The sequence below is a fragment of the Rutilus rutilus genome, assembly GCF_951802725.1.
Source record: "Rutilus rutilus genome assembly, chromosome: 23".
Taxonomy (NCBI): domain Eukaryota; kingdom Metazoa; phylum Chordata; class Actinopteri; order Cypriniformes; family Leuciscidae; genus Rutilus; species Rutilus rutilus.
The window spans coordinates 13,168,532-13,287,483 of record NC_140233.1 but is presented as its reverse complement, the minus strand read 5'-3'; the positions used below and the strand labels follow the sequence as shown (position 1 = coordinate 13,287,483).

The following is a 118,952-nucleotide window of genomic DNA, read 5'->3' as shown; positions in this document are numbered from 1 at the left end:
TAAACAAAAAATAACACAAATAAACCAAATAAATTATCCAGGGAATAACTTTAAATGATTTCATTTACGAACTTTATTATGAACAATACACAGGACAATAGGTACAGAGAACACTACAAATACTGTGCAACCTGCACAACAAAAAATGAAATGTACAGTGTGTACAGACCAGAGGATAATAACATATTAATTAATATATAGAAGTGGAAAACTAAAAATTATGCAGTTCCTTCGGGAGATGAAATGTTCTTGTAGCCTTCATATTTTGCATGTTTTCTATTGTTTTGTAATATGATTTAAAGTCCAGATGAAATACATTAAAGCAAGGTTGTGAATTAGACCATTTACATTTGTGAATATGGTATTTTCCGAAGATAATAAACAGTTGAATAACAAAAATTAAAATTTTGGACAAACCACATAAATCAAAGTATAACATGACATCATAAATATTGATTCTGATGTGTACATAAAATTTTGTGATTATATATTCTTCCAAAGCAGACCAATTTTTTTTTGTGTACATACAGTGATAAAATCAATGAAAAATAGTCTCCCTATTTGATTGGCAAAAGACACAAGATTCTTCTAATGTTTATTTTAAATCTTATTAATGTATCTTTAACAGGATAAATTTGATGTAAAATTTTAAATGAAACTTCTTTTATTTTATTACTTTAAATGATTTAACTAGAAAACGTACGTATTCTTGCCGTGACGTCACGCCCCAAGCCCAATTACATCATCACGTAGTCCGTGATACTGATACGGCAAATGTTTTTTATTCATTTATTAATAAGTGTTACTTTATAATTGTTTTCATAAGTCCCTGTTCAGTTTGTGAATAAATAGACTCATAACGAATCGAATGAAATGGTTATCTAAACCTAATGGTTAAATGAGTCGGTGAATTGACTCGAGAACCACTTGAACCGATTAAATCCAATTCTTGAAGCAATCAATTCAGACTGGTTTAGTAAAAGGGTTGATTCGAAACACTGAAAATAATCGGATATCGCTGTTCATTCTTCAAAGCGGACTGTAGGTCGTCGACGTGAGGCAATTGATTGAAGTGAACCACGGCTCTGAAGTGAACGAGTGGGTTAGGGGTTAAGTGCAAGAGATGGCGTCGAAACGTCCGTTTTGCCGCGATTTTTCCGATCACCCAGTGGTGCTTCCGTGCGGCCACAGTGGCTGCAAAGACTGTATTGAGCAGTACTGGAGAGTCAGTGTCCACTGTGCAGATAAATATCTGCTAATAATCCTTCCCTTAACTTGGTTCTGAGAAACCTGTCCTATCCATTCCTGGATCACAGGCGCTATCTAGAGGAGCTGTGTGAAGTTCACCACGAGGAACGGAATCTGGTGTGTTGTGATGATTAGCACTTACTGTGTGAGATTTGAAGAGATGTGAGTGAAGAGCACAGAAAACACACATACCGTTCCTGTCCAAGAGATCGCTGAGGAACACAAGGTATGTAGATGCAGAACACTTTCGTGATGTTAAGGAAACTTTTGAATATTGAACATTCTAATAAACCTGTCAAATGTCTTCAATTTAGGGAGTTATGCGGGATAAACTTAATCTTTTGAAGACAAAGGTGATACACATGGAAGGAGCCAATTTTGAGTGTGATTTTACAGTAATGAAGATATGTGTAAGATTGCATTTGGTTGTTATAAATGTTCTTAATATAGTTAGCCCAAAAGTCTGTCATTATAGCACAGTTACATCTCTATGGTGTCTGCTAAAGAGCGCTTCATCTGGAAAACATCTGTTGTGTAAAAACATCTGATAAACATCTTTTTTTTCTTTTTTTTATCAGTTTTACATACATTCTAAAATCATAAACATCTTAAAGATGTCTATTTAACATCTGACAGGAAATGTCTTGGAGACATATTGCAGATGAGCAAACACTCTAAAAATACATCTTGCAGATGTATGCACTTATGCAGATATCAAATCGACGTCTCCATGGTATACCTATGCTATCAGTTACTCTCATGTCGTTCCAAACCCATATGACTTTTGTTCATCTTCAAAAGAAATTAAGATATTTTTAATCAAATCTGAGAAATTTCTCTCTCCACTGAAGTCTATTCCCCCGAAACGTCAAAACTTTCATAAAGAGATTATAAAATATATTAATATGAATCGAGCAGTTAATCCTAGTCTTCTGTAGAGTATGATACCATCATGTAAACATTTATTGACATATAAATATTGATCAGTAAAGGTATAGAGCACTCAAATATGGTAAACAGATGCTCAACCGTACTTGTTGATGTGACATCCCTTTAAAGGTGCATCAGCTTTTTACATCGTCACAAATGTTTTAACCCCAAACAAGTGAATATTACTTTAATAATGAAATGTAATGATTTAAGTCATATCAGTGGCCTAGAAAAGGCTGTTAGAAAATGTGTGGTCACATTATCAAAATTTTGGCAAAAACAAACAAACAGTCGAGTAGTACGGAAGCCCTGAACCGCAAGGTGAGAAAAAAAAGAAAGAAAACTTATCTCGTTATTTCGACTTAATAAGTCGTTATTTCGACATAATATCTCGTTATTTCGACTTAATAAGTCGTTATTTCGACTTAATAAGTCGTTATTTCGACATAATAAGTCGTTATTTCGACTTAATAAGTCGTTATTTCGACATAATATCTCGTTATTTCGACTTAATAAGTCGTTATTTCGACATAATAAGTCGTTATTTCGACATAATAAGTCGTTATTTCGACATAATATCTCGTTATTTCGACATAATATCTCGTTATTTCGACATAATATCTCGTTATTACGACATAATAAGTCGTTATTTCGACATAATATCTCGTTATTTCGACATAATATCTCGTTATTTCGACATAAATATCTCGTTATTTCGACATAATATGTCGTTATTTCGACATAAATATCTCGTTATTTCGACATAATAAGGGGACATTCTAATATGCATTAAGCTACATTTAGCGTTCTTATAATGAGTTTCTATGGGAGGAAAATGCTTAACGTCAAATTAAACGCTTTGCGTTCATATTCTGGACTTATCAAGTTCACGGATAATTGTGCGTGCATTTATTAATCAATATGATACTAAAATCGTAATATAGAATAGGCCTAGGCCTACTATAAAAATCAGATAAGTCCAGAATTCCACTGTTGATAGGAAGATGCAAGTGATCTCGCCGGCGCCTCCATGCCGCGAGATCACTTGCATCTTCCTATCAACGTGGAATTCTGGACTTATCATGCAGTGTGCGCTCCACAATAATGGTGGAATATGTTGGAATAGACGATTTAATATGAATGATGTGCGTCAAAATCTTGTGGTTATTTGTTATAATCTTAGGACTTTATTATTATTGTCTAACCTGTATTATGATATTTGACGAATTGCTTTGTTCCTTTTTTGTACGTTTTGGACAAAAGCGTCTTCTATGTAGACTAAAATGTAATAATAATAATAATTATTATTATTATTATTATTAGAGTTTATAACTATAAATGAGTTCACTTAGTAATAGAGTAATATGTTTGTCTTAATATAATTTAATAATATGATTTATCAATGCTTTATTTTTATAAACGCTTTTACATTTTTGGATAAAATAGGCCTACATTTTTTGCATAATTTTTGCTTACAAATATAGCATTCATAAACTATTTTATGATAAACATATTACTGTCTTAAGTTAACTCATTTATAGTTATAAACTCAAATATTAATAATAAAATTTTAGGCTACATATTTAGATGACGCTTTTGTCCAAAACTTACAAAAAAAGGAACAAGGCAATTCGTCAAATATCAGTCATAATACAGGTTAGACAATAATAATAAAGTGCTAAGATTATCACAAATAAACAAAAGATTTTGAAGTGAAGAGAAGTGTCCTTGAGACACTAGCAGAGACAATATTTCGTTACACTGCGCAGTGCGTACCCAACAGATGTCCAGATTATGAATGTAGTAGAGATGTTGATTGAAAAGTACCCATCCCGTCCGCTCAGTTTATAAACCGTAGGCCTACTCATGAATTCTCAAACTGTTTAACATTTGGCAATTACACATAGTTTTGTGCTAGTTTTGTTGTCAGTATTGCTCTTTCAGCCAGCTTTATAGTTTATCTAGATTTGGTTTATTTGTTAACTTTACACAACTCAATCGCAGATAGCCTATATTTTGCTTCATGCTTGGTCATTATTGGCCAGATCAGAAACTATGTTTTACTTGACTTGGCTTGCACTGCCTTATACCACTACTGCGGCTGTTATCATTTTTATTATTATTAGTGTAATTGCCAAAGTTAATTGCCATTAATATGCAACGTTTTAGAAAAGTATAAATTAGTAGAATATCCAGTGTTATGAAAACAGTAGGTCAACATAACTACAATGCATTCTATAATTCCCGGTCTTATTCTGCCCTCTAGTGGCATATCGAAATGAATACAAACCTTAACATATTTACTAACAGACCAAACACAGTAAATAATCATACTAATAAAGTATATGTACAACAAAATCTGATGAGCTCAGAATATACGCGTTTAATTCCACGTTAAGCAAATTGCCGAATACACTCAAATGAGATCGACTCAGACGTCAATAAATGGACGCGCAAATTATAATCACTAATACAAAATAAAACAAAAATGTCTTTTATACACAAAAATGTCTCTATTTGTACAAATTGCTGCACATTCGTTGAATTCTGAATTTTGCACATTTGAAAGCAATTTGTTTATGGGTAGCCTAAAATATCTGCAACATTTATCAAGTTCAAGGATAATTGTGCGTGCATTTCTTAATCAATATGATACTAAAATCATAATAAAGTATACTACAAAAAAATCATATAAGTCCAGACTATGAACGCAAAAAAACTCTGTTTTACTTGACTTGGCTTGCACTGCCTTAGCCTAGCACTACTGCGACTATTATTATTATTATTATTAATACTAATATTAATTTAACTATTATTGTTGTTGTTGCACTGCATTCGTTGAATTCTGAATTTTGCACACATAATTGAAAGCAATTTGTTTGTGGATAGTAGCCTAAAACATATCTACAACATTTATCAAGTTCACGGATAATTGTGCGTGCATTTATTAATCAATATGATAGGCTACTAAAATCATAATAAAGTATAGGCTACTACAAAAATCAGATAAGTCCAGAATATGAACGCAAAGCGTTTAATTTGACGTTAAGCATTTTCCTCCCATAGAAACTCATTATAAGAACGCTAAATGTAGCTTAATGCATATTAGAATGTCCCCTTATTATGTCGAAATAACGAGATATTTATGTCGAAATAACGACATATTATGTCGAAATAACGAGATATTTATGTCGAAATAACGAGATATTATGTCGAAATAACGAGATATTATGTCGAAATAACGACTTATTATGTCGTAATAACGAGATATTATGTCGAAATAACGAGATATTATGTCGAAATAACGACTTATTATGTCGAAATAACGACTTATTATGTCGAAATAACGACTTATTATGTCGAAATAACGAGATATTATGTCGAAATAACGACTTATTAAGTCGAAATAACGACTTATTATGTCGAAATAACGACTTATTAAGTCGAAATAACGAGATATTATGTCGAAATAACGACTTATTAAGTCGAAATAACGAGATAAGTTTTCTTTTTTTTTTTTCTCACCTTGCGGTTCAGGGCTTCCGTAGTAGAGAGTCTTAGTCGACCAAATTTTAATTAGTCGGTCACAGAAAAAAAAAAAACCTCTACATGAAGCAAAGTCATGCAGTACGTGACGGACATATTGTTAACATGACTGATGTGCATTGATGTATATATTTTTTTAACGTTTTGAGTGTATTACTATTTGTTATATGTTGAATTCATGTTTATAAAAAAGAAACTTAAGAGCGTTACTGAGGTTTGTACAAAAAGTTGCTAGATTTAACACTAGGCGATAAAAAAAAAAAAGAGTCACTAAAGGGGTCTGGCGTCGAGAGATGGCGTCGAAACGTCCGTTTTGCCGCGATTTTTCCGATCACCCAGTGGTGCTTCCGTGCGGCCGCAGTGGCTGCAAAGACTGTATTGAGCAGTACTGGAAATTCACTTAGTTGGCAACACTGATAGGCGCATCCACTATACTAGGAATGTCAACTTCATCTTTGAAGCTGACACTGACTCAGAAAACATTCATTTATTAATAAAATATTCAAATGTGACGTGTCTCGGCACAGGGTGGGGCAATATATTTATATATATTACTTATATATATATATAACTGCAAACTAGCATTCAAATACTCCAAGTGTGGGTATCTGCAGGTTAGAGTAATGGTTCAATCAGTTCTTAAAGAACACATTTTCTTCTCATTCCAGAAGCCGTTTCGCTCGGATATACGTCACAATAGAGAAGAAAAGACTATCACAACTTCCGTTTTATGCCGATTAATACCATAAATGTGCGACTACAAGACTAATGGTTTAAATGAACAACTAGTAGTCAACTAGAAAAATCTTTATTCAGGGGCAGCCTTACAAAAAAAGGTTTATAGTCTATTGTCAACAGTGTAGCAATGCATGAAGCACAGCTCACACAAAAGTCACTTTTAAACCAAGCAGCTTTCTATTGATCAGTGCAGCGTATCAATCACGTAATCTGTGTAGGGAAATGTTTTTGGATTTTTAAATGATTTTAGACCACATAACCAGTCACATTCTGCTCTACAGCATCCTGGTCTCATGGGAAAACATAACTATTTTACGAAGTGTGCAATTACTTATGAATTCATACCATGTGATCCACCCCTAAACATAACCATCACTGAGGCAGAAGTCGAATAGATCACAAAAACATACAAATGAGATCATACAGATTCATATGAATTAGCCATGAATTCATCAAAATGTAAAATAATTACAAATTGCCATGAGATTGTGTTATTTTTGGAGCACCACTATTATTGAACTCTTTGAGTTGTGGAATAAAGTCGGCATGAAACGGAAGTTGCGATAGTCTTGTTTTTTACAGTAATGTATATCTGAGTGAAACGGCTCCATGAACAAGAAAAAATGTACGGTGGGACCTGATTTTGTCCATGGGGAATTGATTAGATGGTTATGGTTTGCTATTGGTCAATCTCATGTGAGTGACAGGTTACCCCGCCCTCGCGCCAGTAAACACATCATCAGAGAAGAGATGTCACTGCAAGAGGGAGGGGAAGTTATTTTGATTAAAGATTATGAAGGCAAGTGAATTAAAAATAAATGATGATCTGCACGGATTTTACGATATTAAAATATGTATGCATTTACGATAAATACTGCAATACCCTTTTTTTTTCAGGTTTGATTTCATGGTGACTTTGATAATGGGTGACAAGTAATTTTTTTAAATGATCGATCAGTAAATCAAACAGAAATTGGTTGGTGCACCTTAAATATAATCAACTAAGGTGATGATTATGAATATTTGCTCTAGATATTATTGCAACATGTCTTTGTATGGGTTTTTTGTTGTTGTTTAATGTGAATCCTTTCAGGACGATGCAACCCATTTGGAAAATCAGATCAAGGCTTTATTTAAGCCTCTTCACCAGCTTTTGGATGATGAAGAAAATGCCATCCATGCTTAATGAACTAAATCTGGAAAGTCTGAAAGATAAAAGTCAGAAGATCGATGAAGAATTCAGGTTAGCCCTTCATCTGATCGTCTTCTGCCATTTTACACCCTCCTCCCACAAACATGATTTTTACAGAACAGATGTACAGTATAAACAACTTGAAAAGTACATTAGACAATTAATAAGCAGAATTTCTTATGGAAGCTGGTTTCCATCATGGAATAAAAAAAGGTAATTGGGATTTTTAATCTCACAATTGACTTTTTTTCTCACTATTAGAAGTTTATAACTCACAATTCTGAGGAAAATATAAGAATTGTGAGATATAAACTTTATGAAAATTATGATTTTATTTTTCACAATTCTAAGTTTATAACTCACAATTCTGATTATATATCTATTTATCTCAGGATTGTGAAATATAATTATCTCACAATTAAAAAAAGATAATTGTGACTTTATCTCACAAGTTTATAACTTGCAATTCTGACTTGTTTCTAGGAATTGTGAGATCTAGACTTTTCCGTGGTGGAAACAAGCTTCCATAGTTTCTCCTCTAACTATCGATGAAAATTTTAAATTGATCAAATCAGTGCTCGCCGCTGAATGTTTTCCCAGAGCCCAGTGCGAATTCCAGGATCCAGAGATGACTCCAGGAGATCTTATTGACTGTGCCAAGTATGTAGGCAACTTTAAAGGGATACTCCACTTTTTTCGGAAATAAGCTCATTTTACATCTCCCCCAGAGTTAAACAGTTGAGTTTTACCGTTTTAGAATCCATTCAGCCGAACTCCGGGTCTGACGGTACCACTTTTAGCATAGCTTAGCATAGATCATTGATTCAGACGAGTCCAGTAGCATTTCTTTCAAAATGACCAAAGAGTTTCAATATTTTTCCTATTTAAAACTTGACTCTTCTGTAGTTAAACCGTGTACTAAGATCGACGGAAAATGAAAAGTTGCGATTTTCTAAGCCTATATGACTAGGAACTACTCTCATTCCAGCGTAATAATCAAGGAACTATGTGGCTGTACCATGAGTGCAGCAGGCGTAGTGATATGACGCAGCGCCTGAAAATAGGTCTAATAGGTTAGACAAACTTAGTCCCGGTCACGTTGGAAGAAGTTACCGAGCTGGGGACTATTTTCAGGCACTGCGTCATATCATTACGCCTGCTGCACTCATGGTACAGCCACATAGTTCCTTGATTATTACGCCGGAATGAGAGTAGTTCCTAGCCATATAGGCTTAGAAAATCGCAACTTTTCATTTTCCGTCGATCTTAGTACACGGTTTAACTACAGAAGAGTCAAGTTTTAAATAGGAAAAATATTGAAACTCTTTGGTCATTTTGAAAGAAATGCTACTGGACTCATCAGAATCAATGATCTGTGCTAAGCTATGCTAAAAGTGGTACCGTCAGACCCGGAGTTCGGCTGAATGGATTCTAAAACGGTAAAACTCAACTGTTTAACTCTGGGGGAGTTGTAAAATGAGCTTATTTCCGAAAAAAGTGGAGTATCCCTTTAATCTCAATGTTTGGAGGAAAGTCAGACGATCTGTCAGTTACAGTGTAACAATTCAAACACTAGTAAATGCACAAAATTCAACCTTTCTTTTCAATCCATGTCATTTCTGCTTTTAAACTCTTCTAAAAACTTCTGTTATCTCTCTCTCTCTCGATTGATAGGTCCTGTGTTTCTGGACCCTAACACAGCCAACTTTGACCTGATAGTATCTCCTGATCTGATGAGTGTGTGGCATAAATACGAGAGGAGATTCCCAATAACCTGGAGAGATTTGATCATTGTCCCTCCCTGTGTGCTGGGCTCTGTGGGCTTTTCCACAGGGACACACACATGGGACGTTGACGTGGAGGACAACACGTCCTGGATGGTAGGTGTCGCCACAGAGTCTGTCCAAATAAAATGGGCTTGCCCACGGAGTCTGGTGTATCGGACATGTGTCACAGATCCTCTGGAGTCGCACGTCCCACTACTTGGATTTGAGAAACCTGCAATAGTGAGGGTGAAACTGGACATGAGTGCAGGACAGCTGTCATTCTCAGATCGCCTCTGTGAGACTGTCTATCACACCTTCACACACAATTTCATTGAGATGGGTCTTTCCATTCTTCTGCACAGAGGGCCATTTCCCACTCACTATTTTGCCTGAGGTCAAACCTGAAGAGATCTGAAGAATGTTGGCTGTCAGATAAAGTGTTCTTGATTTCCTTATTTTACATTGTTGTGTGTTACTGTTATTAATATGGACTCTTTAGTTTGTAATTACTTTCAGTAATGTTCAAGGATAATGTGGATTAAGTGTTAATGTTACTGATATAGTCTAAAACAATTCATGCAATCTCAATTGTATGTTGAGAACAAACATACGAGCATGCAAGTGGAACTAAAATGCAGAAATGCTCAGATTGTATTAATGAATGTGGTGCATGTTAGTGACTTTCATAAGGTCAACAGCATAAGATTAAAAAATAACTTTCTACAGCTTCTTGATTGTAACTCTCGATTAATGACAAATGAATTCAAACTGAACAAAAACATAGGATTAGAAGTACAAATATATTTTATTAAACACTAGACTAGGAAGACTTATTATTATTGATTACACAATAATAGCAAATGCTAGCAAATTGAATCAACTCCTCAATAAACTAAGAAGAAAGTAACTCCACCACTTCAATTTTTGCAACCCCATTTTCAAAATGGGGCATGTAAACAGTTAAAAAATAAAATTAAAATAAAGCACTTTTATTTGAAAAGAAGTAATAAAAGTATGTCAAAATGGGTATTTTTCTATAATTAGTTAGATAAACACATAAATCAAACTTAAAAATAATGACTAAAAATATTACTATAGTGAATTAGGTAAATAAAGATGATTTATATAGGCTACACCAATTTATATACAAGAAATGTTAGGCTACTTGTTTATGTATAAGCATTTTTTAAACCCAAATACCAAAGAGCAACGTAGGCTACAAATCCAACGCTACGAGCATCACGATGTGACGTCATAGAATGTCAACACACTGTGACGTCATCTACAATGTAGACTATGCTACGTCGAGTGAATACTATTGCGCTCCAGTGTGAACAAGCTCATGCGAGAGAACATTGACAGCTTATAAAGAAGGATTTCACAGAGAACAGCAATTTTAGTCTTGAAAATGTTTCTACCTTATTTAAGGCCATCCCTTAAAGTTCGCCCGCCAAAGCCATCATCAACCATCAGGCAGTTTCACTGTGTGCAGAATGAGATGCCGTCAACTCGACGAGAGTCTGTGGGGGAGCCCACTGTCCAGACACCCACGCACACACCAACACTCATGGTGATTAGAAATTGTTATAAAAATAATCTGACTACACCTAACCAAGCAACCATCAGGCAGCATCACCGTGTGCAGCAGATGCCGTCAATCCACCAAGAGTCTGTGAAGCCCACTGGCCAGACACCCACATTCACTGGATATGGGCATAATAATGATCTGACCCGACCTAACCAGACACCGCAGGCGAGAATTTTAACTTCAACTGAAAGGCCACACAGGGAAATGAACAAATCTCCAGTCCTGACTCTGCCTCCACTGGTCGGTGGGGCTGCTTTCAAGACACACAAGCCCCGAGTCGTGACAGGTCGAGCTCCGCTAACGTTACTATCCCCTGCTCCTGCTCCTCCTACTCGTCTCCCACAGCTTGGGGTTGGCCGGATAGCACCTGTGAACCGGAGCAGTGTGAGGAAACTAGCCAGTGAAGAAAAGCAGAGCCCTGTTCGTCCCATGGTTCGTCCAAAACAAAAGAAAAGCGGCTCTAAAAAGAAGCAGCCATGTGAAGACCAACCGCAAAAGCCAGTAAGACTCCTGGCTGTGGCCGATTTTCCGCCAGTGAGTGAATCAGTGCGGGCAGTGATGTGCAGAATAGCGGATCAGCAGCATTCAGAGCGCCAGCGAGCTGCAGTGAAAGGTTCTGTCCCGCGGTGAGCAGCAGTGGCAACTGTCCCGCGGCGAGCACTACTGTCCCGCGGCGAGCAGCAGTGGCAACTGTCCCGCGCGCGCACTATACTGTCCCGCGGCGAGCAGCAGTGGCAACTGTCCCACGGCGAGCACTACTGTCCCGCGGCGAGCAGCAGTGGCCCGCGCCGGTGAGCTGCGGCTGCCAGAGGGAGCAGCGTCATATTCTGAATGATATCAATCCACAGTTTGACTTGTGATGCAGCCTGGAATTAAACCACACCATGTTCTTTATCTAGCCAGGGGGGAACTGGCCCCCGACTGAGCCTGGTTTCCCAAGGGTTTTTTCTCTCCATGCATTCTGTAACAGATGGAGTTTGGGTTCCTTGCCACAGTCGCCTTTTGGCTTGCTCAGTTGGAGACACTTGATATTCGGCAATATTACTGATCTGACACTATTGGATGAGAACTGCAACTGAGCTGGACGATGGCATCACTGTGTTCTCCAGAGCGGCTTATAGATTAACTGAACTCATTCCATAACTGATTAATTTTACAGTTATTAAAAGAGAAAATCTCTCATTGCTATTGACTGAATAAATGTCTTAGTTTTAATAAGATTCAGTGTTTATTTCATTCATTTAGTGCAGTTTTAGTTTTACATTATTTGATTATTATTTTTCTGTATATTTATGCAATTCTTCTAACTGCATTCATGCTACCTCTCTGAGCTGCATTAAAGCGTAAATATAGCTGAACAGTAAATGCAGTTTCTGGGGAAAAAAGTTAGATTGAAAATTGTAATCGCTTGACAGCACTAATTATAGCTTGTTAAAATACAGTCATGATTTATTATTTCTGCATTAGTCATTATTTTATTGTTGTTGACAGAAACATTACACTGAGACAGAAACAGTGACTGCACTTGCATCAATAATCATAATAATTTGTATAGTTGTTTATTTTGTGAATGAATGAATGAATTGTGTGGGTTTTTCCTTTTTTATTTTTTTATTATTTGGAAAAATTACATGAACACAAGTTTTATTGGATAAAATTGTTTGATAAATTGCTTACTCATATTCTGTACAAACAGCAGTCTGTTTTTATAATTCTATGGTGAATGTTTTATGATTAACCATATCTAGCTATTTGTCCTAGTCAGGCAAAACATGTTTTTAGTTTACATGCACTTTTACGGCCCTAGAATGACAGAGTGAGTGGCACCAACACCAGGCCAAGATAAAGACACCTGTTTGATACAAAAATAGCCTATACTGCTCACGAATGCAGAATTACTGTATATTGCTGCAGAGGTAGCTTAGGCTACTTTGCATCGATGCAAAAATGTTGAACAATTATGCAAAAAGCATAATATATTATACACTATATTATATTATGAAGTAATTCGTAGAAATTTAGCTGTATATGGCTCATTTTTATGTGCTCACATCACGTTCAAATGAATTACTGCGCCATCTGTCGACACACAAAAAAACAAACAGTCGAGTAGAGAGTCTTTAGTCGACCAAATTTTTATTAGTTTGTCGGTCACAGAAAAAAAAACCTCTACATGAAGCAAAGTCATGCAGTCCGTGACGGACAGATTGTTAACACGACTGATGTGCATTCATGTATTTTTTTTTTTTTACATTTTGAGTATTACTATTTGTTATTGAATTCATGTTTATAAAAAAGAAACTTCAGAGCGTTATTGAGGTTTGTACAAAAAGTCACTAGATTTAACACTAGGCGATTTAAAAAAAAAAAGTCACTAAAGGGGTCTGAAAAGTCACTACAATTAGCGACTAAATCACTAAGTTGGCAACACTGATAGGCGCATCCACTATACTAGGAATGTCAACTTCATCTTTGAAGCTGACACTGACTCAGAAAACCTTCATTTATTAATAAAATATTCAAATGTGATGTGTCTCGGCACAGGGTGGGGCAATATATCCTCCACAACCAACTGCAAACTAGCATTCAAATACTCCAAGTGTGGGTATCTGCAGGTTGGAGTAATGGTTCAATCAGTTCTTAAAGAACACATTTTCTTCTCATTCCAGAAGCCGTTTCGCTCGGATATACGTCACAATAGAGAAGAAAAGACTATCACAGCTTCCGTTTTATGCCGATTAATACCATAAATTTGCGACTACAAGACTAATGGTTTAAATGAACAACTAGTAGTCAACTAGAAAAATCTTTATTCAGGGGCAGCCTTACAAAAAAAGGTTTATAGTCTATTGTCAACAGTGTAGCAATGCATGAAGCACAGCTCACACAAAAGTCACTTTTAAACCAAGCAGCTTTCTATTGATCAGTGCAGCTGTAATAAACCTAGAAAGTTCGGACAAATTGTTGCGGCTAGAGAAATCTACTCTACAAAGCAAACAACATCACAGGGGTAGAAACAATAATCTTTATTTAATATAATTCATGCAGTTACCAAACATGTCAGACTGGGTCAGGTTTTATTTGAAAAGAAGTAATAAAAGTATGTCAAAATGGGTATTTTTCTATAATTAGTTAGATTAACACATACATCAAACTTAAAAATAATTACTAAAAATATTACTATAGTGAATTAGGTAAATAAAGATGATTTATATACACCAATTTATATACAAGAAATGTTAGGCTACTTGTTTATGTATAAGCATTTTTTAAACCCAAATACCAAAGAGCAACGTAGGCTACAAATCCAACGCTACGAGCATTCTATGACGTCACGATGTGACGTCATAGAATGTCAACACACTGTGGCGTCATCTACAATGTAGACTATGCTATGTCGAGTGAATATCACTGTGCTATTGCGCTCCAGTGTGAACAAGCTCATGCGAGAGAACATTGACAGCTTATACAGAAGGATTTCACAGAGAACAGCAATTTTAGTCTTGAAAATGTTTCTACCTTATTTAAGGCCATCCCTTAAAGTTCGCCCGCTAAAGCCATCATCAACCATCAGGCAGTTTCACTGTGTGCAGAATGAGATGCCGTCAACTCGACGAGAGTCTGTGGGGGAGCCCACTGGCCAGACACCCACGCACACACCAACACTCATGGTGATTAGAAATTGTTATAAAAATGATCTGACTACACCTAACCAAGCAACCATCAGGCAGCATCACCATGTGCAGCAGATGCCGTCAATCCACCAAGAGTCTGTGAAGCTCACTGGCCAGACACCCACATTCACTGGATATGGGCATAATAATGATCTGACCCGACCTAACCAGACACCGCACGCGTTAATTTTAACTTCAACTGAAAGGCCACACAGGGAAATGAACAAATCTCCAGTCCTGACTCTGCCTCCACTGGTCGGTGGGGCTGCTTTCAAGACACACAAGCCCCGAGTCGTGACAGGTCGAGCTCCGCTACTATCCCCTGCTCCTGCTCCTCCTACTCGTCTCCCACAGCTTGTGATTGGCCGGATAGCACCTGTGAACCGGAGCAGTGTGAGGAAACTAGCCAGTGAAGAAAAGCAGAGCCCTGTTCGTCCCATGGTTCGTCCAAGACAAAAGAAAAGCGGCTCTAAAAATCATCACAAGCAGTAAAGACCAACCGCAAAAGCCAGTAAGACTCCTGGCTGTGGCCGATTTTCCGCCAGTGAGTGAATCAGTGCGGGCAGTGATGTGCAGAATAGCGGATCAGCAGCATTCAGAGCGCCAGCGAGCTGCAGTGAAAGGTTCTGTCCCGCGGTGAGCAGCAGTGGCAACTGTCCCGCGGCGAGCACTACTGTCCCGCGGCGAGCAGCAGTGGCCCGCGCCGGTGAGCTGCGGCTGCCAGAGGGAGCAGCGTCATATTCTGAATGATATCAATCCACAGTTTGACTTGTGATGCAGCCTGGAATTAAACCACACCATGTTCTTTATCTAGCCAGGGGGGAACTGGCCCCCGACTGAGCCTGGTTTCCCAAGGGTTTTTTCTCTCCATGCATTCTGTAACAGATGGAGTTTGGGTTCCTTGCCACAGTCGCCTTTTGGCTTGCTCAGTTGGAGACACTTGATATTCGGCAATATTACTGATCTGACACTATTGGATGAGAACTGCAACTGAGCTGGACGATGGCATCACTGTGTTCTCCAGAGCGGCTTATAGATTAACTAAACTCATTCCATAACTGATTAATTTTACAGTTATTGAAAGAGAAAATCTCATTGCTCTTGACTGAATAAATGTCTTAGTTTTAATAAGATTCAGTGTTTATTTCATTCATTTAGTGCAGTTTTAGTTTTACATTATTTGATTATTATTTTTCTGTATATTTATGCAATTATTCTAACTGCATTCATGCTACCTCTCTGAGCTGCATTAAAGCGTAAATATAGCTGAACAGTAAATGCAGTTTCTGGGGAAAAAAGTTAGATTGAAAATTGTAATCGCTTGACAGCACTAATTATAGCTTGTTAAAATACAGTCATGATTTATTATTTCTGCATTAGTCATTATTTTATTGTTGTTGACAGAAACATTACACTGAGACAGAAACAGTGACTGCACTTGCATCAATAATCATAATTTGTCTATTTTGTGAATGAATGAATGAATTGTGTGGGTTTTTCCTCTTTTTATTTATTTATTATTTGGAAAAATTACACGAACACAAGTTTTATTGGATAAAATTGTTTGATAAATTGCTTACTCATATTCTGTACAAACAGCAGTCTGTTTTTATAATTCTATGGTGAATGTTTTATGATTAACCATATCTAGCTATTTGTCCTAGTCAGGCAAAACATGTTTTTAGTTTACATGCACTTTTACGGCCCTAGAATGACAGAGTGAGTGGCACCAACACCAGGCCAAGATAAAGACACCTGTTTGATACAAGAATGCAGAATTACTGTATATTGCTTCAGAGGTAGCCTACTTTGCATCGATGCAAAAATGTTGAACAATTATGCAAAAAGCATAATATAGGCTATTATACACTATATTATATTGTGAAGTAATTCGTAGAAATTTAGCTGTATATGGCTCATTTTTATGTGCTCACTCACATCACGTTCAAATGAATTACTGCGCCATCTGTCGACACAAATCCAAAGTCAGGTTGTGTCTTTCGTTATACTACGTTTCCCAGGTGACTTTGCGGGCTTCTTGCACGTGATGTCCAGTGTTGTTCTTGTGACTGTTCTTTATTATTTTCTTTGAAAAATGTTTTCTTGCTCACATTTCTGAGGGGTTTAGGATGTGTAGCGGAACGTGTTGTGGATAATGTTGGGGTTTGGTGCATCGTTTAATACTGTGTAAGGAGGAGGAACAACGAGAGGGTGTTATCAGATCATCCCGTGCTCTTGAATGTTTAGCACGTTGACAGTCCGCGACCTGCCACTTTAATGATAAACAACGTTGATCTGAGTCAACGATTTAATATTGATATTACATTTATATAAATGATAATTAATACGACCAGATATCGGAAGTGAGCGCAGTCATGGAGAGTGCACACCTACCTATTGAGGTGAGTCCGTCCATCCACACATCACACACTGGATAGGCTAGCCGCTAAGTTAGTGGTTTAGAGCTGAAATAACAAGTAAGCTAACATGAGTTCCCAACTTGTATTTTCATTACCTTTCTGTTTATTCGACACCATATCCTTACTGAAATGTACCATAGTTTTACTGTGTTTTTGACTCAGTACCATAGCACAGAATAGATATTAAGAATGAGAATAAAAAAACGATATAGACTGACAGACAGACATTGGTTGGCGTAGTTATATTAATAATATCAGTATATGTTTATTTATTTTTTCTGTATATGGGGCACGTTGTCACAATAAAACGATATGTGTGTGTATTAATAATATATATTATATATATATATGGGTCAAAGACGAAAAGGGGGTTTAAAGCATAAAAAAAAGAGCTTTAAATTGAGTCTTTTTCACATACATTAGAATATGTCCTGTTTAACTTTATATTGTTCTGAGCAAAAAATAATTACTACCATACATTTTTACTGTGATTTTACAGAAGACACCCACTAAAATGTCATTCAGTGTAACAATATTTTTATGCAAAAAAATATTATCAGACATTTTTAGAAAAACGATTATTTGATGACATATTACAGGACTATTTAAAGATCACAGTGCAGACCCCAAATACGAATTATTTGTCATTTTAAAGCATTATACTTCGCCAATATCCTTTAAACCATTAGCCTAGGTTTTACCCATTTGTCAGCAAGAAGTTTTTGTAAGGAAGTGAAAATCAATTAAAATCAAATAAAATTTTGTAGGATCACATATTATTTTACATATTTTAATAAGTACAGCTCAGAATAAGTATATTGTTTCATTTCTACATAAATATACCTGTTACACCGAATGACCATGGTTTGTTACGCTGAATGACATTTTTGACAAAATGGAGAAAATAGTGTCATTGTTTCCATAATTGCAATGTTTTGAATTTGAATATTATTCTGTATAATTTAATTCCTAAACAAATCACAGAAGCAGATGCTGAAATGAATAATCATTTTATTCCACAATGCATATCATATTCGTAAAAATGAACTGAACTGGTGGTAATACTGTATAATCAATATCTCTCATTTCATTGAGAACTTGGAACTTGAAGGACAAACACACACACACCTTCACAATTTTGAAACAAACTGGTGGTAATATAATCGATATCCCTCATTTAATTGACAAATTGGAACTTGAAGGACAAACAAACACACACCTTAACAATTGTGTACAAAAGTGGTGGTAATACAATCAATTTCTCTCATTTTATCAATAACAGAGGTAGTGATTTAGAGATTTCATCAAGAACAGAGATGGTGGTAATACAATCAATGTGAGAGAGAGAGAGAGAGAGAGAGAGAGAGAGATGCCTACTAAATAAATTTCTCCCAGTCTGCTGTAGTGAGTTTGGACTTCCTCAGGGTTAATGGCTCAGGTTCAGACACTATTGCCTTCACATCAGATGTGAAGTAAAATAGTTTGTCTGGTGTCTCAGGCCACACAAATGCATTCTTTCCAGCTCCACTTTGATGCATGCAGTTAACCTCTAATTCATCACCTTCACCCCCCAAAACCTGCCCAACAAAGGGCTTGCCATCATAGAGGACCACTACAAATTGGACGGAATTTTTTTCCCAAAAAATCTAACAAAAAAAGTGTTTTTTGACATTTCACTGAATGACATTCGTTTTTGTAACTCAAGATACCACACTATGAAAAGGTGAAATTATCAAATATTTAAGAGCAATAAACTTACCTTGCTGAATCACCACACGGTCTTCAGGGGGCCTTTTGATGATGTCACAGACTGCTTGATGACTATTGGTTGTTTATTTAATTTCAAAATGGCTTCCTGATCCCGTTACACTGAATGACCTCTGACAAACTGCATATTCGGGACAAAAGTCCACTAGTTATTTCAATATTTAACGAAAAAAAGAACACATAGTCCTATGTAATATAATACAGCCAACACTTATGTGAACATGCCAAGGAAGCAAATATTTTATACGTTTATTTAAAAATGTATTAGTAAAATCATACGCTGAATGACAATTTTACACTTTGGAGCATTATTTAACTCATATTTTGTCAATGTATTTTCACAAAAGTTATTTGAAACATGAAAGTAGACATTTTTCTTGCATTTAATATGTTTTTTTTGTATGTAAAATCACTTTTGTAAATTGTATTTGATGCGGACACCAAAATGGTGACGTCTCGTCTTTGACCCATATATATATATATATATATATATTATATATATATATATATAATACATATATCATATCATTATAATATTGATTAATAAACACGCCCCCCACCCCCCCCCCCCCCCCCCGCCACACACACACAAAAAAAGTGTATAATGTATTACATGAGCAAAATGTGACAACTTTCATTATATAGTTGAGTCTTGTCTTCATATTTTCCAGAGAGAGCGTAACCTGTCAATTTTCTCCCTTCTGCTCCAGATTATCTCCTACATATTGAGTTACCTTCATGTAACGGATCGAAAGGAGGCGTCACTGGTCTGTAGGAGTTGGTACGAGGCAAGCCAAGACCACCGGTTTCAGGTTTTTCTCATTTTCATTCAAATATCAAGATGATCTAAATTTATACTAAATTTAGACATTCATTTTTTGGTTTAGTCCACTTCCACAGTTGTTTAAATTGCCTTTTGGGTGCTTTAATCTAGAAAAATGCCACCTTCAAGTTCCATGCTTCCACATCTTCACTGGACTTTATCCGTGCACTTGCAAGGCGCCCTCGCTGTGGCCTAGTCATCAGTCATCTTGATGGATCCAGCCTGTCAAGACAAGTACTTTTGGAAGTGGGGCTTCACCTCGGCCCTCACTTGGACAGTTTGGCTCTACCCGGCAGCAGCATCACAGAGTCCTCCCTGCTGGGCCTCCTGCCACATCTGACCGGCCTCCGCAAGCTGGACCTTCACGGCCTGGACAGCCTCTTCATGTCTGGAGCTTTTCTGTCAAGACAGGAGCACCGTCGACAGGTTACATCTTTAAAGAAATTATATATATATAATATTATATATATATAATAAAAAATATATATAATTATAAAATTAAGTGATATAATTTTATTAGATATAAATTATAATATTTTAAATGACAATTTAACTATATTTTTTTCATTAATAAAATAGTATAAAAATGTAAAAATAAAAATAAAGCTTTTTAAACAAATAACGCTTTGTCTGTCAAAATGATGTTGTATTAAGTACAATCTAATATTTGTGCGATATTAGGTGGAGAACGCTTTGAGGAACCTGGAGGAACTGGACTTGTCTGATCTCCGCTACCTCTCCGATCTCTCTTTCAACCGGCTGACGAGTTGCACGCCCAGGTTGCGCGGTCTGGCCCTGGCCGGATGCCACATCGCTTTCGAGTTTGACCCATACCGAGGGAGCCCTGTTGGGTCCGGCTCCTCGGCTCTAGTTTCCCTCCGTAACCTCTTGAATCTCTTGCAGAAGCAGGCCGGTACGCTCCACAGCCTGGACTTGAGTCGCACCAGCATCACTCCCGAATCCCTCCGCTCCATAGCTCAGGTGCCCGGCCTCCGTCTGGAGGATCTGAGTCTACGCGGCTGTAAAGAGCTGACCGACTACTCCATAGAAATCCTCTGCAAGCACCAGAACGGCCTGAAGACGCTGGACCTCGGCGCGTGCACTGAGTTGACCAGTAGGACGGTGCTGGCGGTGTCCACTGAGCTGAAGGAGCTGCAGTCGCTGACCCTCTCACAGGACTGGAAGATAACAGATAAAGGCCTGACCGAGCTGATGGCGCTGCCCTGTTTGAGGACTCTGGATCTGTCGGAGTGTCTGCATGTCAGCGGGACAGACCTGGTGAAGGGACTGTCCTGTCCACAGCCCAGGGCGCAGCTGCAGGCCCTTAGCCTAAGAAACTGCTCATACATAAAGGTGAGGCAAAAGTGCTGAATGGCACGTTTTGAAATTTTTTTTTTACCATATCAGTTATCAGCCAATATATCAGCTGATATTGTTTAATTGTGCCTGCTCATTTCCCCTACTTTTACAATTCATTCACTTGTGTCAATATCTAACCCTTGCTTAAACAAACACTAATAATAATCTTAAACAAATCTCAAAATGAATATCCATTTTCATACTGTAAATTATAATGTTGTGATGCCTAAATTCACAGTTAAAACAATTATTATTCTTTTTTTTTTTGTATTATGTATTAACAAAAATATTTTATTTGTTATATATATATTAACAAAATAGTATTAAAAAAAATAGAAAATATTATTAAAATATTATATTGGCTAAAAATGTTTGGGTAATATGAATATATTATCCTGTTTTTTGACATTTTGTATATATATATAAAAAAATCTGTATACTGTAAATGATAATGTTATGACAATGTCATAATTATATTTCATATTATAATTGTTTGATACTTACTATAATTAACAAAATAGTATAAAAATAAATGTTTAGCAAGTATTTGCCATAATTTAGGATGATATAATAAAAATATCTTAAATTGAATATCCATTTTTCATACTAATTAATTAATAATGTTGTGATGCCTAAATTCATATTTACAATAATTGATTTTAGTATTTAGTGTTTTATTTTTTGTTTATGTGTTAAACATTTTTATAATATAATAATATTGTATATACATTTTAATATTATGATTACTATATAATAATTATAATTTGTAATTAACCAAACAGTATTAAAATGTAAAAATATTTTTGTTTTGCAAAATTTTATTTGAATATTTTCCTCAAATGACCCATCATAAATGATTTTTGTATTGTCCCTGTTCTTGCTAACACCCTCTGTCCTCAAGCAGGACACAGTCATGTTCTCCCTGACGCAGTTGCTGGGCAGTAACCTGAGAAAGCTGGACCTCACCTCCTGCATCTATCTCACTGACCTTAGTGTTCACGCCATCGCAAAATATCTTCCTGCGCTGCTGGTGCTGCGGCTCGGCTGGTGCAAAGAGATCTCCGACTGGGGGCTGCTGGGGATGGTGGAGCCCACCCAAAATTGTGAACCAAGAGACAAAGAGGTGGGATTTACTTTTTTTTTTTTTTTTTTAGGTCTTATATAGTGTTTTGATAATCAGTGCACACAAAATGTAAAAATGTTCTCATAAATGCCTCAAATGTGAAGGATGATAAAGGCCCAAGCTTTACTAGGACATTTGGAAACATGGGCTTTTTCCAGCCTCCCAGCCTGCCTTTCCAGGAGAAGCCACGTCTCGTAACCGATGAGGACCTGGGTGCGTTTAGAGATCAGGAAGGAGCATCACTGCTGGCCCTCAGGGGTCTCCAGGAACTGGACCTGTCGGCCTGCTCCAAGTTAACCGACACCAGTATCACACAGGTCAGTGCATAATAGAAACGGTGTTTTTTGTGAGCAATAATGGTTAAAGTGTAGATTACTTACAAATTGTAGTCCAAAATACATTATGAACATTATAGTTAGTAATTACATTGCACATATTAGGTCATGTAATCCGACTACTTTTTGATTACTTTTAGATTACTTTTGACCTAACGTGTGTGTAACATTGATTTGAACAGGATAATCTTGTACCATATTGAAAAAAATATATATACAAAGAGAAAAAAAAAAAACTTTTTTTGTTTGTTATCAACAATTATTTTGTTATTAGGGTAATCGGTACTGAATATTTATAACCAAAATGTTCCTGGCCACCTCAGGTACTCCGTTTCCCAGACCTGCAGCGTCTCTCGCTTTCCATGCTGCCTGAGATCAGCGACGACAGCTTGGTGTCCGTAGCTCTTCACTGCCGCAACCTCACGAGCCTGGCACTCAACCTCTGTCCCCAGATCAGTGACCAAGGTATGGCGCGGGCCCTTCCGCTCCTCCACAGACTGCAGCATCTGTTCCTGGCCTGCTGCGACGCGGTTACCAACGAGTGAGTGACCTCATCCAGCGCTGTTTTCATACTAAACTATTGAGCTCCGCTTAACATGGTTAATGTGTTCCTGCAGAACTCTTTCCATAATCGCGCTGCACTGCGACAGACTCCGGACCCTCGATGTGTCCATGTGCAAGGACATAACCGTGCACCAGGTGGACCTCCTCCAGTCCCGCCTGCCCTTCCTTGAGAAAGTCAAGTGTCGCTTTGCCAATGGCACAGATTTCACTATGGTACTCTGATTCTGTAATACAGTGAAAGTGAATCACTTTTTACTCAGGAATAAAAGAGTAATGCATTTCTAAATGCTTTATTTTTTTGCATAGGACCATAATTGTATTATTTATGTGGTGAATCACTGCTTTTGAATGTAAGTGTTCACACATTTCAAATTATTCCAGTATAAACATGTAACAATCTGCTATTGATTAGTAGATATAAAACTCCATTTCCTGGCTGTATTCCAGGCAGTATGTGGCAATAAATGATTATAAGAATTAATGCTTGCTTCTGTCTTTTTCATAAATTGTTCTGTCCCACTGTGGTTTGCATGTGCTGCGTTTTATAAGTCTACACCTTACAACTTCTGTATTTCGGCAGCACCAGATAAGGGTGAACTTTAAACTGTATGACACATAGTAATGTTCAAAGGTCATTAGTTTTATGATATTTGTTGCTATGTAACCTGAAAACATTTTATATACATCCTGCTGACTTCTGATTCAGTTTGTTTTAATTAAACATTGCAGCTGACGCTTTTAAAGTGACAGAGCATTGAAAGTGCAAGTTTTATCAGCGTGTGTGAATCTGTGCTGCCACATCAAAAGAAATATGTTTACATTATATCAGATGTTAATGAGTTTGTCTGTTCAGTCTATTTTGAAGTGAGGAAATAAAACGACGGTATACCGCAAAAACGCATTTCTGTTCACATCCTCACGGGTTTAACTGTCGAAAACGAGACCAATGACCGAATCACGAACTAAAAATAAAATAAACTCTTACTGAATAGTTTTACGGAAAAAAAACACACCCAACTCTTCTTAAGGTGATGATACACAGGGCAACTTTTTGAGCAACGGGCAACCTGATGAGACACAGGGCCCACGACCGATCTAAATGATCCAGATTGAAATTTGGAAAGTGCCATTCACATGGCTGATTGATTCAGTTCAGCGAAAAATTCGTTAGACTGGTTTAAAATTGTAACTCGTCTTTTTGAACAATTTATTAAAAGAAACGGCTCACGAGATTCGCTCGTTATGCTTTTGTTCGTAAAATCAAAAAATTGTTCGAAGATTTTTTTCTTAGTGAATCAAAAACACCGGATTTTACGAACAAAAGCATAACGAGCGACTCTCGTGAGCCGTTTCTTTTAATGAATTGTTCAAAAAGACGAGTTACAATTTTTAAACCAGTCTAACGATTCCATCATTACTGAAAGACTCTCATGCGTCGTTTAAAATGCACATTCGCAACAGATGATTTATGATAATTTATATTCTTTTATTCCATACAAAGAATAAACAAATCTTGAATACGGCAACACAATCATTGATCAAGATTGTTACACAATACCAGAAGTTCAACAAGGAAAGCTTTATACAAAACAGCAAATACAGTAAATGGATTGTTTTTTTGCTAGATCAATGACATTAGATTTGTGACTACCACAGAAAAAGAACACAAAATCAGTGGATTACACAAGTGTTTATAGCAAATCTTGCATGCTTTCCCACAAATTAAAGTCGTCAGCTCCATTAATGCATTATACAAAGAAACCACAGATTATTTGAATGATATATTTTTGATCTCGAAACTATTTTAAATTTAACATACAAAGAAGTGCTTGAAATATGGCCCCTGATAAAATGCTAAATCTTTTAAAATGGAAACATGATTATCTCCCACACAAAATACTGATGTAAAATCCTACAGTGATAACTGTATTTTGAACTGATGGGAAAAAGGAGAAGATGAACCAAAAATACAATGTGAGGTTATGTACATCAAGTGTAAGTTGAAAACATGATTATGTGACATGGCTGAAAGTATCAAATCACGCCAATATACTCATGCAGTGTTTTCAAAGCACGGTTGGTCAAACTACTCCTCTAACAACACACAAACCAGCTTAATCCCACTTCAGTACCAAATCCTATCAAACAATCTGTCACCACTTTAATCCAGCACACTGACCTTTTATGTGTACCTAATAATGCAACCTGTATGACAAACATACAGCGCATGCTGCCATTGCAATAATGCCATGCATCAGTGTAAATGAGTTTCACATTGTGCGTATCTGCATATGTACCTACAATTTACGAAGGAACAGAAACATGACATTTTCCAGGCACATCAATGATGAAGCAATGGATATTTTTCCATGATGAACTCCTAATCTGCGATTGTTATAAAAGCTCTATAACATCGTACCAGTTGAGTACCATATTGAGTCCCAAGGCCATTATGAAGGAAGTCAACATTAAGCACAGACTTTTTATAACATACATATTTTAATCTTTTTTCCCTCCCTAATAAGCTGCTCAATGTAATTTAATGCCTTTTAGTATCATTTTGGTAGAAACTAACCATGTAAAAGGGGGAAAAAAGGAGGCAAAAAGTGTGCGTTAAGAATTTCGAACCGGTCTAAAAAGGCACGTTAGATACAAAATGTAAAAAAATACTCAATGCATGACTATCATATTCACCGCAGGCACTTATATTATAGCACAGCACCACAGACAAACACGCTCTTCAACCTCACTATGATTGTTCAAAGTGCTTTTCATATCAAGCCCTGAAATTTGAATTCAACGTCTCCCAATCTGAGAACCTGCATCTCTGCTGCCACCAAGTGGCCATTTTCAGCCTCAAGTTGTTTCCCGTTTTTGGCAATGCAATAACCGCCGCTGACTGCACGCTTATGGGTCTCGTGTTATTGTTCAGCTTGGCTGAAGTCGTAGCAGAAGTTGAAGTTGCTGGGCGGTTTGGGGATTGGCGGGGCCGTGTCTGGGATCGGGACGTTTTCCAGGTCCAGGAGGCGGAGCTTGATTTCCATAGAAAGAAGAATCTCTAGTTCACCGCGCATGTTGTCGCTGCTCATCTCTTTCCCCAGAAGCACGTTAAGCCCGTCCGTCCACAGAGAGAACTGTACGACAAAAACAGGACAAATAATACTCGTTTTTACCCCTGAGTTAATAACTTCCAGCAGTTCAGTAGTGGAAAAACACATTTAAACTCACATCTGCTCTGGAAGAGGCGATGAAATTCAAGCTGTACTCCTCAACGTCATATGTGATGCTGAAAGCCAAGTCCAACACCTCCTGCGAAACCAAACAACACAGGAATTACAGTTTTACCGTTCAGAATGTGCATTAAGAACATTAATATGGTCGATTTCAGGGATGCACAATATATCTGTAATATACTGGTTAAAAGAACACTCCACCGTTTTTTTAAATAGGGCTTATTCACCTTCTTTCCTACATTTAGATAGGTGGGCAAATGCATTTTTGTCTCAGTGCATGCATTGTTTTAGTTTGACAGGGTCGGCGCTAGCTTAGCTTAGCATAATGAATGGAATCCTTTGTTGCCAGCTAGCATGTCCTGAGTAAAAGTGATATATAAAAAAACACCTAATTACTTCTTGTGGCCTGCGTATTCACAACAAGTACAAATAGCGATGCAGATTAACACTAGGCGATTTCCTAGGCAGATATTGACTTATATATTAAGGACTATATTAGGGGGAAGCACAGGCGAAGCACTGCTACTTGGGCGTGATATCTCTGCGCCCAAGTAGCAGTGCTTTGCCTGTGCTTCCCCCTAATATAGTCCCAAGTCAATATCTGCCTAGGAAATCACCTAGTGTTAATCTGCATCGCTATTTGTACTTGTTGTGAATACGCAGGCCACAAGAAGTAATTAGGTGGGTTTTTTTTTTTTTATATCACTTTTACTCAGGACATGCTAGCTGGCAACAAAGGATTCCATTCATTATGCTAAGCTAAGCTAGCGCCGACCCTGTCAAACTAAAACAATGCATGCACTGAGACAAAAATGCATTTGCCCACCTATCTAAATGTAGGAAAGAAGGTGAATAAGCCCTATTTCAAAAAACGGTGGAGTGTTCCTTTAACAAATAATATTTGAGATTTTATCAGTCGATATTATACATTTCATTTTTACATTTACATCATCTCTGCCGTCATCTAACATTCACTTAAAATACATCTTTAATGCAATAAAACAGTTTTTCTCATTTTTCATCCTGTATAATGTTGTGATGCCTAAATTCATATTTATTTGAATACTGAATATTGAATAGAAGCCACTGATGAACATTAGCATCATACCTTGGTTTGTTTTCCCTTGTTCTCCTTCATATGAGGACAGTCTTTTCCAGTCACCACACTTTTGATATCTGCGACAGGAACTGAGGGGACATAAAAATGAAGTGAATTTTTATTGACAAAGAGGTCAGAGGTCATTTACTCAAAAAGAGTCTTGTGAACATGCTCATTCTTGGACTCAAGTGCACTTACTCTTTTCCTGAAGAGCCTCGATGGAGGGCGTTTCCGTATCCTCGTCCACATCTCCGTAGTGCAGGACTTTGTGATTAGGGGAGAGACGACAATACCACAGCTTGTCTGAAAACAAAAACAAAAACAAAACAATGAAAAATGACCTAATAATATTTTTCTGTTGTCTTCCTCAGAGGATCCTGGCGTCTCACCTTGCCTCCGTCGGCTGCTGATCTTCCTGAAGAGCGTCCCAAGACACAGACGGTTTAGTCTCTGCTGTCTGATGAGTTCCAGAAGCTCCGGCTTCAGACGTTCCTTCAGCTCACTGGACGCAAAGACAGCGAGAAAACTCATGTGGTGGAGCGATATCAGAGCGGTCATTTTAGAAACACTGTTTCATAACTTCTGCGAGTCATTTGTTTCGAACCAGTGATTCAGAGAGCGCATCTATGAAAGCTCATTTCCACCACAGAAAAAAATTAATTGAGCCTTTTTCCCCTCACAATTGTGAGTTTAAATCTCACAATTCAGACTTTTTTTCTCACAATTGTGAGGTTATACATCAAAATAGCGTGGTATAAACCAATAATTACAAGTTTACATCTACAAGTTAAATTTGAAATCGAAAAGGGTCTACCTTTTTTTCACTCTGTGGCAGCAACATCTGTATCAAACTGCCAAATCTTCAGCAAAATAGGCTTTATATCATGTCATAACTGTTTTGACACAGTTGAATCAGTGTCTATATACACATTTTTAATGACACATTTGTTAAGTTAATAGTTAATAGTCTTTTATTGGATGATTAACAAAGCTCTTCATCTGTTTTGACCTGCAGGCGTCACCAGCGTCTGCCCTTGAGCACTTCAGCGCAGTGAATCAAAAGCTTGGTTTCTCCCATCTCTACTTACAGCACAGGTGGAGCGAGCGTCTCCTCCTGGTGGAGTCTCTCCGTCTGTCTGAGTTTGAGAATCTCACTGTAGTTCAATGCGTTCACCTTATTCTTGAAGAGCTCCAGAGACGTGGGTTTACTGGACAGAGTCCTGGTGATCTGCTCCCGGACAACCTGCATCACCTTTAGACAAAGAACGAGAGAAAATGTGATTATTTAAAAAATCTGATATTATATTTGCAATGTGTGTGAGTGACTGAAAAAGTCCCACAGTGTGTCCATGTCCTCCAATAAACACACGGCCCCGCTCGCCCCTGAACAACATGTCTCTGGGGTTCAGGTCAAGAAAAATAGAAAAGGGGAGATGGGGGAAACTCAAATAAAACAGCAGGGGAGGAGAAACGGACAATGAAAATATGGGTCTCTCCTGAAGAGAGCGTCCTGCTGTGACACAGACAGAACTGCAATGACACGCTCGGTCAACCGGAAGAGAGGGAACGTTAGCCGACAACAACACTGCTCACTTTAGACTCTGAGGTAAATGTACATATCTTTTACATGTTATGGTCCTGAGAGATACAAAACACTATTCAAAAAATGTCAGTATTATTTATTTATTTTATTTTATTTTATTTATTTATTTGTTCTGCACAGATATCACATGGATACAGTACAAGGAGGGTAACGAAACCCAGTTGGGTTTATACAGAGTTCCACTCCACTTGCATGAATAAACAAAAAAAGGCACGCAGACAAATAAGTTGAATAATAAAAAGAGGGGAAAAACATATTTTCAGAAGCATAATTATCCTAATGGAAATAACTTAAAGTTACAGATGTTGAAGGGTAAAGGTAAAGGTAAAGGAGGAACAAAAGTAAAGAGCAGCATATGAGGATCAGTAAGACTATAGTATACTGCATGGAACTATAACAAAAAACTATCATTGTAAAATCAAAGTATTATTCAAGTACTGATGTTTTGGAAAATGGCAATCAATTAATTTGAGGTATTTTTATGTTACTGCATGTCTAATTCTGCAGATTTGGCCAAATGTATTTAGCAGAATATGTAAAAAAAAAAAAAATAATAATAATAGATAAAAAAACAGCAGCAGGGAAAGAAAACTGATTATCTCTGGTCCTGCAAATGACTGAATTTAAATATCAGATTGTGGGATTTGCTGCCCCCATCTGGTAAAAACAACAACAATCTCACAAATCAGCCCAACACAGCTACCTTTAGTAAGAATATTACAAATTCAATCATTTAAAAAGTAACTCATTCCTGAATTTTAGCATCATTACACCAGTCTTAATGATCCTTCAGTAATCATTCTAATATGCTGATTTGCTACTCAACAAAGTAACATTTCTTATTATTATCAATGTTGAAAACAGTTGTGCTGCTTAATATTTTTGTGGAAACTGATACAGTCTTTCATAAATATAGAAAGATCAAAGAACAGCTTTTATTTGAAAATGAAAATCTTTTATAACAACAAAAATGTCTTTACTGTCATGTTTGATCAATGTGTTCTTTCTGAATAAAATTCTCTCAAACTTTTGTTATCTTTTTTTGTTAAACTCGTTAAATATCTGTCTGAGTAGTGACTCGACAAATAATACTGCCCACTTGGTCGAATAACATGATTTTTTTTCTTTCTTATATCACATTTTTGGTGAATTTTTAATAAATATTGTATAATATGAGTTTAGTTCATTTCAGAAATTTTGTGCACGTGTTAACAATAAAAAAAGTATGACAAAATGGTTTAATATAAGTTTACTCAATTTTTATACCAAGTTTCTGAGGTCTTTTCAAAGTGCTTAAAAATGCCAGAAAAGGTTATCCCTTCACTAATAACCATTTAATTTCCATCTAATATGCATAACATGCTTACAATGTAAAGAATACAGGCTTGTCATCAACAATGCAATAAAGTTAAATATTATAAACAACATTACAACTCGTACATATATGCGCAGCATACTGATAGCACCTCACATCACTTACATCTTCCTCAATATCTTGGTTATTGAAATAAAAGAAGAAAATGTTTATTCTGTCAATAGTCCTACAACACAGAGACAAAACACTCATCCTACCTCAGCCTTGGTGAAAGCAGCAGCTGTGATCCCTTCACAACCACAGTGACACTGTATGTGTGTGTGTGTAGGTGTTTGGGTGTGTGTATGTGTTAGAGAGATTGTATGGTCCCTCCCTCTAGATACCCCCCATTAAACTCATACACATCCCTTTAAAACACACACACACACACACACACACACACACACACACACACACACACACACACACACACTTCACATCACACAGGCCTCAGCAAACCAGTTCATAGCACTATGCCAGCAACAATTAACTGGCGTTAAAGAGAAACAGCACAGTCAGGGTGTGCAGATAGGGGATAAAAGCAGTGAATTGAGTAAGTTTGATGAGAAAACACACGGTGTGAGTAATTTCCCATTGAGGCAAAATAACAGCTTAACTTTGGCTACTATTCTCATGCCTGGCATCAAGAAAACTGTTGAATTGTTAAATATGAGCCACTTGTTTCTGAACATTAATCCCCCCCCCCAAAAAAAGGCCGGGTTATGCATTGAAAACACAATTTAGACATTAAAACTGAGCTATTTTTGGGATGTGGTTTACTGTTGATCTGTATTTCTGCTAGGGAGCGGGATTCTTTTTGTTCTTCTAATACCCCTTTATAAAGTCTCTGCCCATGAGGTCGGTGTGGCGGGGGCGACGGTCAGTGAAAACAAAAGACAGGCCGGTCAGCTGGACACTCGCTCCATCCCAAAGGTCACGAGGGTCACGAGGTTTACGGCCTGAAAGCGTTTATTAAACGGAGGTCTGTTTTGTTGCACCGCTGAATAGTTGGGGGCTTTCTTTAACATCAGAAAAGGAGACGTAGCAATTTAGGGAATGTTGATGTACACAAAGGCACTTAAAGAAGGAGTCTGTCTCTTCGGTCTAGGAGCAGCATGCTTGTCATTCCACCAGCTTGACGTTTCTCAGAAGCGTCCAGATGAACCGAGCAATATCCGTTTGTTCTGTAAGCTATAAATGACTGCTGCAGCTGGTCACTTCTCAGATACATCTATTGTGACTCAGTGACAAATTATAAAGCTTTCAAGAATACACTTTGATCTTAAAATGATAGGCAATAACAATAAACCTTAAAAATGCACTAGTTTTCTCTTGTTTGGATCTTTAAAGTTAAAATGAAACAGTGACAGACAGATGGACGGACGGAGAGGGGAAATTTATTTTATCCAACAGGAATTGATTGGATTGTGAAATGGAGCGATAATAAAATTATTTTTGTCTATTAAGCAGTATCATTTTAGTATTATTTATGTACTATTATAATATATATTAATATTTTGAATTAGCTTTTATTCTTATATTTTCAGTTTTGAGTATAATTTTAGTGTAAGTTTTCGGAAATTTACGTTCTTGTCATTTTAATTAGTTTTTTTTTCTTAAATAAAAATTATTTAGCTTTAATTTAATTACTATTTTAATTTGAGTAATTTTAGTACTTCAACTTACTTTATTTCAGTTTGTTGCCAAGGCAATATATAAAAAAAAAAAATTCAGCTATATTTTTAATGGAATTTTTATATATATATATATATATATATATATATATATATATATTTTTTTTTTTTTTTACTTTTATAAAACGATAACAACACAGGTATTATAAAGTAATTTTGGTCCACTTTGTATTTCTATACATATTCAGTTTTTAAAAACTTGACACATCATGATAAATGACAGTGTTAGCTATAGTATTACATTAATCATAAAAGAGGCTATTTACATATCAAAGTCTTCAAGGTACAGAAGCAAAAAAGCCAGTTTAATTCTGAGGCTCAGTGAGGAGGTGGAAAATGCTCCAAGCCTCCTATAAAACAAATGTGCAACATTCTTTGGTGCAAGAAACTAAATATTATAAGTGGGAAAATAAAGAGAAAGTCAAATGCTATGAATACTGTAAAAATACACTAGCTTCAGTAACAGCAGACCAATACTTTTATACAATGAAATGAAAGAGGATGTGGAAAAAGTCCCTATAAGCACAGAGATTGTAAACGTTATGATCTACCTTATCAAAGTCCTCCTGCGTGGCTCTCATCTCCTTCCACGTCTTGTTGAGGAGCTGAATGCAAATGCAGAAAAGCTCCTCCAGCAATCGGTCCTGAGCGAAGAAGATGGGGTGATAGTCTGAGCCGGTCTCAGAGGCTGTGAGAAAGATGAGTATATGACAACTTATGACAACAACATAAGCATATCAGCACATCAGTATATTAGAATGATTTCTGAAGAATCATGTGACACTGAAGACTGAAGTAATGGCTGACGAAAATTCAGCTTTGCATCACAGAAATAAATTATAAACCATTAGTTTAAATTGTAATAATATTTTACAATATTTTAGTTTTTTCTGTATTTTTGATCAAATAAATGCAGGCTTGATGAGCCTGGATATATGGGATAGAAGTACAGTCAGAAGTACAGAAGTAAAGTTGTACTCGGAAAAAATGCCTTGCAAAAAATGTCCAGTGTACAAAATATCTAGAGATGAAAAGTCATATTGGCCCTCAAAAACATATAATTATAGCCTAAGTTATAAAATCTACATCTGATCATTGCCACCATCTCCAGAGCTGTCAGTTCACTCACGGGCCTCTCCGATGCGCAAGATCTCACACAAGATGAGTGTGAGCTGGATGCTGCTGCGGGCAAACGGACACTCGTGCTTGTCCTCTCTGCTGCTGTTCTCCAGCACAAACTGAGACAGTGAAACAGAGACTTATGCATACTGATATAGTACTGTATACTGGCCTCAAAAAGTCTTTGTCTTGCATTATATAACAAAATATCCATGTGGGCTCTCTCACCCTGCTGTAAGCATCAGGGTAACGGGATGCGAAATACGCCATGGTGTCCAACGCCAGGAGACCCGGAGGACACCGGCTCAAGTCCTGACCAGGATTACTGTTATTCTGACAAACAAAGATCACAGGAAACATACTTTAAATTAGGCCTTGAGGTTTGTTGTGCAGTTTTCACACTTCTACAACTTGTTGGAAACTCACAGAGAAGCCGAGCTTCTTAAACTCTTTAGCGCAGAGCGACCGCCTACGTTCATTACTCAGACCGCTCTCGCTTTCTGTCTCAAACGCGGCCTGCCGCAGCCCGTGGAGCATGTCCCTCTGCTCCTGAAGGATATGGGAGAAATGTGTGTGTGTGAGAAGTAAAAGTGACTGAGCGACTCAGAAACCAAATGAAGACACAGAATGAAAGTAAACCTGGCTGTAGGAGTCCAGAGGCGTCCTCATACGGGGCTCCAGGTGGTTTAGACGCACCGTCTGCAGCACATAGAGGTAGTGGGCCATCTCATCTCCTACTGAACTAGAGCTGTGGATGATGTTCTGCAAACAGCAACAGTTGTTACATCGTATTTGCTGTTATGCTTTTTCAGATATTACCTTTCATGTAGTGTGTAATATAGCTGTTAGTGAATGTGAAAGCTCTGCAGAGTTTCAAAGTTCAAAGTGCATTATAAATGGAGTTATTGTCTCCTAAAAGAAAGAACTTGTCTCCTGAAACGAGTCGTCAGTTATTCCAGTCTTAAATCCTGCACGGACCTACGCAGGTTTGTAACAAATTTGCATAATGCGCGCCTATGATCTTGATTGGCTGCCCACGAACAATGTCTACTTTTGACTCGCCCTCAAACACTGTAGTTGTAGCTGAGGCCTGGAAGAGTTTGGTTGTGATGTTGACATGTCGAGAAGACGCTGTTTTATGCGCTGCGAAAGCAAATCCACTTTGCATGCACTTCTAAAGGATGAGGACATGAGCTCGAACTGATAAGGTAAAACAGACCCTGTCATTAATGTTCGTATCACGGTGTATCAAGTGCTGAGGAAGCCTCCAGAGCTGAAGCTTTAGTTTCTGACATGCGCTGTAAGTGGTGGACTAATCACAACAGACTGGGCCATCTGGCCAATCAGAGCAGAGCAGAGTAGACCAATCACAACAGACTGGGCCATCTGACCAATCAGAGCGAAGTAGGTTCTCAAAAAACGAGGGGTTTTAGAGAGACCAAATCTTTTATTGAGCTGTTTCAGACACTGTGAGAAAAGAGGTGATGCTGCAATATGCTGTATATTATGAAAAAATTAAAGTGTTGTTGACCTTGGATAAAACTAATTGTAGGAGATCTTTAAAACAAGATTAGAACCTTTAAAATAAACAGGGGCACTTTAACATGTCAACATAGTCATGTACAGATTGTGATGCAATGGAAAATGTTTATTGTAACAGGACAAAATAGGAAGTATGATATGAATAGATGAGAGCTTCAAAACTTTCTCACCTTGTGAATATACTGTCGCAGGCTCCTCTTCTCGAGGAATTCAAAGAGCTCCTGAAACATTTAAAAAAAAAAAAATCTGAAACATTCTTTCAAATCAGAGTCAGTTTTCTGATTTTCTGAATCTAAACTAGAGTCCAAAAATCAACTACCTGCCCATGTTTTATCATCAGCCACAAAAACATACAGTACTGATCGATTGTTTGAAGTCAGTAAGATTTTTTTTTTTTACATAAGATTTTTGCAAGTCTAACAGATATCTAGATTTTTGCAAGTCTAACATCAAGGCAGATTTATTTGATCAAATGTGACCCTGGACCACAAAACCAGTCACATTTTTTTAAATTGAGATGTATACATTATATGAAAGCTGAATAAATAAGCTTTCCGTTGATGTATGGTTTGTTATGATAGGACAATATTTGGCAGAGATATAACTATTCTGGAATCTGAGGGTGCAAAAAAAACAAAACATTGAGAAAATCACCTTTAAAGTTGTCCATTTATGTTCCTGATTGTGCTGCATTCACTCACAAAATAAATGTTTTATATATTTACGGTAGGAAATGTACAAAATATCTTCATGGAACATGATCTTTACTTAATATCCTAAAGATTTTTGGCATAAAAGAAAAATCAATAATTTTGACCCATACTATGTATTGTTAGCCTGACTACGTCAGACTTCTTGCTTCCGCTCAATTTCATTTCGCTTCTGTACTCAGTCTGAGACAGCGTAATAGCTTTCCGTTTTCCTCCGGCCTGAAAACAGCCGGCCAATCAACGAACAGAGGGCGGGCTGAGAGCCGTGACGTAGACACTGATTGTACCGTGGATGCGTAGATTTACTTCACATAATCTGCAAAAGTCGTTCACAGCCATGTTCACTCCGGTATTTCGCTCGATGGTTTTGTTTTCGCATCATACTACATGTGTTTACAGTGGAAGTTAGATGCGGCTGAGCATGCGCATAACACACGCCATAACCAAACGTTATGTGATTGGCTTACGGGAACCAATGATTTTAAACTTCAGACAAGCGCCTCCCCGCGAGAAAGAAAACGCTTTTCAATTATGCCATGCCAGACTCTGTCTACGAAGCAAAGCAAAGTAGCAGAGTTTGGTATTACCAGGCTAATGTATTGTTGGCTATTGCCACAAATATACCCGTGCTACTTGTGACTGGTTTTGTGATCCAGGGTCACAAATATACTGTAAAAACAGTAATATTGTGAAATATCATAATTTAAAATAGCTGTTTTCTATTTTAATATACATTCATGTGATTCTAAAGCTTAATCCAAAATAGCTTTTAAGTCACCAATAATAGTCCTTTAACTAAAAAAGGTTCTTTATTTTGCTTGCACTATTGTAATCCAAACAGACAGTGTCAGCAAAACCAATATATCAGAGAGACAGAACTCACCTGTCTGTCTGCCTCTCTACCAGCCTGCAGCATTGCCATCAGCAGAGCCATGGCCTTAGTCTGCAGCTGCTGGTTTGTTCTACAGTGCATTTGGACGAAAGAAAAAGAAAAAAGGAGGGAAAATGAGAATCAATAATGTTAGAACGCTGATTTAAAGGTACACCATGTAAAAAAATAATATTTTTTTCAAAATAGGCTTGCTGAGGTCTTTGTTACTTGTGTTAATGATAATGTTAAAAGAGAGAAAAAAAACATGCTAATCTTGACACATATCTACATGATGAACTACACCAAAAGGTATTTTCTGAATGAGGAAAAACCATTCACTTGCACGACAAAGGAAGTAAAAGGTTTATTTTTGTGTTACGAACTAAAATAACAATACAAAACAATAATAATAGAATAATGATTTTGTTGTTCAAAAGAACAGCATCATCATTGTCATTTATCTGATGCATTTCACGGTTTAAAGAACCTATTTGTCTTCCAATACTGCAAAAAGTTCAAACGTAAGCCAAATAATCAGGCACTCTTCTGTACTTACACCTGGAGATGGGAGAGGAGTCTCTCGAGGGTGACTTCTAGTTTGACCTCATTGAACAGACTACTGCTGCTGAGCACCATGCTCTCCAGGATAGCCAGCGACACCTGCTGGATAGACGTGTCCAGCACCTTCGCATTCACAAAACTGGCAATCTGAAAAACAAACATGACTGAATAGGCAACAACTGAGAAGGTAACCAATGAGTTTCGTCATTTTGTAAAGGATATCTGGTATGAGGCTTCTATAATGTTCACAGTAAGCCATTATTATCACAAAATAAACACAGACAGTGTGAACATGTATGACAGGGAGATACATTGCAATAATAACTTGTTTTATTATCATTATTATTATTTTAACATTTAAAATATAAAAAACAATTCATTAATAAATACACTACTGTTCAATAGTTTAGGGTCGGTGACAGTAAAGACATTTATAATGTTACAGAAGATTTCTATTTCAAATAAATGCTGTTCTTTTGAACTTTCTATTCAAAGAATCCAAAAAAAAGGCATAACATTTAAAAAAAAAAGTGTAATATAAAAAACTGTGCCTGCAGAATGCCACAACTGACCAATCAGAATCCAGCATTTAGAAAGCTGTGTAATAAAGCCATCTAATGACAGACGGATGGTTCGTTACAGTGTCCATACTGTATTATGGACGTGAAGAGAGTAGCTTAGCACCTTTTTGATAAAGACACTGGACAGATTCTCCCAGGACACAATGCCATGATCCATGAGCTCCATGAAGGCAGTGAGAGTGTGTGTCATTATCAGAGGAGCCCTGGAGAAAGAAAAATCACACTTTCACATGTTTGATCTTTATATTGGGCCGCAATAAAACACTCTAAGCTGGAGAAATGGCACAAAGACAGGCAGGAAACTGACTCATGAGCGTCCTCCACTATCTTGACGAGCAGGGAGTGTCCATCACGACTGATAAACTCTTGGGCGAACGTGATGTCGGTGGAGACGGTGGCCAGCAGCTTCAGAGAGTCACAGCGCACGCCGGAGTCTGAACACTGAATGCCTTTATACAGATCTTCAGCGTGACGGCCCTGACAAACACAATGTTATAAAACATCAAGCAAACATGGCTATTACATGGTACTATGGTTGTGTACATTTTGATTCTAACACAAAGCTTGAGTGAACAGATGCGTTTACATTAAGGTAGTTAAATACTGTCGCTGTCAAAATCTCACAAAGACACTCACTGGTGCTTTGGTTAAATGCAGGATGCTGCCGTTTTTGATGTCCAGGCGGTTCTAGAACAAAAGTCATAAAGCAGTCAACAGTTAGTGTACAGGAAGTGATACTGCCATTATTAGACTTCATTATAACTTGCACATATCGTATGTGTGTGGTTTAGAGACAGACGTATAGACAGCAAAAATGTCACCACATTGTTAGAGCGTAAGAAACAAATGGTAAAAATGATATTTTTATTCACATGTTATGCTATGTCCTCTGTAGTGGACACCAGGACTCAGTTGTTTAAAAAAATAAAATGACATGAAATTATTATTCTTTTTTTCATTCACCAATCAATTTTTAGGTTTCAGGATGTCTTTAACCAAACTTTGTGTAAAAATTATTCTCAACTATGTTATGAAAGATATAACAAAATGAATTGATACACCATTTTACTTTATGCAATATGTGGGTAAAATTGCCATAAATGGGATTTCCCATTCAGTACAATTTATCTGTACATTGTAGCCTTATCATTTGCATTTTAATATGTTCTTGGGAAAAAAGAAGTGTAATAATGGGAGTAATAATGGCAACATTTTAATAATAATATCTAATATTCCATAGGAATATTGATTAATAATTTATTTCCCTATACACTACAGTGACCACGTATCAAATCAATGTCCTGTTCTGTAACAGAAAGTCATATTTTGATTTGAAACCCCATAACGTTTTCTTGAGATGTTGATTTATGAAATACAATTTGAAAATTAGTCCGATTTAAATGATAATTACAATATATTATCATATTTCCATAAGAGTGCTACATTTGATCCCTAATTTAATATCAGTCATGTTGTCCTGGTGAAAACTCCCAACCATTTGGTATCTTTGAAAATTTGGTATCTCTTTACAGGACATCCAGACTTCAAACTGTGACATGTATGGTGTCAGAGAAATTCACTAAAATATAATGTCCACTACAGTGGAAAATGTATATTCCTGGGTCCCAGGAGGATAAGAGAAAGAGATACAGATGGAGATAGATGATAGACAGACAGAAAGAAAGAAAGAAAGAAAGAAAGAAAGAAAGAAAGAAAGAAAGAAAGAAAGAAAGAAAGAAAGAAAGAAAGAAAGAAAGAAAGAAAGAAAGAAAGAAAGAAAGAAAGACGGAATGAAAGAAAGAAAGAAAGAAAGAAAGAAAGAAAGAAAGAAAGAAAGACGGAATGAAAGAAAGTCTTAAAGGGATAGTTCACTTTGAAATTAATTTTTGATATGTTTTAGCTTACCTCAAGGGCATCCAAGATGTAGGTGTCTTTGTTTCCGCAGTAGTTTCAATTTTGATATTTTTAGGTCAAACCGTTCTTGTCTGTCAGTCATATAATGCAGGTCTATGGTCACTGTCTCAAAACACAAGCACAGAGTCCAAATTAAAACAATTCCCCACGTCCAAATGAAACAATTCCCCATCATAAGTACACATTGATGGCATAAGACACGAAACGAGCGGTTTGTGTGAGAAAACCAACAGTATTTATATCGTTGTTATCTCTTGAACACAGCACACGTCCAAATGATCTGACGGCGCGGGCGGGTATAGATATATACATAGATGTCGCCTTGGCTACGGTTTCGTTCCAATGAACTGCAGTAGCGAAGGCGACATCTAGTGTATACATCTATACCCGCCAGCGCCGTCAGATCATTTGGACGTGTGCTGTTTTCAAGAGATAACAACGATATAAATACTGTTCGTTTTCTCACACAAACCGCTCGTTTCGTGTCTTAGGCCATCAATGTGTACTTATGATGGGGAATTGTTTCATTTGGACGATGGGGAATTGTTTTAATTTGGACTCTGTGCTTGTGTTTTGAGCCAGTGACCATCGACCTGCATTATATGACTGACAGACAAGAACGGTTTGACCTAAAAATATCAAAATTGAAACTACTGCGGAAACAAAGACACCTACATCTTGGATGCCCTTGAGGTAAGCTAAAACATATCAAAAATTAATTTCAAAGTGAACTATCCCTTTAAGTACAGTGTAGATTAAATATGTCAGGGGAAACTTCATGTGTTGTTTTTGTCTAAAGTATTTCATCATTATTGTGGTGCTCCATGATGGAATCTACTTATTAGGGTGTTCAAAAGCCCAATAGCAGTGCGGGACAAGGCTTGCTGGTTTATGTGCACAATCAGAATTCAAGCCTTTGCCTCAACTTGTCTGGGAATTCACTGTTTCCACATTCTCACTTTATGCACGGACACACACACACGATGATACAAATGAACAAGAGTACATTAAAACCCAGCATCATCAGCTCTCAGAGTCACATCCATAAAATACAGACAGACAGATAGAAACAGAGCAAACACAACATGAAGTCCATGTCTGACCCCACCCAAGATCAACAAAAAAATATATAACCAGAGCAACTGACGTCATCGGATTAAAGTCCACACACACACACACAGACTGGAGATGATGGAAACGACCTACAGACTCAGTGATGTACGTCTGGATCCCATCTGCATACTGGAGAGCATAGTTGTCAGGACCCGGAAGATTCCACCTTAAAAAAAGAAAAGAAAAAATAGTACAACACCCTTTACAAAAACAGGCATTTTACATCATGGACATTTCAGCTATGGAAAAACACACAAACACCTCTGGAGTCAAAAACACAGACTTACTTTTCGCAAACCTCTTTTATGACGGCAGTGAGGGGCTTTTTCTGAAACAAGATAGAAATATGATGTTTATTTACTGTACACTAGGTAGCAAGACAAAATGTGAGCAAGGGTCAATTAGGTGATGCTTTTTTTGTCTGGATCTCTTAGTTTATTAAAAACACAATTCATACATACAATGATTTGAATACAACTCTTGTGATAAGCATGTTGGTAATTTCTGAATGAAACATTTTGATATTCGGGCTTTTTGATATTGAAATGAATGAATGTAGTGTTAACTAAAATTATTGTTTTTTGTTAAGCTGAAATAAAGCGTTGGATGAAAAATGTAAACTTAAAAAACAAACGAATTAGAAACAGTGCCTTGACAACTAACTGACAATAAGTTGAAGTAAGTTACTACAACTAAAACAAAGTCAAAACTTCTCCAAAGTCAACAACTGAAATATCTCATCATTTGTGGCAGCTCCTGTGGCTCACCGATTAGACATTTTAGTGTTTGGGTGGTAGACCAATCGGTGGCCTGTAATTTGTGGTGAACGGGCTGGCAGCGAGTGGAAGCGCTGGGAATGGCGAGGAAGTGCAGAAGGGAAGGTCATTGAGGGTTTGAGGTTCTTTCTTATCCTTAAGTACCAATCAGAGTCACACAACGGGTTCATTCATATTTCAAACTAGTTATCTGACGGTTTAGAAAACCCAAAAGAGAGTTTCTCTGACAATGGCTTGGTCCTCAAGACAAAAACACATTCTGTTAGGACGTCCCAAACAATGGGATCAAAGCCTCCGAAGATACTGAACATGCTCAGCATTTGTCCACCCAATGTTTCGACCGAGTAGACGGCAATAATAGCTTATTCAAACAATTGAGAATGAACTAATTGGTTATGATTTGTAAGAAACAGAAAGCCCTTGATCATATAGACCAAACCAATTTCAGTTACAAATGTGTTACAAGATATTTTGCATCTTTATTATAAGAAACTTTTATAATAAGAAAAGTATATACACGCATAATATAAATGACTAAAATAATTTATAAATTAATAAAATATTATTTATAGGCTATATATATAGGCTTCCTTCAGAACTTGTTTATATTTCTGTTACATATCCATATTTTTCTCAAGTTTAATATACATTTTAATCTAGTATTGATTACTCAACGAGTAACGAGTAACGAGTGAGAATGAGTCATAATTCTGATACAATAAATAGAGATCATGTCTGCATTCAAATTCCAAGTAAATTCAAAGTGAAAGTTGCTATTACAAAACTTAAACTTTTTTAACGCTTTACACATACATATTGCACTTGTAAGCAAACTGCAAAATCAAACGCACAGCATGTATACATAAAACTTCCTCGTTTGGGTAAAACCCGTGGTCTTTATGTAATTTATCTATGTGAACTTCAGTATGACACTGAATGAACAGTGCTGTTATTCCTCAAATGCTGACTACCGACGAGTTTCGGACTTTTGCAATGCACATTGGTCAACATCCCTTTTATGAGGGGAAGCGCGTGGCGGCTCACCTGGTCTAGCTGAATGAGCTGCGGGTACGCGCCCGGCATCTGAATGGCAATCTTTACTATATCCTTTTGCTGCGGCATTTTGAGAGATGAGCGTCTACAATCCTGAAACAGAGATAAAGGGGAGAAATACAGGTAATAAACACTAAAAACAATGTACAAGTATTCAAACGCATTCTGTGTAGTGCTGGGTGGTTTAATGGTAACTAACATATACCATTCATCTGTAAAACTTGAAACGGTACCAACCTAACTGACACATTTCAAAACCAAAATGCCACTAGGGTGAAATGTACAGTCGCTATGATGCTAAATAGGTCACTAATTCTATTTTCAGATTGACTGTGTTTTCTGTTCTTCCTCTTTTAAAGGAGAACTTGTGTGTCTCTCGCGTTGTGCTTTATATTACTTTAACTCGGCATACTGGGATTAAAGGTGTACTAGTACGTGCTCTCGTTTTTTACGTCACTCCTACATTTCTGACTATCAGCATTAAGTCTAGTCCACTTTGCAGTCAGATAATCCTGGTCTAGAAATGTCCACTCAGACAAAAAAAAAGGCCAACCATAGTTCGTTTTACACACCGTCCTACAAGAGTCTTATTAGACTTTGTGATCAGAAATCAGTTTTCAGATCAGTTTTCACACCAAGAACGATAACTGTATTTGTGTTCACACAAAGGTACGATAATATTCTGTTAAATACTCAAGCTCTTTAAAGCAAAATAGTATCTCATTGTTTTTATTGTTGTGGACTTCACTATTCTCATAGAATTAGAAGGATTCTAAAATTTTATATTAAACTCCTGTCATAGTTTTCATCCTTGGTGTGATTGGCCTTCAAAAAAAAAAAAAAAAAAACTCTGAATAACTGAATATCTGTCAAGGATTTGACGTCAATTATAACAATTGCAAACTCATTCTTCATAGTTATTTTTTTGGGGGGGATGGGGTACTATGGAAGTCAATGGGGTCCGTCAACTGTTCGGCTAACCATATTCTTTAAAATGTCTGCTTTTGTGTTCAGCAGAAGAGAGAAATTCATACAGGTTTGGAACAACTTGAGAGTGAGCAAATGATGACAAAATTTTCATTTTTGGGTGAACTATCCCTTAAAGACAAAAATTACAATTTTGTGATCATTTACACACCCTCATGTCGTTCCAAACCTGTACAACTTTCTTCTTTGGAACACAAAAGTATATTTTGAAGAATTATTAACTGTTACTGTCAATCTAATGAAAGTCAATGGGGTCCAAAAAACAATGATTTTCATTGTATGGACAAACAACAGAGATATTTTTCAAAATCACTTTTAAAGTTTTTTTAAAGTCATAAAGATTTGGAACAACATGAGGCGAGTGAGGAAATGATAAAAAAAAATTCATTTTGTGGTGAACTAGACCTATACCATGAAAGCCAGCCAATCAGTATGAAGCTTTTGATTTCAGCCAGCTATGTCTATTTTTGCATGTAACATGCATCCGGTAGTCAGTGAACAGACTGTGGGCGGCCCGTGAAAGTGCCATCTAAGACTGAGATGTACATGCACACGGCTGCTTTATTTTGAAGAATGTCGGTAACCAAACAGTTGATGGACCCCACTGACTTCCATAGTATGGGAAGAAGGAAATACTATGGAAGTCAATGGTGACCCACAAGTGTTTGGTTACAAACATTCCTCAAAATATCTTCTTTTGTGTTCCACATAATAAAGAAATTCATACAGGTTTGGAACAACCTGAGGGTGAGTAAATGATGACAGAATTTTCATTTGTGAACTATCCCTTTAACTCAGTTTGATACTAATCTAAACCACATGACTGAGAACCAGCCTCCACACATTAATGAGCTCTTTCAAGCGGATTAAACTACTTTTAAGACAAGGCCTTCCGTCTAGGTTTCGGATAAGAACTGCTGAGTCCGACACAGACCGAATGTTTGTGTTTCCCAGACTCCATTCCCAGCATGCCTCAGCACGCTCAGAGAGAAGTTGTGACAGCACAGCCCTCCCGACGCTATTTTTGGGGTTGAGGAATGGCTGCAACAAAAAAGAAATGGTCAAAACGGGCTACATCGACTACTTTAGGGTCTGCTGACAGCATTCCCAAGTCATCCTTGCCCTGTGAAGCATGAGCATGTCTGATACAGTCTGATCTCCAGTGGGAGTGTATGGAGGAATTCAGGCTGCCTGGAATTTCATCCATGCCCCCCTTTGACAGACCACCAACACCAAACACACTTTTTCTGCCAGGTTTGATTTAAATTTCTCAATCACACCCTCCTTCAGCAAATCCAAAAGTTCTAGAAAGATTATTAGCCACATGTTTGAAGATTTCGTGCGCGTGGCTGTGCATATTATCCAGTAATAACTAGACGTCTGGTATAAAATATGTATAGGGAGACATATACATATAATTCAAACTTTTTTGCATAAAACCCGACAGTTAATTTACATTTATACGGTATTTAACGCTGTTTTACAGTACTGAAGTATAAACAGAAGCTTTGTTCAGGACAATAGTTCAGATTCCAGTACAAAACGAACATATGAATGTAAACATTTACAAGTTTAAATCTGTTTTGATTTGTTTAACATTAGAGAGAAGTAGCAACCAAAGTGTTTCGAACAAAAGTTATTTTGTTTCGTCTTACCTGTTGGAAGCGGGAGAGAGAGAGAAAAATCACACTCTGCGAGAAAGTGGAGTAGCGAAGCGGGTAAACATTTGCGCTTTGGTCGCGCGAAACACAGCGACAGTGATTTGATTTCTTTTCGATAGATTGGGTGTTACATTTCGTTGAAAGTTTTCGCAGAGTTCTAATTGACCAATGACCACATTCACAGTTCCGGGTTGAATAGTGTCCCTCCCGCCCCCTGGAGGAGGGAGCGGACGCTCGGCTCTCCAAAAAAGTAGATGGGATTTTCTTTTAAGGACTGAGAGAACTTTACACTGAACTGAAACACTCCAGTTATAAGTAACCTAGTGTTGGGTGTAATGATGACTAAGTAGCCTAATTAATAACTGTAATTTAATTAATGTAATTTAATAAAAAAAGTCAAGTAAGGGATTACTCTAAATGTTTCTGTAATTTATTAAGTTACTCCTGATGTAGTTGCATTAGAATAATTTTATATGAAACAATGGATTTAACATCTAAATATAATGTCTAATGTTAAAATCTATGTTTTAAATGTATCTTTCTCCCTTTGGTCAGTTCAAGAATAATTAATGCAATTTTATGTTCACAATTTGAAAGAATTAAAAGAGCAGTTTCAATGTTCATCTGGGCGAGGTTGATATGGAATTTAGAAAGCAATTTGTAATAATTAATCCAATACTTTTCCAAGAGAGTAATTAGTAGGCCTACAGTATAAACTTTAAAATGGGATTAGTAGTAATTCATTACTTTTTTAGTGTAACTTACCCAACACTGTAACCAGAGGTGTACAAAGTTACACAACTTCCTTACTTGAGTGAAAGTACAGACACTACTGGTCAAATATTACTCCGTTACAAGTAAAAGTTGTAAAGACCGATTTTTACTTTAGTAAAAGTGCAGAAGTCCTCGTTTTTAAAAGTAAAAAGTAAATGTCAATGCATTGTTGCATGTAATACTTACCTCATGCCTCTGAATCAATGCTTGCCTACCTACCCTCATATCAATATCAGATTTATTTCTAGAACACAGTTCTAGTAGTAGAATTGAATTTGAGTTGAATAATAAGTGCACTCAATAACGTCCACAATGGTTTCGGACACCCAAATGGCTTTTTCCTGTGCCATAATTACACCTTAATGTATGCCTTTTCTGTTCATTTTTCTGTATTTACATAGCATTGCGTGCAACAAAAAACCTAAGGTTGGTACTTTTATCAAAGCAGATTGGAAATACCTTTGGATCAATCCTTGAGGGATTCAAGCATTCAAACTATGTAACCAACCCAATTTTTTAACCACTACACTACAATAGGCCTATTCAAGTGAAACTTGAACAGAAATGCCTGGATCTGCAGGATATGACTCAAGCACCTAGAAGCAGTATGACAGACTCATAAGGAATTAAGTGAAGGAAAAAAGGGAAGCAAATACCCTAAAATCAGACAAATTAAAGAGCATCACAAATACAAAAAGGTCTTTTATTTCATGGGGATGACAATTCCAGTAAAGAACAAGGATTCCGGTATTTTGCAATGACACAGTGAGGATTTGAAAACTGCTCAAATTCCCTAGATATTGTAAAATTGAGTCGCCAAACCCATTCAACGCATAGGGCTGGAAGTTACCTGCGTGATAAACTGTTTTAAAGTGCAATGTGGAGATAGAGGAAACCTGCGTACTATTCATCTACTGAAAAACAGATCAGTTGGAAATCTATCGATACAAAAATAAATGGTAAATGCTTACTGTGTACAAGCATAAAAATATTATTTAGCAGGTAGGAACATTAAGAAAACAAGATTTTTTTTTTTTTGTGGGGCCAACCATTAGTACCAACACCGTGAGGAACCCACATAATGACATTCTGTTCGGACAGCGCTCGTTACACAGCATGTTGATACTGCATTTGTCATGTTGTGACTTTCTCTATACTTCCCCCATAAACCCACATCCTTCTTTAGACAGTTATTCTCATATACAGACATAATAAAGACATCACTTGCTTTCAAAAGCATCTATACACATATATAAACAGGTTAAGAACAAATGTACTGTATGGACTGAAAACACAGGAGGGACTTTTTTTAAAATACAAAAATAGCAATAGGCATCTAATTTAACATTTGTACAGGGCTTTATGTGCGACCTGTTCACAGCAGTCATTTCATTAAACAAGGTTAAAATCATATGCCAACACTGTAGCTAGCCATAGTGTGAGTCGGACACAAAGTATTAACAATACACACCTGAAATAGACAAAGCAGGAATGGTTCATCCAACACTAAGTGTGTTCCTTCACTTTTTCGGAGGATCTGCGCTATGATAAATATATTTTTTGCTTTGTAGCACCAAACTGTAAAGATATCACACAATATGATCGCTGCCTCTTCAGTTAGTAGTGTAACTTAATAACTTCCACATTGTTTCTGAGAGCTGGTATTTCCTGTAAGTTGAGAACAAACTGTTTCTTATTGGTTGAATCACTTCAAACTTCATGCATTCTTCAAAAGCAAAATTATGGAAGCAATACACTTTTTCATGAATAATCTGTATACTCGTTGCGTCCAGGTCAGTAAATGCGCTGTGATAAAACGTGCCATTGAACAGGAAGACCATTTAAAAAGACACATCCAGCTGGTATTTCATTGAACCATTGCTGGTGAATTTAGTCTATTGTCTGATAAACACGTGTCTATACAAAAGTAGTATAAAAACAACAGCCTTATAAGGGAGTTTGGGACTAACTGATCAACAAAAATGGTTTCCGTGGATGTCTGATATCTTCATCAGATCGGAGCAGTTGAATTTAGAAGGGAAAGTTCATTTTCAGTCTGCCACTTGGGTTGGAGTAAATATACACATATAAAAAAAGCTTTATATACACAGAATCAGCTTATCATACATATGGATCTGACACAGAGCCACGCTTTCTTTTTTCCCTCCTTTGAAAAGGGTTCAAAAAAAAGAAAGTTCTTTTAAGTACACTACTCTCGTTGTACGGTGTGTTTGGAGGTCAAAGGTTGGCAATGGGAACATCAAAAAGGTCACAAAGGCCCTCCGTCTCATCCAGGTTATAGATGTAGTCATGGTCACCCGGAGGAGGGGATAGACGGAGGAGCGGAGAGAAAACTATGAGAGAGAAAGACAGAAGAAGAGTGATACTGTTGCCGTCTTTGTGTAAGCAGTGTCTAACTGTTGCTCATTTTATTTGTCATCGCACCCATCATATCAGTGAGTGTATTTATGTTAGCATCGGGGTTTCATTTCAGTTGATGGTCAAATTTAAATTAGTTTTATTGATTATATAAACATGATATAATACATAGCTCATGTGACATTTGATTTGTTATGCACACAAACATTCAAACTTCCATTTCATGTTTAGTAATAGACTAGGTACAGGTGGGCTGACTCATGATCGGCTTTACCTTCTGATGACATCAGCTCCTCAAGCAAATCTGTACTCATAATTTCTGTATGGAGGAAGAAGGAAACATGTCAAATATGAAAAGGTTCTTCCTTGTGTTACTTGTTCAGTCAAGCACATCAGCAGTAGAATGTGATAAACGTCAACAATGATCTGCGAATCTCAAGCATGTTAAACAGGTCCTCACCTTTAGGGTCAAACATTTCTGAAAGTTCTTTGGGGAAGTCCAGTACTGAAGAAAAAAAAGGGGAAAAGAGTCACAATCGTTTAAAGAAGCCAAATTGATAGCAAATGAGCCAGATTCAAACTCACACCTCCCAACATAAATGAGAATTTTCTTTTTTTCTAATTTTGTCAGCTATTTTGAAATTTAGTCTCAGTCCTGTGTCAAATGTACTTTTTATTTTATCATATTTAGTCAACCTCGTCTTGTTTTTATTTAGTCAAGTTTTAGTCGACTAACCCCTGGTTTCACAGACAAGGCTTAAGCTAGTCCCAGACAAAAATGTATGTTTAAGCTGTTTTAACTAAAAGCAATATGTTAAAATATATCAACTCCATTGTGTTGTGTCAAGATGTTTCTTTATAAAGGCTACTTAAATGCCCTAATTAAACTAAGACCTAATCCTGGCTTTAAATCTAGTTTTAGTCAATGAAAACTCACATTGCTGCATAATGGTTAAATTGATCATCACAATTATTTAGCTCAAAATTATAAAATCACAATGTTGGTTGCTATTTGAGATTTTTTTTTTTTTACATTTCATCAGAATATACACACAAATCAAGAGAATGTCAACTCATACATATGGTTTATTTTACCTCATCTAGTTTCCTAATTTATTATAGACTACTTACATAAATGAACATGAACTCTTACATTACGAAAACTGGTAAAACAAGAAACTTCTCAAATTAAACCGGTGATCGCATTTTCAAATGCATGGGCACTTACGATCGGAAGGGTCTGTTTTGATTGGTTCAAAAAGTGTTGATGAATCAGGAAGTGAAGAGCTGTCCAATGAAGCAGATGATTGCAGTTGCTGGGTGTCCGCTGAAGACGCCGGATTGGCTGTTGTATCAGAGGAGGTGGTGCTTGAAATGTCTACAACCCCATAGGGGAAAAAATATATTATATTTAGTAATAGTACATAATACAAAAGCATGAAAAATTAACCGGTTTTGCCACCATATCGGTATCGGCCGATAGATGTTCATTTTTTAAGTTAGCATTATAGACGCAATAAGTAAATTAGGCCGATAGATAACGTATCATTTCCTTCAGCTAAGACACTTCAGATGCACACTGTTCGCCATGATGGAATTGCTTAAAATATGATTGAAATAATTTTCTCTCATATAGGATGCGTTTGGTTAAGTTAATCAAAGCGTTAGTAAAGCGCTCCAGTTTACTGGAGATCATCTTTGCCTTCAGCGCATCTAGTTCAAACAGAAGTGCACATTAATAACTATAATTGGGACTATCATATACATAACATTATTGTAATAAAACGTTAGAATTCTATGGGTTTAGTTGCTGTGTTTCAGCACACACACACACACACACACACACACACACACACACACACACACACACACACACACACACACACACACACACACACACACACACAAGCCTTCACTACCAATTGGTAAAAATGAAAATCATAGTACATTTTAATAAAGGAAAAACAAGTGTTTTCAGACATTATTTCATTAATGACAAATTTTCATTAATTTCATCCAACCTGTGGCTGCCCTCGCAGCAGAGACCGTGGTTGTGCTGGGAGGGACGGTGGTGGAGGAGGTGGTAGGACTCTGGCAGGTGGAGACGGGGGATGGCGTACTGTTGGCTGCTGGTTTGGTGGGTGCGACAGCAGCAGAGGTAGCTGAAGCAGGGGTGGACAGGCTCTGAAGCATGTCGTCTGGCGGGGGCACGGGCAGCACCACAGGAGAAGAACTACAGGGATCCTTATTCACCAGGAGGACCTCGATGGGACCTGCAGAGCTCTTCAGGTGAATCTGGTACTTCTTTTGTCCATTGACATGCTACAAAAAAAGAGAGTACTTAGCTTCTGGATTGTGTAGGCGTTTCTCTTAAGAAGCATAAATTATAGACACTAATAAAACAGTGCTAAAAAGTATTATGGTACTACTATATGGATTTTTGGGTACCGTGGTGATGTGTGTGTGTATATATATATATATATATATATATATATATATATATAATTAACTAAATTAATTACTCAATCAGATATCCAGTGGATTTTAATGCAAATACAAGCAGCACTTACAGATTCAGGCACAGGGACCTCCAACTGTGTTCCTGAGGGAGCTCTGATTGCTAGAAGAGTGTCACCTAGTGGCAGACAAACATATATAGAGTTAAACTTAAATATGTAGCTTTATAACTAATATTTGTTATTCCAGTGACACTGCTGCTTTGTTGGGTGTCTGATGGGAAAAACCAACCTTTGAAGCAATTGCAGAGATCTTGATGCGTTACATATGCCAGAGTGAGTCAAGTTAAGGACAAACAGCAAACGTGCTGAATTCAGAACCACATCTTACTCTTACTTCTAAAATAGTAAGAGTAGTATACTAGTATGCAGTTCTCAGAAAATTGGAAACACTTTAGGAGCTTCAAAGACATCATCTGATTGAATTTTACAGGATTTCTAGGAGACGTGAGTGTCACGGTCCACCTGCAAACAAACCCGTCGTGACGCCAAACTTCCTCGTGGAAGAAAGCTGCCGTGTTTACAACTGTGATGCTGAGCGGCTATCAGAACCAACTAAATGCTGAATTTTCAAAAGTATGTGAAGTTCGCGGCATATACTCTTTGAAATATGTCCCAAGAGTTTTACACGCCAGTCTGGTCTATTGTAGGGACATCGACATTAAATTTTCACAACTCTAAACATGACGCTGAACAAACCGAACCATGATTGGTTGCTTTACATGTCAGTTAGTTGGCCTCTGGGCGGTCCTTCTCCAATGAAAGCTGCTATGGAGTCCAGACCTTCTGCAATCAGTCTGAAGGTCTGGCTACACAAGACTACGGCAAACACAACCTTTCAAATAAAAACTTCACTTTGAGGATCAATTTTAAGTATCAAAGAGCATGTAAAGCGAAAACAGTGGACAAAGGTGTAGTTAGAAGGATATGGGCTATTTATTGAGTCGTCTGTCACATTCTTGATGCTCTGCTGAACCCAAACTCTCTGCTGGTCCAGTTCATGTTCCCTCCTGTCAAGATCCTCCAATTCCAACTTGAGATCTATCAGCTTGTCTGCAATTTCACGCGTGTTGCAACCTGGACCAACACCCCTTCAAATGAACAAAAATAGAAACAGACATTTAGATCAAGTGAATTAAATGACACTTGAACAGACAGCTCTCTAAAACATAAATAGCCACAGCCTACTCATTTAAACAGTTGTCTCAGAAGAGCAATTAGCTGGTTTTTTTATGTTTAGGTTGGATTATTTCTTAAAATAAACTTTTTATAATTTGCTCACTGGCAGTAGCTATGCATTGTTTCAAATAATTATAATAATAACAACAATATATACTGTTCAAAATGTTGGGGTCTGTAATAATTATTTAATGTTTTTGGAAGAAGTCTCTTATGCTTAGCATGACTGCATTTATTTGATCAAAAATAAACTAATATTGTGAAATATTAAAATTCAAAATTAATTTTCTCTCTCATTTTTTTTTTTAAATGCAAGTAATTTCTTTGATCATAATTACTTCAGTCACATGATCCTTCAGAAATCATTCTAATACGTGTATTTGCTGCTCAAGAAACATTTGAAAACAGTTAGGCTGCTTAATATTTTTGTACTTTTAAATACTTTAACAGGAAGTTGCAAAGAACTGGATTTATTTGAAATATAAATATTTTGTAACAATGTCTTTACTGTCACTTTTGACCATTTAATACATCCTTGCTTAATAAAAACTATGAATTTCTTTAATGAACTTACTTGAATTAAAAGCATTGGACCTCTTATCTTATTATATGTACTCTTGCTTAATAGCAAAAGATTACATCCTTCTAATTAGATTCACAAGGAAAAGATGCCTTGTGTTGATGCAAAACACTAATAATGAACTGACAGAGACCATCAAAATAGGATGTCAACATAAAAAAAGACACCAGAAAGCATCCACAGAATTGCCTTACTTCCACTGGATGCTGTTTTTGGATTTCTTCTCAATGAGTCCAATGCCTTCCAAAACATTGGTGATGTCATAGATGCGCCTTTTCTGCCTTACAGCCAAAGTATCTGCAGCCTAAATCACATTCACAAAAAAGAAACCAAACCAGATTATTGATTCTTCTCATCACATGCAACTGGACTAACTACACAAAACACACAAGTGTTTTGCACATTGCAAATGTTTCGCATACAAAGCCTTTAAAAGAGCAGTTCACTGGAAAATAAACTCATTTACTCACTTTTTATGACTTTATTTCTTCTGTGGGAAATGTATTAGGTAGAATGTGAGAGACTGACAGCATTGGTCACCATTCACTTGCATTGAATCTTTATTCCATGCAATGAAAGTAAACGGTGACTGAGGCTGTCATACAGCCTAACACCTCCTCTTTTGTGTTCCCACTTAAGAAAGCAAGTCATATGGGTTTGGAACAAAATTAGGGTGAATAAATGACAGAACTTTAATTTTTCTTTGAACTGTCCCTTTAAGACGTATCGACTATCTAAGACGACAAAAACAGCCCAGAAAAGTTGACAAGCAAGGAGCTTGAAGCAATCAAGTTCCAGGAGGACCTGTTCATTTTCTAAACGACTTCATTACTTTGAATACACAAAGATCATTAAAATGAACAATCTAGTATTTTAATACGTTTTAAGACGCGTAATATCGCGTTTAAACCCCAATAGAAGCAAAGAAACGCATCGCCTGGTCGCACAGGCCTAAACTATCCCAAACTCCAGAGCACGTGCTTGTTTTGAAGGCTTTTGTTTGAGTTTTCAGTGCGGTTGGGATCAGCTTAACCGCAAGAACCCTCCGGGATACAACAACAAACACCACAGGAGCGGGTTTGCTTTGCAGAGAAGTAGTGACAACGACATTACATTTGCAACCTGTTAGCTGGCTCGACTGGTTTAGTGGAGGAACTACTTTATAAGCCGAGCTGTCGGCTAGTCGAGAGAGGGGTTGTACATGCACGCGACCCCCTCCTCCCTTACCAAATAAACTTTTTAATCAACTTTTCTGTTCTGTTATACGACCTGGAGTGCATCTGTTTGCATGCAAACAATAAAAACGACGCATTTTCAGCAGGCGCTGTCCGTCTCGGGCATCGCGCGTGCGATACTGAAAACATATAGCTGATGACGGTGATAGTGATGATGATAATGAGCTCGTCTCGTGCTTACAGCTTTCAAATCCAGCACTCCGTCCTTCGCTTCCTGCAGCAGAGTCACAAATTTAGTCGTGAGCAGCCCGAGACTTTTCTCGTGGCGACTGGGGGTCTGCGGCTGCAGCGAATCTCCCATCGCTCCCAGTTCGTTTCTTCCGGTCTCTAAATCCATCAAGTTGCTTTTAAAGTATTAATAAATCCCCACAGTTCTGCTTGCGGTCGGTTTATGTTGGTATAAGTGAACGCTTTCTGTTGTTATATCGCTGACAGCACCGCTTCTGCCGCCCAAACGCTCGCTTCCCGTCACCGGCCGGTGATTCCTATAGCATGGACGGGGAAGTTCACCTCGAAATGAGAGAGTTAAGCCCCCGTTCAGGGTCCGGTCCGATTCAGGACACAGGTTACCCGAACCCAGATGGCCTAACAAGAACAGGCGCTCTCACAAGCACCAGAGCTGAGCTGCTTGAATGACTGAAGCCGTTGATGGCGCGGTGCATCATGGGATGACCTGCTAAAAAATGGGAAGGCTCTGTGTTCGCCTGTAGGGGGCGATAAGAACGGCGCATTGATCTGAAGCGGCCATGTGGGGGCCACAGATACCGGGTTTTCTGTGCTGAACTGAAAAATGCAAGTTTTTATGTGATTGAATAATCATTGATTGTTTTATCATTAGGCATTTGTTAACTTTTTAAGGCTTTCTGACTTGCAGTAGATCCATAGATAGATAGATAGATAGATAGATAGATAGATAGATAGATAGATAGATAGATAGATAGATAGATAGATAGATAGATAGATAGATAGATAGATAGATAGATAGATAGACTATTCACATAGATAGACAAATATAAAACAAACACAACAGAGCTAGGCTACTCTATATCAGGGCCATTCACATGAGCACGTTTAAACTAAGCATTTATACTTTCATTAACGCTGGTGCCCTTCGGTCATAGATAGATAGATAGATAGACTATTCACATAGATAGACAAATATAAAACAAACACAACAGAGCTAGGCTACTCTATATCAGGGCCATTCACATGAGCACGTTTAAACTAAGCATTTATACTTTCATTAACGCTGGTGCCCTTCGGTCATAGATAGACAGACAGACAGACAGACATTCTCAGTTTTATGACTGGAAACATAAACTATTTTACTGTTACATTGTGCGGGAAAATAATCAAGCTCTGTCTTGGATTGGTTATTATTGGTATATTAAGTTTTGGCCTTCAAGTCAACATGCTCCATGGGAATGTTCAGTATTTGAAGTGGGAGGGCTCAGTGCGTTATTATCTGTGAGTTTAAACGTGAAACGTGAGCAGTTCACAGCTGGACATTAATCAGCATGCTGGGCTTTCTGATACTGGTGTGGATATGCATCTTCATCCTGTTCCTCTTCATCCGGATCCCGAGGCCAAAGAACTTTCCTCCAGGACCTCGTCCTCTGCCATTATTTGGGAATTTGCTAGAGCTAAACATCAATAATCCTTTGAAGGATTTTGATAGGGTACAGTATTAGCCTACATTATTTGAACACATACTCACTCATTAGTTTTAAATATAAATAAATACTTTAAGAATAAGCATACAGCTTTCAAGAGTTATCTGTTTAAAACATCTGGTAATGTATTGCATAATGAGCAGCCCTGTGCATGTGATGTCTTAACGCTAAACCTTTTAGCTGGCAGATCGCTATGGAAAAGTTTACAGTCTGTACCTTGGATCAAAACCTTGGATAGTTCTTAACAGTTTCGAGGTTTTGAAGGAAGCTCTTGTTACGAAGGCTGTGGACTTTGCAGGACGCCCTCAGGACCTCTTGGTCAACCGTGTTACAAAGGGAAGCGGTAAATCTACTTCCAAATCAACCTTCACTCTTAAACCTCTGTACAGACTACGGTTAATCAATACGTTTTTGAGGTTGTTCTCCTCTTTATACAGAGTCCACAGAGCAATTTTCAGCCTTATCTGAGATTATACTTAGTGCCATTGAGGCCCGTAAATAATCGTTACATGTTATCGCAGGTGTAATTTTGTCTGACTATGGCCCCAGTTGGAAAGAACACAGACGCTTTGCTTTGATGACCCTGAGAAACTTTGGCCTGGGGAAGCAGTCCATGGAGGAGAGAATTCTGGGAGAGGTTTCACATGTTACTGCTAAATTGGAAGAAAGAGTTGGTAATAATGTACTCATTCATCTTATTTTCGGTATCTCAAAACAAACTCACACAAGAGCTTGACTTGACATTCAGATCAATGTACTTGCAGGAAACTCCTTTGACCCCCAGACTATGTTCCACAATGCTGCATCAAATATCATTTGCATTGTTCTGTTTGGATCCCGTTATGATTATGACGACGAATTCCTCAAGCTTTTCATTCACCTCTATACAGAGAATGCAAAGATTGCCAATGGACCATGGGCCATGGTGAGGCATTTTATCACTTCATCTTTTAAGTGTTTATATTCACAGCTAATAAAATACACATACAGAGATGCCCAAAAGTCTGAAACCACATTTCATTTTATTGTTAGTATATATTTTTTATTGTTTAAATAAGAGTTTCAGGATTATCTAAGAAATTAAAAAAATAGATATTTTCTGTAGTTGTCCTTTGGAATTTTTATGAAGAATTTTCTCTATTTTATTGCAGATATACGATACATTTCCTATGCTGAGATTTCTGCCTCTACCCTTCAAGAAGGCCTTCGCAAATGCCAGCAAGGCCAGAGAATTGTCTGCACAACTGGTCAATGAACACAAAAAGACAAGAGTCCCGGGAGAGCCAAGAGACTTCATTGACTGCTATCTGGATGAGCTTGATAAGGTGCTTGCGCATCTGTAATGGTATTTTTTAGGAATGCGTAATATATCGGTACCATATTGGTTATCGCCAATATTAGAGATGTTTTACATTTATTAGTATTGATTGATATTGGATATTTAATTGTACATCATTTACTCTATTTTTACATTTACATTACCTTTGCCATTATCTAATGATCACTTAGGCTACATCTACACTTATCCGGATACATTTGAAAACATCTTTGAAAACTACGCTTTTTGAAGACGCTCTCCTAAGTTGATACATTTGAAACTCAGTTTTTGCATTATAGTGTGGACTCTGAAAACAGAGGTATTTGGAGGATGCATGTTCAGTCATGTGACGCATATTGGACCAATAGATATGTTTATATCGGTATTTGCCTGCAATTAGCATAATGTTGCTAAAGATACATGTTACTTTGTAAAATCTTTATATTACATTCCTGCCTAGTTTTGTGGGCCTGAAAATGTTTCAAAGTGCAAGTTGTAAACTACAAAAACTGTGATTTTTAATGTTAGTGCATCCCTATTTTACCTGAATGAGAAAGTTGTTTGTATTAATCTCTAATCAGTGGTTATTTTAATTTCACCAGAGAGGAAACGATGGTTCCTCGTTTACTGAAGCTCAACTTATCCTGTACATTCTGGATTTGCACTTTGCAGGGACTGATACCACGTCAAACACGCTTCTCACTGGATTTCTCTACCTCATGACCCACCCAGAGGTTCAAGGTTTGTGTTTTGATTAATTCATGCATTTTAATTAATTCGATCATTGCTTTAGCTTAAAATAGCTTTTATTTCACCAGAAAAATGTCAGCAAGAGATTGATGATGTTCTGGGGGGTAAAGATCACGCATCGTACGAAGACAGACATGATATGCCGTACACACAGGCTGTGATTCATGAAGTTCAGCGTGTCGCTAACACTGTACCGCTAAGTGTGTTTCACTGCACCACCAAAGACACTGAGCTCATGGGCTACAACATCCCAAAGGTGAGGAAACCTTATATAAAGAGAGTTTTAACCCTTTAAAATCATAACTTTGTTTCCTTTTCTTCTCTAGGGAACTTTTGTTATTCCTAACCTCTCTTCTGTACTAAAAGAAGAAGGCCAGTGGAAGTTTCCTCATGAATTCAACCCAGCCAACTTCCTGAATGAGCAGGGCCAGTTTGAGAAGCCTGAGGCCTTTATACCTTTTTCTGCAGGTAAAGGATTTAGAATCGGATACAGGTATAGTTTTGAGTTGTTTGAGTGCATTTTGTAAATCGTATACGCACATATATGGTGTACAGGTCCCCGTGTGTGTCTCGGTGAGGGTCTTGCGCGTATGGAGCTCTTCCTGGTCATGGTCACTCTGTTGCGCCGTTTCCAGTTTGTGTGGCCCGATGATGCCGGGGAACCAGATTACACCCCAGTGTATGGGGTCACCCTCACCCCCAAACCCTACAGAATGCACATCAAGTGCAGAGAGACAGTCAAATTATAATTTTTTCTGTTGCAAAAGATGATTTGATGTTATTATTTTACATCAAGACAGTCCTTAAATAAAAAGCTTTTACAAAATAGTTGCCTCTTGTCTGAATGTATGCCAGAGTGGTTTTATTTTGTTCACTTAATCATTTGTAGGGTTATAATCATTGTTGAAATCTAAAAATGAAAAACTGGAACTCCAGTCTTCAGCGTCACGTGATTCTTCAGAAATCATTCAAATATGAAAATTTGGTCTGATATTAGGAAAAGGACTAAAAAACCTTCAAATAATAAACACAGGTACCCCCTTTTATGCTAACCCGGCATTACCCGAGAGATATTAAAAGATGAACTGTGCTTGTTATGGTATAGAAAAGGTATTCGGGTATTTGGTGACCTATTTGACAAAGGGTCATTACTATCCTTTGAACAGTTAAAGTTACAATTTTCTCTGGAATCCAAGCACTTTTTTAAGCATCTACAGGTTAGAGATTATATTAGAGTTCAGCAAGGAGGTAAATTGTTATCTCTTTATCCTTTGGAACTAGACACCTTCATTGTGGGCAAAGATATAAAGAAATTTGTTTCAACTATGTATAAAATGTTGCTGAAGCTTTCTGTTTGTGGCCCAGTGGGGGCCAAGCTGAAATGGGAGCAAGACCTGGGGGTTGATTTTAAAGAGGAACAATGGGAAGCAATCTGTCAAAAGAGTCAGACATTCTCATTTAACAGTCGTCATAGACTGCAGCAATTCAATTTGATTCATCGAGTGTATTATACACCGCAGCGTCTAAATAAAATGAACCCTGACCTTTCAGCATTATGTCCCCGATGTAAAACACAGACTGGGTCTCTTATCCATATGTTTTGGTCATGCTCTCATTTGGATGACCTTTGGAAAACTGTTAAAGATACTATTGAAAAAGTTATTGGTTCTGACTTGGCTTTAAATCCAAGACTGGTTCTACTTGGAGATGAATCTACGTTACCTCTATATTCTCTTTACAATATTAGATTTGTTAAAATGGCTTTGATGGCTGCCAACAAGTGTATCGCATTGAAATGGAAAAGTGTTACACCCCCATGCTTTAATATGTGGTTGAATGAAATCTTGTCCTATATTCCACCGGAAAGAATAATGTACAATTTGAAGAAGAACTCGATGGCTTTTGACGAGGTATGGGGAAAATTAATTTTTTTAATGAGAAACTCTGACAGTTAAATTGATTTATTTATTATTATTTTTTTATGCTTATATATATATTTTCTTCTATTTAATTAATTAATAAATTTTTGTTTTTCTATGTGTATATGTATATTTTGATGTGTATAAATGGGTGTGTGTGTATACATGTATGTGTGCGTGTGCATATGTATATATAGATATGTATGTGAGTGTATGTGTGTGTGTATGTATGTATATGCATGCAGCGGTTGTGTAGATGCATATCTATTCAGATGCTTGTTATGTTAAGTATACCCTTCCTGTTGATATGTGGGGGGTGGGGGGCAAATTCTCTGTAATTCTTAAATTTCTTTGTTTTGTAACTTACTTTTTTGAAAATCCTCTGTTAAATGAATTGTCTGCTGAAATACTTGAGAATGAAATAAATTTTTAAAAAAGGAGAGAAAGAAGAAAAAAAAATATGAAAATTTGTTCTCAATAAACATTTAATGTTGAAAACAAGTTTGCGGCATCATATTTTTGTGGACACCGTGATGCATTTGTTCAGGATTCTTTGATGAACATTAAGTTCAAAAGAACAGCATTTATTTGAAATAGAAATCTTTTGTATCCCCGGTTTCACAGACGCCTAGGCTTTAAGCTAGTCCCAGACTAAAATGCATGTTTGAACTCTTTTAACCGAAAGCAACTTGCACTGACATACCTTAAAATATGTCAGTGCCATTGTTTTGTCTTAAGATGCACAAATCCCTGTGAAGGGATTTGTATTTAATTACAGAGTTCAAACCAGTTGAATTCAGGTGAATATAGAAATGCAGAAATTTGAGCAGTGCTTGTTTGTCTGTGTTCATTTTATCTTTCTGGAACACTGCCAATATCTGTTCAGATAGGAGATGTACCAAGAGATTGAGTGGTTTGAGTTCACAAGCTTGTTTTGCTTGAGTGAAACAGAGGGACAACAGCTGGACATCAGTCAGCATGCTGGGCTCTTTGATTCTCCTGTGGATATGTATCTTCTTCATCTTCCTCCTAGTCCGGATCCAAAGGCCGAAGAATTTTCCACCAGGACCTCGTCCTTTGCCAGTATTTGGGAATCTGCTTCATGTGAACTTGGCCAATCCTTTGAAGGATTTTGAAAGAGTATGGCTTTATTTTATGTCATCTAAAGTTTAAACATTTCTTTTTTTATCTTGTTTGTAAAATAATTTTCCTTTTTTAGTTTGCAGAACGATATGGGAATATTTTCAGTCTGTATATTGGATCAAAACCAGCAGTTTTTCTGAATAGTTTTGAGGTTATCAAGGAAGCTCTGGTGACAAAGGCTCAAGACTTCTCAGGACGGCCTCAAGACTTCATGATCAGTCATATCTCGGAGAATAAAGGTAACTCCAACTACAAGCTGTATCAGCTAAGTAAATAACAGTCTAGCGAGTGTGAAATTTCTGTTATACAACAGTTCAGTAAAGAGTGACTTTACTAATTAGTCAGACACAACATGACTCTTTTGCTGCGCCAGCGAAAATAGTTCCAACCGTACTGCATCAATTATGTCGTTCCTGAATGTTGAACGAATTGGTCGCGTGCATGACCCACGACAGTAACTTATAAAGTATACCTTTTCCGCCTTCCGCTCCAGTATCACTCCGCGTCGCGCAAGCATTCACGAGTGATTTGAGCGGTTGGTCCACAACGCACGCACGCGCACAACGCAACACAACAGGACTACGTTAAAAGTATAGTTAATATCAGGAACACAATCCCCCGGTTTCACAGACAAGTTTCAGGACTAGACCCAGACGAAAATGCATGTTTGAACTGTTTAACTGAAAGCAACTTGCACTATCTTAAAATATGTCAGTGCCATTGTTTTGTCTCAAGATGCACACCAGTAATGTTTTTTTTTTTTTTTCTAAGGCATGTTTATAAAAGCTACTTAAATATTCTAATTGAAAACTAAGGCCTAATCCTGGCTTAATCTAAGCCCTGTCTGTGAAACCAGGTCTACATGTTATAATATGAGATAAATAAAAGCTGTTGGAATGTTTAGTGCTAGAAACCCTACAACTTTTAACTAACATCATTTTACTAAAGGTGTTATATTGGCTAACTATGGCCCCCTTTGGAAGGATCATCGACGCTTTGCTTTGATGACCATGAAGAACTTTGGCCTGGGGAAGCAGTCCATGGAGGAGAGAATTCTGGGAGAGATTTCACACATTGTTGCTTACTTAGACAAAAATGCTGGTATTTATTTATATGTGTTTTTTTTAAAGTTTAGATCGACAAGATGGAGACAATGTGATTTCTTTCTTTCTTTTATACATCAGCTGACAAGGCAAATGTCAATCTTTTTAATTGATTTACATTTGTACAGGAGGAACTGTGAATCCTCAAAATATGTTCCACAAATTTGCATCAAATATTATCGGCTTGGTTCTGTCCGGATCCCGTTTTGATTACAACAGTGAATTCCTTCAGTGCTTCGTTCAGCTCTTTACAGAGATTTCAAAGATCCTCAATGGACCATGGAACATGGTAAGATTTTAGATAAAAACACCCATTAAATTGCTTGACAATTGCAGTTTTCTCTAGCCAATGATTAAACTATGATGTTACATGCTATTGCTAATCAGAGGAAGTTGGTAAAGTTGACTAACAGGGGGAGGGACATTCTCATTCTAGAGAGCATCTGATTGGACAAAAATCTATGTAGTGCAGGATGAGTCATGAATGTATAATTGGTCTTTTTCTGTCTGATAATAAAAAAAATTTGAATAAATAATATTTATAATATTTTAATTTCACTAAATGTGACCGACATTCAAATTTGGGCTTGCATTTTAGAGTAATTGTATAAGATTGTATGTCCTTTCCTAACAGATATATGACACACTTCCTTTATTGAGAATCTTGCCCCTGCCTTTTAAAAAAGCCTTTGATAATGTGAAGAAGATAAAAGATATAAATATAAGTCTGATCGCTGAACACAAGAGCACAAGAGTTCCAGGAGAGCCGAGAGATTTCATTGACTGCTATCTGGATGAGCTTGATAAGGTGAGAGTTTCTTCTGACATACACAAGGGTCCAAACTTCTAAGACCAAATTGAAAACCAGAGGTTCAAAATCTAATCTAATTTAAATCTGGAAATACTGTGTCACTGTGTTATTCTTGAACAAATGCACCATAGTTTGAGACTCAAATGAATGATATCTTACATTCCCCAGAGAAAAAATGATGGTTCCACCTTTTCTGAGAACCAGCTCGTCATGAACATTTTGGATTTGCACTTTGCAGGGACTGATACCACTTCCAACACCCTCCTAACTGCTTTTCTATACCTCATGACCCACCCAGAGGTTCAAGGTCTGTGTTTAAAAAAAGCACACATTGATTTTTGCTTAATTTAAAGCAGGTTTCGGTTAAACCAGAGACAGTAGAGCAGTCTCTACAGCTGCCATAATGTTGTTCAATATGACAGCTGTAGGAATGGAAAAAGCGACGCTAGAACAGGTATTACAGTTTTTAAGTCTGAATTGAACTAAAGAAGCTAAATATATGATGTTTTGAATTCAATTGCTAATTTGACTTTTTTTAATAGGATATTGTCAACTCAGGTGTATGTTAACATATTAGCTAACTCCTTTTAGAGAACTTAAACAGACAAACATGGCCTTGTTTTCTCACCAGAAAAATGTCAGCAAGAGATTGATGATGTTCTGGGGGGTAAAGATCAAGCATCGTATGAAGACAGACATGATATGCCATACACACAGGCTGTGATTCATGAAGTTCAGCGCGTTGCTAACACTGTACCGCTAAGTGTGTTTCACTGTACCACCAAAGACACTGAGCTGATGGGCTACAACATCCCGAAGGTGAGAAAACTTGCCTAGAAACCAGAGTTTTTCCTATTTCAAATCAAATTTAAACTGTTTCTCCTCGGTCAGGGAACTTTAATCATTCCCAACCTCACTTCTGTACTAAAAGAAGAAGGCCAGTGGAAGTTTCCTCATGAATTCAACCCAGCCAACTTCCTGAATGAGCAGGGCCAGTTTCAGAAGCCTGAGGCCTTTATACCCTTCTCTACAGGTAACCATTCAGAAATGTTTAACATTTATTGTGTTTTATCTTTCCAGACTTGTTCTGTGATCATCATCGTATGTGTTTTACAGGTCCCCGTGTGTGTCTCGGTGAGGGTCTTGCGCGTATGGAGCTCTTCCTGGTCATGGTCACTCTGTTGCGCCGTTTCCAGTTTGTGTGGCCCGATGATGCCGGGGAACCAGATTACACCCCAGTGTATGGGATCACCCTGATGCCAAAACCCTACAGAATGTACATCCAGTGCAGAGAGACAGTCCAACAATAAATCATAATGGCAAATAATTTTTCCCCCTGCATAGGATATAATTTGATAAACAGATTATCTTTGAACATCTAATATTAATTATAGCATTATCTACAAAAACTTTGTGATAAATTTGTGATTCCTGTTCATCACTACCCATAATCCCAAAGTGGAATTGAAACTTTTTTGGAAACTCAATAAAAAGCTCAACAGTGTCTGCCCCTTTCCATAAAGCACTTCAAATTATGTTATCAAGTCAGTCTAAGCGAATGTTGCAATAATTGACATTATATGTCTATTATATATGCCACAATAAACGTTTATTCAAGTTGTTATATGTGGCCTTTGTGTCTGTTTTTGAGACATCCCTAGCAAATATCCCAGTTGTGTGAAATAAACTATTTGCTTAAATCTTCCCTTTCCACTGCTTTCATTTTGAAATATAGGTTTATATCTCAATAGCTAAATTCTGAAATAATGCAAGGGAAAAACACCTCCACCCACCCACTCAGTTATCCATCCATCCATCCATCCACCTATCCATCCACTCACCCACCCACTTAGCCATCCATCCATACCACCCACCCATCCAGCCATCCATCCATCCACTTAGCCATCCATCCATATCACCCACCCACCCATCCAGCCATCCATCCATCCACTTAGCCATCCATCCATATCACCCACCCATCCATCCATCCACTCAGCCATCCATCCTATCCACCCACACACCCATTAATCCATCCATCCACTCAGCCATCCATCCTATCCACCCACCCACCCATTCATCCATCCATCCACTCAGCCATCCATCCTATCCATCCATCCACCCATCCACTCACCCACCCACTTAGCCATCCATCCATACCAGCCATCCATCCATCCATCCATCCATCCACTTAGCCATCCATCCATACCACCCATCCAGCCATCCATCCATCCAGCCATCCATCCAGCCATCCATCCATCCACTTAGCCATCCATCCATATCACCCACCCATCCATCCACTCAGCCATCCATCCTATTCACCCACCCATCCATCCACTCAGCCATCCATCCTATCCACCCGCCCACCCATTCATCCATCCATCCATCCACTCAGCCATCCATCCACTCATCCACCTATCCACCAACCCACCCACCCACTCAGCCACCCATCCACCGATCCATCCATCCATCCATCCATCCATCTATCCATCCACCCAGTCAGCCATCCATCCACCCATCCATCCATCCACTCATCCACCCACCTATCCACCAACCCACCCATCCATCGTTTTCCCTAACCACGTATCCTCTGTCCAGCATGGATACACATACTAAACTACCAGTCAAGAGTCATCAAAACTATGTATACAGTGCTTGTGAAATCCTAATTGGATACTATGGCAAATTACATCATTCCCAAAACCTCTCCTCCTCCGCTAGCAAAAAAATAAGAATGTAAGAATGCTTTTGCTAAAGTACCCATTAAGTTGTTTAAAAGTAATTTTGTCTGTTTTTAAAATGTTTTTAAAGTTTCAGAATGTTCAGAGAACATTAAAAAGTAACAAGTAGCCTATAATATATGTATAAAAAACAAACAAACAAACAAACAAACAAACAAACAAACAAACAAACAAACAAACAGATGAACATCCAACTAAAATATCACAAAAACCCCACAAACATTGTATAAATAATGTTTTTGTGCTAATGTTTTGAGAAAACATTATTGAATACTGGATAACTTTGAAAGAATATTTTGTTAATGTTACTGGAAGAACGTTTGTTAATATTTATGAGAGAACCTTGCCAGAACAATAGCCAAAGTTCTGAGAATGTTCCCTGTTAGCTGAGCTGTTTGAGAAGGACAAGTGGAAATTTCCTCATGACTTCAATGAATGAGCAGGGCCGACCTGAGAAATCTGAAGCCTTCATGCCAGATAAAGATAACATTGTCTCTGTTTATGTGCTTCATTTTATTGTCATAGTAAATTTATGTATGTTTGCTTAGTGAATTCGTTCCATATCCTCACACTTGTCTCAGTGAGTGAGGATCTAGCCTTAATGTTTATCTGGCCTGAGGATGCATGAGAACCAGACTTCAACCCTATGTTTGTTGGATTGATTATATAGCCTACGTATATATAATAAATAACATTATGTTGATTATTTTTATATTATTTTATTCTGTCGTTCACTTAACAGTATCGTAGGTGGATCATTCCTGCTATGCGGTAACATTTTGGCTTCATAAGTGTTGGGAAAAAAATGATTTTCATGTTTTTAGCATTCTACCAAAATAGTGACATGTTTAACTATAAGGAATACATATTGATCAATAATAATTATGGGTAGATTGTTCAGACACTGTCCATGAAAATATTCCACCCTGTTAGGGACATATACATAGTTATCACAACATGTTAATAATGTAAATGTTAAACAATAATGAACTTTTCTTGGGTAGTATATGTCCCTTATGCCATCTTAGAATTTTTTTTCTTCTTGAAACAAGCAAAACAATTTTTGATGAATAGTATATGTCTTGATTATTAAAAACAGGTACTTTTTGTGCCCATTTTTGCAAATAGTGGTAAATAATGGTAAATAATAATAAAAAAATTGGCTCAAAAACATATATATGCTGTTTGTGCTCCACAAAATAAGACAAAAGTATACCAAACATTTAACGTTGCTGTCCAATTATTATTTAAAATGACTTGTCTAACAGGGTGGAAAGGAGCATAACAGGGTGGAACGGAATATAACAGGGTGGAACACCAGTGTTAAAAGGTTCAGTGGATGAGCTTTTTGTCATTGTCCTGCATGGTTTGCCATCAGTAATATGTGGAACTGCACCTATATAATACTGTTTCAAAACAATAAAAAAAAAAAAAATCCAAATTCCCTTTGGGGGAGGGACACAAAAAATAGCTATGTGGTTCCTTATCACAATCAATCATGGTGGCAAAACAATTCTCTCTTCAGATTAGTCCAGGCGTTTTAGGAAAAAAGGGTGAACAAATTGCAACAGAATCAAACTCAACTGATTTTGTATCCTCCATATGTCCTGAGTAAGGAAAAAAAAGCCCCGAAGAATCCCATTAGGGGAAAGTTCCGAAAAAGACCCAAATATATCCTATTCATACGCCTATTCATTATTTTTCTCACATGAATAGGGTACAAATTTTAACCTTTAGATATCACCATGAAAATTACTGAGTTGATTACTTATATCAAGACAAACAAAAAATGTATTACAAGTTTTTTTTAATTGTTTGTTAACATGGACAGACGGTGCATAATCTAATTACAGATGTGCTAATTTGCATAAATACCACAACAGATCTAAACATTGGGTATAGCCAGGTGAAAATGTCTTGTTGAATCTTGTTGACATATAACTGTAAAATACTTAATGTTAAGGTCTGAATGGAACCCATTTAGGCTACCCATGAGCATTAATACATAGAGGCAGGAAGAAGTACTTTAGAAACCAGCCTTTATTAATTTTTAAGAGATTGGGTTTGAGGCTGGGTCCGTGGGACTGTTTCTGGGGGACGAGTCTGAGGCAAGAACAGGAGACAATGGTAAGGAGAATGCAGAAGACAAAAGGTAAGTAAAATAAAAAGTAAATCCCCAGAAACAGTCCCACGGACCCAGCCCCAAACCCCATCTCTGCAATAATAATTAAAAAAGGCTGTTTTAAAGTACTTCTTCCTGCCTCTATGTATTAATGCTCATGGGTAGCCTAAATGGGTTCCATTCAGACCTTAACATTAAGTATTTTACTGTTATTTGTCAACAAGATTCAACAAGACATTTTCACCTGGCTATACCCAATGTTTAGATCTGTTGTGGTATTTATGCAAATTAGCACATCTGTAATTAGATTATGCACCGTTTGTCCATGTTAACAAACAATTAAAAAAAACGTGTAATACATTTTTTGTATGTCTTGATATAAGTAATCAACTCAGTAATTTTCATGGTCATATCTAAAGGTTAAAAATTTTACCCTATTCATTTGAGAAAAATAATGAATAGGCGTATGAATAGGATATATTTGGGTCTTTTTCGGAACTTTCCCCTAATGGGATTCTTCGGGGCTTTTTTTTCCTTACTCATGACATATTGAGGATATAAAATCAGTTGAGTTTGATTCTGTTGCAATTTGTTGACGGTTGACCCTCATTTTGGCTTAAAACGCCTGGACTAGATGGCTAGAGAAATATTTACAAATTAGAGAAGACAGACATCATAAATTAAATTTGTATTTATTTATATTTGATTAAAAATAAAGATACTATAATTCATTTGAATTAACTAGATTAACAAACATATACAAAATTCTATTAGAATTTCCACCCTGTTAGTTTCACATTCCACCCTGTTAGGTTTATAGACCTAACAGGGTGGAAAATTCTGAGCTAAGTTAGTCATAGCTCTTTGAGTGATCAACATTTAGCTAGCTAACCTTCAGAACTTTTATAACTATGTCAGATTTGTTTTTACATTTTTTTGACAGGACAAATATTCTCAATAACATAGCCTAACAGGGTGGAACTTTAAGGGTGGGACAAGCAGGATAACATTTCAAAAACTAAAAAAATACTTAGGAGTGAGAGTTGAAGCTTATCTTAGTGTGTACAGTTGAATTCCAGTGGGAAAAAGAAATGATGTCACTTCTTGAAAATGGTCTCAATGAAATTGCAGTTGGATTTGGAAGGCAGAAAAGTACATACTAACAGGGTGGAAGATGACTTCAGGGACGCAGTAATTGAAGAAAATTTAAAGAAAAAGACCTATATTTTCACATGATTTATATGTATGATTAGAGGCAGTTTAGCCTAGTCAATAACATAATTTAAAAATATTTTGAGATTTTTGTCATTTCATGGTTTATATTTCTTGCAGAAGTTGATTACTGAGGACATGATAAAATTGAATGCATACATCAATTAAAATTGTGTAAAATACAAAATAGTATTTTTAATCTCTATTATCTCTGTTTAAATGGTAAAGAATATTTAAATCTACAATTTAAGCCATTTATTAAAAATATGTGACTCATTTTAGAGAAAATATGAGTAAATAAATCATTGGGACAGGAAAGTCACCGCATACCAGGAATGACCCAGGTGGCGCCATTGTACATTATTATGTTACTTTCTGCAGACGTACAGGAAGAAGAAGAAGAAGAAGTGACCGAAGCTCCTCACATGGATGGTGGTGGTCACCATAAAACAATATATATTTTAATATCTCACCGACGACCTTGCATTTTAATGAAATGGCGACAGACACAAAAAGGCCAAAGGTAAAAACAACGTTTCCTCAAGTTATTGATTCATAATTTAGATTCAAATATTGCCTTTAGCTTGAAACACAGATGTTTTACAGTTGTTGTGTATAATAATGATGAGCCTTCAGCATAGCATCATGTGTGGTTTCAGATAGATGATGAGATCTGTGTCCCCCTGAAAAACTTCCTGCTGTGGTGTGATAGTGTGAAGCTGACGCTCAGCGATAAGGTAACCTGTTCATTTAATATCAATGTATATTGTAAATAAAATTGATAACAAAAGCATAGTAATAATAGTAATATAAAATAATCACGGTTATTTTAGTACTATTCATACACTAGTATTTATATATATTTTAAATTAGCTTTTATTTTTATATATTTTCAGTTTTCATTTTCATTTTAGCTGGTGTTAGTACTTTTGTTGTGCGTTAATTTGTCCTGTTTTTTATCTATTTATTTTCTTTGAGTAATTTTAGTACTTCAACTCATACATATCTTCAGTTAGTTGGCAACGTTTCAAATATATATTTTTGAGTTAAGTTTTCCATCCCCATCTAATATTTTTTATTTAATTTCATAATTAAGTGAGCTCTGTGACATGGTTATAGAAATTGTTGTCATGATGATAAAACCCTTTGAGATATTTACTAATGTTTTCAGATATACAAAGACTGTGCACTCATATTACTACTTAGCTTGGTGAACAGCTTTGGAGAATTTGATGTTTCCTCATTCAAAGAGATGATATGAAATATTATTAATTATCTGCCTGAGAGGCGTTTCAAAGATGGCCGCCACGTGGCCCAAGTCTTGCCTTAAAGGGACTTTTATATTTACTCACCACAGTTGATATTAATTTATTTAGGTGTACTTAAGTAAAGAGGGTACAGTAGCTGAATATGGCATGCTTGCCAAAGAGGACATTGAAGAGGGACACATCTTGTTCTCCATTCCCAGAGAGACACTCCTACATCAGGGCACCACTGAAGTCAAAAGAGTGCTTGAAGAAGGTATGAGAACATTCAGGTTTATTGCAATTCCACCTCCTATAGCTGGCTTGTAACCACCAAATCTTGAATTTATGGATGTTTTCTAGGGAAGAAAACTTTGGAGAGCGCATCAGGCTGGGTTCCGCTCCTCCTGGGTCTCCTATATGAGTACACATGTTCACAATCCCATTGGAAACCATATTTGTCTCTCTGGCCAGACTTTAAGACACTGGATCAGCCCATGTTCTGGTAAGTTTTGCAGTGAATATCTGCAGATATCCTTCAAGGATCCTTCAGTTCTTCATGGTCATGATGTCTCTGTTTTGAAGGTCCGAGGAGGAGCGTGATAAAGCCCTGAAAGGCACGGGAATTCCTGAGGCTGTCAACACCGATCTGAAAAAACTCCAGGATGAGTACAATAACATAGTCCTTCCTTTCATGAAGTCCCATCCTGACCTGTGGGACCCCGAGAAGCACAACCTGGAGCTCTACAAGAGCCTGGTAGCATTTGTAATGGCCTATAGGTGAGATATCAATGAGCTTTAAGATTTGATCAAATTAAATTTGCAATTAAAATCGGTTGTTGTATATTTAAATGTATCGGTATAGATCAAATTGGATATTTAATTGTGCATGCATTATATATTTAAATGAGCTTTGCTATTATCTAACACTCACTAAAGTGACTAATAAATAACACTAATAAATAAAACTGATAAATGTAATCTTAAGCAAATCTCAAAATTACTCTTTTTATACTGTACATTATAATTCTGTAAAGGGTAAAATGAATTGTAGCTCGTTACAATTAATTTTACCTTTTATGGTTTTAATTATTTAGGCAATATAGTAGAATTTTTATATCTTCCATTTATCAGTTATCGGTCATAACGTAAAAATATACGCTTACCATATCGGCCAGAATGTTAATTATGTTGCATCCCTAATTTCATTTTTTAACATTTCCTTACGTTTCTATGGCATGTTTACACCACATAAGAAAAAAAAATAAAAAATCGTTTTTGTAAATCGTTATGACATAAAAAGTCAAATTTATGACACACTAAGTTGAAATTCTGACTTAAGCCACTTCCTACATATGACAAAAAGCCATAATTGTAACAGAAAGTCATAATTATTTACTTTTTCTTATATTTTTTTTTACTTTTTCTTATTATTTTTACTTTATCTCATAATTTTTACTTTTTCTTATAAATTTGACTTAATCTCATTATTGTGACTTTTTAATCTCACTATGCCATATACCATAATTTTGACTGTATAATCTTAAATTTTTTTTATTTTAGTATGTTATTTTTAATCTCATAATTTTGACTTGGTATATCATAATAATTTTTTTATGTCATAATTAAGATTTGCCAAAGCATGTTTTTTTTTTTTTTCTGATGTGACAGAAATGGGCTTCCGTGTGTTTCTCAATATTTCCATGTCTCAGTTTTCAAGAGCCTGTAGAGGATGAGGATGAAGAAGAAGAAAAACAGCCTAACCCTCCAATGATGGTGCCCATGGCTGACATGCTGAATCACGTTTCCAAGAACAACGCCAATCTGGAATACACCCCTGTATGTGGTGCGGACGTATTGCTTTTTTTGATTGTTTATGCTTTTAAATCTCACAGCTCACGTGTTCCAACAGGAGTGCCTAAAGATGGTGTCCGTACGGCACATTGGAAAGGGCGAGGAGGTCTTTAACACCTACGGACAGATGGCGAACTGGCAGCTCCTCCACATGTACGGCTTTGCAGAGCCGTTTCCTATGAATAGCAATGACACCGCAGATATACAGATGTCCAGTGTGTACAAAGCAGCATTGCAAGGTGTGACTTTATAGATGTTTAGAAAAAGAGGAACTTATTTAGCTTATAGAAATACATTTCGTGACATTTTATTGCATTTACAGTGGCACGAAATGAAGCAGATCAGCGGCTCTTAGTGGACAAATGGAACATGTTGTGCGAGATGGAGATTGTCGGGGAGAAAGGAGTCTTTATCTTCGGACAGTTAGGCTCCCTCACTTACAATGAGCTCTACACTGCTCTGAAGGTAACCGTTTGAGCCACGTGACAAAAAGTCAACAGTATATTTTGCTTGAATTATGATTATGCTTATATATTATATTCACTTTTATTAAGCAAGGACACATTAAATTGATAAAAGTGACAGTAGGGTTTCTGCGAGTCTTAAAAAGGTCTTAAATCAGAGCCGAAAGCCTTACATTTATGAAGTCGTGGAATTAAATGTTGCATGCATGGCAAATAATGAATATCTTCCTCAGTATTTTTGTCCTGTTACCAATACAAATCATCTTTAAATCAAGATACATTTACTTGAGATACAAATGCAGTCTTGAAAAATTGAATCAAAATTAAGCCGAGTTTATGCTTAAAGGTATAGTGGAGGATCTTTCCGAATTTTAGATAAGACCCGCCCTCTCCACTTTTTGAATAAGTTTGATTGATTCACCAGAATGATTGACAATTAGGAGGACCAATAGTAAAGGTGATCCACCCGCAAGTAAAAAATCCTCCATTATACCTTTAAAACAAGAAAAATTTTTTTTTAGCCCATTGGTAGATATTTGTTCTTGTTTTGATCATAAACTCACTTTATTTTGACCAGTTGCACAGACTTCATATTTTGTCATCTTTTGTACTGAGGAAGAACATCACTATTTTGTTAATACAACTCATTGTTTCTCCTTTGACGTTACGTTTAGAGAACATATTGACGTGTGGTGTTCCCTTCAGTTTATTTCTTACATTTTCTTTACCTGGTCTTAAAAAGTCTAAAATGTATCTTCATAAAACCTGCAGAAACCTTGTTACAAAAAGATTTCTATTGCTATCAAAAGCTGTTCTTTTGAACTTTCCATTCATCAAAGAATCCTGAAAAACAAATGGTTTCCATAAAAATGCTTAAGTTATATAATACATTATCTTTATATAAATTATCAATGTTGAAAATATAAGAAATGTTTGTTGAGCGGCAAATCAGCATATTAGAATGATATCTGAAGGATCATGTGACACTGAAGACTGGAGTAATGATGCTTAAAATTCAGTTTTGACATCACAGGAATAAATGACATTTTAAAAAATAGTAAAGTAGATAAGTTTTTGTAAATGGTAATAATATTTAACAATATTACTATATTTTTGATCAAATAATTGCAGCCGTGGTGAGCATAAGAGACTTCTTTCAAAAACATTACAAAATCTTAATGATTCCAGACTTTTGACTGGTAGTGTATATATACATATATAATTTTTTTTTTTTATTGAGTAGGTCCTTTGCATGTCAGTGCAAGATTTCGAGGAGTTCTGTGAAAACGAAGGCTGGGAGGAAGACGAAGAGAACGATGATGAGATGGAGGAGGCTCTGAGTTTCAGCAGACTGGCCGGGTTGTCAGCGGAGTGGAAGTGTCTCCTGCACACAGCATCTGCTTTGACGCTGGACTCTTATTCTGAGGATGTAGAGATGGACAGGAGGCGGCTGGAGGATCAGGGAGCTCTGGCTGAACTCGGCAGCAGAGAGAAGAGAGCTCTGCATGTGCGTTACGGTCAGAAGAGCATCCTACACCGCTTGCAACAGCTCACCAAACCTGCGTCTTAATGGACGGATTCCACAAACAGTCCTGATACTGCATTCTGGCAAACACTGAAGTTGGCAAAACAGGAAAGAAGTCCTCAGGCAACATGGTGTAACTGAATTTGCGAACTCTGTATAGTTTGTAGGTTTTTCATTTTGTATGCTGTACATTTCCCTTTCAGTAAAATAATTTGGAATCTTACGTTTCAGATTGTGTTTTGATTCTGAGCTGTTGTGGGGTGTAAGAAAAATGAGTTTTTCCATTCCAATGCGCTACTTTTCCATTGTTTTTCTATGTAAACGTGCTAGACGGACGTGTATAACCGTTGCGCTCGTGCCTTGCGTTGTTCTGTGTGACGTAGCCATGTGACTTTTGGTGGGTTCAAGCCCATTTACATTTGGCATACGCTTTTGTTGCACTGAAGGCATGCTTTAAAAAAAAAGGGAAAAAAAGCTCTACTGTTTGAGCTTCAGTCACGTCAGAATTATGACATTTACAAGAACGTTGAGCATGACTGTCGTTAGCTAGGTTTTCATCCCAAGATGCGAATTTAACTAGCAAAATTGTAGTATCGCATAAAACATTTGTGAATAAAGTAGCATTTCAATCCTCTGTTTTCAAGAGAACAACATTGTCACTTCCTGGGAAATGCCGCAACATCATAAATGCAACTCTTTTCCCCAACATCTCGCAATGTCATGTTATCTTCTGTTCGGATGTTGGGAACGCCGTCGAGTGAGATGCTTCTGGGAGGGAATTAAACCACATCATGATTTCAGAATGATCAAACCAGCATTTGAGATGAAATTTGTCCAATGTTTAGTCCAGACATCCAATCACATCCACTGTTGAAGCAAGTAGTTTATCTGCAAGTCATCTTATCGGATAAAAAAAGGTGTATTTTTAAGGTTTATGAGCATCTTGGCATCTCTACCTTTTTTGGTGAGTTATCAAAATGTTCATAAAAATATGTGGATGGAAACAGCGACTGTAACGTCCTTCCAGTGAGAATTTTAAGCCTGACTTTCAGGCATGTCAACGTAAAATTAGCATTTTTCCATTTTAAGTGCATAAGTTTGTCAAGTTAATTCTAAATTCAATCAATTATACACCCAATTTAAACCCTTCCTTTCCACTAAGAATCTAGTCCAGCAAAATTCAGTTACTCCAATCAAAATCACTTGTACGCACATCCCAATTATGATTTATGAACTTCCCAAAAGGACTTGAATGCAGTTTTGACTTTGAAAAAATGCATTAAACTCCAAACAACATTATATACTGCATTAAATTGAGAATGAAATCAGAAAAAAAATTTTTTTTCAATTGTCACAAATGATAGTGTGAACAACTTGTTTAAAACAAACCCAATGCAATCAAAATGGAAGGCAAACAAAGGTGCAGTTCAAGTGTTTAATGCAGTAACTACAGAATGCATACATACAGGAAATAAGTAGCGGAACTAAAGGCAACTACAAATTACTACAAAATACAACACGCGGACCAATACATTTACAAAACATTCGAAATCCTTACAAAATGAGCTGTATTGGTCCTTTTTTGTTCTGCAAGTTGAATCTTTGTACAAACCACAAAGATCCAATTTACCAACAAATTTCTGAATATTTCCACAATTGTACAAGTGCCAGGGAGAACCTCCAACCCAAGATTTGTTTCCTCACAGGTGCAAAACTAGTGACCCCCCCCACCCTGCAGTCCAGGACATCGGTCCGATCCCATCAGCTCACCACACTGATAGCTCTCCCCTTAAAAACCAAACCTCAAAAAATAAAAAGAAATTAAACAAGACAGCTTCCTTAGCCACTACCAAGCTTCCAAACAAAAGTCAATCCGTCTTGAAGGCAAAAAAATAATTTATGGAGAGTTTGGGGGAGCCAAACAGCAAGGAGTGAAAATGTGCTCAAGCGTGTGCCTCACCTTTGACAAAGAAATACTCAAAATCTGCTCTTAAATGTCCCTTTTTAATATTTACATTGAACATTTTTAATTGTTGAGGGAGGAAAAAAAAGAACCAAAAAAGAAACTCCTCAGGTCAGATGCCGCCCGGTGGAAGGAAAGCGGTAATCCAGTGCCGGCTGTGTGTGGATCAGATGTGCAGGGTGTGTTGGAGGGGCAAATGAAGGGTTGGCGAGAGGAAGAGCTCTCTCTGGGCACAGGAGCAGTTCCTGCAGCCTAACTGGCACCTGTTCCCTCCATCACCTGCTGGGCCTGCTTCTGCCCCATGCAGCACTGAGCCACCGACTGGAACAACCTGCAGAGAGAGAGAGAGGAAACGTTGCAGATCTTCTGTTGTAAAAATGCTGAAAGAATGGATCGTGTCATGTTGGCCAACTTACTTCTCAATCTCTGGGGCGCAGTGCACAAAATCATGGCTCCAGAACTTAAAGGCAGGGTTCTTGATCAGCTCTATGAAGGTGATGAGCAAACCCCATGGGTGCGGCCTGTTCACAATCAACCTCTCAAGCAGGACCCTGCACGACAAGCACTTCAGTTAACTTCATTTATTACATTTTGTTATTTCTAAGAATTCCTGGTAACACTTTACACAAAGGGTTCCATTTGTTAACAGTTTATGAACTAACAATGAAAAATGATTAAAGAATTTACTTACTAATACATTAAAATCCAAAGTTGTATCTTAACAGTTAATGGAACTAAAATGACATGAGCGATTCGGTGGGCGGGGCTATAGAGGCAGTGATGTCAAAACTTCAAGGAAAATTAAATTGAGCAATTCATTGATTATAACTCAATTTCTTCTAAAGCAGTCTGTTTAAAGTATTGTCTCCGTACAAATAATTGCATTCGTTCTTAAAAATAAAAATGTTTAAACTTTTTTTTTAAATAAATCATTAAAATGTCATACCTGGTGATCTGCTCTTGAATGGCTTCAGCATTGGCTTCGGCAAACAGATACAGCATGGTACAACTGAAGTAGTGTGTATGGCTGTTTGGATAACGCAGCTGATTGGCTATCGCATTCAGGAATAGATAGCGCCCTGGGAGGAGGAAAATAAGTCACAATGTAAACTAAAACTAGAGAGAGGGGACAAAAAAAAACAAAAAACTTGTTTTGCATCTCACCTTCGGTGTCTAGATCGACTGCGAGGTTCTGGAAGATGTCCATGTGTGCCGAGTGCGTGATGGTGCTCATGGAAGGAGTGCTACCCTTGTTGTGGATGTGGGCAATGGCCTGGGTTCCAACGTACAGCACGAGAGCATTGATCAGCTGGATGTTGTAGCGGTTTCCAGGCTCATTGGACACCTGGAGGTAACAGTGCATTTGTACGCAATTATTCATTTAAAATAAACAATTGCGGTTTATGAAGTCAAGTTTGTGTTTAGACTCAGCGAACTAATGTTTTACTGTCAAGAGCCTAATAACGCCACAAAAGATTAACTTACGAGTCTGTTGTGAACGGTTTTGTGATTCAGAGTGGCACCCTCTACCTGCAGGTTGCTGCGCAGCTCAGAGAGGAAGGTGACAGGAGAGCGGGTCTTGAGGTAAGAGTCAAGATCCTTCTTAAACTGGGACGGCATCACACCGGTGAAGTTAGTGAGGATGCGGGGAGCGATATTGATTTCACTCAGCATATCCACCTGGTGGGGAGACACCGATTATTACACACGCCACAATGTAACCACAAGTATACTTTAAGTTAAGACTACAAAGCATCACATATGATGTCAAATGTGATGTGCAACTCTCTACCTTCAGATTAGGGGTGAAGGGGTCTGGAAGCCTCATGTTGCGGGGGAAGGCACTCAGGATCAGGTTCCTCAGCTGGATGCAATTGGGCGGGATGACATCGCAAAAGCCATAATGGTAGTCGCACAGGAATTCTGGGAAGTCGTGTAGCAGGACAAGCAGCACACGAAGTGTTCCCTTGGAGAATACAGAGAAAAACAATGCAAGGTCACAAACTGACCCAGTGAACCACCAGACAGGCTTTTGGAGGAAAGACTGTATTAATACCTTGTAGAGAATTTGCATAGGTTTGTTGAGTTCAACATTCCTTAGGAAGGGTGCAAGATACTTGAACAAATCTATCAGCAGCTGAGCATACATTGGCCAACCCTGCATGAGAGGAAAGAGACGTTTAAGGCACAGTGGGGTAGTCAGCGATTGACTGGCATGAATATGGGATGTGGAGGGACATCAGAGGTGCCCAATCCTGCCCCTGAAAGGCCACTTTCAGGTGTGTTTAATTATAGTCGGAGAAACTTTGCAAGAAAGTGGTCCTCCTGGAGAAGGATTGAACACCCCTGATGTATATCACACAGGAAATACAGACCTTTTGTTGTGGTGTGTGCGCAAGCATCCTGGCAATGAAGATGCGGTGAGAGATGAGCTCCAGCCAAGCATACACAAAACCAGGTGCTTTAGTCGGCCTCAGGATGTGAAAGGTGTTGCTGAAAGAGACGATGGTCCTTTAATACTCAAAGATTGATCAGAACCATAAAGGTGTGTTCACATTAGCAAGATTTCATTACCCATTATCTATTATCAATAGTGTAGCGGAGCTCACAAAGAAGTCACTTTCAAACCAAGCATGTTGGAAAAAATCTTTCACCTACATCAAATTCCCAACCTCATGGATTCCTATTGAAATGACTGGATGTTGCCCATGAAAATTGGCCAAACAATGATAAATTTAACCAGATCTCAAGTCTAAAACCGTGTGCTTACCAGAAGGCAGTGAGGGTCTGGAAGTTGATGGTCTCCAGCACATGCTCTGGTGCATTAAGCTCCAGCAGGAGCATAATGAAGATTCTGTGGTATGGAAGCTGTTGGAACTCTGTTTGCCTCACATCGTGATCTTGGATCAACACACCCACCACAATGCCCAGAACCTGCACCAAGACAAGAAATGCAGCATTAATCAAGACCTTCAAAAAAATAAGTCAACACTGAGCCACAAACCACTGTAAGCATTCCAACCTTGTTGAGCAGGTTGATTTTGGTGACCGTATTGGTGGCCTCTCCGGAGTGTTTGACCAGAAGGGCGATGAGCCGAACAAAAGCATCCAGGTTATGGTAGCACTTGGCCCTGATGATGGCAGGGCTGGTGGTCGGGTGCTGCTGTTCGGCTTGAGCACGGTAACTGATCTCCACGCACATCTCTGTGCACAGCCGGAAGAAGCGAGTGATGAGGTCGTCGGTCTTCAGTATGCCCTGCTGATGCATCTGTGAAAGAACAATGCAGGTGTGACAGAATGAAGTAATGCAGGCTAATTCTAGCCTTGAGAAAACCTTTGTATTTTGAGTGCTCTTTAACCTGGCTAACCTGTCCAACAAACGCAGAGAAGGCCTTAGTGCTGTCCCTTCCTGCAGCTGCTGAGTGGTACAGGTTGACCCATTCTCTCAGCAGGTACTCTGCCTTTTCTCTAAGACCTGGTGGGTCATCATACTCAGAGGCTTGAGAAATCCCAGAGTGCATCATGAAGTTTGGCCCACCATGGTGACGATCGATCATGGCCTCGTAGTTGGAGCGGACAACATCCATCAGCTGGGGCAAACTAGTGGTTACACAGAAGTTGTCCAGATTACTTAAAATGTTCAGTAAAAAAAAATTAACATTCACTTCAACCAGTGGCATAAGTGGTATCTTACCCTTCAGGAGCGTTGGCTCTGGAGTGGGCACTGGTCCTCATCAGCGTCTCAATGGTGTGGAAGAGATCTGCTTCAGTGATGTGGCTCCCACTGCGTTCATCAACCAGAAGTAGCTTCACTAGCTGCATGGCGAACGCCACGGCCATGTAGTTCAGCCCGTTCTCCATGGACTGAAAACACAGAAGAGTAAGAATCCGCTCATTTACATCAGTTTCCTTTGATGTCCGAGAGACACTACCCTCACCTGAGCCAGGTGCAAGTCGTACTGCTGCATGTTGACCAGGTGGTTTCTGATGAGGAGCTCTACGGCCTCAACGTTGTACTTGTATTCATCTCTGCACTCAATCAGGCATCTGCAGGGGGGCATAGAAGAAAGGGTTAGGACCTTTAAGACCCATCTATGCCTGAGACAAACAAGTTTACGTCACAGTTGTGGTACTGGCCTGGTGATTTGTTTGTTGCACCACTGTGGACCGTAGGCACGACCGTCCTGTAGGGCTTTCAGCACCAGCAGGTGGCACTCCCTGTAGCTTAGCAACAGATCAGTATCAGCACCACTGGTGGCATCCAGCAGACCCTCCACAGCCTGAGAGTAAGCAAGCAAAAGAGAAGTTAGATTTAAGCTGAGACCATATTGCAGGGGTGTCCAATCCTTCTCCTATTGGACTAATTGTCCTACAGAGTTTAGCTTCAAAACATTTGCCTGGAAGTTTCTGGTGATCCTGAAGACCTTTCAGGTGTTTAATTAGGACTGGAGCTAAACTCTGCAGATCAGTGGCCTTCCAGGAGCAGGATTGGAGAACACTGCCATATAGGCTTATTCCCCAAGTTTTCCCCCCAGAGTTTATCTAACCTTTTGCAAAAGTCCCAGGGCAGCAATGCCATCACGGGAGTTCCTAGCCATGACAACTGCCTCCAGGAGGCTGCGTATGGCCTGGGTCTGTGGGTTCATGGCCAGCGCAGGTGGAATAGCATGCAGGTGCTGCTCAAGGTCTGAGATGCACTTATCGTAGATGTGAGCCACATCATCAGTAGGCCATGCCTGTTGCTGCAATGTAGAAAAAGAACCTGTGAGTTACTTACCCAATGTGACAACCATACAAAAATCTCAAGAACGACAGGGGCTGTACCTTCATTGGTTGAGCAAGGAAACCCGTGGGCTGAGACAGGTCGTTACTGGGTAGGAAGCCAGGAACGTTTCGGGCGAACTCCTCATAAACAGCCAGCTGTTTAGGATCCACTCCACCGACCTGGAGAGGAGCAGCCAGTTAGAATCTAACACTGTCAGAGAGCAGTGCATCAACTCAATGACCTTTGCAAAGAGCTCTCACCTTCAGTCTGATCTGCTCTGGCATACGCTCAGCCTGATAGGTGAGTACCATGGGGTCACAGTAGCGGCGGCCTTCTTGGCGAGCGTGCTTCCTCAGCTCAAATTCCTGCAAGATACAGAAATTAATCAGATTACACTAGACGTGACAAGCAACTGTTGCAACAATTAGGACAGAGCAGGGACTTACAGTTGCCAGTCTCTTGTCCATCTCAGGTCCAGCTTTCTCCACTGCTGTCTTTTGGATAAAGCAACACGCAAGCTCACAGTTGTCCTGTGCGATGCGAGCAGCTGCCTCTTCCATCATTTCTCTCTGCTGGGGTGTGGGAGCCTGAAATGTATGTTCATCCAGTCAAAATTCTTAAAGCAACTAGAGGTCTTGATTTTGAGCTAGGAAGGGTGTCAATTTTGAATGAGAGAACAATGTTATTCCGTACCCTAAGAGCTGCTGCAAAGCTGTTCTTCAAGTTGGTAGCAATGCTCATGAGCAGCGGCTCTCTGCAGGTGATCATGGCCATGCCGGCGGTCAAGTTGCGCATCATGTGGTGGGCAGCCACGCGCATGTGAGACTCCTCGGAGTCTAGCGCAAAGTCCTTCCGGACTATCTGCTCGCAGGTGGTCATGGCGATCTTGATTGATCGGTCCACCACTGGGTGCACAAGCTCCTGTACGGCACGCTCAATTGCTGGTCTCACGCACTGCTTCAGCTGAGGGTGGGCCTGCAGCAGTGGGATCTATAAAAAACAGTGAAGAAAAGGCAGTCTCAATTTAAAAGCATTCAAAAATAAAAAGTTGATAAATTGACTTTATATAAGGTGAGACTTACGCTAACATTGATGGTGATGTGTGGGGCAAGGCCAGCCAAGGCGTACACATTGATGTCATGGTAGCTGAACTGTGGCGTGGGTGGCCCGGTGGCCGTACAGGTTGTGGTGGTGGCCGGAGTCGAGGGAGCAACTGTAAATGAAACTGAGTCTACTTATGGTTAGACAGGGAAATATAAAATTATAGAAAAATTATGCAACTTTAAATGTGCCTGTTTTAGTGTTATACCTGTAGTAACTATAGGCAGCATTTCTTCAGGAGGCTTGGTCTCTTTCTTTGGTGCAGAGAGCTGCTCCTCCAAACTCTTCAGCTTCTCTTTGTCTCTCAGCAGGTTTCCTGGCTTCAGCTCACTGATGTCCAGAGACAGATTCTTGCAGAGCACCTCAATCTCAAACTTGAGGTTAAGCTGTAACAAACGAATTGTGGGACTCAGTGAAAACTACACCACTAGACGCTTATGCACCATATGCTTAGCGTCAATGAGAAGTGACTGACCTTTAAGTCATGTTCTTGGTGGAGCTCAGCCAGTACATTCATGATGCCCATGGTCCAAGGGTTCTGCGGTCTGAAAATCTACAAAACAGTGCACAGATTAAGGTTATTATGTCCAGGTATTTGCAAAACTGGCCCACACATAACACCTGACAGCAAGATTGGTAGAGAAAATTGCATTATTACCACACTCCGCAGACTTGATTCCAAGACTTTGGCCACAAAGGGAACAACATACAGTAACTCCTGCTGGCCTTTCACATAAGCCTCCAGCAAGAGAGACTTTAGCTCCAGATCCTATAGAAGAGAGCAAAACAATAATGCAGGTATAAACTAATTTGATTCATTTTTTTAAACATCTATAAATGTTTCAATCACAGGTGATTGATAATGAACTCACTGTGTACAGGATGGGTTTGTTTTTAGCAAGGGTGATCATTCCAAGCCAGTGACCCAAATTCTTCAGCAGGGATCGATCTGAGAAGTTAGCAGCTGCCTTATCAGAGGTAAGAAGGACCTGAGAAACAAAAAGGAACAACATGAAGTCATGATAACATAGCTATATCTCTGTTGTATGACCTTGAACTTGCTATTTAAAAAAAAAAATTTACCTTGATGTTTCTGTAAGTCTCATTGAGAACCATCTTAACAAACTCTGGGTTTTTCAGTGTGTCCAGGAAGTTAGAATACAGGCTGTGGAAGTTGGGCTCAATGCTGACACGCTTCATGACCAGGTACTGAGACACCCAGGGCATGAATTCTTCTTTCACAGTCTCTTTCAGTTCCTCCACCTTCAAACAAACAGCAAGAGATGGTTTAGGGGTTAAAAACACAAACGTCTTGATATAAAATGTAGCATGGCAATGAAATCAATTGTAAAAACAAACCTTTTGGGTCATGTTTGATTGGGACAAGTTGTTGAAGATGAACGCAATCTTCTCTTGAACGTTCTCTGGGGGCTCAACAATCCTTTCAGTCTGGTCTGTGGCCACCAACAAGGTGTCAATGTTTGTGGTGTTGATTGAAGGCTGGGGAAGAAATTAAAGCATCAAGTAACAGATGAGTGCATCTTAGTCACTGTTCCGTAAATGTAATTTTCTTATATTTACCATTGATCTGTGTTCACTTACTGGCACGTCCTTCTTAGGTCCAAGAGCTGTAGGTCTTGTGATGGTGGTGGTTTTGGCAGCAGTGGTGGTCGTGGTGGCTGTGGTCACTAAGGTGCTGGCTTGGACAGGTAGGGGGGCTTTAGGGGTCTGAGACTGAGCTTGAGCCTGGGCTAGAGCCAGGCTGCCTGGGGTGGTGATGGAGCCCTGCATCTTCACAGGAGGGTCTCTGGATTGCTGGCCATACTCTATATACTACACAGAGAAAATGGACAACATACATTGGAGACTTATTCAGCTGGAAGTTTAACCAACTATTGCAGAGTGAGAAATTATGGAAAGATGCTGTAGGCATCTACCAAAATAAAACTTAACTAGTTACCTCTTGTAAATGGTGTGGGAACTGCAGGAAATGGGCTATTGACGCCAAGTGCTGACAGTACTGGGGATAGTCCTTCAGTCTGAGGAAGAGAGTGGCTCAGATTTAAAACAAATGCACAACTCAATATAGTAAGAAATGTTCCAAATGAGATTTATTGTATGTTGGCTGGAAAAGCATGAACTAGTGACAGTACCTATTTTTAAATCTATCTAGTGCAGCAATCCCAAAGTAATACATCTTTGATCCGAAAGGTTTGCGTAAGGCTTCCAGGACGTATCGTAAGGCCAAGCCCAGCGCCATGTATGTGACCAGGCCCTTCTCAATGATTCCCCCAAAGAGGCATGCGGTGATGTGCAGCTCTTTGTCTGGATACTGAGGGAAGAATCTGTACTCCTCAAACAGATTCCTCAGCATGCAGTTAAAAACTTCCCGTTCCCGCTTGATGTTCGAGTCCTTAAATCTCTGCAGCATTTCCAGCACCTACATTAAAAGAATAACTATGAATGTGAAAGCTGCACCTGGGAAATTAGAGTTGAGGTATTAGGAATGAGCAAAAGTGTCATTCCTCTCATTCAGTTCCAATTCAATCTCACCTCATCCACAGACATTGTGGGGTGTGGTGGATGGTTGTAGATGCGCTGGAAATAGCTGTTTGCCTCGTCGTCAATCTCCTTACTAAAGTGCTGGTTTGCCTCGGGCCACACCTGAGAAAGGTCAGCTACAACATAGAAAACCCAGTTACCGCACATTATGCATTTAAAAAACGCATGTTAAAAGAACTACAAAAGTACAAATTCAGAGAAAACAAAACAGAAGTTTCTGGCAAACAGCTTGTTTTCCTTCATAGGTCTAATGGAAGAAAACGGATGATATTTTCACACGGATCCAAGCTAGTTGCCAAAAACATCTTGCTGTAATGTAGACTGACCTGTATTTCCTCTTAGATTGTAATTACTTTTTTTGGCCCAGGGATGAAAATTACACAGATTAAAGACACTTTAAAATGGTTGTCAAAAGGACTGAGAAACTGAGGGCCAGTTTTGAGAGGAAATACAGCTTGAGGCGCCTGGCACTCTCTCAGCCACACCACCACTTACAGGCCTTCATCTTACTCTGCTGAAATGTGGGAGGGTTTAGCCCCGGTGTGCTCATCTTCCTGGTGCCGAAGGGGTCGCTGCTGACAGCAGGCATGCCCAAACCTGAGCCAATCCCAGTCAAGCTTGAGCTCAGAGGACCTTGAGAAGTAGTTCAAGAAATTTGTTGAAATTCTAATTCATTTGTAATTGGTCCAAACTTGAGGCTGAACTACTGTTTATCAAAATTTATTTTCAGAGTTTATAAATTCACAGTAGTCTTATGGTACCTTGGAGCTGCGAAGAGAGGGGGTTAATTCCTGGGAAAGCTGTGCTGGGGTTTGGGTTTGGTAGGTTTGAGAAGGCTTTGGCTGGGGACTGGGGGTTACTGAAGGCAGAGCCCTGCAGGCTGGGGAATCCTTGCATGCTCGGGGTATGAGAGGTGGACGAGACACCTAGACTCAAAGAGCCCATTGCAGCGAGAGGGTCCATCTGGAATACAACAGGACAGATTTGAGTACAACATCAAAATTCAGTTCAGGGAATCTTGACACTTATAGCAATCTTCAGTAAGTAAGATCATAGTTACTTGAACAGGTGAGATAGCATCTAAGCTGCTGGTGCTGGGAGCTCGTCCCTTTGGCAGGACTCCTGGTGGCGGCTGCCGGGCCTTGTTCATCACATTGCTACAGTTGGCCACCATGGTCAAGATTGTCTCTGACAGCTCTTGAGACACACTCCTGCTCAAAGAAGCCAGCAACAAAACGAAGTGTTTAACTGCAACCCAACCATTTTCTTGAAATGCTTAGTAACATGTAAAGGCTCTATACGGACCCTGCACAAGACTGCAGACATGCAAGCATTGTAGCCAGTGTTTCAGGAGGAAGTTGAGCACTCTTCGGCTGGTCTTTCTCTGGGGTCAAACCACCCATGATCGAGGGACATCGTCTCTTCAGGAACGTGACGCACGCCTGGATGAACGGCTCCTAATGGACGAAGACAGAACACGTCAGTCTTTAGTGACTTCAAATACATTGCCGGTCAAAAGTTTTGGGGTCAGTGAGATTTTTAGTTTTTGGAAAGAAATCAATTGTTAGACTAGAGGTTGACCAATAGTGGATCTTACCGATCCTGATATTTAGGTTTGACCGTACATACACAATCGCGAATAACCGATTATTCAACCGATATTTTTTTTTTAAATGGATACTGGATTAAAAACAAACAAAAGTAAAACAGTGCTGAACCAAAATGTGCTAAATTAAATACATATATAAATATGAATATATTAAAACGAGAAGTTCTACAAACACTACATAAATATAATTTAAACATTAAAATATTACTGGTCAAATATGTTTCTCTTTAGCTATAACCTAGAAACATATGCAAATTTCTAGGTAACACTTTGCAAGTCCCATTTGTTAACAAGGATATATAAGCTAGCTTTCATAAACTATATGCATTATGCAATATACGTTTTTACTGCATGTATTAATATTTGAGTAATACAATTGTACCTTGATCATTCATGTTAGTTCATAGTACATTAAGGTAATAACAGAAAATAAATTAAAACTCAATTTAAAATGTATTACTAAATGTTGAAATTAAACTAATGAATAATACTTCTACAAACTTTAGTTAATGCTAAAAATGGAATCTTGTTAAGTGTTACCATTTCATATAAATCCAAAGAGTCATGCTTAAAGATGGCCATATTTAAATATTTGCAAGGGCCAGAGCATTAAAATAACAAATGTAGACCTATATTACATGTACAGTCTCACTTTATTTGCTTCTATTTTAAAACACTTGATTATCTAATCAAAATAACTATGTATTGTAGTGATTAAAAAAAGTACTTAAATCGAATGCGTTTCTGATTTGTTTGTTTCTGTCGGCTGCATGAACATGTCAATGTTGAGAAAGCAATCACGTCGCTAGCTTTAAATATGCAACTTCGCCGGCTAATGAATGCATAAGTGACCACCTGGATATAAACTAATGGAAATAGATGGTAGCAATTGCAACAAAACATTTGTGTCACGTTCGCGTACGTTTTTGTCATTGCTTTAATCGCTTGAGGTAGCCACTACTAATGTTAGTCCTCTCAGCATCGACGGCAAACATACTGCTGTTCTTTCTCTGCTAATGCAGCAACTTTATAATGATACAGCAATATGTACTTCAGTGTTCTGTATTCAAACCGCTTTACTGTCGATGTTTTAAATGTGCATCTGAAGTGTCAGCGCTCTCCGTGCAGCGTGTTCTCTCTGTGCTGCGCGTAGCCTCACGTGTTGACGTAAACAACTCAGCCAGTGATAGTTTATTTGGCCTCTAGAGGCCACTCTCACTCTGTATAATGCCAGCAGTCTCTTCTCAGTGCTCTCATACAGCAAACTCTTCTCAGCCGCTCCAGCAACAGACGCAACCCAGAAAAACTATCGGTGTGGATTTTCCCCGATAACGATAGTTCCACCGATCAACTATCGGTACCGATATATCGGCAAAACCAATGAATCTGTCGACCTCTAGTTTAGACATTTTTTTCCCAGTAAGGTAAAAGTGACAGTAAAGACATTCATAATGTTACAAGAGAATATATAAAATTTCTATTATAAAAATTAAGCAGCAGGACTGTTTTCAACAGTGATAAAAATTAAATTTCTTAAAAACAAAACTAAAAGAACATGAGACACTAAAGACTGAAGTTATAGTTGCTGAAAATTCTGCTTTGCCATCACAGGAATAAATTACATTAAATAAACTAAATATATTAAAATAGCAAAGTTATTTTAAATGGCAAAAATCTCAATTACAGCTTTTACTGTATTTTTGATCAAATAAATGCAGTCATGGTCAGCGTAAATAAATCCAGTAACATTATTTTAGGGTCCAATTCTCACTATTAACTAGTAGGGATGCAACGATACCATTTTTTCAGAATCGATCCGATCCCAAAAATTCTGAGTATCGGCCGATACCGATCCGTACCAGTGCAGTTTTTTTTTAAATCAAGTAGAATTTCTATAACTCTGTATTGAACTGATAATAAGAACTGAAAAAAAGAAAAACAACAACAACAAAAAATATATGATCATAATCTGACATAAATGCTTTTATACACTAGGTTAGTGGATAATTCAGCAGTAAAATTTAGTCTAGAAAAATCACGAGTACACAATAATTGTATAAAATCTGAACATTTTGTGAAAAAAAATGTTTAGTGGGGAACAAATTAGAGACAATAAGTGTAACACTAAATCTGGTAAAACTTTACACATTGCTCTTTGTATTGTTGTAAAATACATTCATGAAAAATCAAAAATAGCAATTATTTTATATAGGCCTATAGCCTACTATAAAATTTAGACATTTTTTAAATGTATAGCACAGCTGTTTAATGAGGTAGCAACATATGATAGATAGGACAGAACAAGAACGGCTATTAATAATCTTTCATTTCGTCACTGTATTATGATATTAAAGGCTCCAATACAGTGCGGCACAAATCGCTTATGCGCATCCCGAACGCAGAATGATGCGCTTGAAGCAACACGAGTCACAGCGCGCAGCGCGTCGAGTCCGCATTGAAAAGTTTAAAGCACAAATAAAATACATATTGATGCGTAGTGTATTATACAGTATCTATCTATGCAATAGTCTATTCAGCATTTTCTTTAAACAGTTTTAAATTTCAGTTACTGTGCGCGTGAAGAACAAATAGTGCTCTGACTTTACTCCAGTGTTGTGATCTAACAGACACCCGGTAGAAAGTAACATGATTAAGGTACAGCAATAAAGTCCAGCAAGATAAAGTTGTTTTATGCGAAACCATAGACCTTTATCTACAGATCAAGTATAATAACAGTAGCTAACATTGAATCATCTTGGAGAGAGTTTCATTGTGTTAACTGTCGTAACCGGACGCGACGCGCTGTTTGAATGCTGAATGAAGAATGATTGACAGCTGCAGCTGAGGGAAACGTTTACGTGAGCTTGAATTTAACGACTTAAATATTAAGTTATATCTCACATTATACTATATAATGGCTTCAGAACACTTATAATATTGTGCACGAAAACTTATGGTGCTTTATAATGTTTGTGTGCCTTTTGTGGGGCTTAACAATAACACAGAATAGTATACGAACAATATCGGATTTGGATCGGCCTCGTCTGACCGATACCCGATTCGCCAAAAATGGCAGTATCGGAGCCGATACCGATGCTGAGTATCGGATCGGTGCATCCCTATTAACTAGCTACTTATTCGCATGCATATTACTAGGATATTGGCTGTTTATAAGTAATTATAAAGCCCATATTAATGCCTTATTCTGCATGACCATATTCTACATCCCTTATTCCTACCCAATACCTAAACTTAACATCTACCTTACTAACTATTAATAAGCAGCAGTAATTAGGAGTTTGCGGCAAAAATCATAGTTAGTTAATAGCAAGAATTGGACAAACTAAAGTTTTGAACAGTAGTGTAAATTTGAATGTTTACTCACCCCATGCTCTCGTATTTTGTCAGTGAGCCATTTGTCAAGTTTGAGGTATTCACGGCGAGAGGCAAGTGCAGCAAGGTCAATTACAAAGGCAAATGGAGTACCATTCAGCAGCATTGATAGAGACTGCAATGTTCAGAAACATAATTAAAAAAAATATTTCAGAACCAGTTTTGCATAAGAACTGTATCTCAGTTGCAGGTCTCAGTTTGTCGTGCAGGAGTTGAGGAGATGGGTACCTTCAAGTCCTGAGCCACATCCAGGATGCGAGATAGCTTGGCCTGGTCGTATTGCTCTCCTCTCATGTACCACTCGGCCATAGAGTGCATGATCAGCTGGCGGATTGAGGGGGACTGGCCCTGGAAACATAACCCAGGCACATTAGTACACGGTGACACCATAATGAAACTTTGTGCCGTTCAAACAGATGTCAAATCCACCCACCTGTCCATGCCAGGCATAGTGCAAGATGATGGCGGAGTTGGGGTGGTTGCCCAGAAAGATGGGCATGAGGGTGGAGATGAGCTCATGACGCAGGGTGTGCCAGGAGGTGCTGATCTGTAGCAGCGCTAGCACCAGCATGTCCGGGCAGTGCTTGATGGGAAAGCTAAAGAGCTGCTTCACCTGCTCATAATGCCCAACTTCAGATAGGCGCAAGAGGCTCTCCACAAGGTCCAAGCTCTTCCTGTTGACCAAAATGAAAGGAGAAGATATTAAACAAAGATGGACCAAACTTGATGGACTAAAAGATTGTTTAAATGGCTCAACACTAACCATGTAGCTATCTCTCTGTTGTCATCCTCAGGTGGGGCCTTCAGGATGTCAATAGCAACCGTATGACAGGGGTAGTCAGCAAAGCAGAACACTTCAGGACTCATCAGGGAGTGCTGAATGAACGATAACTGGAGAACAGAACAGCAGGGACTCAATATACTACTTCATTTCCATCGCAAAGTTCTGGACAACTAATTTAATATGATTTGGCATCAAATAAAAACTTTACCTGTCCTTCTGCATGCTTCCATGGTCTGTAGATGAGATCCACTGGGAACACCTCCATTCCCAGACCCCTCTGGACCCCATATACCACTATCTGAAGCCCCTTACTGTCCCGGATCAGAAAGCCTGGGTGATCAAGCTCATAGGTCACCTCTTTGAAATTCAGATTGGGGTTCTGAGGAGAACAAGCACAGTCAAATACAGCTAAAAATATGGGGAAATTTAGCTGCATAATAACTAACATTTGACCTTGTAAAGCATTTAAAAATGAGAGCTGCATGATTAAATAAAATCATCATATGACTTAGTGCAATTATCCAATCGCAAAAAGACCGATTTAATGAAATGTATGCACTGCAATATATGCACTACGCTCTGATTTTTTTGGTCGCTTATAACATGCATTTAGGACAAGAACAAGAAGCGCTTATTAAACTAGCTAAAGTTTTAAGTGGTTTTCCACCAACATCATATTGATATACAATACATTTTTTGCCAAATTATGTTGCCCTACATACAAGCACCGCAAACATGGAGCTTTTTTTAAGTGGTAACATTAACTTGCAATCACAATTTTCATCAAGGATAAAAACAATTAGATTTTCCCCCCAGACTGTGCAGCTGCAGTCCCATCTAAAATAACGAGAACCTTACCACTTCTTTGACCACATCAATCAGAACTTCAACATTCCAGGTGTGGGCCTGAGAGCCATCACTCTTGTCCTTCCCATCACTCCAGATCCCTCCGCCCACTGGATTGGAAATGGACTACAGATACACAAACCAGTTACTCAAACCTGCTCACACTCCCTAATCTCGGTTTAAATCAAGCTTTGGTACAATAGAATTCCAGCAGAACCAAAAACACACCCAGACAGAGAACGTACCTGTAGGCCAATGCCGTCTGACAGCCCGGAGTGAGTGCGGGCCATCATGCCCAGCACTCTGGCCACCTGACTGGCTGTCACCTCTCGCACCCCATACTGCAGGATTATGTTCCTGCACTCTTCAAGACTGTGAAGACAAAATCAATCAATACATGGGAATCCCTTTAAATGTCAACAGCACATTTTAGGTGTTTTCCAATAAAAAAAATTCTATCAATTTACATTTTCCCCAATGGAGCGCAAAACTTTCTAAACACTAACCACATATATGGCAAAAACACATGCCAAAATCCTTCAAAAAAATATTTTTTTTACAGGTTTGGAACATGGGAATGTGCAAATGACTGATTTAATTTTCAGGTGTTTGTTAATACCTTGCACAAAAGCCATAGCCAACTTCTTGCATGAAGTCAGCAAGGGAACTCTCCATCATGGTCTTGTTTAAGTCTCCAGAGTCTGGCAGGATCCTGTCCATGAGAATGTCCCGTTTGTCAGGGTACAGCAGTGGTGCGAGCACCACAGGACAGCGCTCCTGCGGGAAATCTGGGACAAACAAAAACACAGGACTAAATGACTCTAGAGCACAGCATGAGAGCCGATTTCAATCTGGAGAACTAGCAAAATATGACATGCAAGAAGCCATCTTGTAGTAGAATTTTCTACTAACCTCTGCACAGTGTTTTGAGGAACGCGTCAATCTGCTCTTGTCCGACTCCGCTCGTGCCCTTCTGCCCGAACAGAAGATGGGAGAGGAGCAGATGCAGAACCTCTATGGCAATGTCCTGGAAGCCACCTTCCTGATTCCCTCCGAGGTCCGCGTCCACGTACGAGCGGAGAAGGTCAGGAAGCTTCTGCTTCACAAACTGAGCAGCTGTGAAAGAAAGCAACCAGGGTTTGTTGCGCCGAAAACGTTCACATTTAATGCCCCAGAAGCGAAACTGAAACAAATACTTCAGGAAGTAAACACTTACCAAACCCTCGAAGGTCTGCGTTGCTGGAGTTCAGCAGAGCAAGGCCAAAAATCACCTGGAGAAAGAGACAGATTTAGTTCTCACATTAATTTGACGAAAACTACTATTTTTTACTTTTTGAAATATATTGGAAAGCTTTTTGCCTACCTCTTGAACCTTGCTTAGCTTGAGAACTTTACTCAGCTGAGTAAATAAGTGAGGTGACGGTTTCAAACTCTACAAACAAGCAGACATGCAACCAATGAACGAAATGTATTATAAACAAGCACTTAATCACAAGACTGGCATTGAATATAAAAGGTTAAATTTGAAAGGTAGATGAACAAACCTTTTGATAGTGCAGGGGATTGTCAATGGCGTAGCAAAGCGTTGAAATAAAATTTGGTTTCGTAATAAGAGAGACACACTCCTGGATCAGAAACTGTGTCTGAAGCAAATAAGAGATCGCACATTAAACAAATATTGAAACTAATATGCTTTTATTTTTGATAAACAGTCTCTTTTCAAAGCAGAAGCTACATATATTACCTGGTGGAAATCTTTGCCACTGCTTTTACCATCGCCACTGAAATCCACATGGGAAAAGAGACAGCGTAATAAATGCCGGTCTGCCTCAGGGCCGTGACGATTCACAATCTGAGAAAAAGTGATGCATCAAATTGTAAATACCTTTAGTTCACTGATGGAACTTGCAATGTTCACTTAATATTCCAGGTTAAAAACTGATAACTACGGCCATGTTCAGACTGCAAGCAAAAAACAAATTTTTTGCATCACTCTTGACACAACAATTACATCAAAACTGGTGACGGCAACACCGCTATTCATACGATGTTTAAATGGAATGTCCCAAGATTTTGCCATTTTCCTGTGCAAACTCGATAGGGTGCCTATTTGGAGAGCGAGATGATGCACCTCCATCCTTTTTGAAAGCCTCATCACATACGTGGCTACATCTTTACCAAAGCAACCCATGCAGATATGCTGGTTTTGTTTGGACACAAATCTTGTTTGATCACTTGCAATTAATAGTGCGGATAGTCTGATTTGAGGAAAAAATCCGATTTGCCTGCAGTCTGAACATAGCATAAGTGTATTTATGACACCAAAACACCAATGCACTCACATGTTGTATTTCTTGCTGGCTGGCTCTGTAGTTTTTCTTAGTTAAATTGTCCACCAGGTAGCTGATTTGAGACAAAGCCAGCGAGAGCGAGTCAAGATTCATTGCTGGTTGGGGCGGAAGCAGGCGGCCGAGCCCGGCGCAAAATCACCATTATTCCCCTTTAGTCACTTCAGTGATAGGTTACTTCTGTCGGTCCCCCCCCCCCCAAAAGGTGTGAAAAGTGTCTAGTTTCCAACAAGCAGAGTCTCTGGGTGGATGCTGATTCCAAGTAATGTCCTTCAGTGCACTTCTTAGTGTAACATCTGGACAAACATGAGATATAAAAAGCAATTAGAAAGGGCAAATTAAAATGAGCACACAGTAGATCTTCAGTTGCCATATAAAACATTCAACAATAAGTCCATAACACATTAAAGAGACAGTTCACCCAAAAACAAATGGTCATTTACTTGTTCCAAACCTGTACGAACGCAAAAGATGATATTTTGAGAAATGTTTTGTTTTTGGTCCATATATTACGTAAGTCAACATTCATCGAAATCTTATTTTGGGACCGGACTAAATTATTTAGGTGGAATGACGTACTACACATATAATGCATTACACGGTCTAATGCAGCGATCGTTGAACCTCAAGGCACGCAGAGGAATCAGTCCGCTAGCACAGGATAAAATCTCACGCTTTAATAGTATTTATAGCACCTAACTTAATAAAACAGGCTGTAAGACTTTGAGGAATGATTACCTCAAAATGTACATGCGTATGCAAGTTTGAGGGCTTTTATTTAAATCAAATACCGGTACATACACCTCTTTAGCCATTAGCCCTCTGCGTGCCAGTGTTGGCAAACTTTATAGCATTTTTATATACTGATACATCGGTCTTAGCACCTAATTAGCTTGGAGAGCGCAGTGAGTGCTTTAATGTTGCCGACCCCTTGTCTAATGTATTAATCTTATAAGGTTATTTTGTCATCCGACAACAGGGTCTGATTGTCCCTCCACTCACAAGGAAAGCTGCAATAGTTGACAGCATGAAGTGGCCAACATTTCATGCTTAATTCCCCCCCCCCCGGTTAAAGGGATAGTACACCCAAAAATTTAAATTCTTTCATTAATTACTCATCCTCATGTCGTTCCAAACCCGTAAGATGTTCGTTCACCTTCCGAACACAAATGAAGATCTTTTTGATGAAATCTGAGAGCTTTCTGTCCCTCCATAGACAGCTACACAAACAGCACTTTGACGCTTCAAAAAGTTCATAAAGAGATCGTAAAACTAATCCATTTGAATTAAGCGTTTTTTTTTCTACAATTTTCTGAAGAGACTCGGTCGATTTATGATGAACAGATTGAATTTAGGCTTTTATTCACAAATATTCATCTACTCGCGCATCAGTTGCGGTAAACGGAAGCTCAAGCATGTTCGCTTGAAGCATGAGAACCAATGAGGTTCATTTGCATGTTACGCAGCACGTTTGAGCTTCAGTAAGAACCAATGAGGTTCATTCGTGTGTTACGCAGCACGTTTGAGCTTCAGCAAGAACCAATGAGGTTAATTTGCATGTTACGCAGCACGTTTGAGCTTCAGCAAGAACCAATGAGGTTACTTTGCATGTTACGCAGCACGTTTGAGCTTCAGCAAGAACCAATGAGGTTAATTTGCATGTTACGCAGCACGTTTGAGCTTCAGCAAGAACCAATGAGGTTCATTCTTGTGTTACGCAGCACGTTTGAGCTTCCGCAAGAGGTTTGTTCTCACGCGTCAAGCAGGTTCGTTTTGTTTATGTTAGCAGATCAATGTTTGTGTGAATAAAAGACGACATTCAATCTGTTAATCACAAAGCGAGGGTGTCTTCAGAAAATTGACTAAATTCGTTGAATTCATATGGATAAGGTTTACGACGTCTATGAATTTTTCGAAGTGTCGAATTCTCAGTTGCGAGGGACTGCATTCTGTCCCTATAGTGGGACATACATTTCTCAGATTTCAACAAAAAGATCTTCATGTGTGTTCCAAGAAAGTCCTATGGGTTTGGAACAACATGAGAGAGTAATTAATGACAGAATTGTCATTTTTGGGTGAACTAACCCTTTAAGTGCACCATCGAGGTATCTCAAGAGCACTTTTTATTTTTCAGTTTGAACGCTATTTATATTACACAATGTTATATAATAGTCCATAAGTATACAAATTAGGATGCCTCTATGCAGGTGTGTAACGACATGAGGGTGAGCAAATAACAGAATTTTCATTTTGGGGGGGACTGTCCCTTTAAAAACGTTCAACACACTAAGATTCTAACGCTCAATTCATTAAAACCTTACAGTGTAACAGTGACCACTTTAAATTTAAAAAAGGTGTCAGAACTCCAGTTCCAAATTTTCAGTCACTTTCTGTTTTATTTTTAACGCGCGGAGAGAAACTGAACGGTACAGCTGCAAAACCGGAAGTCATACACACTCAGACTCACAGGCCTCGACTAAAGTTGAAGGGTCGCACAAACAGAGTAGATAAACCTCTAGAACGTTCGGTTCCTGCTACATTAAAGCCGCCAAGGGCTTGCAAGTACATTTATGAGAAAATAGATGCATGAAGTGTGACGTTTTGAGACCTAAAACAAGCCAGACTAAGTTACACAACAACATGTTTTCTAAACTCATTTAACTGCTAAATCACCTTCTTGAAATACTGAGTGTAAACAATAGAAATAAAATACAGAAAAAACAATGATTATTAAGGAAAATAATTAAGCAATAATACATTATAGTTTCAGTTACAAACACAAGTCACGTAAAACACATGACTGGCGAAAACGTTCAATAATTTACAAAGAGATTAACCTGTATTACCAATGGTTAACTTGTGTCGTTTTCACGAAACAACTCCCAACAACAATTTGACTTCAAACGATCAAACACTCCCAACTTGTCTGTGGACAACACCGTTAGCATTCCTAGTGCTAACTCATCTTTCATCCAAGTTGCTTATTTATCAATATCTACATATTTATGACACGAAACGCCTCTTCGGATAGAGTTGTATCCCATACTCAACTGTATTATACCGAAATTAACTCCCAATAGCTTTTTAACGGCCAGTTCTGTCAGATCCAACAACAGTCGTGCTAATCCAGAGCTGGCTAACAGCTAGGCTAAGCTAACAGCCTAAAACCTCATTGTTTCGAACGGTGACGAGCACTAGCCTGTTCCCGACATGCTCATCGAGACCACTTAGCTGACAGGACCAGTCTGCTTGTTTGCTTTGGGCATTAATGTTAGAAATGTACAACAGACAAGAGTTATGAGTGCCAGTACAAGTAAAACACTGGCAAAACACTTCCAACAATACAGTTCTAACATGAATATGCTAAAATATGGCAAACAAACATCTAACTCATGTATAAAGTCGTATTAAATGCACTGATAGTTGCGTAAAAACAATTTGGTATACATGTAAGAGCATGTAAATCAGTGCAAGTGAACATAAGCAGTCATGCAGGTTTGCATACAGCTACACTGCTGTCGCCCGGGCCTCACTCAACACATTTATATGGTTGGAGAAACAGAGCAAGGCAACAAACTCGGTGTCTGAAATCACTCCAGTGACCATGTAGTTAGCTATAGCGCGCACCACAAGAGCTTTACTTACATTCATAATGTTTTCAAAAATGCACATTAATGGCCACATCCACCGAACTACTAACGACCGTTAACTGTGATCCTACCAGTGCGCGCAGAGCCAGTTGGGATTTTAAGACTTTTTGGCCGTTAAAACCACCAGCAAGGTAAGCTACATGCTAACGTTAAATTAGCCGAGCAGACAACATATGATGAGCAATTCATATATTCAGCTATTTGTAAGATTTTACCGAAACCCCGATCGCAGCGAGAGGACGCGTTACCTCGATCCTGGAAAAATTACGAGCGGATGATCATTTTCGTCGTATTTCTTCGTTCTGATCTTGACTGATAAAAGGTCGCTTTCTCCCTCGGTTCGATTTGGGTTTTTCAAAATAAAATGGCGACTGTCACGGCACGGCACGCGCGCGCACCTAGTGCGGTGCTTATTGAGCTCGCGCACGACGCACGAGCTCGCGACTACGCAACATATTAAATGACGCGCACTGACACCCCCCTCCCCATGCGCACAAATGGTGCAAAGTGATGGAGGCTTCGCGCAGATGCTAACGCACACCTGTTGTTGTGTGAATGGATTGCCAATTACGATTAGATTGGATCTCTGCTGTGTGTTTTTTTTTTTTTTTTTTGTAAGATTGTGGTTTCATTTTTTATTTATTTTTATAAGAATTGAATATCTCTGAAAACACCTTTTTTAAATGAAAAATCCGTTTATGATTGTTCATGAAAAATATGCAAAAACTGTTTCAACAATGCCTTCTAAAATTAAAATGGAGTTAATAAATTGTGGAGTAAGCTGTGATTTCCAGTCCTGGAAATTAGTTTTAAAATGCCAGAATTGCTTTGCATAAAACAACATTTATTTTAAAATCGAAATAAAAATTGATCACAAAAAAGTTGTAAAAAAAGTAATGAACATTTCAAGTGAAAGTAATGTTTTCTAGTTATGTTCAGCTGTAAAATATCTTATATATAATATCATTTGATGTGTATATATATATATATATATATATATAACATTATTATTCTTTTTTGATCAAACAAATGCAGGCTTGATGAGCATAAGAGACTTCAAAAACACAGAAATAGTAATGTTTCCAAACTTTTGACACACACATATGTATATATATATATATATATATATATATATATATATATATATATATATACAGTAGAGATCAAAATTAGAGAACAATTAGAAACACTTGATTATTTTCAGAAATATTGTTAATCTTTGTCACTTGAAATTTGAAGGAATATTAGCTGTGGGTATACCATTATTCTACTGGCATGTTTTACAAAATAACCAAGGTACTTCAAAATCAAAATAAAACATTACAACTAAAATTTGAGGCTTACAGCAGTCAAACTTTATTAGGAAGTGTACAGGCCCTTGCTTTGAATGACCTGAGCACATCTACGGCTACAGGACATCACTAAATTCTCACACTGCTCTGGTGTGATCTTGATCCACTCTTCTTCCAGTCTCTTCCACAGTTCGGTAACTAGTGGGTTTCTTAGCCATAACTTTGGAGCCAAGGATTTTCCATAGATTTTCAATCAGGTTTAGGACCCAAATAAATTAAACTTACTTTCTTCACTAAAGTGAATTTTTGACCAGTTCTCCTCTGTCCACACAACATGCTCCTCCGCAAAGGATTAGTCTAGCCTTCTTATTCTCTCTGCTGATGAGAGGCTTGGTCACTGCAGAGAGAGCTTTCAGTCCGAATTCTCTTAAATGACGAAACACTGTATGCCGAGACTGAAATCTGAACTGGCGAGCGATTCCAGCTGCAGTGTTGAACCGATTCCCCATTGAAAGCCTCCACATCGTCCTGTCCTCTCGTGCGTTTGTCTTACGTGGACGACCAGCCTTTTTGGGAGACTTGAATGAATGAGTGAGTGTCTAAGCTTCAATATTCCAGAAACCACAGATTTGGAACGACCAATTTCTATTGCAATAGCTGAAAGGGTCATCCTTTTGGCCTTCATCTGGACAACCTGGTGTCGTAGGGTTTCAGTCACCTTAGAGCGGCTTGCCGTCTTACAAAGTCAGTTAAAATTGGAAAGTTTGCTGCCAGTTAAAGGCTTGCCAGATAATTAAAGAAATTAGCACCAGGTTCCACATTATCACCAATAACTTGGAGGTATCTGAATCAGTGCTCTAATTTTGACCAGTTATTTTTTAATTGTCTCGTGTAAGTTTTATATACTGTACTTCAAAATATATTTACCTTATGAAATATGCTAAAAAACTGCCCTTCTGCTCCTGTTAGAATAACTTTAAATAGGACTAAGCAGTGACCTTGAACTTTAGGAAATTGTATGTTGTTCTTTAATTTTGATCTCTTCATATATATATATATACAGTCGTGCTCAGAATTAATCATACCCCTGGTAAATATGATCAAAAATGGCTGTAAAAAATTAATCTGCATCGTTTATCCTTTTGATCTTTCATTAAAAAAAGTGGCAAAATCCTAACCTTTCATTGAAGTAAAAGAATTGAAAGTGGGGGGAAATCACATTATGAAATAAATGTTTTTCTCCAAAACACGTTGGCCACAATTATTGATACCTTTTTATTAAATACCTTTTTGCAATCTCCTTTTGCCAAGATAACTGCTCTGAGTCTTCTTCTATAATGCCTGATGAGTTTGGAGATCAGAGATCATTCCTCCATACAGAATCTCTCCAGATCCTTCCGATTCCCAGATCCATGTTGGTGCTTCTTCTCTTCAGTTCACTCCACTCATCAGGTCAGGGGACTGGGACGGTCATGGCAGAAGCTTCATTTTGTGCTCCCTAACACATTTTTGTGTTGATTTTGATGTTTGTTTTGGATCGTTGTCCTGATGGAAGATCCAACCACGGCCCATTATAAGATTTCTAGCAGAAGGCGTCAGGTTTTGATTTTGATCTGTTGATATTTGATAGAATCCACGATGCCATGTATCTGAATAAGAAGTCCAGAACCTCCAGCAGAAAAATATGTCCACAACATTAAAGATCCAGTGGTATATTAAATTGTACACATGGGGTACTTTTTATCCTTGTGTGCACCAAACCCATCTAGCGCGTTTGCTGCCAAAAAGCTCTTTTTTTAGTCTCATCTGACCACAGAACCCTGTGCCGTTTGAAGTTCCAGTCGTGTCTGAACACTGAATATGCTGGAGTTTGTTTTTGGAGGAGCGAGGAGGATTTTACTTGAAAACCTCCCAAACAACATGTGGGGATGTAGGGTTGTTTGATTTTTTTTTTTTTTTATAGGCTTTCTGACCCCAAGACTCAAGTAATCTCTGCAATTCTCCATCTGTGATCCTTGAAGAGTCTTTGGCCACTCACACTTTCATCCTCACCGTCCATTAAGACAATATAGACACACGTCCTCTTCCTGGCAGATTCGTAACATCTTTAGTTGGTTATAACTTCTTAATTATTGCCCTGATGGTCAAAATGGGGATTTTCAATTCTTTAGCTATTGTCTTACAGCCACTTTCTATTTTGTGAAGCTCAACAATCTTTTGCTGCACATCAGAACTATATTCTTGGTTTTACTCATTGTGATGGATGATTAAGGGGATTTGGCCTTTGTGTTTCCTCATATTTAAACTTCTGTGAAACACGAAGTCATAGCTGGACAGTTTCATGTTCCTAGTCACCCTGGTGTGCTAAAAAAATGTAAATATTAATGGCAATATACTTCAGAGATATTTTATTCATAAAAAATTCTAGGGGTATCAATAATTGTGGCCAACGTGTTTTGGAGAAAAACATTTATTTCATAATGTGATTCCCCCCCCCCCCACTTTCAATTCTTTTACTTCAATGAAAGGTTCGATTTTTGCCAATTTTTTGAATGAAAGATCAAAAGGATAAACGATGCAGATTTATTTTTTACAGCCAGTTTTGATCATATTTACCAGGGGTATGATTAATTCTGAGCACGACTGTATATATATATATATGAAGAGATCAAAATTAAAGAACAACATACAATTTCCTAAAGTTCAAGGTCACTGCTTAGTCCTATTTAAAGTTATTCTAACAGGAGCAAAAGGGCAGGTTTTTTTTAGCATATTTCATAAGTTAAATATATTTTGAAGTACAGTATATAAAACTTAAACTTCAAGCGATCCCCACTGTATGGGGAGGGGTTATGCAGAGATATACATATATATATATACACACACACATATACATATATATATATAAAATGTAGTGTATGCAATATACAGTGCAATGCATAAGTGAATACACCCATGCTAAAGTTGACTAAAAAGAGGAATAAAAAATCATATTTTGGAAATTGAACTTAATGCCTTAATTTAAAAAACTAGGAAAAATCCAACCTTTAAGGACACCAATTTTCTTTGTGAATGAATAATGTATCGTAAATAAATAAATGTTCTTCCTTAAAATACATGGTGCATAAGTGAGTACACCCCTATGTTAAATTCCCATAGAGGCAGGCAGATTTTTATTTTTAAGTATTTTTTTTATTTATTTTTTAGGATACTATGCATCCTGATAAAGTTCCCTTGGCCTTTGGAATTAAAATAGCCCCACATCATCACACAGCCTTCACCATACCTAGAGATTGGCATGGTTTTATTTCAGTTAGCCTAATAGCTGGTTTGATTTGCATTGAGAGATGATCTTATGGAAAGTACCCCATGCCAATCTCTAGGTATGGTGAAGGCTATGTGATGATGTGGGGCTATTTTAATTCCAAAGGCCAAGGGAACTTTATCAGGATGAACTTTATTTAGTATCCTAAATTTAAAAAAAAAAAAATACTTAAAAATAAAAATCTGCCTGCCTCTATGGGAATTTAACATAGGGGTGTACTCACTTATGCACCATGTATTTTAAGGAAGAACATTTATTTATTTACGATACATTATTCATTCACAAAGAAAATTGGTGTCCTTAAAGGTTGGATTTTTCCTAATTTTTTTAATTAAGGCATTAAGTTCAATTTCCAAAATATGATTTTTTATTCCTCTTTTTAGTCAACTTTAGCATGGGTGTATTCACTTATGCATTGCACTGTATGTATGTATGTGTGTATAATTATATGGTGTGATTTGTAAATGTAACAAAAAAACAAAAACAAAAAAAAATTACAAAAGACAACTTTACAGTTCTAATCCATTTTAAGGACCCAAATAATGCGATCAATATCAGTTTTGATAATCTCATGCAGCTGGTTAGCAATGTGAGCGCGAATCAACGTTAACAAAACACCCAGAAACATCATATTCATTCGTAAAACTTTTTAATATGTACAGGCCACATTGTAAATCTGAAAATCTCAATTTAAAGAGACTTAGCTGTGGATTACAGTGTCACAAAATATTAAACAAAATTATACAACCATATAAAAACTTTCAAACAGTTGACTGCATTGAAAATGAGAAGGGACACACACCATAAACAAACAAGTAATTGATTGCAAGACCAGAAAATGGAAAACACAACCGAGAATGCCAAATAAATACTGTACAAGTACTGCATGGTACAAACCCTGCCTGCAGGCCAGCAAGTTATCAAGCACATTTAGATAATCATCGTGTTGAAGAAAACAGCAACAATAAAAATAAAAAAAAAACTCAAAACAGTGTAGTGTAACATAGGGCAGGACGTGGTTAGTGCAGTGCGGCATTTTTTGATAGACACAGAAGCTCCTCCAATCCCCCAAACTGCACTTTGGCCCAAATCCTGGTCAGACAAATAGCACCATAACAAACTAGGGGAAAAACAACAGGTGCTACATTAATGGCATTGTGGTTTTATCTTCTAATGAATCAAAACACAATGCTTGAGCGCCGTAGTCCACAATAAACCATCATAAAAACATCGGAAGATGACGTACAGTAGCAATACTGCGCTGGTTGTAATCACCTGTTCAATTCGGTCCAGCTTTGGGTTGACTGAAGCACTTAGAATAATTTGTCAGAAAAACAGTCCATATGTGAGCCCTGAGCTGCTGTACTTGCACCTCAGCAAGTCAATGAAATCCATCAGAAAAGTTCCTGGAAGCTTCTGGAATGTGTGTTATTGCCTGAAGAGCTTTGTAGATTATGTTGAAGTTGCTGTGAATGTTTTAAACAAAATGGGAATATAAAAGGAGGAGATTTTCTTTCATGGGGATACTCAGAGAAATGTTCATATAAGATTAGATAAAACCAGCTGTTTTTGCTGTCGGGACACCACAATTGAAAGCAAGACCTGACTTTTATAATTACATTATTTGGCATTCATCAAAGGGAATCCAAAACCTTGAGCGTGAACAATTACCTGAGGTCTTTCACACAGAACCAGAGTAAACTACCTCCAAATCACACACATATCTTACAAAACGCCAGGCTATCGTCATATTTCGATAGACGTTGTTGGTACAATTGCAAAAAAATTCTCTCTGTTAAGACTTATTTTACAAAAATAAATACTCTTTTCGTTTCTTTGTAAAAAGACGTGTAGCCAAATACATCTCAACGTAAAAAAGGTAAACATTCTCCCGCGCTCCGTGGCCGTCTTAAACGTCTCGTTTTCTCACTATACACAGCACCAGTTCAAACAGTGTTTCAATGCTTTAGAAATTGATGAGGCAGCTGAACTTTATACTTCTGGAAACAAAAACACATCTCTGAAACCAGATCTTTAGAATAACAGTAAAAACCAGCCAGATAACAGGAGGTGGCATTACTGATTCAGTTCGGATTTAAAAAAAAGAAAAAAGACTTTAACATAATGGGACTGTATTGGGCAGGTTTTTTGATTAAATATTGGCTTCCTATTTCACAACACATTTTGTTCTTACCCACAATGCAATACAAATACAGCTGAAATTTTGAAAAATGGCTGAGCTTGTGCACAAATGTCTGTACGGCCACAAATATCGAAACAGGTTTCAAAACAGATGCATATTAAGACCCTAAAGAACAGCAAATCTCCCTAAATGCTTAGTGAAATAAATTGTTCTCTTTCATCAGTAATAAATATGTAATTTACTAACAGTATAGAAAAAAAGAAAAAAGAAAAATCAAGCACCAACATAAAAAAAAAAGGAATAAATTAAGGGAAAATGTGTTGTCACGTGTCCCATTTAAATGATAGCTTCAAACAGTCTCCGGATGCCCACTAGGTGGCAACAGAGGAGCAAATATAGTTAAACTACCCCCCACTACTTAGCTTGTGATACAAAATATGCTAATATGAATACAAATGCTGACAAAAATACATTTTTTTTCTTTCATTTCTCTTAAAACTTGAGAACATTTTGATTGACAGGTCAGGTAGTTCAAGCGATCAACCTTGGGGAATTTTGTCTTTAGGCAGTAATGCAAATTTTCTTTGCTAGGAAAAGTCGGTTGCAATCACAAAATGAGAAAAAAAAAAGAAAAGCACCTTTACGAAATCAGTTCATCACTCAATTGCCGCCTTGTTTAAGGCGTACATCATTGAAGTGAAGTGGTTTTAGTTGTGGGAAGCAGCCTGGCAGCATGCTAGTCTTTGCTTTCAGCTTCGAAAACCTGATTTTGATGCAATCGTTGAGAGTTTTCTGTCGTATTTCCTTTCTGTCACATTGATCATTTGGATGTATTTTAGCAAAACTAGGAAACCATGTTGGGCAAAGCACTTTTTCAGATCATTCTGAAGCTTCAGGGTTGATTGGTAGCCAATACAATGTTTATGACCAAATGTGTTGAACCGAACACACTTTATACCCTGTCACCTTTAACATGCAGACTCAGCATCCCATCACTAGTACTACACAAAGAAGGGGTTGTGTCTGCTCAATTTGAGAATCTTTCCCAGTCGTTGCTTAGCTGTAGCCATGCCTTTCTTAGGACGTTTACCTACAAGAAAGAGAAAAGAAAAATAATTATTAAATTATTAAATATATGTTATTAAGCTGACTGCAATCATTGCACACGTGAGTCTTCTGTAATAAAGCAAGGCAGCCCTGAGATGAATAGAAAAACTACTTTGTACATAAATAAAATAAAACCTTTTGCAAATATAAATAAAATGCAAATAAACAAACAACAGGACAGATAGAAAAAACTGAAAAAAGTTTTTCAGGTACAGTAGCCTAGTTTCATTTAACATGTCTTAAGAAATACTACAGAAATTGAATAATCAAATGTAAAAATAAAACACTGTATAGTCTTCACTGTCTGAATTAAATATAAATTGATTCATAATCAAGATACAAAAGTGATTCAGTCAAAAGCAGTGAGTGATTTTCAGATTTTTTTTATTAACATCATTGGCTACAGTTTATTAGGCTGCTGTCCATTTAAGAACTAATGCATGGATTTAATATACTGATACATATCCGATTTGCTCCCAACTGTTTACGTTCACGTAGGACATAACAGACTGTTTTTGTGAATATACTTCACACGATGTGCATTTTGACCATTCAAGCACATTAAAGCTGTGAAAGAGAACTGCATTCAGGATCGCATGCATCTGTGCTCGAGCTTCAGGCAGCTGTGTGTGTCTGTTAGCGCGAGCACCACCTTTTTCGTGGCTTATTGTGGTTAAAGGGATAGTTCACTTTGAAATTAATTTTTGGTATGTTTTAGCTTACCTCAAAGGCATCCAAGATGTAGGTGTCTTTTTTTCCGGAGTAGTTTCAATTTTGATATTTTTAGGTCAAACCGTTCTTGTCTGTCAGTCATATAATGCAGGTCTGTGGTCACTGTCTCAAAACAGCATGCACAAAGTCCAAATTAAACAATTCCCCATCGTCCAAATTAAACAATTCCCCATCGTAAGTACACATTGATGGCTTAAGACACGAAACGAGCGGTTTGTGTGAGAAAACGAACAGTATTTATATAGTTTTTGTCCTCTTGTAAACACACACACCCAAATGATCAGAGGACGCGGGTGCTTCGGTCTGCGCAAGCGCCGGAAAGCGCCGGAAAAGGTCAGAGGGCGCGGGCGCTTCGATCTGCGCAAGCGCCGGAAATGTTCTCTCGCGCGTGTACGTCACTCATTGTTTACACAGAACAGAGATTGTAGGTAAGACGGCTAATCGAAATGGTTCTAATTTGCGCTTATCCAGGATGTTTAAACCGACGTAAAAGAAAACAATTTCGTATGCTCGCGCGAACTCATCCGGGAGTGGTGAGTTTTCACGAATTCCCAATTTATAATCCTTCCCTCTTGAAGTTCTGGTTGATCGCTCTTCGGCTGGATATCAACACACCCATAAACGTACTAAAGTTGAGGAGGGTCTGCAGCGATCATTTTTCCCCTGATGATTTTATAAACCAAGGAGAGGATCGCATAGTACTGACATCATCAGCTGTGCCTATGGTGTTTTCTCATCCAACGGAGGTATGTGAACAACGTCTTTGTATTTGTAAAGCTGGCATTACATGAAATGAGCAATACAATGTATTTCTGCACCATATATTTGGTAAGAATGGTTTTACATGAGAGAGTTATAAGATATGTTATAAGAAGAGAAGATATGTGTAGCCTATACTAAGCAGCTGCTAGTCAAACCAATGTGAAACTATGTGTACTACTCATAAGGGTGCAGTCAATGATACTACTACTACTACTAGCCTAATAATAATAATAATAGTAATAGACAGTGTGGATTCATGTTCGTGTAGCTCTACTTAACAGAGTGCCTTGGTGCATACATCGGACTAAAAGATGTTTAAATCTCTGTGTAAACAATGAGTGACGTACACGCGCGAGAGATAATTTCTGGCGCTTTCCGGCGCTTGCGCAGATCGAAGCGCCCGCGCCCTCTGACCTTTTCCGGCGCTTGCGCAGACCGAAGCACCCGCGTCCTCTGATCATTTGGGTGTGTGTGTTTACAAGAGGACAAAAACTATATAAATACTGTTCGTTTTCTCACACAAACCGCTCGTTTCGTGTCTTAAGCCATCAATGTGTACTTACGATGGGGAATTGTTTAATTTGGACGATGGGGAATTGTTTAATTTGGACTTTGTGCATGCTGTTTTGAGACAGTGACCATAGACCTGCATTATATGACTGACAGACAAGAACGGTTTGACCTAAAAATATCAAAATTGAAACTACTCCGGAAAAAAAGACACCTACATCTTGGATGCCTTTGAGGTAAGCTAAAACATACCAAAAATTAATTTCAAAGTGAACTATCCCTTTAATAACACTCTAACGAGTCAATAACTTTGTAGTGCAGCAAAGTTTAGGAAATGCAACACTTTAGAATATCGATTTTTCAAATTTGAGAATCGATGAGAATCGGCAGAAGATAGAATTGCGATTCATATGTGAATAGATTTTTTCCCCACTCCTACTAACTAAGTAAATGCATACAAAACCGGAAGTAAAAAGACTTACTGATATGTTTAATGTGCAGAGAAAATGGTAAAGGCGTACCTTTGGTGGCCTGATTGCTGATTGGTGGGGGATTTGAGGCAGGCCTCTTGGACGGGTGCAGGGGCGGCGACAGGGATGTCTCACAGTATTGGTAGCCCAATGTAAGGCTTTCCCCATGGGCTGGGGAGTGTGTGCGACTGCTCCACGCCTCACTGCTGCTGTTGCTGCCACTGCCCTGGCTGTCCATGAAGTTCTTGTGTTCCTGGATCCTATGCATGAGTTTGGCCTGACATCCTCCTTCTGAATGCTCACGCTCCCGGAATCCCTCCTAAAAAAAAAAAAAAAAGATTGAAACGGTGGCCACATTTATGTGCCCTCTATTTTGAATAAATGCATAAATTAGTATCAAATAAAATATTATTTTTGTTAATTTCTCAAATTAAAACAAATTTTCATTTATGCAAATATATACAGTCTTTGTTAAAGCATTATAAGCCACAAGCAAAACCAATTAGCTACCAGGTAAATCACAACATTACAAACTTTGATTTGAAGCAAAAACGTATTTGCAAATTGGACAAAAAGACAAAAGGTACAAGACTGGGTAACTAACGGCTTTAGTGAGGGAAAAACTACAATCCCATGTAGCCCTGCGAATGACAATCGGAATAAAACTATGGTGAAATATTACACTATCCATTTTATGTTGTTGATTACACCTACAGAAAACACTATTTTAAGTTAACTGCAAAATATATATTGATTGGTGGAACTCTCTGACTGGTGGACTTTTTTACAACATCATGGGTAATGTAGTTTTCACCACGAATTCCGCTTTAAACACGATTATTTAAAAAATAAGGTTAAATGATGACAACAGATGGCTTAAACAAAGGCATATACCCTTGATTAACAACCCCAGAGTTCACAATAGGTCTGTTTTTAAAGGTTTAATTACAGTTTTTACTTCTGGAACATGACTGATACACTCTAAACAGTATGCCAGATTAAGATTGGGTTTACAGACTTATGCAAATATTTAATAAAACTCATTGAGAAGTTACCTGTGAAGAATTGCTGTCTGAATCCTGGTTCTCCTCTCCTGACGCAATCTCCTTTTTACCTGAGAATTGAAAGAGAGTCCATGCAATATTTATCAAAACAACAATACGTTATAGGGGAAATAAAGCAGCTGTTCAGCGATTAAAAAAAACTCTCATGAAGTCTTACTGTAGTCAGGGGAGTGATGGTTGCTTCGGGACCACCAGGATTCCTGTGAACTGCTGGGATCTTCTGATTGGTGAGAATACAACAGCCCTGCCATAGACAGCATTCCCTGGATAGCATCCTCTTCTTTGCTTGGCGAGGTAGCAGACTCACTGCAAATGTGATTTGAGATCTAGTTTTACACACGCACAACCCTAAAATCTTCCCCAGCATTTTGTCGTCTTGTGACAATGTCAGGCATCTAAAAACCCTATCAGCTCTCACCTTTTAAGACATTTCTCAAAACGGTCAAGTCTTTGCCTGGACTCCTTGTAGTAGCCGGAGCAACTTTTGGCCTCGTTTTGATCGTCTCCACTCCTAATCTTTTCATCCTCCTCTTCCTCTGAAGAGCTTTCAGATTCCTCCTCAGAGCAGTTCTTTTTCTGCATGGATAAGAAAAGCAGATTAAACCTAAACTTGGACTTTATGCTCTTCCTGTGCATGAAGGGAAATGGCAACATACCCGTGTAGTGAACTCCGCTTCTGATTCAGAGTCTGATGAGATGTCTGAATGTACCGTTTCTCTGTTCCTGAGATCTGAATTCTCTTGTTTACTAAGATCTGTGGAAGACATAGCTCCTTATTACCGGCAGGGACAAAAATATCAATGAGATTTCGTGCACTAGCTGAGAGAATAAGTAATACGAGCTGTTTTAACATGGCTGATGCTTGTGATTAGAGCTAGGCTTATTATCGTTAACTAAATCTAACACTTTTAAAAACATTTCTGTCAATTTAAATAAAGCTGAAATAAAATACAATATAAATATTATTTGAAAAAGTGGCAATAAACTGAAATAAGTTTAAGTTGATGCATTAAAAAAAAAAAGTAATAAAAAATAATAAACCTAAATATAAAAAATAAAAAAGACAAAGCACATAATTGCTAAAATTAAAATAAAAAAAACATTAAAACCGATAATACAACAAATATATTATTATAACATTAATAAGCTAATTCAAATAACACTAATTAGAGCACACAAAATTGCTTGAAGAAAAGCAATTATCTACACAATATTTACTAAAATATATTTGAAACCTTTTTCCACAAGAATTTAGAATAAAATTGCAGGGTTGAATTTGAAACTTTTGCGGGTACCTGTAAAGGATGTCACTTCTCTGGCAACATGATGATGCTTATCCTCACTCATTCGAATATCCACTTCCTGTTCCTCCTCTTTAGGTACTAGTTTAATCTTGAGTGAATCCCTCTTCACATCTCTGAAGTCCTCCTCTTCCTTTATCCCAGGTCTTTTTTCAGCAACATGCTGCCTGTTATCTCTGTGTGGACAATCAGAGGGGGAAAAAGGATTTGAAGGTGTTCCCAATATTTTATGACCAAAAAAAGCCAAAATAGGACAAGAAAAACATTGCAACTGCAAGTAGAGTGCTAAAATGACTATTACCTTACATAATCCTTCTAAATTTAACACCATCATGAAGGCCAGCATGAGTCATTTGTATTTGGTAATGTGGTTATTTTAAGTGCTACAATTAGTGACTAATGTTTGATAATCATCATAGGTTAATGTGGGTTACCTGACTATACGTCCATTGCACAATACCAGTCGCAAGTCAGTGTCCAAACTCCGCTCTGCCATTGCAGCTGAGGCCGTAGAGACCTTGTTGAACTTGCCGTTGACCTTCTGGTTAAAAGTGGCATCCTGAAAGACAATTGTTCAGGACAATTATTCCCTATAGATAGATTAGCCTGAATGGCATTTATGGTATTCATAAATCCCAATTACCTCCTCATAAGGACCCATCTCAAGTCTCTTTAAAACTTCTTGTGTGTGCTGTTCGAAGAGGTCAAGGATGGAAGGAACTTTAGGGTTGTGAGAATGATGATGGTGGTGATGATGATGGTGGTGGTGGTGGTGGTCGTCACGAAGACGTCTGGCGTTCCTGCGCGCGTGAGACCCTCTCTCGTGTGCTGACCGCGTGGAAGGACACACAGAGCTTCCTTGAAATTTCATTGGCTTGCTTCCACAATTCCCATTCTGATACTCCTTGAGTGTTTAAAACAGCATTGTGAGATCAAATACAACAACTCAAGTTCAAACAACTCAAACTGAAGAAGACGGCACAAACTCAAATTGTCTTTTAAAAGGTATTTATTCTTGCAAGAAGGTCCTGCCGGGGTCGCACTTGTTTCACAGACTGTACGTTGTGACTTCTGTGTGGCAACTGGGCCTTCTTGCAAGAATAAATACCTTTTAAAAGACAATTTGACTCAGAAATGTCTGTTACGCAGTGATGAATGTTTAATGAATATTTTTTGCCACAACAAGACCATTTTACACTTTACATTTTAGGTTTACTTAAAATGCACACATGTAGATCAGGAGAATCGAAATCCAACCCAAACCCCCCCCCAAGCAAGCTCAGTTTTCAGACCTCTGTATTTCTAAAAGCCTGTGTATGGCCATGGTTTCAAGCCGTCTGGCTTACCTCAAGGTACTGGATTTCCTTAGTGAGCATTTTAATGAGATGGTTGGGCCTGATATGGTCAGGGACCTCGCTGGCTGGCTCTGTGACCTGGGCAAATGGGCACACATGGTAGACAATAAGGGGTTTGTGTCACAGAACAAACCTCAGGTTCTTACCCAGTACCACTGACACCAGATATCGACCCTTTTGGGAAGCCCCTTGCCCTCATTATTTAATCAGGGATTACAATGTACAATGGGATGATTGCAGGTGGTTTTAGATTTAAGTTGTTTTAAGGGTGATTTCACACTAGCACTTTTGGTGCGCACCCGGGTTCAATTGACATCAGATTTTGGTTGGTTTAAAAGACGTAAACGCTGTTTTCCGAACTCGGGTGCGCACCTGCGAACCGTACCCAGAGTCTGCATAAAAAGGGTAGTCTGGGGTACGGTTCGCTGCTGACATGACAGAATTGATATCACGATGCAGTTTCTTGTGTGGTAAGACAATTTCCTTCACCTCTCTCTTTAGCCAGTTCCTCAGTGCAGTTATCAAAGCTTTCACTCCCTTGATCAGGTATTCTGGAGGCAGGCAGTTATCTTCTCGTGATTCTGACGACAGACAATAAACAGACAATTAGGATGGACACCAGGGAACGGAGTGGCAGCACGCCAATGATTTAAGTGCCCTGTATTGACATGCTGAGTGATTTAAGACGGAGTACCTTTGAGAGTCTCCAGCAGATTCTTTGCTACAAACCAGCAAATGGCCTCAAAATAAGGAAACTTAAAGAGGTCTGGAGTCTTCAGACGCCGCTCCATCTCATAGCACCTAATATGAGGACATAAGTAGTTACACTTGAGCCACAACACGTACACAACTCAGAAACCAATATGCTGATATGAAAAACACAAAAATATTAGACAATGTAATCAATGGAACAAAGAGATGTATATCTGCAAAATGTATTGGTCAACTTTTAAGAGACACCATCAAGACAAACAGAAGCAACAGCACTCCAATTCTGAATTCTGAAGAGTGAAAGCACTCGCTCACCTGAGCTGCATGCCTATGTTGAGGTTGTGGAGGAAGTTCCCACCGAAAGCCATGCAATCCTGAGAGGTGAGAACTGCATGGATCCATCCTGCAAGAGAGGTCAAGAGTGTGTCAACAGCTGACTGACAGATGCAGACACATTCAGACATCTGGTCTGAACTGCAGCTGTCCCTTTCTAGCCAACAGTAAGCCGTTCATATCCGGTGTGCGGCAAAGCTGGAGAGACCAATTTCACAAAATCCACTGATATGTCCCTCTAAGGTCAAACTTTACCAACATGCTCCTTCAACAAACAGTGTAAATGCAGTAAATGTACAGGACTTTAAATGGCAAGCAAAAGTTCACATACGTTTGCTGGGTGGGCCATGATTATACGGCTAACTGAGATCTTCTGAGGTGAATCAAACCCCCAGAGTGTTTCAAAACCACTGCAGACTGCAGAGCCCAGCAAACAACCAGTCTGTCAACTACATCCACGACTTCCTGTCTACGCTTCAACATATAGGCCACATGCGAAGTGTGGGAAAGCATAAATATACATCAGATTCAGAGGCAGAGCCCCGACAATGAGCAACTTTCATATCGTAGCTTTTGAAGGACTTTTGAAGTCTGTCTCACAGCAGGGGGATGTGAAAGTTTTAAACCGGTCTGCTAGTGCCATCAACACAGCTGGGAACCAGATTCATTTAAGACCATGTATTCTCATGACCTGCTCATTTTGAGTGTGGTTTCATAAAATGTTCAGATTTACGATGCCACCCATATACACCCTATCATTTGACTTCATATATAATACGAAGTCATGATGACGATACACTAGATGTTTGTATTGTAACTCAAAAAAGACTGTGGAGCTTCACTAATGAACAATGTACTGAATAAGATGTGTCGCTAAGATTCATGTGTCTCTCTGGGTGGTAAGAGTGGCTGCTCATTCCTGCTACATCTGAACCTGAAACGAAAAACACAAATCAGCCCTGGCCTTCCTGTGGAACCACCATTAAAAGACAGCTGCTCAACAGTAAGTGGAATACCAGTTCCTCTTGCTCCAACATTCGTGTGTCCATAATAAACCCTCAGACAAACATAAGACTTCATTTTTCTCCTTCAATGTGAAAGGATTAGTTTTTGTCAGTTCAATGCAGCATTTGCACAAAAGTTGATTATCAAAGATGGGTCGATACCAACATGCTACTACAGTTTCCACATGAGCACCTGTACAACAATTTATAGATAATCATGTCAGAAGATGCTAATCGATAAGTTGAATAAAACTAACTCCACAACAACTACATAAAATAAACAATTAACCATTCAGAAACGTTGCAACTTCTTCCGGAGTCTCTTCATCTGTGTCCCAGTTCATTCCCCAGTTTTGTTTGTTGCAGAGTATCTGAAGCATGATAGGTAAAGGCTCTGCCCTCTTCTGGAAAAGGGGTGGGGAGGATCAGCTTTTTCGGATTTAAAGGAGTAGCTCACTTTAAAATGAAAATTACCCCATGATTTACTCACCCTCAAGCCATCCTAGTTGTATATGACTTTCGTCTTTCAGACAAATACAATCGGGAGTTATATTAACAAATGTCCTGGCTCTTCCGAGCTTTAGAATGGCAGTGAATTGCAACCAACAGATTGAAGCTCAAAGTGCATCCATCCATTATAAACAAACTCCACATGGCTCCAGGGGGTTAATAAAGGCCTTCTGAAGCAAAGCGATGAGTTTTGTGTAAGAAAAATATTTATATTTAACACGTTACAAAGTAAAAATTCTAGCTTCCGGCCAAACGCAGTCTACTTGCGCCTAATGCGCAACTTATGAAGCGTAGTGCGTCATGGCGTAGAGTAAATATCAGCAGTACGTCGCATTACTCACATAAGTTGCGCTTTACACTTAAGTCAAATCTGTATGTTCGTCTGGCCGGAAGGTAGTTATTTTACTTAATAAAGTTTGAAATATTAATATTTTTCTTACACAAACTCATCGCTTTGCTTCTGAAGGCCTTTATTAACCCCCCAGAGCAGTGTGGAGTTTGTTTATGATGGATGGATGGATGTAGCCTGACTACGTCAGACTTCTTGCTTCCGCTCAATTTCATTTCGCTTCTGTACTCAGTCTGAGACAGCGTAATAGCTTTCTGTTTTCCTCCGGCCTGAAAACAGCCGGCCAATCAACGAACAGAGGGCGGGCTGAGAGCCGTGACGTAGACGCTGATTGTACCGTGGATGCGTAGATTTACTTCACATAATCTGCAAAAGTCGTTCACAGCCATGTTCACTCCGGTATTTCGCTCGATGGTTTTGTTTTCGCATCATACTACATGTGTTTACAGTGGAAGTTAGATGCGGCTGAGCATGCGCATAACACACGCCATAACCAAACGTTATGTGATTGGCTTACGGGAACCAATCATTTTAAACTTCAGACAAGCGTCTCCCCGCGAGAAAGAAAACGCTTTTCAATTATGCCATGCCAGACTCTGTCTACGAAGCAAAGCGAAGTAGCAGAGTTTGGTATTACCAGGCTAGGATGGATGCACTTTGAGCTTCAATCTGTTGGTTGCAATTCACTGCCATTCTAAAGCTCGGAAGCGTCAGGGCGTTTATTAATATAACTCCGATTGTATTCGTCTGAAAGAAGAAAGTCATATACACCTAGGATGGCTTGAGTGAGTAAATCATAGGGTAATTTTCATCTTAAAGTGAACTACTCCTTTAAAGGTACACACATGAAAATGACGTGCTTTTGCTCACACCCAAATAGGGGGAAATTGGACATGCTAGAATGAATGATCTGTTCAGTATTTTGAGCTGAAACTTCACAGACACATTCTGGGAACACCAGAGACTTATATTACATATTGTAAAAAGGGGCATAATAGGTCCCCTTTAAAGTACCTTAGGATGACCTAATTATGTAAAAAAAACACTTACACCTCAAAGATACTGTATAATATAATTTATTGCGGAACCTCAAAAAAAAAGGCAATTAATTTCAATTATGCTTTTGTATTTTATTTGAAAAGAATCATAAAAAATAAAATAAATAAATGAATAAATAAATCAAACTGATGTGCCCAAAAATAAATAATAATGCTAACCTGTTGGAATCAGAAGTGTTGTTCCCTGCCGCACCACACACTTGTAGCACTTGTCCACTTTCTCCCCAAAGAACACTTCGCTCTGGTTCGGGGATGAGCTCCACTCCTCGTATAGTGCAAGGTTGGCCGGGGTCGGCTTTATCAAGTAAAAGATCTTCTCCCCCTACAGGTAAGGCAATTAATAAGTCATTGATCATCACTCATTTTAGTTGTCGTCATATAATTCAGAAAATTGGTTTTGAAAAATCTTTAAAAAGTTTGTGGTCAGTAAGATTTTTAGTTTTTGAAAGAGGTATCTTATGTGCAACAAGGCTGCATTTATTTGATCAAAAATACAGTAAAAAGAGTAATATTGTGACATTATTACAATTTAAAATAACTTTTTTCCCACCCTGTAAATATATATAATATTTAATACAGTTTAATTGTAATGTAAATGTAATTCATTCCTGTGATGGCAAATCAGAATTTTCAGCATCATTACTCCAGTCTTTAGTGTTACATGATCCTTCAGAAATCATTGTAATGTGCTGATTTACTGTTCAAGAAACATTCATTTGGTGGAACCGGTGATATATTTATTTTGTTCAGGAATCTCTAATGAATAGAAAGATCAAAGGTTTGTGATGCAAACTTACCCACAGGACGTGGTACCACACAGATGTGCCTCCAAAATCAATATGGAAGTCGGTATAGCTTTCCCTCACACCCATTAAACAGTACTTCTGCACAAACGGCTTGGGAAAGTAAGAATCATCAGGCCAGTAGTTCTCCACCCAAGACATCTTCTGAGCGATATCGGGGACCGCCACCAGCTCTGACATCCTGAGTGCAAGACATTCAAGTTGTCATCTAAATATATGTTTTTTTTCTGCACTCAGAAAAGGCAACTTTGTGTTATCTGTCAGTAATTGCAAATTAGTCGCTTTCAAACAATACTAACTTGGTGTCTGAAAACTCCAGACTGATGACGTTCAGGACTTTCGGCCGCTGAGGGCTGTAGTAATACTTCACAAAGGCGCTCAGTTTCATCTTGCTGTCCGCTTGCCTGGCCACATCGATGACATCAATCACTTTGTCACCTCCTATAAGCAAAGGGAGCAAATTGAGTGATGTGCATGAGTGGGCATCAAAGGAACAGACTACTACAACAAATATCATTACCCAAACAAACTCAACGGGGATAAATTGCAATAATCAACATCATTAAATGGCCATAAATCATATTTTAAATGACCATCATGTCAAATGACCAGACTCTTAGTACTAAAAAGTTTCCCATTGTCCTCAAATAAGGCCATCTCTCCACCGAAGCTACAATGAAAGATCTTATTTGATGTTTCTTAACAAGAAATCAGCTGATGTTTATAACTGTGAGAAAGACAAATGGCAGGCAGAACATCAAAACCAACCAGAAAGCTGCTGGGAAAAACCTCAAACACTGAGCAGGACAGCTGGTGCTTGTGTACACAAACGGCACCCTAGTGTACCAAGCCAGAAGGAAACTCATCCTACAAAGTAGACTATGAAGAGATCCTTTACTGCTGTTCTGGGATCATGACTTGCAAACACTGCCAATAAAAATGTCTATTGGATCCTTTATGGTTCCAAATCCACAATGGTGCTAACAACAAATATGGGTTAGATTAAAAAAAATATATATTACAGGAACTCCAAGCGACAAGACAGTAATATGCGTTTATATGTGCATAATTTAAAACATTTATGCCATTAATTACCCCTTTTAACCAGTAACAACAAACATTTTTATAGTTATGGAGACATAAAATGTACCCAAAGCAGTGTGGGACAAAAGCGGCTTTCACAAAAGCAGGCGTAGAGTGCGGTTCTTCATTACAAGCAAATGGCAATGGGGGAAAAACCCACAATGTTCGATTTCGCTGGCTAGGGAGCCATGCAAGCAAGCTGCCCACTGAAGTAACTGAATTAGCTGGGCAGCTATCCTGTCAGAAGTGCATTAAAGACAAAAGCTAGAGCTTTTAGTGCATTGCCCCAGACATAACGTCACTGCAGTTAACTTGAACATCCATCAAGCAATTCAACTATATACATAGATTTTTGGCTGGCATAGCGTCAGTCTACAGATTTCCTCACACTTCTCAAATTTAACGGTTTTAGCTTTATGCTACGAATGCTAAAAAGCACATCACAATCTCTTGCACATAGACCAGAAAAGAATGGTAAGTGTTCGTTTTATATATACACACTACACAGCAATATTAGTGATAATTTTGAAGGGCTGAAATCATTGAGTGAAACAGTGAAATTAGCACTTAATCCGGTGAACTGTTATTTTATGCGCCCAACCAAGTTTAGACTGCTGCCTTCTTGCCTTGCAGTATTATCAGGCAATGATTTTGCATTTGATGGAACGGTTTAATGATCTAGAATAAAGCGGGCTTTGGTGACAACTAAGCGAATATTTAATTACTATAATAGTAATTTCTTGCTAGAAATAACATTAAAAATCAAAAACATACATTTACGCACAAACTGACCACCAACCACAACTTTCAGATGCCATATTTATTTTTATAGCTCAACGGTCACACAGGATTGAGGGATATCATAGGCAGCAAAGGATACATCTATGCTGCCTTCAAAAATGACAGGAAGTGAGGCTAACATTGGATTCGGATGTGCCTTGATGCCTTCCTTCCTTAGAATGCATCCTCCGAAGGCAGCATTTTTAGCTTTTGAATGCCGCCGACAAGTCAGCAAAGTGGACGCACATCACCATGACCAAAAATGACGCTAGAGTAGCAATATTTTGTCAAATTTGTCCAGCTGGTTACCAAAAAACTACGGTTTAATAGATCACCTGAATACACAGCACCCCGAACAGCATAAAAAGTTAAATTACCTTAATTTAATTACCAAAATGTTATTATTGGTTCTAGTTTTCAAATGAAAACGTTAACGTGTCGCACCTATCGACGGTCATTGCTAAAATCTCCTTGCTTAGAAAAGGTTGAAGAGCTGATCAAATAAACAAGCATCACTGACATTTCACACAAATTCCCCATCATGCATCTCAACAGCTCATTTTGCCAGCAAACCAACATTTGCAGGAACAGGAGCGAAAACGTCAACAATTAGCATGTGTTTGCAGAGGAAATGCAAATGCAACTGCAAATTTGGACCAAATTTGTTGGGTCACAACACACTACAAATCAAATTCTTCAGTGTGAACTGGAAGTAAATGAGGCGAACATCCGGAGATCTGTGGAAAAGAAACTTAGCAGGCTGGTAAAGGGCTAAAACATTAGCAGTGGCCTGACAGACACCAGAAGGTGTGGCAGTAGCCTCACAGTAAGTGCAATATAATCACACTTTCATTCCCAGTGGGCCACAGGCACCCCTACAGGACCCAAATGGAGCAGCTGATCGCTGTGTGTATCATGATAACAATATGTTATCACAAATGTGAGAGGTAGAGGAGTGAGCTGTAACCTAAACTTTACGGACAAAGCTCAGTGGGAAAGATATAACGTCTGTGTAATCGGACACTATAAAGACCAGACTCTCAATGAGATGAGGCCTTCTAGGCTGGTGTAAGGTACACCACTTTTATCTACACAATTACTTCATTATGGGTTGATTAATGTTTGCTAAAAGGTTAGACCCATTTGACTCACCTAAGATTAACATCTGATCCCCGCAGTGGATGGACTGTAATGCAACTCCATTACATGAAGACAACTCTTAATGGAATTAATATTTAAACCCATGAAGCGCTGCTGCTCAGTGCTATGATGTGGAGCACAATGGGTAAAGGTGGAAGAAAAAGCGTGAAGAGGATGATAGTACCTCATCTCCCTCCTTACCAACGTAGCGCTCTACATCCTTGACGGAGAAATCCGGCGAAGGTAATTGGAGACCAAGCCCTTCCATTTTGGTTACAACGATGGGATAGCGGAAGCCATGTCTCTCCAGATACCTCTGGGTGACCTGACCGCCCTGCATTTGCTGCAAGATCTCATCTCCACTGCAGAATAAAACAGGATAATTACTGAATAGAGAGCGGGTGTGAGTAACATGAAGTATAAACTATTCAGACAAAAATTTAAACAGTTTGGTATATTAAAAAAATGTGTTGTTCACTGAAAATCTTGAATATGCTAAAGCTGTTCATGAGAAAAGTATTAATGTCTAATGCATGAATTTGGTCTACATGTACAATATACACAGTTAAAAGTTTAAAGAAATTGATACTTTTATTACGCAAGAACGCATTAAATT

General features: G+C 38.2%; 8 protein-coding genes across 14 annotated transcripts in view; 4 read left to right on the top strand and 4 right to left on the bottom strand.

The window, feature by feature from the left end:
• Positions 1-16,694: 16,694 nt before the first annotated feature.
• fbxl9 (F-box and leucine rich repeat protein) lies at positions 16,695-23,552 on the top strand. Of its 2 annotated transcripts, none has more exons than XM_084396437.1 (8): positions 16,695-17,084; positions 19,580-19,681; positions 19,804-20,118; positions 20,374-21,045; positions 21,956-22,174; positions 22,279-22,491; positions 22,833-23,050; positions 23,127-23,552. In XM_084396437.1, the coding sequence occupies exons 1-8, from the start codon at positions 17,058-17,060 to the stop codon at positions 23,293-23,295; spliced, it is 1,935 nt and encodes a 644-aa protein (XP_084252563.1). In that variant the 5' UTR covers positions 16,695-17,057; the 3' UTR covers positions 23,296-23,552. The 2 variants fall into 2 exon arrangements, with proteins under 2 accessions (XP_084252563.1, XP_084252564.1); XM_084396438.1 differs by having other exon boundaries at positions 16,921-17,084; positions 22,333-22,491; positions 23,127-23,545.
• A 1,081-nt stretch (positions 23,553-24,633) lies between these two features.
• elmo3 (engulfment and cell motility 3) lies at positions 24,634-45,246 on the bottom strand. The gene is made up of 21 exons (XM_084396294.1): positions 44,939-45,246; positions 42,288-42,389; positions 40,755-40,795; positions 40,561-40,633; positions 38,077-38,127; positions 37,748-37,917; positions 37,544-37,643; positions 36,855-37,006; positions 36,311-36,389; positions 34,888-34,938; positions 33,815-33,937; positions 33,602-33,724; positions 33,404-33,508; positions 33,186-33,294; positions 32,608-32,744; positions 28,494-28,657; positions 27,795-27,907; positions 27,604-27,708; positions 27,415-27,494; positions 26,302-26,382; positions 24,634-26,207 (listed from the first exon to the last, which is right to left on the bottom strand). Exons 2-21 carry the CDS (start codon positions 42,363-42,365, stop codon positions 25,995-25,997), a joined length of 2,148 nt encoding a protein of 715 aa, XP_084252420.1. The 5' UTR covers positions 42,366-42,389; positions 44,939-45,246; the 3' UTR covers positions 24,634-25,994.
• A 1,156-nt stretch (positions 45,247-46,402) lies between these two features.
• e2f4 (E2F transcription factor 4) lies at positions 46,403-54,291 on the bottom strand. Its single transcript, XM_084396293.1, has 10 exons — positions 53,789-54,291; positions 52,567-52,676; positions 51,543-51,704; positions 50,846-50,889; positions 50,668-50,732; positions 50,119-50,419; positions 49,326-49,475; positions 48,558-48,602; positions 48,372-48,416; positions 46,403-48,072 (listed from the first exon to the last, which is right to left on the bottom strand). The coding sequence occupies exons 1-10, from the start codon at positions 53,942-53,944 to the stop codon at positions 47,957-47,959; spliced, it is 1,194 nt and encodes a 397-aa protein (XP_084252419.1). The 5' UTR covers positions 53,945-54,291; the 3' UTR covers positions 46,403-47,956.
• A 515-nt stretch (positions 54,292-54,806) lies between these two features.
• On the top strand, positions 54,807-58,174 carry LOC311283180 (cytochrome P450 2F2-like). Its single transcript, XM_084397438.1, has 9 exons — positions 54,807-55,286; positions 55,461-55,623; positions 55,802-55,954; positions 56,045-56,205; positions 56,432-56,605; positions 57,201-57,339; positions 57,417-57,604; positions 57,675-57,816; positions 57,904-58,174. Exons 1-9 carry the CDS (start codon positions 55,125-55,127, stop codon positions 58,095-58,097), a joined length of 1,476 nt encoding a protein of 491 aa, XP_084253564.1. The 5' UTR covers positions 54,807-55,124; the 3' UTR covers positions 58,098-58,174.
• Positions 58,175-60,189: 2,015 nt separating this feature from the next.
• On the top strand, positions 60,190-63,948 carry LOC311283179 (cytochrome P450 2J6-like). Its single transcript, XM_084397437.1, has 9 exons — positions 60,190-60,407; positions 60,487-60,649; positions 61,359-61,511; positions 61,642-61,802; positions 62,148-62,321; positions 62,493-62,631; positions 62,956-63,143; positions 63,216-63,357; positions 63,441-63,948. The coding sequence occupies exons 1-9, from the start codon at positions 60,246-60,248 to the stop codon at positions 63,632-63,634; spliced, it is 1,476 nt and encodes a 491-aa protein (XP_084253563.1). The 5' UTR covers positions 60,190-60,245; the 3' UTR covers positions 63,635-63,948.
• A 4,834-nt stretch (positions 63,949-68,782) lies between these two features.
• Positions 68,783-73,706, top strand: setd6 (SET domain containing 6, protein lysine methyltransferase). Its single transcript, XM_084396981.1, has 9 exons — positions 68,783-68,919; positions 69,056-69,133; positions 69,773-69,917; positions 70,004-70,145; positions 70,226-70,420; positions 71,353-71,479; positions 71,553-71,733; positions 71,817-71,959; positions 73,202-73,706. Exons 1-9 carry the CDS (start codon positions 68,893-68,895, stop codon positions 73,526-73,528), a joined length of 1,365 nt encoding a protein of 454 aa, XP_084253107.1. The 5' UTR covers positions 68,783-68,892; the 3' UTR covers positions 73,529-73,706.
• Positions 73,707-74,904: 1,198 nt separating this feature from the next.
• On the bottom strand, positions 74,905-96,936 carry cnot1 (CCR4-NOT transcription complex, subunit 1). Of its 6 annotated transcripts, none has more exons than XM_084396979.1 (49): positions 96,753-96,936; positions 92,849-93,150; positions 92,251-92,358; positions 92,051-92,149; positions 91,870-91,938; positions 91,723-91,777; positions 91,419-91,622; positions 91,126-91,294; positions 90,752-90,878; positions 90,519-90,632; positions 89,869-90,039; positions 89,640-89,767; positions 89,310-89,550; positions 89,105-89,224; positions 88,869-88,991; positions 85,180-85,331; positions 84,935-85,085; positions 84,636-84,837; positions 84,385-84,507; positions 83,866-83,990; positions 83,466-83,752; positions 83,273-83,351; positions 82,915-83,145; positions 82,672-82,812; positions 82,396-82,575; positions 82,185-82,301; positions 81,971-82,081; positions 81,788-81,865; positions 81,521-81,698; positions 81,294-81,442; positions 80,905-81,201; positions 80,658-80,798; positions 80,472-80,576; positions 80,271-80,390; positions 79,994-80,188; positions 79,584-79,726; positions 79,385-79,493; positions 79,141-79,310; positions 78,815-79,046; positions 78,469-78,714; positions 78,217-78,380; positions 77,822-77,939; positions 77,503-77,604; positions 77,239-77,412; positions 76,977-77,126; positions 76,611-76,791; positions 76,393-76,525; positions 75,863-75,997; positions 74,905-75,777 (listed from the first exon to the last, which is right to left on the bottom strand). In XM_084396979.1, the coding sequence occupies exons 2-49, from the start codon at positions 92,948-92,950 to the stop codon at positions 75,699-75,701; spliced, it is 7,128 nt and encodes a 2,375-aa protein (XP_084253105.1). In that variant the 5' UTR covers positions 92,951-93,150; positions 96,753-96,936; the 3' UTR covers positions 74,905-75,698. The 6 variants fall into 6 exon arrangements, with proteins under 6 accessions (XP_084253105.1, XP_084253101.1, XP_084253103.1 ...); XM_084396975.1 differs by having other exon boundaries at positions 76,932-77,126; positions 82,894-83,145; positions 96,753-96,887; XM_084396977.1 differs by having other exon boundaries at positions 76,932-77,126; positions 96,753-96,887.
• A 4,817-nt stretch (positions 96,937-101,753) lies between these two features.
• Positions 101,754-118,952, bottom strand: part of kdm7ab (lysine (K)-specific demethylase 7Ab) — a 29,489-nt gene continuing 12,290 nt past the window's right edge. Inside the window, exons 4-20 of the mRNA XM_084397852.1 lie at positions 118,538-118,698; positions 115,633-115,774; positions 115,328-115,514; positions 114,690-114,852; positions 111,592-111,679; positions 111,260-111,366; positions 111,055-111,146; positions 110,557-110,643; positions 109,854-110,114; positions 109,645-109,769; positions 109,205-109,386; positions 108,566-108,663; positions 108,328-108,485; positions 108,067-108,215; positions 107,901-107,959; positions 106,897-107,164; positions 101,754-104,354 (exon numbers count right to left, since the gene is read on the bottom strand). Coding sequence (XP_084253978.1) covers positions 104,266-104,354; positions 106,897-107,164; positions 107,901-107,959; positions 108,067-108,215; positions 108,328-108,485; positions 108,566-108,663; positions 109,205-109,386; positions 109,645-109,769; positions 109,854-110,114; positions 110,557-110,643; positions 111,055-111,146; positions 111,260-111,366; positions 111,592-111,679; positions 114,690-114,852; positions 115,328-115,514; positions 115,633-115,774; positions 118,538-118,698 — 2,416 coding nt within the window. The 3' untranslated portion in view covers positions 101,754-104,265. The remainder of the gene's footprint in view (positions 104,355-106,896; positions 107,165-107,900; positions 107,960-108,066; positions 108,216-108,327; positions 108,486-108,565; positions 108,664-109,204; positions 109,387-109,644; positions 109,770-109,853; positions 110,115-110,556; positions 110,644-111,054; positions 111,147-111,259; positions 111,367-111,591; positions 111,680-114,689; positions 114,853-115,327; positions 115,515-115,632; positions 115,775-118,537; positions 118,699-118,952) is intronic.

Excerpts from the sequence above, each read along its gene's own strand:
- fbxl9 (XM_084396437.1), top strand. The coding sequence starts at position 17,058 with ATGGAGAGTGCACACCTACCTATTGAG. Across the intron at positions 17,085-19,579 it reads GTGCACACCTACCTATTGAG|ATTATCTCCTACATATTGAG; the intron begins GTGAGTCCGTCC and ends CTTCTGCTCCAG. Across the intron at positions 19,682-19,803 it reads GCCAAGACCACCGGTTTCAG|AAAAATGCCACCTTCAAGTT; the intron begins GTTTTTCTCATT and ends GCTTTAATCTAG.
- elmo3 (XM_084396294.1), bottom strand. The coding sequence starts at position 42,365 with ATGCCGCAGCAAAAGGATATAGTAAAGATTGCCATTCAGATGCCGGGC. Across the intron at positions 37,918-38,076 it reads TGCATTTAACCAAAGCACCA|GGCCGTCACGCTGAAGATCT; the intron begins GTGAGTGTCTTT and ends TGTGTTTGTCAG. Across the intron at positions 27,495-27,603 it reads CGAGGCTCTTCAGGAAAAGA|TTCCTGTCGCAGATATCAAA; the intron begins GTAAGTGCACTT and ends ATGTCCCCTCAG.
- e2f4 (XM_084396293.1), bottom strand. The coding sequence starts at position 53,944 with ATGGATTTAGAGACCGGAAGAAACGAACTGGGAGCGATGGGAGATTCG. Across the intron at positions 50,733-50,845 it reads TCTCTGCAATTGCTTCAAAG|GTGACACTCTTCTAGCAATC; the intron begins GTTGGTTTTTCC and ends GTCTGCCACTAG. Across the intron at positions 49,476-50,118 it reads TGCTGCGAGGGCAGCCACAG|ACATTTCAAGCACCACCTCC; the intron begins GTTGGATGAAAT and ends ATGGGGTTGTAG.
- LOC311283180 (XM_084397438.1), top strand. The coding sequence starts at position 55,125 with ATGCTGGGCTTTCTGATACTGGTGTGGATATGCATCTTCATCCTGTTC. Across the intron at positions 55,955-56,044 it reads TAAATTGGAAGAAAGAGTTG|GAAACTCCTTTGACCCCCAG; the intron begins GTAATAATGTAC and ends ATGTACTTGCAG. Across the intron at positions 56,606-57,200 it reads ATCTGGATGAGCTTGATAAG|AGAGGAAACGATGGTTCCTC; the intron begins GTGCTTGCGCAT and ends TAATTTCACCAG.
- LOC311283179 (XM_084397437.1), top strand. The coding sequence starts at position 60,246 with ATGCTGGGCTCTTTGATTCTCCTGTGGATATGTATCTTCTTCATCTTC. Across the intron at positions 60,650-61,358 it reads TCATATCTCGGAGAATAAAG|GTGTTATATTGGCTAACTAT; the intron begins GTAACTCCAACT and ends ATTTTACTAAAG. Across the intron at positions 63,358-63,440 it reads CTTTATACCCTTCTCTACAG|GTCCCCGTGTGTGTCTCGGT; the intron begins GTAACCATTCAG and ends TGTGTTTTACAG.
- setd6 (XM_084396981.1), top strand. The coding sequence starts at position 68,893 with ATGGCGACAGACACAAAAAGGCCAAAG. Across the intron at positions 69,134-69,772 it reads AGCTGACGCTCAGCGATAAG|GTGTACTTAAGTAAAGAGGG; the intron begins GTAACCTGTTCA and ends TAATTTATTTAG. Across the intron at positions 71,734-71,816 it reads GTACAAAGCAGCATTGCAAG|TGGCACGAAATGAAGCAGAT; the intron begins GTGTGACTTTAT and ends TTGCATTTACAG.
- cnot1 (XM_084396975.1), bottom strand. The coding sequence starts at position 92,950 with ATGAATCTTGACTCGCTCTCGCTGGCTTTGTCTCAAATCAGCTACCTG. Across the intron at positions 91,623-91,722 it reads CGCAGACCTTCGAGGGTTTG|CTGCTCAGTTTGTGAAGCAG; the intron begins GTAAGTGTTTAC and ends TTTCTTTCACAG. Across the intron at positions 89,225-89,309 it reads ACTATGCCTGGCATGGACAG|GGCCAGTCCCCCTCAATCCG; the intron begins GTGGGTGGATTT and ends TTATGTTTCCAG.